The sequence below is a fragment of the Schistocerca nitens genome, chromosome 1, assembly GCF_023898315.1.
Source record: "Schistocerca nitens isolate TAMUIC-IGC-003100 chromosome 1, iqSchNite1.1, whole genome shotgun sequence".
Classification (NCBI taxonomy): Eukaryota; Metazoa; Arthropoda; class Insecta; order Orthoptera; family Acrididae; genus Schistocerca; species Schistocerca nitens.
Window position 1 is genome coordinate 676,650,778 of NC_064614.1, and position 121,896 is coordinate 676,772,673.

Genomic DNA, 121,896 nt, shown 5'->3' on the forward strand with positions numbered 1-121,896 from the left:
GTTAGAAAAGGCACTCGCGTCGGTCGTCTGTTGTCACAGCCCACTAACGCCAAATTTCGCCGCACTGTCATAACAGAAACTCTCGTCGTCCGTCTGACAACGATTTATGCGGTGATTTCACGCAGTGTTGCTTGTCTGTTAGCACTGACAACTCTACGCAAACGCCGCTACTGTCACTCGTTAAGTGAAGGCCACAGGGCACTAGCTACGTTGTTCGCGGTAGGCACGAATGCCTCAGATTTGGTATTCTCGGCACACTCTTGACGCTGTGACCCTCGGAGTACTGATATCCTTAACGATTTCCGAAATGGAATGTCCCATGTGTCTATCTCCAACAACCACTCCGTGCCCAAAGTCTGTTAATCACAGTCGTGCAGCCATAAACACGTCGAAAACCTTTCCACATCAATCACCTGAGTACAAATGACGGATCCGCCAATGCACCGTCATTTTATAATTTGTGTATGCGGTACAACAGCCATCTGTACATGTGCGTAACGCTATATCGTGACTTTTGCACCTCACTGAAAAGTCTTATGACTACCCTTCGCGCAATACACGAAATGTAAAATTAAACATAGTACTATCAGTTAGCAAATCACAACTGAATGATGCTTTAGTCAAGTCGAACAAAACCAAAGTGACAATAAGAGCAATACTGGGTTAGCAATAATGCTGCATTTAAAGTGTATCCTATGAAGATGAAGTCTATATACAATTATTACACCAAAGAAAAGATTTTCCAATCAGTGTTGAAATTTTTTATCTCTGGTTTTATAATCCTATGTTAAAAATTAACATTAAACGTTGTTAAGGATAGATGGTAGTGGAATATCACCTTTCATTTAGAAAATTAAAAGTAAGAAAATATAACACTAAGAATTACTTAAAAAACAAGATCTAAGATAAATGAGAAAACATTCATTGACCTAGAAAATGGTTTTAACAGACTGGAATGGAAGTTACTGTTTAGAAAACTGATCAAAATTTGCCTATGCTGGAGAAGTAAAACACTCATTCTCAATTTACACAAAAACCGGAGCACAGAGATAGATGTCCAAGTATTTCATAAAAGCATAATAATAACACAAGAAGTATTACAAGTCTATCTTCTCTCTTTCATCAACACATACAAAGAAAATCAGTAATAATTACTAGTAAATCAATACATTGTACAGGATTTTTCTAAGATAATATAATCTCAGCATACTCAAGACAACGTAAATTACATATTTCCATTTTTAACTGTTGCCCTTTATAATCGTATGTGAAACACGAAATCAAAAAGATGATGATAGTAAAATTGGAAACGCAAGTGATAAGAAACATTAAGGTAGGAAATACAATTCTGAAGTAAATAGATCATACTGATATTTGTGTAGCATAGAATTAATAATAACGAAAGTATATGGATAATAAGTAAACAACCATAATGACCAAACAACCCTTCAGATGCATGAGTAGATTATTAACAAAGACCTTAAGACAGAAGTAACAAAAACCTTTTTCAAACTGTATTTTAAGATATTATTGTGAAGATGAATTCTCTGGAAAGATGTCACGATAGAATTAAAAATAACAGAAATTTGTATATAGAGTACAGTCTTCTTGTAACGGAAGAGTTAAGTTCTACAGGAAATACACGGATAAACGACGTTGCTTAAACCTGACAAAAAAGGAAAAACTAAAATTACTGGAAACCTACTTCGCCGTAACGAAGTATTTAAGAACAATTTTGAAAGAGATAACTGTGGTACAAATACGAGAGGCAAGCCCAGAATTTGTGTATATTGAAGCATGGCCAGTGACGTGAACTGTACACTATATCTGCCCACGTCGTGTTGTGCCGACTCCACTGTAGCTTGAATGGATTTTTAAGTTTGTTTTATATGCCCGACTTCTAATTTCACCACACAAGTCTCCAGGGTTGAGCAATTATTGAACGATGACGACACGAAATACAGTCTGTTAAAGCGGAGTTCACCGTTATTAATTATGTTTTTGGATTTAATTTTATTACTCGTACAGAGACTCAACGCTCCTTTGTTTAACAGCGCGTCGTCAAGATAAGTATGAAATGCTAATGTCTTTGCAATACATAATGTCGACTATTGAGTTAAAGTTCGTACCTATTTTGCCATTTTAGAGAAGAGAAACCTTAAGCGCTTCTGCTTCTATAGTCTCAGTATCAAATGTTCACTAGTTTCAATTAACTTCCTATCTCAGTTCAGTATTTAACACAAATTATATATCAATGTCATTTCAGAGATATTACGTCGGTTCCACACTAACGGAATAACACGTAATTGTCATTTAACATCACTTTCATTAATAATCCTTTCTCTTATGACGTAAATGTTAATGAATGATCACTATCTAGGAGGAAAGAGGGATTGATCCTAACCATGAGATAATAGCTTCTAATGAGCCCGCAATCGTTAATTAAATAAAAAGTCACGTTCAAGGACGATATGCGCACAACTTTCGTTATGTCCGTTTTCACGTATCTGTCAAAACGAATCCTGTCGCCCACAATTCAAATTAACACTGACGTTAACCCCTTTTGTCGGAACATCGAATCGTAACTATTATGTGAAAGTTTATTATAGTCCCCGAATTAATTCCTTTCAGATATGCACACGACCGAACAGCAGAACTGAACACAAACGACTTGTTTTAACAACCGAACAACGCAATGACGTTACATTACGACAATGTCCGCCCAATGAACATCTCTACGACTTTATCTTTTCTACTCTATTATTCCTAATTACAGTTTATTCAGCTATTTAACGAAAACATCTAACAAAAAAAAGAATTAGATTTATCCCAATGTAAAAAATCCGTTATAACACCTACAACCAATTGGTACATATGGCGAGAGACAGAAGAATGATTACATGAACAAGGAAACAGCAATTTTCTGTTCACGTATGCACTACTTAAAAATAGAATCCCACATCATCGGTTCTCACAATGAAAGACAAGTCAGGACGTAGGTTGTAACCTTAGCTTTTACTTTCTCCGAGTCAGCAACTGCTTGTCTATGGCTATTACTGTGAGCAATAACTTTGATGGTGCGTCAGTTTTCTTAGCAGCCACACGAGAACTGGAACATTCGGGGCCGACGCTAAAGGCATGCGCCCGACTGACCTCCCGTCACGCTAAGCGTGTATTAACTACCGCACCTTTCAAGGTCGTGTGTCGCATGCTTGCAAGCGAAACACTGCAGCGAGCTTAAAACTCTCGGGCATTTGCAGCACTCGGCCCTGTCGGAGTCTAAAAGAAGCAGATACTCTGCAACACACAATGGGCATGAAACCCTGTGACCATCATTAAAATGCACTTCGCGTCGAACAGCTATACATTATCAAGTGTTGCCATCGTTATCACCCATATAAAGTGCACAAATGACAGTGAAATCATTTGTAACAGGAGACATATGAGATGAATAGTATCAGCGTCATTGGTTTCCCCACACTATAGAGCGGAATAGGCAGAAAGCCGTGGAACGGTTCACAGCTCAGTACAATTCTGGAAAAGGCCAGGTTTTTCTTAGGACGCCATTCACAGCAACTTTTAGCTCATTGGGCATCACAGAAGACGACTGTTCACCTATCTCGTTGTTCCAACGACATCTTCGATATTTTTGTAGTGGGCTTGACTAATTCTAATTTCACAACAGACACAGAGACATCAGAATGAAATTTTCGCTCTGCAGCGGAGTCTGCGATGGTATGAAACTACTTGGAAGATTAAAACTGTGTACCGGACCGAGATTCAAACTCAGGACTACTGACTTTCGTGGGAAAGTGCTCTGTCGACTGAGTTTCAAAAACAGAAACGATTACACTGGTCATAAAAACCACGCTTCTTATTATATCACTTTCATAGTAGCGTCGGGCTACTCGTCCACCCAGGCGAACACTTGCTAACAGACTGACCCTCTGACGTCTGCAAGACAGTTGTGGAGTTGCGTCATGGAGGGATACGCTCCTATGGGTCTGTGACTATTACTACTTACAAATTGTTGTTGACGACCTGCAGCCTTCCAAGACAGACGTATTCTCTGCATGGTCTGAGATATTCCATCAGAGCACCTATCCTCGCCGAGGCCACAATCATACTACAAAACTACAGTAGTCCTGAGTCCCAAATTCGCGGGAAACTTATTTTATTGAATACTCCTGAAATGTCATCGAACGTCAGCTCACTAATTCACAGACGACGGCGTCGCAATCTACAGAAATTCTTATTTACCCTAGTCTTAGCCCGTGTCTTCACGGAGTCAGCCCGTTATTCCGGTTCCGTCAACGTTAGTGGCGGAGGATGGGCGGATGCTCTTCCTGTCACCAACCTTTCCCGAGGAAGGAATTTGTGCAACATACGCGGCCTGTTCAGAAAGTAAGCTCCGATTGATTGCCAAATTGAAACCACAGTGAACATCAGAAATGTTTTACTTGTAACAATTAGCTACACCTTTCAGCTTCTTCTCTACGTAGTCGCCGTTCTGACTTAGACTTTTGTCATAGCGTTGTACCAACTTTTCAATAGCCTCATCATAGAAGGCAGCCGCCAGTGCTTTCCGCCAATTCTCCACGCTGGCCTACACCTCGTTGTCTGTGTCAAAATGTTGTCTTCAAAGACAGCGGTTCATGTGACCAGAGATGAAACTCAGGGGGAGACAATTGCGGACTGTATTGTGGGTAATCTCACATTTCCATTTGAAAACGATGCAGGAGCATCTTCATTGCCCCTGCAGAATGCGGCTGAGAATTGACTTGAAGAAGAAACAGCACGACAGTTATGTAATGTTAGCTGCATAGCTTCAGGCGAAATTTCTCACCAGGCCCTCGTACTTGGCGGCAAACACTATTTTCTAGACATCTTTACACACTCACTGCGAGCTCAGAAATGAGAAGAGCGACGTGATGCTAACTGGGGTTATACTAGAGACACTACCCAACACATCTGTGCAAAGCTTTATCGGATTTTCATAGTCGTTTCCATTTCGCGACCGATCGGAGCTTACTTTCTGAACGCCCCTCGTATTTTGATGCGTCCAGTGTTTCGTGTGATAGTGTGACAAAGTTTTCGAAATGTTTGCGAATCGTGGCGTGAATGCCAGCCCAATATGCTCCATTCGAATGTGGAAAACCGCCTAAAAACCGCATATAGGTTGGCAAACACACCGTCCCTTGGCGTTAATCCACCGGGCGGATTCGATCCGGCGTCGGCACGCATACCCGAATCCTAGAAACGGCGTGCCAACGCGCGTCTGTCTAGCAGAGTGTAATCTGTAGTAATTACGTAGTATAAAGGCTGATAGTTCGTGTCGTCTGCCTCTGGTCGCATATCATTAACCTTTAGACTGGATGTCCTGGTAATATCAGTTTTACTACGTACCGAATGTGGAAAATAATCGTGTAAATGTTACTTGCTATAGAAGTATCTCTTTTCCATGCAGACAGTGTTTTTATACCTACAGTTCGTAGCAATAAAGGAACGGAAATGAGAAAAGTGAAAATGTGTTTTCTTGCTGTAACGGTCAAGTTACCAAACTTCGTATGGAATTTTTCACAGTTATATACGCGATCATTTGTGAGCCTCGGGAATATTCTTAATACGGTGTATCCACTCTTAAGGCGTCAGCAATGCTAGATAAAATTCATTTAAAACAAAATGTATATATGTAATTGTAGAGAGAAATTTAATGCCGGCCACTGTGGCCGAGCGGCTCTAGGCGCTTCAGTTATGAACCGCGCTGTTGCTACGGTCGCAGGTTCGAATCCTTCCTCGGGCATGGATGTGTGTGATGTCCTTAGGTTGGTTTGGTTTAAGTAGTTCTAAGTCTAGGGGACTGATGACCTCAGATGTTAAGTCCCTTAATGCTTTGAACCATTTTTAGAGAAGTTTCATAAATTCTGTGAGCTTCCAGTAAAAGAAGAAATCAGAAGGCCGTTGCAAACAGTATATGATCTGAGAAGCTTTGAGTTTCATCTGCTGTATAAAATGTTCAGACAACTTAAAGTAATGCAACTGGCTGATATCTTCGACAATTGTCACACGGCCGCATTTCCGTAAGTTGTCTGAATATTGTATATGATCTCTCACGCTGACTACTCAATTTGATGTGAAGCTTCTCACTCTGATAGCTCGGGGTGATGTGAAGCCAGGGAGGAAGCATGTGCGTACTTGGTTGGTTGGTTGTTTTGGGGAAGGAGACCAGACAGCGTGGTCATCGGTCTCATCGGAGTAGGGAAGGAAGTCGGCCGTGCCCTTTCAGAGGAACCATCCCGGCATTTGCCTGGAGCGATTTAGGGAAATCACGGAAAACCTAAATCAGGATGGCCGGACGCGGGATTGAACCGTCGTCCTCCCGAATGCGAGTCCAGTGTCTAACCACTGCACCACCTCGCTCGGTGCATGTGCGTACTCTGGTGTGTAAAACTTAAGTAACTTTCGCATGATGTGTCACTGTCAACAAGTAACAGCTCGACGAAACTTCGACAACATTTAGAAACAACTTCTACAGTATAGCACAGAAGGTAACTAAAGGAAATATGCAATGAGCTATATAAAAGTGGCTCTTTTCTTCAAAGACAATTATTTTGTGAAATTACCGCGATTTATGCTGGTCGCCCAAATGTTGCAGAATGTGAGACATTATCACCAGCAACAGCAATGTATGCTCTGCAACGTGCTCCCAAGCTGGCCACAAGATCGGTTATCAATTCTTGTTGTAGTAGGTTCCATGCCTCAACCAGCGCGGTTGACAACTGTCGGATGCTTGTTGGTGTATGTGGACATGCTGCAAAACGTCTCCTCACAGCACTCCACGCATGCTCGATGGAATTTAAGTCGGGGAAAGGGACAGGCAAGTCCGTTCCTCAATATCCTCTCGTTCCAAGAGCTCCTCCAGCTGTGTTGTTGTATGCGGCCATGCATTCTCATCCGTAAAAATTAAGTTTGGGCCCAGATCACCCCTGAAAACACGCATATTGCGGAGGAATACAGATTCACAACAACTGTGACCGGTGAGCACAGCGTATTCAAAGTTTTCAGGTCAGTAGGCCTCTGCAGCATTAAACGTCCCCACACCACAACATCTGGACCATCAAAGAGGTCACGTTCGACAGTGTTACTGTGCGCATTAAGTGGTCTCACCAATCGCCACATGAGGATACGTCCAGGATCACTACTCGGGCTGAGTCTGCTGTCATCCGAGAAGAGTACGCTACTCTTCGTTGGTCACGTCTCTATGGTCTTGGCACCGTCGCAAACGGTGCCACCGATGCGCGGATGTCAAAGGAACACTGCGCACTGGTCGTGGGGCAAAGAGACCATCCCCATGCAGAGCCCATGATAACATTCTCGTGAGGACTAAAGGAACCTGCTAGCGAAAATGCCAATGTCCTACCCGCACGATCACACATCCCAGCTGTTAGTACCCATAAGGTAACAGTTTTAATGGATGCTTTTATGGGGGCTAAATTTGAATGAGCTGGCCACCTACCCGCACGGTAGACGACATGCTGACACAAAGTCTGTAACTTTCTAGACCAAATGAACTACGAGTGGCATTGTGAATACTGGTAACCGAAATATCATTTGGAGACTCAGGAACTATACTGGTGACTGATCAGTATGCTAAATGATCGTACTCACTCCTAGCTATGAGAATCATTCAGGTACAAACTGAAGCTGTTCTGCAGTGATTTAGCACTGTTCTCATGTCTCGCTATACTTTTCAGACTCTGTCAGCCGAGTGTACGATGGGCAGGACCATACTGAGACGTCACAGCTTATGGGACGCCGGTATTCCAAACCGGTGAAAGACTATCGGGAGCAGTGTACTAGGAAAACTCAGGCAATCACTCAAGGCCATGAGGCATGCCCAGATACTTCTATACCTTGCTACACATTTGGGTGAGTAAACAAAAACATGAACACTTAAATACCAACAGTTCCTACTCTTTATTTAGAGACAGTAAACTGAGGAACTCTAAGGTCTGAAATGATTTTTAGTAGGGTTATCTGGAGGGTGGGTAAGAAACGAGGAACAAAACTGAACTGAAACCAGGCCATGTGTTTACTACGGAGGAACAGACCAAGGAAAGAAATTCAGGTATTTTAATTTCAAGCACGTTTCCTCTTCGGATGAAACTTCTTTAAATGATTACTAGCAGACAGGCTGTCTTGAGATTTTGATTTTTTTCCACTCCGACGCACATTACATTGATGCATGATTTTATTGTTTCGGTGATTATTGGTCGAGAGCTCTCATTTCGTTTCGTACAAAATCGGACGTCGGGTAATACGACTCTTCACTTAACTTGGGTATAGCTTTATAAATATACGTTCTTCGGGCGTGTCGTTGCCTTCTCCTCTGGTTCAGAGTGACCTTAAATATACAGAAGCAAGTTGCTAGAATTAATATCATAATATTTTTCAAAGTAGGCAAGAAGTGTAAGCTCTAGTATCAAGGACAAAATTTGTTGCACAATGCAAAAGATTGCTGTTGCTAGCTGCTGACGTTGATAATCTACAAATTATCATCTTAGGAGATTTTTACAAATAAACCTCGAGGAATAGACTGAAAGATGTTCACGTATCAAACAAAGCGAACATCTAGTAAAAGAAATTAACAAATTATCGAACTCGCGAACGGTTACAAATGTATTGTTGGAAAACTTACATGAAGACCATTCATAAGCCATATACGTCGAATTACAGTTATAGACTGATCGATTTCATATAGTGAAACATTTGTCATTGAATTAGCCTTTAAAAGCGCTACTAGTGATTCGCATTGAGCGCAAGGGAGCAGTTTATGAAATGAGTTATAATTAAATTACAAGAACCTTAAATAAACTTCCAATAGTTTCATCAACTTTAAATGAGTTATATACTGGGTGTTAAAAGTATTCCATATATTGAGAGATGATCATTTGCACCAAAAAAAGAAAAACATGTCCAGTAAGCATGGGCTCCAAAATGCATGCCTTAAAAGCTTGGACACTTGTTCACCTCCGCTACTGTGAAACACTCTCTTCTACTGCAAGCTCTTTGCTACTGAGAATGACCTACAGAATGCAGTAAGCAAAGAGCATACGTTTCTTTATTAAAGGTGATGGACACAATTACAGTAAACATCTGTTTTTCTTGTTATTGTAAACCGTGTAAACAGTTTTTAGTAAGTGCAGCGCATACATTAATTCTAATGGAAAAAGTTCTTGTATGATAAGTTTGGGGAATTCTTTTACATTGCAATTTTATCTTTGCACACTCACCAGTGCAATGAAAGCACGCATGGACACCATTTTGAGCGCCTCCTTTACTGAAGGCTAACAACTGCAGGTCACGTGTAGTGGCAAGCAGATTACATTATAAGCTCTGGTGTTTCACAGTAACAGAATAATGTGTATTTATTTCTTTACTCATCTGAATACTCCATTCTGTAGGTTGTCCGTAATAGCAAAGAGCTCACGGTAGAAGAGATGCGTTTCACAGTATCGAAGATGAACGAGTGCTCGTGGTTCTTAAGGTATGCATTTTAGAGCCCATGCTTAACGCACAGTTTTTTCCTTGGTTTGGTCCGCACTACCTTCTCTACACATGGAACATTTTTTTAGTACCTTGTATATTTACTTTCAATATTAGTTATGTTCTCAGCGACAGCGATAATCTATTTTTACATCTGGACCGAAGAGAAGAACTAATCACTTTCAACTGCACTAAGAGAATAAAAGCTGCAGCGTATATTTCTTTCGCAGAACAATATGAAACTGAAAGTTGTCACCTTCAATGAAGTGCGATACAGGCACAGCATTAAATACTGCAGGGTTCCGACTTCGTGTCCCTGACCACTGCACCGGTGTCTGGATAGCTCAGTACAGAAGAAGATTGCCTAAGTCAATGTTCAGGGTTCGAGGGCCACTCCGGCACACTGTTTTAATCTGCCAGGACGTTAAAAACAGAACACACTCTGCAGTGGAGTGAAAGATTCACTCTGGAAACACATAATTACTTGTATATTATGAACTCAGTCACTAATGACTACAATAGCGTAACACTGTTATAATACTAAAATCCCACTCATTTTCAAAAGTATAACACACTTACATTATCTTACACTAAAGCTTGACCTACTAAATGATCATTTTTAGTAATGTGCTGGTTGAGGAGAAGCATAGGATTGTTGACTAATTCCACGTTTGCTTCTGTTCCTATCAGGGTTTCTTCTTCTTCTTCCTCTTCATCCTCTTCTCTTCTCCTTCTTCTTCCAGCCTGTTTTAAATCTTGTCGGCTTGATCGTAAACGTTGTCTGTTGGTTTTATTGAACTGGCATCACTGAAGCTTGTAACAACACACATGCCTATATTCATTATTTTCGTTCTGATACTATGTATCGTATTTCTTAGTATCGTTTGAAAGTTTCAAAGAAGCACTGGTTGCTGATGTAAATACTTACTTTTCGTTTTAATTCAATAATATATAATCACTACAAATTTTTACTCACCCGCAGAGTGAAATATTTTTTTCTTTCAAACAACGAAAAATTAAAGTGGGTAACCTTGAACGGAAGTTTTTATCAGTGATAAGAGAGATGTAGCTAAAGAGGGCATGGATGGAGGAGAACTAATAGAACAACGGCTACACATTGACGGAGGCTCCGAAACTGTTTGTACCTTTGAGCTTGCTGAGCTCTTTTTGCGCTACCACCTCTTTCGTTAATAGGCGCGTTTCAGATTCCTTGAGATTTTTGCCTGACCTTGGACGCCACCGCTTCCGTGACCGCTGCGCACTTCATGAAATCCACTAGAATTTTCGTGCCGCGGCGACCCCCGATAAGGCACGTCTCGTTAGTGCGGCGGTGGGTGGTAGTGGCTGCTGGCCGTTCTGATAGAGAATGCGCAGAGGAGAGGTGACCGCGACCGCCACTGCAGCGCAGGCGGTTCCGCAGCCCTGCGGCTAGCTCTTTCGCTCCAGAAGCACTTACTTCCTTTCCAGCGACAGCGCATAGCATTCTCGCTTTTACTCAGCCGCTCCCTCACTTTTAAGAGAAAAGGGCGAGCCGTTCGGCAAGGCTGCTCGTTGCGAACACACATAGATGCTTGTTCCGCTGAGAGACCTACTTCTCCCAACATCACTAGTACCGACGAAAAGACTTTTCTCAACAAATAATCTTCTGGTCTGCGTAACACTTGGTCCGATCATTTATGTTTTTATTCTGTGATTGTTATTTAATAGCTCCTACTATCAAATTTCCGCTCTTATATACATTGCTGTATACCTCTATTAGGTACAGCTAAAAGACCATCGTAAAATGCGCATTTCCACGGATTGCAGTTTCTGTTCAAGTGTCTTTTTCGCAGCTCGTACCTCACTGCCATAGATCATTGCTGGTCTATCGGCTTTTCTTTCTATCACACAACGCCACCATGTGAATGCACATTTTATTGGAAGATGTGGTTATATGATGGACACGATCTACATCTGTGGCTCCGTAAAGTCACATTACCTTTTCTGACATTTCATTCTAATAGCCCTTGCTAACTGATGACCGTACACATCTCGCAGGCTGGGTCTATTGGTGTCAAAGCCGCACACCATGAATTCTCTTTCATTTCTACTGATACGCATGCCTGCAATCTCTAATTTCACCTCTCCGCTGCTCCAAGATTTCTTGAATTTCTTTTATGTCTTCTGGTACGAATATCACTTCATCAGCAAACAGCAGATTCCGACAGGTGGGCTTTTGTATTGAGGCTGCTAAACAATTCATAACAATGTTGAACAGGAGTTAACTAATGCCGTTGCCTTAATGTACCCCATCATTTACATCGAAATTCTCCGACTGTCCAGTTCCCACCTGCTACACGTCTGATCGTGGATTTATGTAACTGTGTTAACATTTATGTAATATTGAAGCACATGCAATTTTAATGACCGCGATGTGCGATCAAAGGCTTCCTCTAGTGCAGTAATTACCAGCCACAGATTTTGTTTGTTGTTGCGTGTCTTTTCTGTTACTCGTCTTGTAGTATGTATTGCACCTGTGGTGTTTTTGCCTGCACTAGAACCAAGTTAGTTTCCAGTTATTGTTAATAAATTGAAAAAGCGCTCATTTATTATTTTTCCTCAGTTTTTGACGTGGGGGAGTTCAGTTTAATTTTTCGTCAGTTTCCACAATTGCGCATGTCTCCTTTGTTTGTGAAGAAAATTCATTTCCTCCGTGCACCTGTCTATATTCCACATCTCAAGATGTTGACAAATTCTATGACCCACGTGACGCCGTCTAATAAGAGACCGTACCGTAATTCGACAGGTATTTGTCTGTATCAGTAGCTTTCCATTTTTTCTATTTTTTGTATAACAATATTCACTATTTTTGTGGTAATCTTATTTATAGGGCCGAGCAGTTTAATTGTCTAATTGATACTTCTTCGTTGAACATTTGTTTGTACACTACTGGCCATTAAAATTGCTACACCAAGAAGAAATGCAGATGATAAACGGGTATTCATTGGACAAATATATTATACTAGAACTGACACGTGATTACATTTTCACGCAATTTGGATGCATAGATCCTGAGAAATCAGTACCCAGAACAACCACCTCTGGCCGTAATAAAGGACTTGATACGCCTGGACATTGAGTCAAACAGAGCTTGGATGGCGTGTACAGGTACAGCTTCAACACGATACCATAGTTCATCAAGAGTAGTGACAGGCGTATTGTGACGAGCCAGTTGCTCGGCCACCATTGACCAGACGTTTTCAATTGGTGAGACATCTGGAGAATGTGCTGGCCACCGCAGCAGTCGAACATTTTCTGTATCCAGAAAGGCCCGTACAGGACCTGCGACATTCGGTCGTGCATTATCCTGCTGAAATGTAGGGTTTCGCAAGGATTGAATGAAGGGTAGAGCCACAGGTCGCAGCACATCTGAAAGGTAACGTCCACTGTTCAAAGTGCCGTCAATGTGAACAATAGGTGACCGAGACGTGTAACCAATGGCACCCCCCCCCCCCCCATACCATCACGTCCGGTGATACACCAGTATGGCGATGACGAATACACGCTTCCAATGTGCGTTCACCACGATGTCGCCAAACACGGATGCGACCATCATGATGCTGTAAACAGAACCTGGATTCATTCGACAAAATGACGTTTTGCCATTCGTGCACCCAGGTTCGTCGTAGAGTACACCATCGCAGGCGCTCCTGTCTATGATGCAGCGTCAAGGGTAACCGCAGCCATGGTCTCCGAGCTGATAGTCCATTCTGCTGCAAACGTCGTCAAACTGTTCGTGCAGAAGGTTGTTGTCTTGCAAACGTCCCCATCTGTTGACTCAGGGTACGAGATGTGGTTGCACGATCTGTTACAGCCATGCAGATAAGATGCCTGTCATCTCGACTGCTAGTGATACGAGACCGTTGGGATCCAGCACGCCGTTCCGTATTGCCCTCCTGAACCCACCGATTCCATATTCTGCTAACGCGAGCAGCAATGTCGCGATACGATAAACCGCAATCGCGATAGGCTTCAATCCGACCTTTATCAAAGTCGGAAACGTGATGGTACGCATTTCTCCTCCTTGCACGAGGCATCACAACAACGTTTCACCAAGCAACGCCGTCAACTGCTGTCTGCGTATGAGAAACCGGTTGGAAACTTTCCTCATGTCAGCACGTTGTAGGTGTCGCCACCGGCGCCAACCTTGTGTGAATGCTCTGAAAGGCTAATCATTTGCATATCACAGCATCTTCTTCCTGTCGGTTAAATTTCGCGTCTGTAGCACGTCATATTCGTGGTGTAGCAATTTTAATGGCCAGTAGTGTACTTACAACAGGTTTAGCCCCTCACCAGTGTGCACACGTTGTAATGTAGAGGATACGATACAACATGGCCTAAATTGGTGTGAAAAGCCTGTGATTCAATGGACAAGACAAAAACATGCAATTAACTTCATCATCCTATTCCAGGGGAAGTTCTTTTAACCCAAAAGAAAAACAACGCATTTCTCTGGATCCTAGCCAGTTAAATTTACTACTCGATTAGCAAGAAAACCAAAATCAGACCTGAAATTACTTGTATTGCTTTACAGTGGAACACAACAAACCGGTACAATGCACGAAATACGAAGATAATTTTCCTAAATTTTTGATCGCCATACTACCATATTGGCCGATACTACGGAACAAATTGATATGGATATTCCTCGAAATGCGTGAAAATTGGTAGTGCAGCTGAGTGGTCGTACACAACATAGCACATATATCACCCACCGTCTTTCAAGAAGATTATTTAAGTTAAAATTTAAAGTAAAGGCCATGTTTGTTTTAAAATAGAAACCCTGCTTATTAATTGGCGACTCCATGGAGTGTCCTGTGCACCACGACCAGATAATGGGTATACTTGGAAGGAGAGACAGCATTGGTCGTATTTTTTTGTTTTATTAACCGCAAAATCGATTTTCGGTCACTTAGTGACCATCTTCAGTGCTGTAATATATAATTTAAATTGGTAGGCACTGGTGTCAACAAGCTTACAGCGATCACATGTGATCGCGTAATCGTCTCCCATGGCGACGCAGGAGTTTGAACTCTGGCTCAAAGGTGTCCTATTGGACAGGCTGTGAGCTGTAAATGGGAACAGCTAGATTCCAGTCTACGTGGAGCCGTTACTTATTTACCTAATCGCTACTTCTCTTAAAGTCTCCAAGAAAATACCATTTGATCAAGCTGCCTTCCTTTATCATAACCAATCTAGTTGTGATTCTAGTAACCACCTAGTCGGCTAAATATTTAACTTCTTTCAAAAAAAATTATGGTTTGAGATAGAGCTGTACCGACTGTCGTACATTATTAAGCAGAACAGAAAATGTTGGGTCTCGTATCTCATTTTTTCTCTATTTAGGAGGTATATATTATCGAACGATTACCCTTGTATTGTCTAGCAGCCGATTGAGCTATTCTTTGCATAGAAAACAGTGACATTTGACGGGTATGCCATATAGGCTGTTGGCATTTGTGGTTGTTAATAATTTCGAACGATTCTTTCATCGAACTACAAACTAAAACAAGACAGCGTCAAGTAGAATCAGTAATTTCATTAATCCTGTTTAACAGAACGATCTGACAGCGTATCCAGACCTATCATGACGGCTGAGACGTATTATGTCACGGCTTGGCTTCATGGAGTACTGTCTCCATTTTAGGGTTGGGCTCACTTGGTAGGACAGATAACATAGCACCTTCACTTATCTGAAAACGAAGATTATAAAACCTAACATATCATATTAGTCGCAGAAAAAGATGGAATTGATTTGTCTTAGGTGGTATTTTTATTTCATTTTCCTCCGCAACAAATACTAATAGGGGAAAGAAGGGATTCTTTTGCATTTAGTTCGGGTGATTATGGTTCCGTGTAATGCTCTTACTTTTCTCAATAGTGTATCAAGCCGAACCTCAGCTCAGTCTAATAAACCATTATTACGTGATGTACCGTGAATTATTATTGCACCGGATTTCCTCTTCCTGTAATTATCACAATCCCGTAAGATATAACTAGCACAAGCGGAGAAAAGACAGCCTGTTGCCCCCTCCCGATCTTAATAAGCTCGCAAAGATATTTAGCGAATATTTCTCTGTGCCGCTCTTTGTTTCTGTCCTCTCTCTTCATCTCTGTCTTTCTCTCTCTCTCTCTCTCTCTGTCTCTCGCTCAGTTATTTGCTTACCCTATCTGTCTATCTATCTACCTATCGATTGGAAAAGAGAAGAGTAAGACACACTCTATTTGGCATCAGTAATGAGTCGTATCCCGGTAATAAAATAAGACCTGTTGAAAACTGTAATCCATTATGCGGATCACCTACTGCAACACTTAAAAGAGCCTCCACAACAATTTTACATTATTAGAAGACAAATATTTGTATTCAATTTCCCTTTATACTACTTGTAACCAGGATGGTACAGCGAAAGCCTCAGAAAAAGCATTAGTCGGAGCTTAATAGAAAACATTGTCAGGCAGTGCTAGCAGCTTAGTTGGCTCTTTTTTCTTTCTTTTTTTTTAATGGTAACATTGTGTTATTAATGCTACATTGAGTGCACATAAGGGTTTCGGTCAAACTAGTATTTATGGTAAAACATGATATTAAAAGTAACCGAGTACAGTAGCATTAAATTACCATCACTAATCAGGAATATGAAATGGATAAAGATACTGTAACCAGTCAAGCTACTTAAATGAATTTGGTAAGGCATGGCATTAAATAATGTAAATGGAAACTCCTCTCATATGCTTGACATTGCCAAGTTAGGGGTTGACCTAGATGAATGCAGAAACAGAGATACAACTTCAAACAGCCAAGATCGCTATTGTGCAGTATTTATTGTGATGATCAGTTTCAGGAAACTACATTCCCACCATCAAATCTGTAAAGCATAAGTCAAAATCTTCAAGCACATTGGGATTAGAAAATATAAATATGGACCACACCATGAATTATAACATACCTTCTGTAGTACATTTCACTGTATCTTGACCAAATGCATCTCATATTTCATTAACATGAGAACAACAGTATATCAGCAAGTCGAGCATAAAATAACTATTACATAAAACAATGTACATATTGCACTGATTGTACAAGCCTGCATTCCTATAGTAACTGAATTAAGACTGAGATTCTCAAGTAAACAAAAATATGAAGTATCAGTAGTGGGGCAACAGGGGTGTAAGGACAGTTTGTTAGTGCAGGTTGCCTACATAAGCGGCATGTATACATTTAGCGACAAACCTATTGTTCTCCTTTGATTTACAGGTCCTTGTTCTGCTAAGAGGATTATGACCACATGGGGATAATCCTTCCTTTTGACTGGCAGCTCCTTAACCTATTGTTTCCCCACTCCTCCTCCTTCTCCCCCCAACCCCTCAGAATATTTCAAACTCTCCTCCTTCACCTTGCTGATACAGGTACACTTTCAGGACTGAATTAATTCAATAGCCCTCTCTCACTCTATCAATTTGATTGACTATTTAATTAAATTTATCAATTGATTAACCCCTCCCCCTCTTTTCAACCTCCAACCCTCCCTTCGCCTCACCCCCCCCCCCTGAAATACCTGGAAATTGACCGCTCTGTGCTGGATACGAAGGATCTCATGAGACGAAATTCAAATACATAACAGAGGGTATATTGTTTATATGTAAGAAATTTAGTGTGCAGGGGTTGGATCACTCTTGCTCATCATTCTCTGCTGTTTGGGAAGATGAAAGTGTTGTAAAATACATCAAATAGAAGTAATTAAATCAATCGCTTTTTTATTATCCCGATCACACAAGGAATACTGTCATGAAATACCCATCACAGCTAATTGGAATGTTAAAAAATTTTCGATCACGAAGTATGCACCACCAGCCATCCACTGGTCCGCATAGAAGGCCAGCTCACACCACCCACACAGACTGCCCAGAGCCAAGCTGCACTGTGGGCCCCTGCAAAGCGACACGTCGGTCAGTGACTGTGCCGTGCACCAGTGTTCGTGAGGAGGCTGCTCAGTGCCTGCGACCAACTGACTGGATGTCACGCTAATCCCCAAATAAAAAACCCAAGATATTCCTGTCGAAAACACGTGCTCTCTCTCTCTCTCTCTCTCTCTCTCTCTCTCTCTCTCTCTCTCTTTCTCCTCCTGCAGCGTTCCACTGCCGAGCCTGCTCGAGCAGTGGTCATGGTCAGACTGAACCACAAACAACTGTGGAAGTAAGAACTCCTTCCAAGGCAAATGCCTGTCTGAGAATCGATTCTGTCATGGACTCTAAACTGCCCGCATCCTTCCTGGTGCATTTTCTTGTGTTGCGTTTCACGAATTTCTTCGGGAGCTATTAAATCTGGTGTTATGGAATATTCTCACATACATAAGTTGAATATGTCACAAGAACTAAATGTACCACTGCACAAAGACAGAGCTCTTAAGATGACGCGAGAATATCTACATAATTCCGAGGAATACCACACCGCCACACTTGAGCACATACTAGAACAGAAAAGATCGCGACACACTTGTGAGACCATCCCTGAGACACTTTGCGCACTTTTGTGGGAAATACCCTTGTCTCTGAGAATGAGCTGCTGCAGAAATCACTAAATCCAATTGAGTATGTCTCTAAACGCACTTTCAAAAAGATTGCTACACAGTAGTTTTCCTCAATCTTGAGATGTATGCCACCACTGACTCCAAAAAAATATCGCAGCACGTCTCTGAAACCTCTGTCTTCCTCCACTAATCCGGAATATTTGTGTGTAGAAATAGATCAGATGGAGTATCTAACGCCTCAGTAAATTTGCAAATGTTGCTTTAAACAATTTGTCTCAAATACAATCGCACACAAAGCACTGCAGTGTTTTGCCAGATGCGCATGGAATGGAAATATATTACGCCACACTTTAATTAAAATTATTAATAATTCCGTAATTTATCTACCTGCACAAACAAATGTTTCATTTTGATGAAATTCTGGGTCTCTATTAACAAAATACACTCGAAAAAAGTACATCGCCAAAATAAATGACAGCAAATACACAGTGTCAAAACTCTGAAGACGATACCGCATCACTTAACAAAAGGTTACAAACACTATCACAGTAGTTTTATACATGAGGCACAGTTATAAGTGGGGACCCGCAAAACAGGGCCGCAGCTCGCCACAGAGTGAAGTGCAGAACAGAAGCAGGGTTTTTCTGGCTGAATCCATGAGTGCACGAAAACCATAGCCGGCCAGACCAGCACCAACTTGTCATGCGAGCTCACACCAGCATTCATCTGCAGGTGGGTAGAATGTTACACTCCTATTGGCTCCCTGGGTAAAATGGCGGGTGGAGGGGAGGAGATTATATAAACCCTCATCATTGTGCAGTCGCTCTCATTCTGCTATCGTCCACAGCAGGGTCAGCTGGACTGTGTTGTTGTCGCTTTTGTGTGTGTGTGTGTGTGTGTGTGTGTGTGTGTGCTACCAGTTTGTTTGGAAAAACAATGAAGCAATTAGTGGCAACAAGTGTCAGTGGCATTGCCACTGGCGGCAAATGCCCGAGGCAATGGAAATTACCAGGTAAACATACAGGGTGATTCAAAAAGAATACCACAACTTTAGGAATTTAAAACTCTGCAACGACAAAAGGCAGAGCTAAGCACTATCTGTCGGCGAATTAAGGGAGCTATAAAGTTTTATTTAGTTGTACAATTGTTCGCTTGAGGCGCTGTTGACTGGGCGTCAGCGTCAGTTGATGCTAAGATGGCGACCGCTCAACAGAAAGCTTTTTGTGTTATTGAATACGGCAGAAGTGAATCGACGACAGTTGTTCAGCATGCATTTCGAACGAAGTATGGTGTTAACCCTCCTGATAGGTGGTGTATTAAACGTTGGTATAAACAGTTTACAGAGAATGGGTGTTTGTGCAAAGGGAAAAGTTCTGGACGGCCGAGAACGAGTGATGAAAATGTAGCACGCATCCAGCAAGCATTTGTTCGCAGCCCAGGAAAATCGACTCGCAGAGCTAGCAGAGAGCTGCAAATTCCACAATCAACTGTATGGAGAGTCCTACGAAAAAGGTTAGTTATGAAACCTTATCGTCTGAAATTGGTTCAAGCACTGTCTGCAGCTGATAAGATTAAAAGAATCGATTTCTGTGACTTTATCCTTGCTCAAATGGAAACAGATGAATCTTTCGTTTCAAAGATTGTGTTTAGTGATGAAGCAACTTTCCACACTAACGGGAAAGTCAACCGTCACAATGTCTGTATATGGGGCACTGAGAATCCGCGGGAAACAACTCAGTATGAACGTGACTCGCCTAAGGTGAACGTTTTCTGTGCCATTTCAGCCAATAAAGTTTTTGGTCCCTTTTTCTTCGAAGGTGCTACTGTAACTGGACTACAGTATCTGGAGATGTTAGAGAATTGGCTGTTCTCTCAGCTCGAACAAGAAGCACAACAATTCATATTTCAGCAGGATGGAGCGCCACCACATTGGCACTTATCTGTCCGTGACTACAGTACCTGAACGTCAACTACCCGAGGCTATGGATCGGCCGCCAGGCAGCCCGTGACAGAGCACTTCATCACTGGTCTCCAAGAAGCCCTGATCTTACCCCCCTGCGATTTTTTCTTATGGGGGTATGTTAAGGATATGGTGTTTCGGCCACCTCTCCCAGCCACCATTGATGATTTGAAACGAGAAATAACAGCAGCTATCCAAACTGTTACGGCTGATATGCTACAGAGAGTGTGGAACGAGTTGGAGTATCGGGTTGATATTGCTCGTGTGTCTGGAGAGGGCCATATTGAACATCTCTGAACTTGTTTTTGAGTGAAAAAAACCTTTTTAAATACTCTTTGTAATGATGTATAACAGAAGGTTATATTATGTTTCTTTCATTAAATATACATTTTTAAAGTTGCGGTATTCTTTTTGAATCACCCTGTATATTTAATTTCATAGTATGAGGTTGGATTCAGCAGTGTATATTTTCGTAAAAAGGTTCACAGTATCAAGTCCACATTTAGATGTTCATTTGTTTCTTGTCTCAGCATACACACACAAAATCGTGGAAGAGCTACAGGCAGAGGTCCAGTGGCAGCAATCTCTTCTTGAGTAGTGTATGTATTTTTCATTATTTACGTAATGTGTTGTTGTTACTGTAGATGATTTCGAGGATCAGAATTGATAAATGTTACTTCTTTCCATTTCACTAAGAATTTCGTATTGTTTGACTACATATATTAATTTTTTTTCATCACTATAATACTGTGTATACATAATTAAATTTCATCGTATATGTAATATGGTGCATATCTTTGTTGTTGTAGATGAAGAAGGGGTACAGTAAGGGGTATGAGCTGTATATATGCAGGAACCATCGCAGGTCTCATGTGAGTGTATATTCTAAAAATATACTTTTGTTTCCCTTAGTTTTTGCGTGTGTTTATACTTCATTTTAATTATTAGATCATTATGTTGTAGGTGATATTGAGGAGCTGGACAGAAGTGTCTTCGCAAATTCAGGGAGGACGAAACGTCACAGTGGGAGGAGGAGATGAAGGAAGGCCTTCATTGTCGTGAGAAGATGAGGGAGACGCCACGGCGCCACAGCAAAATAGATAATACTCCTCTGCTTACAAACAATCAGTATTCTTTCTTTCCTTGCAGCAGCAGTGGCAGCAAGCGATGTTTAGAACGTTATATTTAATTTTTTTTTTCTTTTCGTTATTCTACAGCTGCTGCGTCAGGGGGGGGGCAATTCAGGCAATACGCCATGGCTCGGGTACCGTGGTCAGCGAAGCCTATAACATCAAAGCAAGGTCCTGTGTGGCGCGCTTCGCCAGCAAGGGCGCCGCTAGTCGCACTGCGGGAAGCCTCAGCCGCTGCCGCCACCGCTGCCACTCCCGCGGCCCCGCCTCTGCCGCGGCCGCTACAGATAGCTCAGCACCACTCTGGCGTCCACGGACCTCCCTCCCTCAGGCTAGTGGGTCAGGGCTGCTGCTTGCACTGGCCCAATTCCGCAGTGTCTCCCCTTCCTCCTCCTCCTTCTCCTCTGGAAACACGTCCTCGCCGATCTCATGAGATACAGTACATAGCCCTCAACACATCACCACAAGCAGCAGCTGCGTCACCTAGTTGTAGTTATAGTATAAGTAATTGATATGATTCTCTGGCTAGTGGCAGTTCGCTCTCCCGTCCTTTTAGTGAAGGACATCTGGTCAGTGACACCATGTTGTTGTTGTTGTGGTCTTCAGTCCTGAGACTGGTTTGATGCAGCTCTCCATGCTACCCTATCCTGTGCAAGATTCTTCATCTCCCAGTACTTACTGCAACTACATCCTTCTGAATCTGCTTAGTGTATTCATCTCTTGGTCTCCCTCTATGCTTTTTATCCTCCACGCTGCCCTCCAATGCTAAATTTGTGATCCCTTGATGCCTCAGGACATGTTCTACCAATCGGTCCCTTCTTCTTGTCAAGTTGTGCCACAAACTCCTCTTCTCCCAAATTCTATTCAATACCTCCTCATTAGTTATGTGATCTACCCATCTAATCTTCAGCATTCTTCTGTAGCACCACATTTCGAAAGCTTCTATTCTCTTCTTGTCCAAACTATTTATCGTCCATGTTTCACTTCCATACATGGCTACACTCCATACAAATACTTTCAGAAACGACTTCCTGACACTTGAATCTATACCCGATGTTAACAAATTTCTCTTCTTCAGAAACGCTTTAGTTGCCATTGCCAGTCTACATTTTATATCTCTACTTCGACCATCATCAGTTATTTTGCTCCCCAAATAGCAAAACTCCTTTACTACTCTAAATGTCTCATTTCCTACTCTAATTCCCTTAGCATCACCCGACTTAATTCGACTACATTCCATTATCCTCGTTTTGCTTTTGTTGATGTTCATCTTATATTCTCCTTTAAAAACCCTGTCCATTCCATTCAACTGCTCTTCCAAGTCCTTTGCTGTCTCTGACAGAATTACAATGTCATCGGCGAACCTCATAGTTTTTATTTCTTCTCCATGGATTTTATTACCTACTCCGAATTTTTCTTTCGTTTGCTTTACTGCTTGCTCAATATACAGATTGAATAATATCGGGGAGATGCTACAACCCCGTCTCACTCTCTTCCCAACCACTGCTTCCTTTTCGTGCCCATCGACTCTTATAACTGCCATCTGGTTTCTGTACAAATTGTAAATAGCCTTTCGCTCCCTGTATTTTATTACTACCACCTTCAGAATTTGAAAGAGAGTATTCCAGTCAACATTGTCAAAAGCTTTCTCTAAGTCTACAAACGCTAGGAACGTAGGTTTGCCTTTCCTTAATCTTTCATCTAAGATACCACAGAATACTCAGTGATTGCAGACACCTTTGAGGAGCAAAACTCATTCACGAAGATTGAGAACCCACAGGAGAGTACTGCGACCCTGTTCTTTTCTAAGGACGTGCCTTCCTGTCGTGGAGAAGGAGCATCTCAAGTTAGTCAATGAGCTGTGGTATCCCACCATTAAATGCAATGCAGTGCTCCGTGTCGAACTGTCGCAACCCTCCCCCCTCTCCCCTCCCCTCCCCCGTCCAAGTTGATTCCGGCATTGAAGAGACAAGTCTTCATTATCTTTGGGGGAAAATGGCGTGATAATGTGGAGGACGTCAATCGCTGAGTGGTTTCGTAAAGCCACTTTGAGTGCTGTACTGGCTCGGTTTTCGAAGATGGAAGTGAGATGGTCAGCTAAAGAACTCAGCCGAATACTATACCTAGACATCCATACGCATGTCTATGATCTGTAAATGGAAGGTCTAGTTACATCAGACATGCTTTGTATACTCAGTCGTGGCTTATGAGTGAAATTACAAAGTACGTCCAGAGCATACATCTCAAAACAGTAGATAGCTTGACAATCATAAGTGTTATAACTGTGATAGTAGCGAGTTCCCCGTCAAGATCCAGGTCATACCTAAATTTCAGGCGTAGAATACAGGAATTTCACTTCATGTTTATGGCCTGGAAAAGAAAAGCAAGTCAGATGAGCAGGACAGGCATATTGTTGTCGGCCTCAACATTTCTCAAAATTTGCCGGTGAGCGTAAGATGCATGTAAACATGCTGCTTTTCTCTGAAGGTGATAATTGTCATTATGTTTGTATCAAAGACATGTTGCAACTTCTATTCTCTCAACTGAATAACTAAGTGTAAAAAGGATATTTGTTTAACATACTTGAATTATTTTTCCTCAGACAAGTTATTAGCTGCGCATCTAGTAGACTGTGCTTGCAAGGACCCAGTACATGTTATTACGCCTACTGAGGAAAATAAATTTAAGAAGTTTACAAATGCTCACCATCAGGAGCGATTCCCGTTTTTAGTGTATGCCGAGTTAGAAAGCCTCCTAGCTCCTGTGCCCTGCTATGATGGTGACCTCACATACCACCTTTAAAGAAAAGTACGTACCACCTGCGGCTGCAACCAAATACTATTGTCCTATGACTCGAGTTTTAAGTGCTCCAAATCTTATGTCGGGATAATCCTGGTGTTTGCTGCTTACTGAGCTCGAAAATCTTCATGAGAGGTTGATAAGCTTTACAGCGACAACATTCCCATGATCAAATCGAAGGAGAATGAAGATTTGTACAATAACGCGGTTTACTGTCATACCTGTGGGCTGCCGTTAGATAGAAAAGCGAAAACTTCTCGTAGGGACCAATGTCATCCTATGGGGAAGTTACGTGGCGCAGCTCACAATATGTGCGGTTTGTATTGCCAACTACCAAGGCATATACCCGTTTTCTTCTATAATTTAAGCAGATATGACTCTCGGTTTATAGTTGAGCACTTGGCTGATTTCAGAATGGAGAAAGATCATGTCAGTGCCCTACCTGAGAGCGTCGACAAATACATTTCATTCTCCAAATGAATGACGCCAAGAAATACGCTCTGCTTCATTGATACCTTACGTTTTATGCAGGCACCACTACAGAAATCCATTGAAACTCTATCTTGGGAGGATATGCATATCACTCGAGCTGCGTTTCCTGACAAGGAAAAGTTTCAACTTGTGAATAGGAAGGGGGTTTCTCATATGAGCATGTGGATATAATGGCAAAACTCAACGAAACCAGGTTACCCAACAAAGCTCGCATTTTCCAGCAACCTCAAAAGCGACTCCATAGCGTTTGGGGAGTATGAGCATGCCATGAATGTCTGGCAGGAATTCAGCATCTCCACTTATAGGAGAGCATGCATGGCTTTGCGTAAACACACATGCGCTTGCTTGCGGACATTTTCGAGAAATTCCAGAGCCAATGTATTACCATATATTCTCTGGATCCCGCCGTTTACCACACATCACCTGGGCTGTCTTTGGATGCAATGCTCAAGAACATGAAATACATTATTGTGTGTTGACATGCTTCTTTTCCTTGAGCGAGGTGTCTGTAGTGGACTTCACCAAAGTGGCAATAGGCACGCGAAGGCAAGTAACCCATGGATGGGTGACAGGTTCAACGCATCCCTTGATTCGAGTTACAAAATGTACCTGGATATAAATAACTTATATGGGAATGTCATACAGTAATAACTGCCGATTAGTGAGTTTCGATGGGTTCCCAAAGACCAATGAAAGGGATTAGGTGGAAAAATCATGGGGGTATGACGGCTGCTCTGATGTAGGATATGTGGTGAAGACAGAACTCACATACCCTATTAGTTTGCATGATACTCAAGTCGATTTGCCTATGTCCGTGAGGCGGCTCCACCCCAGAACTGATGACAACAATGGGTGATAAGCAGAGACAAATTAATCATTATTGTAATATCCAGCAGTGTCTCAGCTTGGGAATGGAGATGGTTAGAATCTCCCAGGTTATCTCCTGCAAGCAGTCCCCTGGTTGAAGGATTATATTGATTTGAATACGAGAGCTTCCACGACGTGTGACTTTGAGAAAGACTTTTATAAATTAATGAATCATTCCATTTTCGATAAAGCAGTGGAGAATTTGATGGGACGACGTAAAATTTTTATTAGAACTGAATGAGATGGGCGTTATAGCGTACTAAAATCCATTGCCAGGCCAAATTTTAAGCAGGTCACCATATTCAATAAGAAATTTGTTGCTGTGGAGATGACGAAGACTGCAGCAGGGTTTACAAAACCTATTTATGTGGGGATGTGCATACTAGAGCCATCCAAACTCCATATGTATCGCTTTCATTATAAGTTTATGAAACCTCATTTCTCAGATCCTAAATTACTTTATGTGGATACAGATAACTTCGTCTATTGGGTGAAGAACTGCGATCCATATGAAGTAATGTGGCACCACAGTAATGAATTCGACAGGTTCTCATTCATGGCTGGTTCAAATGGCTCTGAGCACTATGGGACTCAACTGCTGTGGTCATTAGTCCCCTAGAACTTAGAACTACTTAAACCCAACTAACCTAAGGACATCACACACATCCATGCCCGAGGCAGGATTCGAACCTGCGACCGTAGCAGTCGCACGGTTCCGGACTGCGCGCCTAGAACCGCGAGACCACCGCGGCCGGCTTCTCATTCATGGCCGATAATCCTTATGATGTTGTTCCATAGAACATGAAGGTTATCGGCCTTATGAAAGACGAGGCAAATGTATTGCCGATTGTCGAGTTTGTAGGTCTGCGATCAAAAATGTATGGGTATCGCACATTGTAAGGTGCCACCCAGAAGCGGGCTAAGGGTGTTGCAATAATAGAGACATTCTCAGCAAACATTCCATCACCGAGATCTTTCAAGGATGTGAAGACTATTTGCAGTACCTGTAAGTGGTGTTAGCAGTGCTGCACCGCAGCCGCCACATATGGTACAGCAAACTAGTATTCGTTCGAGAGGACATGGGGTGTACACTGTGCTGCAGTCTAGAGTCGGCCTTTCGCCTCGTGGCAATGAAAGGGTCATTTGTGATGATGGGACTGAAACTCTCCTGTACTCACACTACTCACTTGTAGTGAGGGAAGGGGTGGGAGACTTTGAGTGAGAGAATGAGAGAGAGGGTGTGTCTGCAGAGTAGTAGTATGGCCCTTTTATCATAGTGCAAGTATTTGTGTGTGTGTGTGTGTGTGTGTGTGTGTGTGTGTGTGTGTGTGTGTGTGTGGTGTAAATATTATTTATTTATGTGTACAATGTACATGTGTATATATACACACACAGGCCATGTGTGGGAACAGAAGTGTATACACATGCACACCATGTGTGTGAAAGAAGTTGAAAAATAAGCATAAACAAAAAATATTAAAAAACTATAAAAGGAAAAATATTTGTATATATATTTATTCATACATAATGTATGTGCAGTCTGTAAGTATATATCTATGCACCATGTGCGTCTTGTAAATAGAATAGATTTAAGTTTTTTCATGTACTGCTAGCAATCCATGTCACATTAATTTTTAAGTGCATATACATCTCTGTAGCTACAGTCCATCAGAATTATTATAATTGTAAAAACCTTTGCTTTTGGGACTGTGGAAATGAAATTCTAAGTGTACACAATAAATCAGAATTGTTGCAAAACCTATGCTACTTGGACTGTGGAATTTACTTGTAGTAAAAGTATCTCCACATTAGTTTCTACTGAAGATTTATAACAAAAAAGTAAACATTCTCATCCATTGATACTGGAAACAAATTGTAAAATATACCCTCACCACTGTTACTGTTGTATCATGTAAGTTAAAAGTATCTCTGCGTTGGAATATCAGAGTCAAAGTGTACCTCAAGAACCATTTTTTAAGCTCAAGAACTGAATAGTAATCTCAAGAACTGAATTTTATTTGTATGAACTGAATAAACGAAAGAGTTCTTTACCAAACGTCTCTGTTGTTGTTACTTACAAAAAAAACCTATCCTATATATGTAACCTAACATTACCGCTGGATATATTTCGTAAACCACATCAAATATTGACGAATCGATTCCACAGACCGAACATGAGGAGAGGGGCTAGTGTAATTGGTAAATATAAACCATAAAAAAATGCACGGAAGTATGTTTTTTAACACAAACCTACGTTTTTTTTAAATGGAACCACGTTAGTTTTGTTAGCACATCTGAACATATAAACAAATACGTAATCAGTGCCGTTTGTTGCATTGTAAAATGTTAATTACATCCGGAGATATTGTAACCTTAAGTTGACGCTTGAGTACCACTCCTCCGCTGTTCGATCGTGTGTATCGGAGAGTACCGAATTACGTAGGGATCCAAAGGGAACGGTGATGGACCTTAGGTACAGAAGAGACTGGAACAGCACATTACGTTCACATGCTAACGCCTTTTTATTGGTCTTTTTCACTGACGCACATGTACATTACCATGAGGGGTGAGGTACACGTACACACGTGGTTTCCGTTTTCAATTACGGGGTGGAATAGAGTGTGTCCCGACATGTCAGGCCAATAGATGTTCAATGTGGTGGCCATCATTTGCTGCACACAATTGCAATCTCTGGCGTAATGAATGCGTACACGCCGCAGTACATCTGGTGTAATGTCGCCGCAGGCTGCCACAATACGTTGTTTCATATCCTCTGGGGTTGTAGGCACATCACGGTAAACATTCTCCTTTAACGTACCCCACAGAAAGAAGTCCAGAGGTTTAAGATCAGGAGAACGGGCTGGCCAATTTATGCGTCCTCCACGTCCTATGAAACGCCCGTCGAACATCCTGTCAAGGGTCAGCCTAGTGTTAATTGCAGAATGTGCAGGTGCACCATCATGCTGATACCACATACGTCGACGCGTTTCCAGTGGGACATTTTCGAGCAACGTTGGCAGATCATTCTGTAGAAACGCGATGTATGTTGCAGCTGTTTGGGCCCCTGTAATGAAGTGAGGACCAATGAGATGGTCGCCAATGATTCCGCACCATACTTTTACAGTCCACGGTCGCTGTCGCTCTACCTGTCAGAGCCAGCGAGGATTGTCCACGGACCAGTAATGCATATTCCGTAGATTCACTGCCCCGTGGTTTGTGAAACCCGCTTCATCGGTAAACAGGTAGAACTGCAACGCATTCTCTGTTAATGCCCATTGACAGAATTGCACTCGATGATTAAAGTCATCACCATGTAATTGCTGATGTAGCGACACATGGAACGGGTGAAAGCGGTGACGATGCAGTATGCGCATGACACTACTTTGACTCAGTCCACCGGCTCTCGCAATGTCCCGTGTACTCATGTGTGGGTTCATGGCAACAGCAGCTAACACACCAACTGCACCCGCTTCTCCTGTGACGGGCCTGTTACGGACCCGTTTGCGTGTTACGACCATACCTGTTGTATACAAATGGCGGTAGATGTTTTGCAATGTGCGGCACGTTGGATGCTCTCTGTCCGGGTACCGTTTTGCATACACCCTGCAGGCTTCAGCTGCATTTCGTCGACACTCGCCATAGACGAGTATCATCTCCGCCTTTTCAGAGTTCGAATACACAATGGTCACAGTTCCTACAACACTACACTATCACAGACGTCTGGTAACACGGTGTACTACAGTTGGTCTGCGTGCGGAGACGAATGCAGAATAACAATAGCAGCAAGCGCTACATGCGGACACTGCGACAGCTAGACCAAACCACAACAGTGCACTACAGCCACACTCGTGAACACGGTCGTCATCGTAAACATGTTCCTGCAGATGCTGCTCGCCGACCGTGGCCCATGTTTGTTACATCACGCAACTGAACGTCGGAGGGTTCAAGCGTCAACTTCAAGTTACAATATCTCCGGATGTAATTAACATTTTACAATGCAACGAACGGCACTGATTACGTATTTCTTTATATGTTCAGATGTGCTAACAAAACTAACGTGGTTCCGTTTAAAAAAACGTAGGTTTTTGTTAAAAAACATACTTCCGTGCATTTTAGTATGGTTTGTATTAAACAATTACACTAGCCCCTCTCCTCACGTTCGGTCTGTGGAATCGGGTCGTCAGTATTTGATGTGGTTTGCGAAATATATCCAGCGGTAACTTTAGGTGACTCGCCATATATATATATATATATATATATATATATATATATATATATATATATATATATATATATATATATATATATACTCCTGGAAATTGAAATAAGAACACCGTGAATTCATTGTCCCAGGAAGGGGAAACTTTATTGACACATTCCTGGGGTCAGATACATCACATGATCACACTGACAGAACCACAGGCACATAGACACAGGCAACAGAGCATGCACAATGTCGGCACTAGTACAGTGTATATCCACCTTTCGCAGCAATGCAGGCTGCTATTCTCCCATGGAGACGATCGTAGAGATGCTGGATGTAGTCCTGTGGAACGGCTTGCCATGCCATTTCCACCTGGCGCCTCAGTTGGACCAGCGTTCGTGCTGGACGTGCAGACCGCGTGAGACGACGCTTCATCCAGTCCCAAACATGCTCAATGGGGGACAGATCCGGAGATCTTGCTGGCCAGGGTAGTTGACTTACACCTTCTAGAGCACGTTGGGTGGCACGGGATACATGCGGACGTGCATTGTCCTGTTGGAACAGCAAGTTCCCTTGCCGGTCTAGGAATGGTAGAACGATGGGTTCGATGACGGTTTGTATGTACCGTGCACTATTCAGTGTCCCCTCGACGATCACCAGTGGTGTACGGCCAGTGTAGGAGATCGCTCCCCACACCATGATGCCGGGTGTTGGCCCTGTGTGCCTCGGTCGTATGCAGTCCTGATTGTGGCGCTCACCTGCACGGCGCCAAACACGCATACGACCATCATTGGCACCAAGGCAGAAGCGACTCTCATCGCTGAAGACGACACGTCTCCATTCGTCCCTCCATTCACGCCTGTCGCGACACCACTGGAGGCAGGCTGCAAGATGTTGGGGCGTGAGCGGAAGACGGCCTAACGGTGTGCGGGACCGTAGCCCAGCTTCATGGAGACGGTTGCGAATGGTCCTCGCCGATACCCCAGGAGCAACAGTGTCCCTAATTTGCTGGGAAGTGGCGGTGCGGTCCCCTACGGCACTGCGTAGGATCCTACGGTCTTGGCGTGCATCCGTGCGTCGCTGCGGTCCGGTCCCAGGTCGACGGGCACGTGCACCTTCCGCCGACCACTGGCGACAACATCGATGTACTGTGGAGACCTCACGCCCCACGTGTTGAGCAATTCGGCGGTACGTCCACCCGGCCTCCCGCATGCCCACTATACGCCCTCGCTCAAAGTCCGTCAACTGCACATACGGTTCACGTCCACGCTGTCGCGGCATGCTACCAGTGTTAAAGACTGCGATGGAACTCCGTATGCCACGGCAAACTGGCTGACACTGACGGCGGCGGTGCACAAATGCTGCGCAGCTAGCGCCATTCGACGGCCAACACCGCGGTTCCTGGTGTGTCCGCTGTGCCGTGCGTGTGATCATTGCTTGTACAGCCCTCTCGCAGTGTCCGGAGCAAGTATGGTGGGTCTGACACACCGGTGTCAATGTGTTCTTTTTCCAAGTGTTGCATCACCTCGGTTTTGAGAGTTCCGGAACGTGTACAGATAATTGGAATAGAGATCCACATAAGCATCATTTCCACTCTTTTTATTGCTCATGAAAACTACACGTTGCAATGTTTGGAACTGATCGGCTCTCAGACACCATCCATCTAATAGGCGCTGCTCATGCATCTTTGGGCGTGTTTAGTGACATCTCTGAACAGTCAAATGGACTGTCTCTGTGATACTGTATCCACAGTCAAAGTCTGGAGTTCTTGGAACCGGGGTGATGCAAAACTTTTTTAATATATATATATATATATATATATATATATATATATATATATATATATATATATATATATATATATAGATTTTCTGAAGATGAGTACTGTTAAGGAGGCAAAGTTTAAGATGGAAGATAACAAAATATATAGAATACTTGCATGGAATTACACCTATCATACAGCACAAATTGGGTTATGGGAGCAGGAGTCACACGTGACCGCGTCCGCTTCCAAAGAGACATAGCAAACACATCTAAAATAATATCTCCTGTGCTTGAAGAAAACCACAGACATAGTATCTGGCTAAAATTGTGCACTTCAAAGAGGGAACAGGGTAAAAAAAACGTACACATATTGTGAGTTAAAAAAATTCATAAGCAGATAGCATCAGTGGCTATGGTATTAATATTGAGTATAAAGCAGTGAATAATCGAATCCCGCAATCCAACAGAGTATGATGAGTGATTTATACGTCCGGAATACTTTTCGCATAAACCTTACACTTCAACCACATTTTAACGAGAATGATGCTTCCGTGCAAGAGTTTCATATATTTGGAGGAATCATCCAAGAAAACCGACGGTAGCGCTACGATGGGATCCAAGCTAACACGTTAACGCTTTAGCATTCTTATTTCAGGATATGCGCTATGAACTCAATGGCTCTGAGATCGACCGTACACGCAATGTCAACCCACAAAACATACGTCTCTGCTTCACCCATGGATTTGAACGGTTTAGGAAATATGGGATGATTTATAGACGATCCGGTGGATGGAACAGTTGCAGAGTTCAAACGATTTACTGCTTGCATACCTCTACAAATGGTTATGGGCTACTTTGAGGACGTGAGGCAGATTGTTATGAAATCCAAACAGGAACTCATTCTGGTATGGAGTGCAACGGATAAAATCTCATACAATTCAAGGAACTCAAGAGGAGAATATGTCCACAATCAGCAAGAAAATATGGATAATGCCTCACATCAATGTGTCAGACGAAGAGCGTCTGAAGATTTTAGAAGTTTTGGATTCCGGGACATATCCAACATTCCGCTCGTGGGAGGTTTTCGAGTGCCCAGTGCGACCGATTTCAGGCAGACAAACATGGTTACCTTCCATTATGAACGTGGGTGCACTCGACGGCTGTTTTATGACTTTCAAGTGATAGAGCACAGCAATCAGTCGTCCTGTACCTGCCAGATAAGTAAAAACATGTGTTATTAAAACCTCTTCGCATCTAGAGAAGCCTAGATTGATCATACTTGCGTTTCAGACTGATAGAAAGGGAATATAGACTATGATTCCACTGTGTTCGACAGCTACAAGTTAATTAATGGCAGAGTCTACCTGAATTTAGAATTCTACCCATATGACAATTTACGCTTGCAGTGGGATGAAAATGTATACAGTTCAGCATATGACATGTACGCGAGATTTCGTGCTTCTTACTAAGAAAGTGATGAAGAAGAAGGAGGAGGATCTCCACTCATCCATGAAATTCAATGAGCTATCACCGATCATCGTTGCAGACTGCTCTAAACAGAATAAAATAATTAAGTCTTGACCCAAAGATGCACGAACTGAATTTGAATCTTCAGCAGTATTGGTTTTGTAATTGTATTACACTTCTTGTTGCTCTGACTATTTTACGATCATATGTACAGCAGTCAAATGCAGTATTTCACGGTACATTTCCCAATCATTAACTAAATAACTTATGGATTTTTTTCGTGGGTCTTAGGAAAATAAGGTTCTCTCAAACCGCCTATCACCAATATGTAACGTGTCAACAGTTAGACTTACAGGCTGCGTACCCAGCTTGTACGGTCTTCCCCTGATGACACCGAATGTCCTATCTATCTGCCCAGGGGCGTGATGGATAACGGATTCCTCAAAGGTGACGCCATCGTTATCGTGTGGTTTAGATTTTGCTGAGAGTACCCGAGAGATTCAGTACCCAGCTTAAAGGACTCAGCGTTTGCTGTCGATTCATATGCCCTAACCTTAGCAACCGTAGTTTCTCTCGAACGGCTTTCCGCGCCTGAATGACTTTCTGCTTCATTGACATCTCGGTGAACACTAATCAGACGTCTCTGAGGCTTTATATATCTGCTCTTCTTCCTCTTATTATGTGCCTGGTCCCCCTTCCCAAGAATAAGAGCCTCTGCGCCTATATTACTCTCAATAGCGTCGATCTTTTCAGTTAAGTCAGTTACTTTCTCATCGACTTCATTAACTAACTCATTTAATGCGTTGATCTTTCTCAGATGAATCTCGTTATACGTCTCTAGCTCCCTGCACATACCTTGAATTTTCGCATCCTTGTACAAGCTAATGTTCTGTCTATGTACGCCCATTCTCTCGGGTTAAGAGCTAGTCACGCACGCGTATTTGCTCATGGTGCAGTCTATACTGATGTACTCACCTCTCTTACCGGGCTGTATACACAGAAACTGTTGGAAGTTTCTCCTGTACCCACCATCATTCAATTTTCTTGCTTTATCAGTAACGAGCAACTCATACTGTGAATGATTGCAGCAGTCGGCATATCTTTACAAAATCATTGTACGACATGTCAGCTCCAACATGTGTTTGGTAAATGTATTTTAAATTCAGATTGTCTCGTTTGAAGGCTATAATGAGGTTTCCGTTATTCCTAACCAACTGTTTCGGGATTCTGCAGTATGTTTGGCATAGATAAAATACATCAGCACCCATATGACGACCGAAACAGAAGTACACTCCTGGAAATTGAAATAAGAGCACCGTGAATTCATTGTCCCAGGAAGGGGAAACTTTATTGACACATTCCTGGGGTCAGATACATCACATGATCACACTGACAGAACCACGGGCACATAGACACAGGCAACAGAGCATGCACAATGTCGGCACTAGTACAGTGTATATCCACCTTTCGCAGCAATGCAGGCTGCTATTCTCCCATGGAGACGATCGTAGAGATGCTGGATGTAGTCCTGTGGAACGGCTTGCCATGCCATTTCCACCTGGCGCCTCAGTTGGACCAGCGTTCGTGCTGGACGTGCAGACCGCGTGAGACGACGCTTCATCCAGTCCCAAACATGCTCAATGGGGGACAGATCCGGAGATCTTGCTGGCCAGGGTAGTTGACTTACACCTTCTAGAGCACGTTGGGTGGCACGGGATACATGCGGACGTGCATTGTCCTGTTGGAACAGTAAGTTCCCTTGCCGGTCTAGGAATGGTAGAACGATGGGTTCGATGACGGTTTGGATGTACCGTGCACTATTCAGTGTCCCCTCGACGATCACCAGTGGTGTACGGCCAGTGTAGGAGATCGCTCCCCACACCATGATGCCGGGTGTTGGCCCTGTGTGCCTCGGTCGTATGCAGTCCTGATTGTGGCGCTCACCTGCACGGCGCCAAAAACGCATACGACCATCATTGGCACCAAGGCAGAAGCGACTCTCATCGCTGAAGACGACACGTCTCCATTCGTCCCTCCATTCACGCCTGTCGCGACACCACTGGAGGCGGGCTGCACGATGTTGGGGCGTGAGCGGAAGACGGCCTAACGGTGTGCGGGACCGTAGCCCAGCTTCATGGAGACGGTTGCGAATGGTCCTCGCCGATACCCCAGGAGCAACAGTGTCCCTAATTTGCTGGGAAGTGGCGGTGCGGTGCCCTACGGCACTGCGTAGGATCCTACGGTCTTGGCGTGCATCCGTGCGTCGCTGCGGTCCGGTCCCAGGTCGACGGGCACGTGCACCTTCCGCCGACCACTGGCGACAACATCGATGTACTGTGGGGACCTCACGCCCCACGTGTTGAGCAATTCGGCGGTACGTCCACCCGGCCTCCCGCATGCCCACTATACGCCCTCGCTCAAAGTCCGTCAACTGCACATACAGTTCACGTCCACGCTGTCGCGGCATGCTACCAGTGTTAAAGACTGCGATGGAGCTCCGTATGCCACGGCAAACTGGCTGACACTGACGGCGGCGGTGCACAAATGCTGCGCAGCTAGCGCCATTCGACGGCCAACACCGCGGTTCCTGGTGTGTCCGCTGTGCCGTGCGTGTGATCATTGCTTGTACAGCCCTCTCGCAGTGTCCGGAGCAAGTATGGTGGGTCTGACACACCGGTGTCAATGTGTTCCATTTTCCATTTCCAGGAGTGTATTTTCTAATGTGGCCTTGGTTTTCCACGGTGTTTGGCTTTACTCTTTCATATTGGGGGATTTCACCACTTTCACTGAATGTCGTGTATGTAACGGATTTTACACCATGCAGTATCTCCTGTCATAGCTCATACTTGGATAGAAACAGACGCCAGTTACTGTCCACTGATGCTTCTATGCCAGTACTTAAGCGCTTTGAACCACTAGCTGTTAAATTGTAAGTCAAAGTGAAAAGCAGTAGAGCAGTGGGAGAAATCGACAGAGTCTCATCCGCCACATGAAGACTCTGTCCTTGCAGTAACATTGGAATGCTCTGGGAGAGTGCTTACATCAGAGACCAGTACTGACCCACGCCGTGTGGTGTAGGGTCCCCAGCACTGTTGTTCTGAGAGTTGGGGATTTGATGGGCTCTAAATCAACCAGTGGAATGGCTAATAGCAGCGTGTTGTCCTGCTGCATCATGCTGATTAGGTGCACTACAGGATCCCACGGTGCTGCTACAGCTGACGATCCTGACAGGCCAGAGTCCGCTTCAGGTCCTGACGAGGCGATGATGGCTGCTGCTGGTCCACACACTCCAGAGGTCGATGAACAAAGAAGAAGAAGAAGAAGACACACAGCTGAACAAAGAAAGGGAACTGCTACATGCAGTAATAGTAGCAACGACATTCAATGAGTACTTCCTTTCACGCTTTTTCTGCGAAGGAGAGGCAGATGAGAATCACAACTGCTGACGATGCTTCACGGTTCTTCTTCTTCCAGAGCCTGACTGTGACTGCGAGCGATGAGCTATTGCACTCGCCTTATATCCCCTACATCACGATCACGTGCTCTAAATTAATTGTTTATTGACTTTAACAGTATTTCTGGAACTAATCCCAATCAGCCATTTGTCTTGGAAGGAGTTCTCAGATGCGTCGGTATTCCACAGAGCTTTAGCGGATTAGCTCTCCTTTGTTTGCAGTTCGGTCCAACCACAACCGACGGCGCGTGCAGGCCCAGCAGTGGGATGCTGCTGGAGGAGAAAGAGAGAGAACACTTGATTTGACAGGTATTTCTCAGATGTTTTTGTTCTGCGATTAGCATGACATCCGATCTATCAATCGCAGGACCTGAGCAGCCTCCTCTTGGACACTGGCTTGTGGCGCAGCCACTGATAGATGTGTTGCTTTGTGGGGGGCCCTGGTGCAGCCTGACTGGGCAATGTGCATAGGTGGCACGAGCTGGCATTCTGTGTGGGACAGTGGACAGCTTCGAAATCTAAAGACTTTTAACAGTTTAATTACGTGTGATGGGTCTTTCATGGTGTAATCCTTCTGCGATAGGCATAAAAAAGCGGTAGATTTAATTACTTCTTTTCGATGTACTGTACATGATCTGCATCTTCCCAAACAGCAGATAATAATGGCCAAGAGAGATCCAACCCCTGAAAACTGAATTTCTTATAAATATACTAATGGCCATTAAAATTGCTACACCAAGAAGAAATGCAGATGGTAAACAGGTATTCATTGGACAAATATATTGTACTAGAAATAACATGTGATTACATTTTCACGCAATTTGGGTGCATATATCCTGAGAAATCAGTACCCAGAACAACCACCTCTGGCCGTAATAACGGCCTTGATACGCCTGGGCATTGAGTCAAACAGAGCTTGGATGGCGTGTACAGGTACAGCTTCCCATGCAGCTTCAACACGATACCACAGTTCATCAAGAGTAGTGACTGGCATATTGTGACGAGCCAGTTGCTCGGCCACCATTAACCATACGTTTTCAATTTGTGAGAGATCTGGAGAATGTGTTAGCCACGGCAGCAGTCGAACATTTTCTGTATCCAGAAGGGCCCATACAGGACCTGCAACATGCGGTCGTGCATTATCCTGCTGAAATGTAGGGCTTCGCAGGAATCGAATGAAGGGTAGAGCCACGGGTCGTAACACATCAGAAATGTAACGTCCACTGTTCAAAGTGCCGTCAATGCGACCAAGAGGTGACTGAGACGTGTAACCAATGGCACCCCATACCATCACGCTGGGTGATACGTCTGTATGGCGATGACGAATACATGCTTCCAATTTGCGTTCACAGCGATGTCGCCAAACACGGATGCGACCATCATGATGCTGTAAACAGAACCTGGACTCATCCGAAAAAATGACGTTTTGCCATTCGTGCACCCAGGTTCGTCGTTGAGTACACCATCGCAGCGTCAAGGGCACGTGCAGCCATGGCCCTCGAGCTGATAGTCCATGCTGCTGCAAACGTCGAACTGTTCGTGCAGAAGGTTGTTGTCTTCCAAACGTCGCCATCTGTTGACTCAGGGATCGAGACGTGGCTGCACGATCCTTTACAGCCTTGCGGATAAGATGCCTGTCATCTCGACTGCTAATGATACGAGGCCACTGGGATCCAGCACAGCGTTCCTTATTACCCTCCTGAACCCACCGATTCCATATTCTGCTATCAGTCATTGGATCTCGACCAACGCGAGCAGCAATGTCGCGATACGAATAACCGCAATCGCGATAGGCTACAATCCGACCTCCATCAAAGTTGGAAACGTGATGGCAGGCATTTCTCCTCCTTACACGAGGCATCACAACAACGTTTCACCAGGCAACGCCGGTCAACTGCTGTTTGTGTATGAGAAATCGGTTGGAAACTTTCCTCATGTCAGCACATTGTAGGTGTCGCCACCGGCGCCAACCTTGTGTGAATGTTGTGAAAAGCTAATCATTTGCGTATTACAGCATCTTCTTCCTGTCGATTAAATTTCGTGTCTGTAGCACGTCATCTTCGTGGTGTAGCAATTTTAATGGCCAGTAGTGTGAACATTATAGCTTCTGCTATGTAATTGAATTCTATGTCATGAGATCCTTTCTCTCCCAATTTCCAGGTAGGGCAGTGGGAGAGGGGAGAGGAGGGTAGAGGGATTTACCAGAGTGGGAGGGGTTAATTAATTGATCAATTTAATTATGTAGTCAACCAAACTGACAGACTGAGAGTGGGCTAGTTGAGTAACTCAGGACTGACAGTGTAGCGAGGGGAGTGGCTTTGGAGTTTTCTGAGGTGTTGGGGGTGAGGAGAGGGAGGGGTGGGGCAACAATAGGTTAACGACCTGCCAATAAGAAGAAAGGATTATCCCCAGGGGGTCATAATCCTCTTATCAGAACAATAAGTTAAGGACCTGTCAATCAAAGGAGAATAAGATTTTCCCCTGAACATATACCCACCACTTAAGTAGGCAACCCACACTAACAAATCGTCCTCGCACAGCTGTTGACCCATTATTTCTGTTCACTGACGATCCAAGAATGTTATACTGCAGACATACAATAAATAAATAATCCAAATAAGAGTACATTATATTTATTTTGTTATAACAATTATTAATTAATATTATATAGAAATTAAAGCACCTTAAAAACATAACTGAAAGCACTGTACCTTCAACGTATCGTTTAATATATAAGCAGTGAGTCAGTCATATGGCAAGTTTATATTACAAAAGAAATATAAAAGAAAATATACATGTCATAAAATGCAGACAGCAAAAGGCCTCAACAAACATACAGTGTGCCATTTGGTACCTCAGTGTAGTTAAGCAGACATGGAGGAACTACAAATGGAACATCTAGTGTTCCTCGCACAACTACCACTAATGTGTCACTGCAAGTACAGAAACCATGCAATGAACTCACTTATCTACCTTTATATAATCACAATATTTACGTTATCGACATGCAGCTCGACGTTTGGGTACTAACATAGTGCTCGAAGTCTTTGTATGAAAGACACAGATGACAAGACCACAGGAATAAATACCGCAATCCTACAATTGTTACGTAATATAATAAAAATAAAATTTACTGCACCATACAGTTATAATGGTTGTACAATTAGGACCATTTAGCTTGCTATACATTATTCCCGCTTTATTAAGCTATCAACTTGTCGCTTGAGGTTCAGGTATTAGCATAGTGCTCGAGGCCTAGTTGTGAAAAGGGAACTGACAGGGACAAACGGAACGCATAGCATAGTCCAAAAAACTAGTCATGTCTTCATGTTTAATATTTCTAAACACTTTGTAATTTAATAAACACCAAAAACAAACTGCGATCAGAAATGTCACAACCTAATAGTATGTCGCCCTGTGTCTACGTGATATGTGACGTTAGCGCACAAAATAATGTTCGAGGAGGTCAAAGAGCTATGGTACCTGTCGACAAACCAAGAGGAAACACTGCGTGTCTCCAGCGTGGGATTTCTCCAGTTCCAATGTATGAGCGAAAACAAATCAATATCGAAGAAAGAAGGACAACTCAACTTTCACGAGATTGTATAATCACATTACGACAGGAGAAATTTCGTAGAAACAAATCACAAAAGATTATCAAAAATAGTAAAAACGTTTTCTCATAAGATTCTAATTGGTCATTCAATAAACTATTCGGAGATCTTTTCTTATAACTATAAATTCGTAGATTTTCTAACGTATCTAATCTTTTGCTATGCTTTCTGTCCCTGAGATGATTTCCGAAAGTGATTTTGTTATGAGTACTAGTATGTTTCTTAAATCGCGTAAAAAATGACTTTCCCATCCGTCCCACATAAAAACCACTGCATTCACCACAGTTCAATTTGTAAACTCTCGTTCTATTTTATTTGTCATCATTCATCTCAATTTTGTGTCTTAACTTAGACTTTAGCGTATTGGAAGTTTTAAATGCACAAATTTCATTTTACTCCGGAAGTGCCGTTCAATTTTGTCCGATAACTTCTTTCTGTACATCGTAGTAATGTATTTTAATTTATGTTTTAACTTTTTGTCTTGACCTAAAGTAACACTATCGTTATTATCTTCTCTTTTAGTTCTACATAAAGATATTCGACTAAGCCCTGAGAGTAGCATCAACTACGACAATCAAATGTATTTCCTGCACTTAAAACTTGTGGTGTACTGGTAGGTTGTTGGTATGTCTTCTATTATTCGAGGGAACGGAGCATGTGACGTCTTGATCATCGGACTCTGCGTCCTACGTTAAAGACCAAACTTCTCTGTCAGCCTTCAAGTAATGAGGGCATGCAGCACTATGATAAGACATTAAGCTCACGGACACCATCACTGCCATTTGGAAAGAGTTGGTAATTTTGCTACACCAGTTCCATCCTCTACCTCAGTCCCCCTTTTTATCAACAACACTGACAGAACACACCAATACACTGCACGTAACCTCGTCTACAGTAAATTGTTCCACTTAAGCCAAGACCCTCGTATAACGCAAAACAAAAGGGGACATTGCGAGCAAAGGATTAAAACTATCAAATTAGGTGGCAGAATATCATTTTACTTTAACTTGCTTTTTTGTAATTTGATAACAAATGCCTTTAACAAATCATCTTTTTGTTACAGGTGAAACAACGGAGGTGTCTGTTTCGCTGTTCATCAATCGAATTTCTGCGGTTGATGAGAACAAAGAGGTAAGTGTGCAGTATTTCATCTGTTATATTCAAACAGTGTAAAGATTTCATTATGGTATTGATCTGCTTATAGAACCTCATAATTTTAAAATACTGTATATTCTGTTTCCTAACGTTCAAAAAAAAGATTGCAACATACACGTAATGTGTTCCGCTTCTTAATGTTAATATAATCCAACCGCAAAAGTTTTGAGGGCAAATTTCGTACAATGGATATATGGTGCCATTATACAGGACGTCCCAGGAAGAATTGTCAGTATTCAGGCATATGAGAGAACGTTCAAAGCAAAACATATAGTAAACATGGTTCTTAAGATGCACACCTTAGGAACTATGAGCAAAAAATGTTCAAATGTGTGTGAATTCCTATGGGACCAAACAGCTGAGGTCATCGGTCTCTAGACTTATACAGTACTTGAACTAACTTATGCTAAGAACACCACACACTCCCATGCCCGAGGGAGAACTCGAACCTCCTGCGGGAGGGGCCGCCCCTAACCGCCTGGCCACTCCGCGCGGCAGCTATGAGCACTTCATCTTCGACACTGTGAAACAAATCTCTTCTCCTGTAAGCTCTTTCCTTTTCATGTTTTGGGAGGAGGTAGTATGGACCAAAAAAAGAATACATTTTCTGGTAAGCATGGGCACTGAAATGCATAGAACTATGATCACTTACTCAGTAGAACAGACATGTTTCACAGTAGCGAAGATGAACGAGGGCTCATAGCTCTTCAATATGCACTTTAAAACTTATGTTTATCTGACTTTTTTGCTTTAAATGATCCTTCCTCTCATGTGCCTGAATACTGACCATTCCTCCCAGGACTTCCTGCATCTCGTCTGAGTGTACCTCCGCAACATGGTAGTAGCGTGATAAACCGCTAGTTCTCGACAGATATTGGGTACGCCTTTAGAACAACTCGTCGCCTTCTTCGTTATTTACAGGTAGATGTTTTGAACGGCAGAGCAGCCTACACATGCTCAATCTAGTTCTGATGTCCACAGAACTGTAATAAATACGAAGGGAAGCACTTCAGGCTAAGTTACTACACACGTCAAAAAAAGTTTTGCATCACCCCGGATCCCAGAACTCCTGAAGATAGACGTCGACTGTAGATATTGTATCACAGACACAGTCCCTTTGACTGTTCAGAGATGCCACTAAACCCACCCAAAGATATAAACAGCTATGCATGAGCAGCACCTATTAGACGGAGGGGTCTGACAGCCGATCAGTTCCAGTCATTCCACGAGGAAGGAGGTACACGGCTCATTTTGTCTGTAGTTCAACCATGCCTAGACGCAGTTCAATAGCGTCCGCATAGTTACTTTGTGCCAGGAAGGGATCTTAACAAGGGAAGTGTCCAGCCATCTCGAAGTGAACCAAAGTGATGTTGTCCGGACATGGCAACAGGCCGCCAAGGGCTACTACTGTAGCGGATGACCGCTATCTACGGATTATGGCTCGGAGGAACCCTGACAGCAACACCACCATGTTGAATAACGCTTTTCGTGCAGCCACAGAACGTCGTGTTACGACTCAAAACGTGCACAATGGGCTGCATGATGCGCAACTTCTCTCCCGACGTCCATGACGAAGTCCATCTTTCCAGCCATAACACCATGCAGCGCGGTATAGATGGGCCCAACAATAAGCCGAATGGGCCGCTCAGGATTGGCATCACGCATTAGAGGCACCGATGTGTACAGCAATCTGGACCACCACCGCTGAAGGTCTTGCTGTATGGTGGTGCAACACGCAATTTGTGGGTTTCATGAGCAAATAAAAAGGGCGGAAATGATATTTATGTTGATCTCTATTCCAATTTTCTGTACAGGTTCCGTAACTCTCGGAACCGAGCTGATGTAAAACTTTTTTTGATGTTTGTATATTATTTCCTTTCTGAAGGGTGCATAGTGTACGTATAATATCCAGTCCTTTTGATATTTCTTAAACTGAGATCTTTTCCAGCTGCCTTTTATATTTTAGATATTTCTGTAACTTATTATTCTTATTGCATCAAGACGTGTTCTGTTCAAATTCCACAGCAAGACGTTTGTAACCACTTTGGTAACGCTTACAGAATTCCAGAACTTTAAGTTAACAGATTTAAAATATTTAACTATAGAAAGACTTTTAACACATCGCAGTAAACATAATCAAATAAAATTACATGCCATTTTGAGGATACCACCATGATAGAGTCAACTGCCATAGATGATAACGTTTCGATGGAAAGGGTGAGCACTGACTATCGCGCATCGTAACAGCCAATAGGCGGGTCACACAATTCGGCAGATATTTAATCTGCCGAGTGCTGAGCAACATCACACAGCCCGGAACAATCTCGTCGCTATTGGGTACAGAAGCCCCACGCGTGTAAGAGAATCTCACCATACGTCACAGGGCACAAGGATTATCATGGGCGAAGACACTTGTGTGTACGCTCGAAGAATTGGAAAATCACCTGACCTTACAAGTGAAACGATTATCGCACTGTACAAGTACGTCTAAAACTAGACAGATATGAGCACTGTTCAGAAAGGTGACAGAAATATTCCCATGTGTGAGATGTTTACATGGGAAAACTAAAACCCCGATGTATCTGTCATCGTATCTCACCGGAGAATGATGTAGGAATCTACTTTTAATGTACTATCGTTTGTTCGGCTCTAGTTCACGCAGACAACCTGTGACTTCTGTATCACAATAAACTACATCTTCGCTATCGAATTGCGTCAGCGAAGTTTGAGTACAAACTCGCAGACATTCGGGTACTTGTGTGACCTCGAGCGAACCTGAGATACATCCTAATGAGAACATCTGGGACGCCACTCAGAGCGGATAACGTACCTCTTTCATATCTGAGAGCGGTCTCCGTAGTTTGAGAGCTAATAGATATAGATCATACTCCAGGGTTTTCGAGTTCCTGTGGAGTTCATGTTACAACATGTTGCCGCAGTTGTCACGATGGAAATGCATGCTACACTCTACTAGGTTGATGTCTCTGATTCAGTTGCTCACGGGTGTAAAAGTAATAAATTATAACTGCCTGAGATTACCAAAGTAGCCATGCCATACATGAGTGTCATACTTCAAAAGATAAATCACTGTTCAAAATGCAAATAACTTAACGTTCGTTAAATACGTGTGATATAGACACCAGCTTGTAACTCACAAGTATTTTCAGAATGATTGTCTCACTGACCTGAAAGGAAGCAGGAAAATCTGTGCTGATGTCAAATATCCAGTTCCTTGGTGTAGGCTACGGTACCTCCTCTCTGGAAGCGTCAGGGGATGAGAGTCACATTACACAATAGAACGAATATTAGAATCAATCGAGTTTCGAAATCCAAACGTCACTATCTACCAAGAGTTTGCGGAGGTATGGGCCTTACTAAAATGCATTATCTACTACAGTATTCTCCTGTACTATTAATTCTTTTCTAGAACATGCTGATCAACTGGTCATCTACTTTTCTGCAATGTACGTTTAATTACTTAGCACCCCTGCCTTAGTAAAAATCTCACATTTTTCCTGAATTAAGTACAGTAACTTTTTAATTCAAATTAAACCATGTCGAGAACACAGAAACGACAAATTTGGAATAATAATGTCAGGTAGTTCGATTTTCGCTAATTTCGAACAGGTATACTTTCTCTAAGTGTGTTGGCATTTGATAATTAGGTTAAAAATGATTCTATTCGAAGATTGTAATGTTAAAGGATATGGGCTAGTTGTACACAGGAATAACAAAAAATATTTTCTTTCTGATGTTTCTCTTTACGGGGAATTACCTATTATTTACTCACACGAGTATCAAACATCACTCTATGATTCCTAATCAGACAGTAGAACACTAATAATACTTCTATAAACATATTCAGTTTTAAATAAGGAAAATTTAAAACAACATAAAAATCTGACCATTTGATCAAGCGCGTTGTAACCAAAATTGCTAAGGCTTTCAAGGCCACTTGTTGACAAACTGCCTCTTAGCTTCTGTCTCGGATTCATCGGCCGACGTTTGTTTGACGATTTTTCTGATGTTTCGCCAGCACGAGTTGCTGGCATCGTCAAAGCTTCATCCTCCATTGCTGGTGGTGGACTGGATTCGAGCTCGCAGCCGCAAATTATACGTACTTGGCGCGCAAGCGATCAAGGGCTTTTCCGTGGTCATTTCGGGTCAGTTCTCCTCTTGCTACCTGCAACAATCGTTCGCTTAGCGCGGGAATGCAGGACCTGTTCACCTTGAGGCTTTCTTCTCTCTTGTTGAATCTATTCTCATGCTTGTGTATTTCTACATCTTTCCTGAACAATAGGGTGTCATAGCTCTTCTCTACAGCCAGAACTTCCGGATAGGTGAATTTTACCATCTGGTCGGCTCCACACTGCACTTAATCTGCCAGGGCCCATTCCTCCACCTGCCCCAACCTGCAATACCGCTTATATTCAGTGATCCTACTTTGACTGATCGTCCAGTCATTCCAACATAAACTTTTCCGCATGTGCATGGTATGTGGTATATTACTGACATTCCAAGTGGGACCCTTTTCTCTTTTGCCGATCTGAGACATTCTTTGATCTTCTTTCTCGGTTTATAAATAATCTTTACGCCCTGTTTGCGCAATATACGACCGATCCTGTGCGTCACTCTGGGAATGTAAGGCGTAAAGGCCGTACCCGAGGCTGACCATATAATAAAATTCTCCGACAGGGAAGTTCTGGCTGTAGAGAAGAGCTACCACACCCGCTTGATCAGAGAAGCTATATAAATACACAATGACGAGAATAGCTTAAATAAGAAAGAAGTAAGCCTCAAGGTGATCGGATCCTGGATTCCCGTGTTGCAACAAACGACCGTTGCAGATAGCAAGAGGAGAACCGCACCGGAAATGACAACGGAAAAGCCACACGGCATTGGTGCGCCAGGTACATATAATCTGCGGCCGCGAAATCGACTCTAGTCCATCACCAGCAATGGAGGGTGAAGCTTTGACAATGCCAGCCACTCGTGCTGGTGAAACGTCAGAAAAATCAAACAAACATCGGCCGAAGAACCCGAGACGAAAGTCTACAGGAAGTGCGTGCATTGTAACCGTTTCAAAATTATTATAATTGAAAAAAATCTATTTTATTATGTGTAATGGACGAAGAAAATGACGACTTTTAATCAAAGCACGTGTTACAAACATGTTTTAAACTGTACATCTACAGTTTTGTTGACGCGTTCGTGTCTGCCTGATTTGTGAAACTGTCGGCATTTGGCAGGAGATCTCACTTGACGTGTTCCTGTACGTACACTGGAGGGATCCACGTGTACACATCCGCAATGACACGGACGTGAACCATGTGGAGCTGACCTGGAAACACCGAGAGCGGTTCTGGGTGCCCGATCTGTACATCCGCCAACTACGGGAGATGAAAGTGTTATCGCTCTTCCAGGAGATGACATCTCTGCGTCTCTTCCGCAACCACACCATGCGCATCAGCATCGGGTGAGTTGCGTATCGGTGCCTGACTCACACAGAATCCTGCGACAAGTAAGAACTTGAAGAACTGGCTGGAAGCATGTGTGACGACTATACGTAGGAATTGGTACTAATATTATCACTTCTCTGAAAAAAAAGCTTTTGTAAAGAAACTGGCTTAGACGTCCGGCTAGTTCACAGTTCTTTTCCACCCACACATTGTCAGAAAACGTGTCACCTTTTTGCGTCGACAGATATTTACCCACGCATTTTCTTGTTACTGTGGGCTAGAAAGTAACATCAAAAAGTACAGTATCCTGAAACGCTAACAGCATAGTCATTTGACAAACCTGATTCACTTTTAAGTATGAATGTGAGACATCTCAAACAAGCAACTGGCAGTCATCTGAGGCTTTTTTAAAGTGCATTCGAGATTAAAATTTACTATCTAAAAGTTTTTTTCAATCTTCCTACTGTCAGTTATTATTTATAAAAAGTATACTATGGTCACCGTCTTTCGACGTAAAATGAAATTTCATATCTTGCAATCTTCAACACGTGTCAGGCAAAGTAAATATAAATAATTCCGAAAGGAATTTCATATCTACATATAAAACAGTAACCGATCACGACAGTTTATTATGCTCCCATGCACAGAAAGTGAATGCACTATGCACTACAGCGTTAAGCTGCAAACAACAGTTCTTACATGCGTGTGTATGCAATACTTGTTGAGTATGAAATATTAACCAAAATATTTGCGTTTCACTCTGAATAAAGATTCAAGTTCATTAGATAAATACGTTTTTTTAAGTATTTATGCAAGAGTCAGGTTCATTTAGTACATGTGAATATTTTCTTAAGTATTACGCAAGTAACTGTGATGTCTAATGCTTTCAGAGCTACGGTGATCATCAAGTGTGACATGGATTTCGTGCTCTACCCGCTGGATGTACAAAGATGCGACGTCGACTTTAGTAGTTGTGAGTAACGCCCGTAGCTACATTACACGCTACTCTCGCAGTTTCGTTTCCGCAGCGTGTTTCCTGCTTTGAATAACTCACGTAGCCTTTCGGTTTTTGTGGTTGTATTAATAAGTACCATACATTCATACAGAACTTGTTCGTTTTTCCAGACAAATACACGATCGCGGACATGAATTTTAAGTGGGTAGGTGAGAAGGCCCTAAGTTTCCCAAGCGACTTCGGTGACGGTTACAGGCTTCCAAAGTATGTTGTGTCCTTTTCTACGGAGGACTATTCTCAAGGTGTCTATTACGGCGAAGGCAAGTATTCATGTACTATAATTATCTTCCACAAATTGTTTTCCTATGTGAAGTGGCTTCTGTAACTGATTAAAACTGAAAAAACCATATATACAGGGCATTCGTAGTTACTCATATCAAATAACAAATTTGAAATTGTGAGAATTACCTAAAAACTAAAAAATTCTAATAGTGTAAATTTGAATTCAAAATCGGAAAATATAAAATGCACCATGAACCACGCGTGTTTTTTGTCGTGATTTGAATACACGTTACCACAGATAGAAACTAAACGATCAAGACAGATAGAATTTATCATTAGTACTAGCGTCCACTTAATTCTTAACCGAAAGTAACTAAACATTTTCCCAAAGTGTGAGTCAGTAACGTAACAAAAAAGACAAGATGGAGACATAAATCTACTGTAAATACTCGTAGTATATGATTGTGGATTTCAGGGGTCTTTGGTGACTTGTGCTATGGACTCACTTCGTAAATTCACAACTGCAGCTGATGTGACTTCGGATCTCAGATTCAAAAATTAGAGCCGCATCTTAACGAACTAAATTTCATTCACATACGTAATTACGTAGTTCAGACATAGGCTTACATTACGAAGCAATCAATATAACGCCTGTGAAATATGAGATCAGTCATACTGCTAACTAACAGAGATGTGTGGTTAAATTTCATGGAAGTATATTGATGTTAATTGCATTATCTGGCACTTGAAAGTAAAGCTCGTCTTTGTGTAACGCGTGTCTCAGGGCGAAAGCTTCATCTATAGACTTGTTTATCATCGCAAACTACTGCTGTAGGAACCGCAACCGGTATAAAATTTTGACATCAACAAAAAGATAATGTTTGAAGTTACATAGAAATTCATATTAAAAACACTGCATAATTGTGTCTTCTTTCTATGGTTATAAACACTTTTTCCTAAACCAATTTTCTTCTTATTTTGTGAACATACGTTGCTTAAAACATTACATTTCAACTTCGAGAGCAGCGAATACAAAGACTGTCGCAATGCACAGTCACGCAATAGGAATATCTATGGAGCGAACTTTCAGATGCACAGAGCGGAAACTCCAACAGTTACCTGAGCTCGGTATTAATGGAGAAAAAAAAAACACAACCAAAAAGCTAATGTTTTATTTTCAATATGTTATTATTGAAGGCGTAGCCGTAAGGCTTGAACTTCTATTATCAGACTGGGCAATCCAAGATGCCCCAATAACTTCTGCACCGGTACCTGAGCGCGGTGTGGCTAAGGTTTGTCCATAAGCGCACTGCAGACTTTTAGTGTCAGATCCCGCTCAGACATAACGTGGATTTTGTTGAAAGGCACCTCAGTGACTTGCATTCGATATCTGGAATGAACCTGTCTTAAAACTGTGAAGAGATAAAAATAAGGATATTTCATTTGTTTGCGACAAGGAGTCACAGCTCAGACGTCGCTAATTATTTTGCTATAGGGAAAGAAGCGATAATACAACTACTTTTTAGGCTTTTTATTGCACTTGATCATGTCACTTAGTCTTTGTTTTAATAACTTTTTCTACAGCGGGTTATGAAGTGACTTGCTAGTACGATAAAATGGACATGTCCTGAAAAATATAAAATTTGGAACTGTGGCATGTAGAAAGTTAGCTATTTATTACACAATAAATGATTTTAGGAATGAAATTTTTTTGTATTTCCTTTCTCATGCCATATGTTTAACCATCGATCATTTTTCGAGAACTAAATTATTAATCACAGATACGCATTCTGCATGATATTATTATAGTACTATTAGTTTCGTATTGTAATTACTTTGAAATAAGCAAAATGGTATGTACCTTTTTGTAACCCAGTGAAAATGAGTCAGGCTGTCATATAAATCTAATCGCAGGTGAAAATTACTCGAAATGTATATACATTCAACGTATTGACTGACTACACATTCCCGCTCTGTCGAACTTATTTATCACTTATTTAGTAAATATATGTCCATACAGACACTAAATTACCCCTGCTTTATGAACTCCATATTAAGTTATGGCTCGATATAAATCGACACACAAATCGCCTCTTCCTGCAATGATAACTTGAAATAGATCTCTGTTGTGCTTACTTGTAAGAGGAAAAGTTTTCTCTTTTTCCGTACATTGATTTGTACCAATTATTCACCATTGCCATTACTAAGAGATAAGTATGTAAAAACAGGACAAATAAAAGTGTAATATCAAAAGTTTCGGTCTTAGCTCAGTATGAAAATAAATAGAGTTATATAGTTACATATAGAGTCAAGTGTCTATTTTGGTGTGCTCTTGGCCTCATGTATAGTACACTACTCTCACTCCATAGATATTCCTCCTCTTTGTACACAGTCGTCTTGAAGGTACACCTTCATGGGAGACGTTTACAGCTATTTCTATTGTCGTTTTACCTGACTACGTTCTTTGATATATTACGGAAAGACCAATGTGTGGTGAAGATTCATTTCAAGGGAAACATTGCGCTGAACGACAAAAGCGAAACGGAATCCTGTTAATAGTGACTGAAGTGTAAGCTTGCAATCACCTGTTACCGAACTTCAAAAAACTAGAGGTATACAATTTTTCTGTAACTTTGACCGCTCATATAAGAAATATACACAGCTGATTATTACATTACCACATTGTTGACGAACTACAGAACGTTCCATAATATACCATTCTGTTAGAGAAACGGGTGTTACACCGATACTATTAATAAAGCATATTCCGAGGTGCATAAAAAATCCTTGATTATAACACCCATATGTTTCGCAAACTCGACTTTCACTGCACTTGTATGTACAGCTATGTTCAGCACAGTAGATCCTAGTACAATTATTTCCTCAGAAGTTGGCCAATATGTTATGCCATCAGAAAAGAAAACTCAGATTCAGAAACGACATTTGGTTCTAACAACAGTAGGACTTTTAAGATCTAAGTTAATCGCAAATATGAAAACAGACAGTAAACATTATTGATAGAGTTTCATAAATCAGATGGTGCGAAATTTTAGATACAATAACCATATCAACTCTTGAAATAAGGTGTGTAGCAATATTTCCACCTGAGTTCTTGTTCCATATACGTTCTGCTATTGAATCAGAGAAGTAGACAAACTCAAGAAAAATCAGTATTTCACTATATCTCCGTAAAACTGGAAATCTCTGTGATCTCGACAAAGCCAGTGCCACACCCTTTTACGAGTGAAACGGTGGCTGTTTCGCAACACCGACAGATATATTACGCTCCAAGTTCGCCGGTCTGACACAAGTAAATGAGTGTCCGTCTTTGTCTAGTAAATAACTAGACACTCTTAACTGCATCGCTTCCTTCATCACAGTGACAAATAACTCTACTCCTGAAGCATTTACTATTAGTTTCGCATTTTATTTCAGTCTCACGTATGAGACATGGCTTGGCCACAGCTGAAATATTTGGTTGCCTAGTTCGAATAAAATGTATACCTTTCTTCTATAATTTGCAGTACACACTTGTACCCGGTATTTAGTGCCCTAGATAGTGTTTAACACTGAATACCCATTTTTAGGTATCCATATACAATGAAAACCAAGAGAGTATTCTGCTGACATTCCCGAAGATTGTTACAGGAGGTATGCCACCCCGGCACCTTCTTCTTTGTTAGTTGCGAGTTTCCTCCGCAGGTGTTGCTGACTTTTATCGCTGGTCACGTTCGTCTTGAATACGTCGTCGATAAAAGACAGCATAATGAGGACTGAAACTATTAATACATGTAAATAAAATAGTTTACTCCACCAGTCGCTCATTTATCTCTCCAGTATGCGTTTCGATGTTTCACAACATCATCTTATAGTGGAGAAGTATAGAGTTACATTGCTCATGTTAGTGAAAAGCACAGACGCCTTTTCACGGCAGTACACCAAGTGCAAGGCACATTGTATTGTGTCTTTTGCTGGTGATAAAATTGACTTTTCAGAAAAGGCCCATTTAAAATTTAAAAAAAAAAAAAAAAACAAGTATTTGTTAGGGTAAAAAGTACTTACAAAGTACAGGCGAAAATATACTGTATACTGACCGTTGTTGCCTGCGCTCTTCTCTGTACCTTTATTTACACTCTCACTCCAAGATATGCTTGCTTACATTGAATACAAAGATTATTGAATGGTGCAACTGCTGGAGCTCGGCTGTTCGTTTACTGTATACAACAGTTCATTTGTTATATAAATGGTTAAACAGGGTGAATCCGTGATTATGTTACAAACTTTCAGGGATGACTGAGAAGGGCAAATGTGTCAATCTGAGATAGTGGACCCTGGTCCGGAAACGACTAAGTCGATAGTTATAAGCAAAAATCGCTCTGATAACTCTGTTAGTGGAATACATGTATCGGTACTGTTGCTGCATAGATTTTAGGGTAGGCAAAACAAGAAAAGTCTAGTAAACATAGGCTATAGAACATACATATTAAGAACTAAGAGCCCATGTTCATCTTTGCTACCATGAAAAACATCTCTTCTACTAAACAAGCACACATGGCTTTCAAGGTATGCATTTTAGGGTCAATATTTACCGCAGGTTTCTTTTCATACTGCCTCCTCCAAACTTATGGAAACGAAAGACCTTGCAATAGATGTGTTTCACAGTATTTTGGGGCAGCGGGTGGAATAATTGTTATAAATGTTTTGTATTTATGCTGTTTGCCGTTCTCAACACTGGCTCTCTAACCACAATATTGGCAACCAGAAAGTGATTAGCAAAACGTGAAGCCTGTAATTAGAATTCCTAGTGCCCACTTCATCTGAGAAATACATTTATAGCTACAGCTTATAGCTCTGAGGAATTAGGAGATTGTCTGGGATTCATAATCAAAAAAAAAAAAAAAAAAAAAAACATTCTCTCTAAAATGTTCACTATATTCTGAAAGTCACAGACCAAAAATGATCCACACAATCCAACTACCAGAGCAGTTCAGAGTCTAATGCGCTGATGCAACTATAACTGTTCAAATTAAATGTTTAAGTGAATGCTCGCCATAATTTGATGATAATGTTCATCAAACGCCACGTTAAATTAAAGTCATCCCAGAAGTAACACTTCACTCGAAAACGATTTCATGATTACACGTATCCCGAGTAACTTATTACAGCATCCGAGGCTGTTTATAGCAATGATACCAACGCGACGCGACTCCCGGCACAGGTGGTGCGCTAATCAGCATCTGGAGAGAACTGGGGCCTTCTTCTTTCGCGCAGCGTTCCTATACATAAAGCCGCGGTGCGGACGGCTAAGGGAACGCCTGATCAAATCCACTCTCCCGACTAGCCACTGGGCTAGTAATGCACCACGTCAAGTTATCGAATAAATCATTGCTTCGTTTGCTGAAGGCCGATGAAGCTCTCAATTTAAATGTGCAACCAGCACACAGGTAAGTAATCATAATAAAAGTCTGACGTGGCTAAGTCAAATATTTTGGGCTAGAGAATTAATTTAATTACACTACACGCAGTAGACGAACTCTGAACTTGCCCTTTGGAGATACGCTATCGCTATAGTTTTATAGTTATTCAGTTGAAACTTCTCACATCTTTATGATTATAGCGGATCTCCCTTCTACTTAAATTTAAACATCCTAGCCTTATTTATCTTGCTTCCTTAATTTCTAAAACAAAAACCAGAAAATCATGAACTTCAACTAAAATTTTAATTTGTGAGATCCAGAATACTGTTTCTACTAAATTATTATGCAAAAGGAATCTAAATATAAATTTTAAGTTTCTAGCTCTTTTCTGTTGCGCCAATGATTTTTACAGAAAAACGTCCAAATTTCGAAAATGGTTAAAGTTATTGAACTGATATTCAACACATTTTGATTTAGTATTACTCCTGACATGCTAGAAACGTTTCAGGTTGTTTACTTTTTTTTTAAGTATTGCGCAACATTTATGACGTCAGAGCAAGTTACAGCAGACTAGGCTGGTACACAATGGAAAGACTGACGTGAATTTTATACGGCGTGAGTAGGCTGCTTCCCTAGAGTATCAAAGATCAACAAGTGCTTATAGCTCTTAAGGTAGGCCCATGTTTACGAGACAATTTTTTCCTTCTTTTTATTTTCTTTGTTTTTTGGTCCATACTATCACATCTGAAAGTTGCCTGCTCCTCAACTGTAGCAACGAAATTACCTCTACATGTATTTCACTGTCAGAGGAATCAGAACGATTTTCGACTCGGTCGTTTCTAGACCAGGGCCCTTTCCTTCAAATTGATACATTCAACCTTCTCCATCCCTGAACGTTTGTAACATCATTACGGAATCACCCTGTATATAGATACTATTTTTCTTTTATTTAAAAAAATGGATTTGCTATAACAGAATATGGGTGAGAGAAAGTCATCAGCGAAAGAGCGAAATAAATGTAATGTAGTGAGTTACTACTGAATCTAGAGTTCTTGTCAATCACAAATATACCATGGATTTAAAGCACGACAAGCTAAACAACTAAGAATCTAATGTTGCAGGTGCCTAAATTTGGTTGTTTACATTGATGTAGTAACTATTTTTCTTCTGAATTGCATGTTTATATTTCTTAAGCTCTCTCTTGTGTTGGAAGATTAATTAAAAGAGATCATATATATACACTGTAGGTGTATTAAAACAGACTGAAAAAATATCATACATATATAATGTAGGTGGAATTTATTGGAGTATGAATGGAAGACGTTAAATAAATTGGTGTGCATTAAAATTTATCATAAGTTATGAAAATGGTGTAAGCACTTTGTCGAAGTTTATCCTTGTTTCATTATTGTCATTCAACAGATTTTCCCCAAGTTTCTTTATAAGGAAATGTTTATCTAGTTTTTCATACTGAGACACCTTGTGATCTTTGTTCATTATATTTAGCATCTTCAGGTTGTATTTTATACTGTCAGGTGGATGTCCTGTATGTTTTATTTGGAAGGCTACTGCAGATTTGTGTGGTGTGTTGTATCAGAAGATACTGGTGTGTTCTTTGAATCTGGTGTGGAAGTTATGGCCAGTTTCACCTTTGTACTGAACTGGGCGTTTATTATGCTTGATTTTAAGTAATTATTCCAAGGGATGAAAATTTATCTTCTCTGCTTTTTAGTTATGAGGTAGTCTGCAGCAAGTTTTATAATTTGTTGAAAGTGCAATTCCATTGTTTAAAGATATTGAAAATATTTTGGGAGATGTTACTGAGGAAAGGGGTGCATGTTGTTATTGTATTTTCTTTTTTAATTTTTAACTACATTATTTATTAGTGTGGATTTACGCCCATTAGCTGCAGCTTTTTGTTTTACGAGTCTCAATTCATTCTGACGGTTCTCATAACTGAGTGAGATGTTTAGAGCTCTATGAATCATTGAGTGGTATGCCGCTAGTTTGTGCATGTTTGGGGTGGTAGGAAGACGCATGTATGTTTGTGTCAGTGGTGTTTGGTTTCCTGCAACTCTGGAAGACATATTTGTCCTCCTGCGTGCAGATATTTAGCTCAAGGAAGTTCATGGTATTATTTATTTCCTGCTCGCAGCTGAATTTAATGTTCCTGTATATTTTATTGAATGTTTGGAAGGTGTCTTGGATATCATCTTTGCTTTCAGCTTCAGTGATTAAAAATGTATCACCCACAAATCATCCACAGAATAAAGATTTTAGACCGAATGTTGGCTTTTTTGTGAAAAGTTTGTGCTCTATGTGGTTGAAGAATGTTTTGGCTATAGTTCATGATAAGCTGTGACCCACAGCTAGCCCATTTTTTGTGTGTAGATTTTTCCACTGAAAGAGAAGTAATTACATTTCAATGCCAGTTCCAAGAACTTAAAAAATTCCATGGTTTCTGCAGAGGAAATCATCTTGTATTTTATTAAGTTAAATTTAATAACAGCTGTTGAATCATGAATGGGAATGTTAATATATGAACTAGTTACATCTAAAGAGATGATTTGGCATTTGCTAGTATTGTGTATGTCTTTCATATCACTGACAAATGAAAAGTTATTTTTCAATGAGCAATTACTATCAGACAAACTTATTCTGTTGTACCTTTCTGAGTTTGGGCAGAAATTTAGAGCCAGGTTAATTCATTGAGTTTGAAACTGGTCGTATGGGGACATTGTTTTATGAGCTTTTAATTGAGATTTATAGGTGTGGTTCTATTGAATTCATGCACATAGAGTGCCGATTTTCTTTTCTACTAAGCAGGAAGTTAGTTTTCTTGAGCTAATTTGGAATTTGTTGGTAAGGTCATTGTCTGGACGTCTGATATTATGTTCTTCAAAAAACTTTAAGGTTTTCAACATACAACCATTTTCATGTATAATTACTGTTGAGTTGCCTTTGTCTGCTGTAATGACCATTGCTTTATGGTCTTTGAATTTAGTGTTTGATGTAGGGGGTTTTATTGTCATGTTTCTCTAGTAGTTTCTTTGTCAAGCCGATTTGTAACTCTTCCTTCTGTAGGATTTTTAATGATGGTATGTAATTTGGTGACATCCACCGCATTTTAGTAACTATTATTATCTCTTTAATATTTCTAGTGTTGAGTGGTTGCTCTGAAATATAACACTGGTACCCTATGCAATGTACTCGGGTATTTAGCGACCTAGACATTCTTAAACACTGCACAACAAACTTTTTTTTTGTGCGTCGATATTAAATGGAAACCATATACTCCAGTTACTCTGTCAATATTACCGAAAATTGTTATGGCAACTATGCGACTCTGACAACTGCTTCTTTGTCAATTGTGAGCTTCTTCCTTTGGTGCTGTTGACTTGTGTTACAAGTTACGCTAGTTTTGTAGTAATGAGACCTCGTGCTTTCGTTACTGCTCTTGCAACACCTACCGGACACTGCTGAAGTATAAATATTCACAGAAGTTTCATTTGTGATGTGCTGTACTGGATGAAAGCACTGCAATTTTATCGTAGATTCATAATTATGTGATTTGTATGTACGAAAATCTTTTCATTGTATACACGATTTGTATTATGTCGCACAGGTTAATGGCACGCTCTCACGTTCTTTAAAGTTCATTCTCATGAAGGCATTTGAAGAAATTTATTTCACATGAAAACAGGTAATTATCATGTTCTTTGTTGCGGGTGATGACAGATAACAAAGCATTAATCCCAGTTATCGCTGTGCTCTCGGTGTTAACTAGTGTAATAGATATCGCTTCTCTGTTGACCGTGGTACTTCATAACGGAAATAATAATTTTTCGATACTATTTCTTTACTTTCGTCAGGGCGAAATATTATTCATGTGTTGCTTCAGAGTGAAATATTGAATATTGCCCTGAAGTAATGGAAAAACGATTTATTTGAATCACATTTTTATTTGCTTCTTCACAGTAATCTCGTAAATGTTACACAGAAAATCTTAACAACAAACAAAGGTGTCGAACTTCTTTATATTCCGACCTCTAACGCGAGACGGAGTGGTTCAAATTCTTACATCGCCCTCATATGTCGTCTTCTTCCACTTTTGATGAAAAAATATATTGAGGAGCCAGCAGAGATGTAAGTGTTCAAGTTGAACTAGGAGCTAATCGGTACCAAAACAAGTCAAGATGGAAAATCAGGATATTAATCGGATCAATTTAAGTCGCAGTTTAAGATGACACAATGTCATCATTTGCCAGTCTGTCTGTCGTTTCCATTAGAATCAACACTTTTGCATTGTTGTCTCAGTACACCTTCACTGTCGACCGAAGATCGTAAAACGGACCAGGCGCTACGAAGTGAAAATACGTGACGGTGTCCGCACAGGCAACCACTCGACGGCCCGCATGCACATCACGATGAGCCGCGAGCTGCGCAGCTACCTGCTCGAGACGTACTTGCCCAGCTCGCTGTTCGTCATCATGTCGTGGGGCAGCTTCGTCGTCATCCCGGACATGGTGCCCGGCCGCATGGTGCTGCTCGTCACGACGCTCCTCTCCCTCGTCACCATGTTCGACACCGTCAGGTACCGCCGCCAGCCCAGCTCTACTCTGTCTCGCTAAACTAACGTGCCAAAACGGCCTGAAGTCGATAAAAGCACGAGACTCACAGAAATTGTAAACGACACCACTGTTCTCCTAAAACTTACTTAGTTCAGTGCAGATATATTCTCCCAGTCATGTATATCGTGTACACCGCTTGCTATAACGATATTTGTGTACAGAGTTTCCAGTAATGAACTGAAAACAAGGAATCGCATTTCCAAAGCCACTGTCTTTACTGCGCTGGTGATTATACGAATGATAAGACAAACTTGGTGTTTTATTAGACTTGTCCGTGAGTGCTTTAGCTAACCGTTCACAAATCGTTAACAATCGACCGGTAGTTTAGTCTGTACCAGTGATCTAGTGACTAAACCTTTTAAGACAATATTACAGCCTAGAAGTTCATTAAATAATTTAATGGGCTGAGTCCAGTAAAATGGAAAGTAACCAGTCGACTATCTAAATCTATACCTACATCTACGTGCACTGACATGACAAAAGTCTTGATATACCTCCTAATATCGTCTCGGACCTCCTTATTCCCGGCATAGTGCAGCAACTCGACGTGGCATGGACTCAAAGAGTCGTTGGAAATTCCCTCCAGAAATATTGAGCCCTGCTGCCTATAGCCGTCCATTCCTGCAAAACTGTTGCCGGTAAAGGCCTTTGTGTACGAGCTGACCCCTCGATTATATCCCAAATATTCGATAGGATTCATGTCCGCCGATATGGGTGGCCAAATCATTCGCTAGAACTATCCAGGATGTTCTTCGAATCAATCGTGAGCAATTGTGGCCAGTCAATATTGCCACCCATAAAAATTTCATTGTTGCTTGAGAAAGTGAAGTACTTGAATGGCTGCAAATGATCTCCAAGTAGTCGACCATAACCATTTCCAGTGAACGATAGGTTCAGTTGGACTACAGGACCCAGTCCATCCCATGTAAACACAGCACATACCATTATGCAGCCATCACCAGCTTGCACAGTGCCGTGTTGACAACTTGGAACCATATCTCCGTGGTGTCTGCTCAACATTCGAACCCTACAATCAGTCCTTACCAACTGAAATCGGGACTCATCTGACCAGGCCACGGTTTTCCAATCGTGTAGGGTCCAACCGTGATGGTCACGACCACATGAGAGTCGCTTCAGGCGATGTCGGGCTCTTGGCAACGGTACTGCCGTCGGTCGTCTGCTGCCATAACCCATTAACGCCAAATTCCGCCGCGCTGTCCTGACGGATACGTTACTCCGACGTCCCACACTGATATCTGCGATTATTTTATGAAGTGCTGCCTATTGATTAGAAGTGACTGCTCTAAGCAAACACCACTGCTCTCGGTCATTATTAAAATGGTTCAAATGGCTCTGAGCACTATGGGACTTTACACCTGAGGTCATCAGTCTGCTAGAACTTGGAACTAATTAAACCTAAGTAACCTAAGGACATTACACACATGCGTGCCCGAGGCAGGATTCGAACCTGTGACCGTAGCAGTCGCGCGGTTCCGGACTGAAGTGCCTAGAACCGCTCGGCCACAGCGGCCGGCAGGTCGTTTTTAAGTTAAGGTCGTCGCCCACTGAGTTTTCCGTGGTGAGAGCCAATGCTTGAAGTTTGATGTTCTCTGGGCACTTGCGATACTGTCGTTCACAGAATATTGCATCCCCTTACGATTTCCGAAGTGGAGTATCCCATGCGTCTAGCTCCTATTACCATTTCCCGTTCAAAGTCTGTTAATTGCCGTCGTGCGGCCATAATCACGTCGGAAACCTTTTCACATATTTCGCATAAATCACATGATTCCAAATAACAACTCCGCCAGGTTACTGCCTGTTTAAACTTTGCATACGCGTTATTACCGCCATATGTGTATCTGCATACCGCTATCCTATAACTTTTCTCACACTATCGTACGTACACCTACTATGCAAGCTACCTTGTACCACTACCAGTCATACACTTTCCTGTTCCACTCGAAAACAAAGACAGTCCTAATTTCTCTTAACTCGTCTTCGTGGTCCTTAAACGAAATGTACGTTGGTGACAGAAAAACCGTTTACAGTCAGCCGTAATAACCGATTTACCAAACTGCTACATTAATGAGTATGAGGATGATATCTGTTCCCAAAAGAACAGATACCATTGATGACTATGCAGCTTCTCTAGAAATAAATGATAATTAAATCTAAACCCTTAACTGCCGACAGGTGTTGCTGATTACATCAATGGGGACAGCTGAAAATGTGTGACCCGACCAGGACTCGAACCCGGGATCTTCTACTTACATAGCAGACGCTCTATCCCCCAGAGCCAGCGAGGGCACAGAGGATAGTGCGACTGCAACGACTTATCCCTTGCACGCTTCCCGTGAGACCCACATTCCCAACTGTCCACAACCTACATTTCAGCTGTCCCCATTGATGTATATCAACAACACCTGTCGGCAGCTAAGAGTTTCGATGTAATTATCATTTCATTCTAGAGAAAATGGTTCAAATGGCTCTGAACACTATGGGACTCAACTTCTGAAGTCATCAGTCCCCTAGAACTTAGAATTACTTAAACCTAACTAACCTAAGGCCATCACACACACCCATGCCCGAGGCAGGATTCGAACCTGCGACCGTAGCGCATTCTAGAGAAGTTGCACGGTCATCAATGCTATCTGTTCTTTCGGGAACAGATACCATCATCATATAGTTAAAGGCTACCCGGCCATTGACCTTCTTCTGTGCGAATGCGCACGCTTTGCCCGAAATCTTACGGGACTCGCCAGGGTAGTCTGGCGCGAGTAATGAGTGAATGGGCAAATATCTATTAGGAACACTACGAATGTAGGTTGTGGACAGTTGGGAATGTGGGTCTCACTGGAAGCGTGCAAGGGATAAGTCCCTGTAGTCACACTATCCTCTGTGCCCTCGGTGGCTCAGATGGATAGTGTGTCTGCCATGGAAGCAGGAGATCCCTGGTTCGAGTCCTGGTTGGGAGCACACATTTTCAGCTGTCCCCATTGATGCATATAAACAACACCTGTCAGCAGCTAAGAGATTCGATTTAATTGTCGTTTCACATTAATCTTTCGCTAAAAAGAAAGCAATCGTTCCTTCAGAGATTCCTATTTGAGTCCACGTAGCATCTCCGTAATACTTGCGTGTCGGTCGAATCTGTCGGTCACAAATCTTGGAGCACGCCTCTGAATTGCTTCGTTGGCTTCCTTTAATGTTATTTGGTGGGGGTCCCAAACACTCGAGTAGTACTCAGGACTGGACCGTTCCTGTGTTCTGTATGCAGGTTCCTGTATAGATGAGCTACCTCACGTGTTCGTTCCATTCCTTACCGTTTTGGAACGTTATGCCTACGTAATTAGCCAACGTGACTGTGTCAAGCAGCACACAATTAGTACTTTAGTTGATCATTACACGATTCATTTTCCTATTCATCCGCATTAACTTACATTTTTATACATTTAGAGCTCTCTGCCGTTCATCACAGCAAATATACGTTCTAAGTTGCGTTCTCCTTCAGTCATCCAACGACAACACTTTCCGACACACAGTCACAGATTGCTGCCTACCCTGTACATCAGATCGTTTGTATACCAGGGGATACAAAAATAAGTAAATAGATAGAAACGGAATAACATTGCCGAGGGCAGAGCTTCTGTAGAAGCATTCCTGCCGCTAGGCGGGTATAGCGTAATTCATTGCCAGTTCAGAGACGCCTGTGTTGTGGACCTGGCTTTTTTTGTTCATCTGCAGTGACTGTTTTTACTAGCGCTGTTTTGTTCTTGTTTCGTTTTTTATGATGGCAAGCGTAAGTGAACAACATGCAGCTGTGAAATTTTGTTTTCTGCTCGGTATAAATGCTGATGAAACTGTTTTAATGTTAAAAACAGCTTACCAAGACGACGCTTACAGCGATCATACTGCACTAACAGTTAAACCTTGCAAAAGTGGCCTACATATGGGAAGATGCTTCCTCGATTACATTACTCTGCTACTGCCGAGGAAAACTTGAATTTTTCAGCGTGAAACCGATCTCCAAACGGGCTATATTACTACATACTATATCGATGTGGTAAACACACAATTCGTATCTTGCATACGCACTGTATACAGTCCTCATAGACTAGATGATTTGGAGCCTGTTATATGACTAATATCGGTAGTCGTGAATGGAACTACCAGTTTCCTCTAGTTTTTCGAGTTTTTACGTAAAGATCTTTGCAGATGAGATAACTACCTAGTTACTCAATGGTTTACAGCTCGTTCCGCCTTGCTGCACCTCGCTAAAGTTTCGGTTTCTAGATAAATAATTTCCACTCTTTATCTTCGGAATTATACTGTGCAAGCGATACTGCTATGCAAGTGATATTGCTATGAGCTTGATGTCGAGAACTATCGCATAAATGGTATCTTGTTCTGGCAAATCACGTGAAAATACATGTGTTCTTGTAATCCCAGAGTATGGAGATGGGTGTGGAAAGCATGGCAGTAAGCAAGCAAGCAGGTCAGGACCAGAAAGAGTAACGCATTCGTGCCGAGGGGAACCAACCCAGCCTTTGTACAGCGGTTCGGAGATCGATCGTGGTCCACTGAGGGCGCTCCGACCGCTTGTAGGGCCAGCGTTTGTGCGGGGACAGTTGAATCGTGACCGTTGGCCGCGCTGGAAGACCGACCGACCTCATGGGAAATGTCTAGTGCTGCAACGACTATATACGGTGCATATGCTCATGTTTCTTTTTTCAGATCTGTCTGTCTTCGCGGTCTGGCGGTCGATAGCTACATACAGGGTGCAGAAGTGATGATTTTGTACGGTGCATGATACAAATTGTATATTTACCACATCGATGTGGTATATGGGTGATATAGCTCAGTTGGAGATAGGTTTCACGCTGAAAAATTCAAGTTTTACTCTACAGTAGCAGAACAGTGTAACTGAGGAAGTGTCTTTCCATTTTTCATCATCTGTAGGCCATTTTTGCAGGATTTAACTGTTAGTGCAATATGACCGCTGTATCTTGTTTTTCTATCTATACAAAATAGTTTTGCCACTGAAAGTCTCATAATTGGTCCGTCTGCAGAAAAAAATTGTGGACAATGCTCCCACACCACCACCACCACCACCAGCAGCAGTTTGGCGGGTTTCACACCGAAAAATTCAAGATTTTCTCGACAATAGCAGAGCAGTGTAGTTGAGGACGTGCCTTTGGCGATAATTTCCATATTTTATGATCTATAGAGCTCCTTTGCAATGATTGCTGTATGTTTTTTTTTTCTTTTCAATCTGTACAAAATAGTTTCTCCACTGAATGTCTCGTCAGCAGAAAATGGCAGACAGTGCTCCCACACAGGCAGCAGCAGCAGTTCGGCAGGTAAATTGAGTAAGAACCAATCCGAATGCTCCAGTCACAAGCCATATTTTGTATGGGGTATAGGAGCCTCTACAAACTGGCTCAAGCAAGACGGGACAGGGTATCTATGGAAAGTTCTGAGACATCTGAGAGTAATGTGATGTTTGTTTGAGAGCTCAGAGACACGTCCAAGCCGACCATCCACCTCTGGCGGGATGCTGTCACTCAGCTGTCATTGTGGCTTTAGAGCATTTCCACACCAGCAGCTGTAGGACATTAAACATTCACCGGAAATTCCAGCCATTTTTCTCGTCTGTCGGACAGTGCTTCGAATTCACTTCGCGTAATTCTTCCGATTTTATTGTCTCTGTTTGAACAGTGCTTCGAGAAGTGAGAAAAATAACGTCCCAGATTCCAGCAGCAGCAGGTATAAAGCTAAGCCCACTCACCGTTTCAGGAAAGCGATGAATACCACAGCAGCTGTAGGACTCAGAAACTTTTCTCTCTCTCTGGCAGTGCCTTCAAACAAACAGCTAAAACTTGAAATGTGGTGAGCGTCCTGTCTAGAGTTACAGAGATATTTATTTAGACTTCCAAATATCATCGTTTTAGTATGTAAAATCAGGTATCGCAGCTGATACCGGTTTGGGGGTCTGTTTCCCACAAAAATGTTTGAAGTGTCTCAGGGAGGTTTCACAAGTGTGCAGCGACCATTTTAGAGTTCATGTTCGAGTGTGGTGGTTTACATCGCAAACCTGAAGCAAACTATTGTGCAGTGATATTTTTGAAAGTGCATTTAGAGACATATTCAATTGGATTGAGTAACTCCTGAAGCAGCTCCTGCTCAAGGACAAGGGTACTTCCCACAAAAGCGAGCGAAGTGTCTCAGGGATAGTTTCACAAGTGTGTCGCGATCTTTTTGCAGTCCGTGCTCAAGTGTGGCGGTGGTGGCACTCGTCATTGTCAGAATAAAACGTCTATCTGTTTAAATATTCTCACATCATCTGCAAAGCTCTCTCTCTCTCCCTCTCTGCTGCGGTACATTTAGTTCCTGTGATATATTCAGGTTAAGTTTGTGACAATATTTCGCAACACCAAATGTAATAACTCCAGAAGTAGTTCGTGTTCGATGACAAAGGATATCTGCGCGCCACGGATTGGAAGGAGGAAGGCTGCCGGTATTTCCAACGTGACAGGAAGTGTTTAGCGGCTACTGTGTGACCATGCCGTAAGACAGCGCGCTCCCTGATAATGCCGAAAGCCGGCGCGTTTCCCCTCTTCCAGCGGGGTGTGGAGACTCTGGGGTGAATGTCTTGCCTCTAGTGCTTTGGAAGACTGACTGACTGGACTTTTATCGAATGATCTATGGGTACAGCACACGCATTTAGCAGCATGATCTACAAAGCGTAACTTAGTCCATCTTCATTATTTCATGAAGCGTATTCATCTTCACCAAATATCGTTGCTATCGACACAGTCCTCAGGAGCTAATATGCTCCTCCTTCTCCAGCACAGATATCTCGTCCATTGAACACAGTACACAATTACATCCGTCCTCCCAGACCAACGCCTAGATACAGAGTCCTTTTCCCGCCATCTTCCGGCCAGACCGCCATTTTGGATCATGTCACAGGAGGGAGGAGGGGAAGGGACGATAGCACTCCCTGGTGGTGGTGATGTGTACTAGGTCAGTTGGACTCTGGATTTCACAGTGAACACATCAGATGGAGCTACTGCCTGTGACAACTCAAATTGTTTAAATAAACTATGCATTCTTATGTCCATCCTAGACGGCAGCCCAGCTTGGACTGAGTCCTTTTTCCTCCAATTTCCAGATTGGTAGGGGACGGGAGGAGAAGAGGAAGGGAAAGGGAGTTAGTTTAGGGGAGGTAGCCCAATTGACTAATTTTCCCGCCAAAATTTGAACTTCACTGCGACATTGCCACATGTATTGCCGCCATCTTGGATCCACCACGCTGAATAAATCTAGCAACAATGCAACGTGGAGAGGTGCCGCCCTTGCTCTATCACTAAGGTAATAGACGTTAGAATAGTCGTTTTGTTGCCATTTCATCCAATAGTTTTAGAAATTTCAATGGAATGTCATCTATCCCATCTGCCTTACTTGATCTTAAGTATTCCAAAGTTATTTTAAATTATGATTCTAGTACTGAATCCCCTACCGCTTCCCTGTCGACACTGGTTTCTTCTTCTTCTATTACGTCATCAGACAAGTCATCCCCCTCACAGAGGCCTTCAATGTACTCTTGCCATCTATCCGCTCTCTCTTCGCTTTTAACAGTGGCATTTACGTTTTTTTTTTTTTTTTTTTTTTTTTTTTTTTTGTTTTTTTTTTCATCAGTCTACTGACTAGTTTGATGCGGCCCGCCACGAATTCCTTTCCTGTGCTAACCTCTTCATCTCAGAGTAGCACTTGCAATCTACGTCCTCAATTATTTGCTTGATGTATTCCAATCTCTGTCTTCCTCTACAGTTTTTGCCCTCTACAGCTCCCTCTAGTACCATGGAAGTCATTCCCTCATGTCTTAGCAGATGTCCTATCGTCCTGTCCCTTCTCCTTATCAGTGTTTTCCACATATTCCTTTCCTCTCCGATTCTGCGTAGAACCTCCTCATTCCTTACCCTATCAGTCCACCTAATTTTCAACATTCGTCTATAGCACCACATCTCAAATGCTTCGATTCTCTTCTGTTCCGGTTTTACCACAGTCCATGTTTCACTACCATACAATGCTGTACTCCAGACGTACATACTCAGAAATTTCTTCCTCAAATTAAGGCCGGTATTTGATATTAGTAGACTTCTCTTGGCCAGAAATGCCTTTTTTGCCATAGCGAGTCTGCTTTTGATGTCCTCCTTGCTCCGTCCGTCATTGCTTATTTTACTGCCTAGGTAGCAGAATTCCTTAACTTCATTGACTTCGTGACCATCAACCCTGATGTTAAGTTTCTCGCTGTTCTCATTTCTACTACTTCTCATTACCTTCGTCTTTCTCCGATTTACTCTCAAACCATACTGTGTACTCATTAGACTGTTCATTCCGTTCAGCAGATCATTTAATTCTTCTTCACTTTCACTCAGGATAGCAATGTCATCATCGAATCGTATCATTGATATCCTTTCTCCCTGTATTTTAATTCCACTCCTGAACCTTTCTTTTATTTCCATCATTGCTTCCTCGATGTACAGATTGAAGAGTAGGGGCGAAAGGGTACAGCCTTGTCTTACACCCTTCTTAATACGAGCACTTCGTTGTTGATCGTCCACTCTTATTGTTCCCTCTTGGTTGTTGTGCATATTGTATATGACCCGTCTCTCCCTATAGCTTACCCCTACTTTTTTCAGAATCTCGAACAGCTTGCACCATTTTATATTTTCGAACGCTTTTTCCAGGTCGACAAATCCTATGAAAGTGTCTTGATTTTTCTTTAGCCTTGCTTCCATTATTAGCCGTAACGTCAGAATTGCCTCTCTCGTCCCTTTACTTTTCCTAAAGCCAAACTGATCGTCACCAAGCGCATTCTCAATTTTCTTTTCCATTCTTCTGTATATTATTCTTGTAAGCAGCTTCGATGCATGAGCTGTTAAGCTGATTGTGCGATAATTCTCGCACTTGTCAGCTCTTGCCGTCTTCGGAATTGTGTGGATGATGCTTTTCCGAAAGTCAGATGGTATGTCGCCAGACTCATATATTCTACACACCAACGTGAATAGTCGTTATGTTGCCACTTCCCCCAATGATTTTAGAAATTCTGATGGAATGTTATCTATCCCTTCTGCCTTATTTGGCCGTAAGGCCTCCAAAGCTCTTTTAAATTCCGATTCTAATACTGGATCCCCTATCTCTTCTAATTCGACTCCTGTTTCTTCTTCTATCACATCAGACAAATCTTCACCCTGATGGAGGCTTTCAGTGTATTCTTTCCTCCTATCTGCTCTCTCCTCTGCATTTAACAGTGGAATTCCCGTTGCACTCTTAATGTTACCACCGTTGCTTTTTTTAATGTCACCAAAGGTTGTTTTGACTTCCCTGTATGCTGAGTCTGTCCTTCCGACAATCATATCTTTTTCGATGTCTTCACATTTTTCCTGCAGCCATTTCGTCTTAGCTTCCCTGCACTTCCTAATTATTTCATTCCTCAGCGACTTGTATTTCTGTATTCCTGATTTTCCCGGAACATGTTTTTACTTCCTCCTTTCACCAATCAACTGAAGTATTTCTTCTGTTACCCATGGTTTCTTCGCAGCTACCTTCTTTGTACCTATGTTTTCTTTCCCAACTTCTGTGATGGCCCTTTTTAGAGATGTCCATTTCTCTTCAACTGTACTGCCTACTGCGCTATTCCTTATTGCTGTATCTATAGCGTTAGAGAACTTCAAACGTATCTCGTCATTCCTTAGTACTTCCGTATCCCACTTCTTTGCGTATTGATTCTTCCTGACAAATGTCTTGAACTTCAGCCTACTCTTCATCACTACTATATTGTGGTCTGAGTCTATATCTGCTCCTGGGTACGCCTTACAATTCAGTATCTGATTTCGGAATCTCTGTCTGACCATGATGTAATCTAATTGAAATCTTCCCGTATCTCCCGGCCTTTTCCAAGTATACCACCTCCTCTTGTGATTCTTGAACAGGGTATTCGCTAATACTAGCTGAAACTTGTTACAGAACTCAATTAGTCTTTCTCCTCTTTCATTCCTTGTCCCAAGCCCATATTCTCCTGTAACCTTTTCTTCTACTCCTTCGCCTACAACTGCATTCCAGTCGCCAATGACTATTAGATTTTCGTCCCCTTTACATATTGCACTACCCTTTCAATATCTTCATACACTTTCTCTATCGGTTCATCTTCAGCTTGCGACGTCGGCATGTATACCTGAACTATCGTTGTCGGTGTTGGTCTGCTGTCGATTCTGATTAGAACAACCCGGTCACTGAACTGTTCACAGTAACACACCCTCTGCCCTACCTTCCTATTCATAACGAATCCTACACCTGTTATACCATTTTCTGCTGCTGTTGATATTACCCGATACTCATCTGACCAGAAATCCTTGTCTTCCTTCCACTTCACTTCACTGACCCCTACTATATCTAGATTGAGCCTTTGCATTTCCCTTTTCAGATTTTCTAGTTTCCCATACCACGTTCAAGCTTCTGACATTCCACGCCCCGACTCGTAGAACGTTATCCTTTCGTTGATTATTCAATATTTTTCTCATAGTAACCTCCCCCTTGGCAGTCCCCTCCCGGAGATCCGAATGGGGGACTATTCCGGAATCTTTTTCCAATGGAGAGATCATCATGACACTCCTTCAATTACAGGTCACATGTCCTGTGGATACACGTTACGTGTCTTTAATGCAGTGGTTTCCATTGCCTTCTGCATCCTCATGTCGTTGATGATTGCTGATTCTTCCGCCTTTAGGGGCAATTTCCCACCCTTAGGACAAGAGAGTGCCCTGAACCTCTATCCGCTCCTACGCCCTCTTTGACAAGGCCGTTGGCAGAATGAGGCTGACTTCTTATGCCGGAAGTCTTATTTATCGAAAATTTAGGCAGTGGCGAGGATCGAACCCGGATCCGAAGACGTTTTGATTATGAATCAAAGACGCTACCCCTAGACCACGGGTCACAATCGTAGCACTCTTAATGTTACGGTCCTTTTGTTTCATCAAAGGCTGTTTTGATGTTTCTACATTCTGAGTCAGTCCTCCCTACAATCATTTCATTCCTGACTTGTATTTCTTTGTTCCTGAACTTCTCTGATCATTTTTGTACTACCTTCTATTGTCGATTAACCGAAGTATCACTTCCGTTGCTCATGGTTTCATCACAGTTACCTTCCTTTTATCTAGGTTTCCTTTCCAAATTCTGTGATTGCCCATTTTAGAGACGTTCATTCCTCTTCTACTGAATCGCCCCCCGAGATATTCATTTTCACAGTATCTTTAGATTCAGAGAACTCCAAGCGTTTCTCTTCATTCCTTAGTAATTCCGTATCCCTCTTCCTTGCGCATTTGTCCTTCCTGAATAGTCTCTTAAACTTCAGCCTATTCTTCATCGTTACTAAATTGTCATCTAGGTCTATTTCTCCTCCAAGATACGCCTTATAATCCATTATCTAATTTCGGAATCTTTGGATGACCGTGATGTAATCTAACTGAAATATTCCTGTATCTCCCGGACTTTTCAATTATTCTATCTGAAATTTATTGCGAAGCTCAATTAGCCAGTCTCCTCCCTCATTCCTACTATCATCCCATATTCTCCCGTAACCCTTTCTTCTAATCCTCCTCGTACAACCCTATTCAAATGCCCAATGACTATAATATTTTCATCTCTAGCGAGCAGGAGATCTTCTGTAAAGTTTGGAAGGTAGGAGACGAGATACTGGCAGAAGTGAAGCTGTGAGGACGGGGCGTGAGTCGTGCTTGGGTAGCTCAGTTGATAGAGCACTTGCCCACGGAAGGCAAAGGTCCCGAGTTCGAGTCTCGGTCCGGCACACAGTTCTAATCTGCCAGGAAGTTTCAAGTTCCCCCGTGTAGTTGGTTTTCCCAGTCAAAAAGAGAGTGTCCTGCTCCTTATACTTTATTATTTTGGAAGAAGGTGTTACATGACTAATCTTTTGTTTGAGCACGTATAACGTATTGGTAAGCTGGATTAGAGCCTGCACTTTTTGTGATAGCACCCTGTAGCAGCTTTCTGATTTTCCTAGTGGAAAAATATTCTTTGACAGCTTCAACTGTGAGTTGTTTAAGACGCACACTGGAGACTCGATTATGTATCCGACCACAGCCTTCTCATTCACATCCAGCAGCACAGCACCAAGTAGGTGCAGTTCGGGAAGCCATAGATACAAACTTTCGTGGTTATCATTAGCCGTGGATTTGGGTATATTCAGCTACCTTGTTACCACACCAAAAGCCTTCTTAAAGATCCTTACAAAATATGCCTGTGTACAGGCCACATCATTTTGTAGGAATCGGGTTTCGGTGTTTTCCTAGAATGTCACTCGACACTTCGTGTTTCCCTAAATTTACGGTTCCAGTGCAGTTACAAATCTAGTTATGACCATTCCGCGAAAAACGTTAAACAACTGTGAAAAATCAATTTTGATTTGCTTCTTCTCTCGAACAGCCTGTCTCTGTTCATCTCGAATGGATAGACGCATGTATCCTTCTTCTTCTATGATCAGTGGGCCTCACATCAGTAGTTCAACAGACAAAATTTCTCAAACTCGTCTTTTTAACTGTGTAAATCCTATTGTGACACACTGGTTTCAGAGGAAATGATCGTTGTTTCTTTTTCATCTTTTAATTCCAAAAGCCATCTATTTAAACTGATCAGCTATAACGTAGTGACTACATGAGCTGGTATGTAGACCTTTGGCACGAATAACAGTGGCGGCGCGCCGTGGCGTGGAAGCAGTGAGGCCTTGGTAGGTCGTTGGATGTAGTTGGTACCATATCTGCAAACACAAGTCACCTAATTCTCGAAAATTCCGGGGAGAGGGGCGATGAGTCCTGATGTCACGTTAAATCACATCCTAGATGTGTTTGATCGGGTTCAGATATGGCGATTTTGGGGGACCGCACATTAACTGAAACTCGCCATTGTGTTCCTCGAACCACTCAACCACACTGGTCTTGTGACAAGGCGCAATATCTTCTAGAAAAATGCTACTGCCGTCTGGAGCCATGGTCGTCATTAAGGGGTGTATGTGGCCTGCAACCAGTGTGCGAAACTCATTGGACGTCAAGGTGCTCCACTGGAATCATGGATCCCCACGTGAATATCGCCCAGAGCATAATGGAGTCACCGCCAGCTTGTCTCCATCCTGCTATACAGGTATCAAGGACCTGTTCCCTGGAAGAAGACAGATTCATAACCTCCCATCGGCAAGAAGGTATCGAGAGTCATCAGACAATGCAGTGATCTGCCACTGAGCCAGCGTCCAGTGCCGATGGCCACGTGCCCATTCCACTCGTAGTTCCTGATGTCACGGTGTTAACATTGGCACATGCAAGGGTCATCGGTTGCGGAAGCCCATCGTTAGAAGCGTTCGGTGCATGGTGTGTTCAGATACACTTGTACTCTGTCCAGCATTAAAATCTGATATTTGAAGGGGTCGGAGAGATATAGTCATAAGCCACATCGAACTAGTTTTGAGATACAGCGAGTTTAAAGTTCCACGGAGGTCTGAAAATATTTAATACAAACTAGAAACCTTTTTTTTACAGCAAATACTTGCTTAATACTTGCGAAGCATGTTGTTAAATAGTCAACTCTCTGCATGCTATAAAATATTAATTTTAGAATGATTATAATTAACATGTAGTCAACGGTGTCTTATGACTATATCTCCCAAAAAATTGTTTAAAACATAAAGTATGAATTTGTAAGGATTTATTTTAACTACTCTTACACAGCAAGCAGAATATATAATTTTTACACATTAATATACACATATCAGGTATCTGAGATGTATAAATTACTTTTTCATTGATACAGTTACATCAAGGAAGTTCCTCTACCTCATCATTGTACACGTTATTTCCAGTTCATGACCGAAAGAAATCTTGATTTGCTGTATGGCATAAGAGACAGTACTCCAATTTTTTCTGGTTAATTGGTAGTGGCTTTCTGTACTTTATTGGCAGCTGATATGGATTTGGTTCAACTAGCCCTCCTTTCTCTTTGACACGAATATCCACTGACATGAAAGCTCCTATGTCTGAATAAGAATGCTTTACACTTAGCTTGAAGGGATCTTCAGACCCAAACTTCACTGAAATGGTGGGGATCTCCAGAAGTGGATTCTGTACGTTTTGAGATCAATGTCTTCAGGCTTTCCATTCTTCTTAAGTCTTCTCTTAGTTACAGATTTTATTACTTCTGGCCATTCATCTGGAGTGTACACTATTGGACGTCTCGTTCTTGCATACCGTTCAATGCGATCAAAATCACGATCGCATGGTAGCATGGTGTGACCTACCACAGGGAAGATGCTGGACAGAATCAAATCTTTTGGTAGCAACAAGGGACCTTTCCAAACCAATAATAGTCCAATTTTTTGCCTGACCCTTGCAGTTGTCTGTGATTATGTGGAGATGTTTTGTCTGAGGATTAGTTATCTCCAAGTACTTCAATAAGCAGCTCCCAATCTCATCTGAACCCCTTCCTCCATCTTTCTCGCTCCACAGAAACATATAATCCTTATTTGATCCACAGTCGTGGATACCATGGTTGTATGTCCATATTTTCCTCATGTAAAATGCTGGACCAACTGTTACTTTAGGTGTGGGGAACGTTTGCTGCATGTCCATTGCTATCACATGATGCACTTTCGAATTTTCTTTAGCCAGAGCAGTTAAAGACGCAATCATATTTTGTCCCCTGTCAGCCTTTTTGAGATGCAGTTCATATTGTTGTTTCTTTTTTGTGATTTCTTCTGCACATAATTCTGGGTTATTTATTTCAATTAGAAATCCATCACATTTTGAACATGTGTCACTTTTTGGTAGTTTGAAGCCTATGTTAAATTCAGATACGAAAATTTCTCTGAATTTACTTTCAGATACTGCAGGAATCTGCTTTTCCTTGCAGTATTCTGAGTATTTGTCTCGAAATAAGGAAGCAATTGTGAGATCACAATCCAAATACACTTTATTTGGGTTCTGTTGCCTACTGTAATGACTGTTATACTTCGGTATGACGTTGAGAAATTCTCTAACACTTTGTACAGCTTCGTCTTGCAATTTATGTGGGTAGTTTCCATGTTTTCCTGAAAGAAAAAAAAGATGAGCTTATATCCTCTTCCTAATAGAAATATTTGTATAGTATTCAGTTTGCGTACATCCCTAACTTACAGCACAGAGTAACATACAAACCTCTTCCATCTTCTTTTGGCTCTGCAAATCCATGCCTTATTTGATGTTGCAAATTCCTCACTCTTAGTGCATGTATCTGTAAGCCATGAACCCGTAGGAAAGCTTCCTTGTAGATCATGACTTCTGTTCCGCATACCCTCACATTGTAAGAAAATGTAACATTCCTGGATGGTATTTTCTTGGAAGTCTTTTTTGGATAGCTTTGAAAGAAATTATGACAAATATAACAAAATGAAATAAACATACAAAATATTAAACCATTTGTATTTAAATAGTGAACAAAGCTGCGCTTTTTCGGTTCCATTTTCATACAGCTCATCAGGTAAGTATTCTGGGCATTAATGTTTCCTATGTCCCAAATTGAATGAAAAATGTTTTCTTCCTCTCCAAGCAGTTTTGTGAAGCATTTATTTAAACTAGTACAGGGACTTTCTATAGTAGCAGCCTGAACAGCCTTGTGGGTTTTTAAAGAATTATACTGCTGACCAATATTTCGTCGACTTTTTGCTTAATTTTTCTTCCACTGGTCAATATTTCGCTTTCTTTTCCGTGAAGGCTTTGGTTTTTCGGGTGATTCTTCATTTATTCTACTTATTTCAAGCTGTAATATGAAGAGCAAAGTAGTCTAAGAGTTTGCGTGAGATATAGTCATAAGCCACACAAAACATTAAATTTCGCTAAGGTCACATTAATGAGAAAATATTTTTTACACATCTTTTGCCTTTGAAACTACATTATTGCACCATTAAGTAGTAATATAAACGTGCCCATCAAGTTTCATCATTAACACACAGGATGGCTGTCAAATGGGTAGGCAATGTTGAGAGAAACAAAGTCACAAGCCACAGAAAATTAATCACCAGAAATAAACCGTTTTATATACTTACCGAAACATCATCTGAGCTGGAACTGCTGGTCGATGGATGCCAAGATTCATCACTGTTAGGATCCAAAGGGTAAAGCTCTTCACTTCCACTACTGTATGTGTCAAATATGCGTTGAAGACCCGAAGACGCTTCAGACGTTCCTGACCCACCTGTCATTTTGCCGTGGCTTGTGACTATGTATCTTCTGAAACTACCATCAGATGGCACAGCATAGAACTGCACACCGTCGTAGCTTGCCATCTGTTGCAGTAACACGGAACTTTTTCTACACATTGTGAAGAAGACATTGTTAAGAATGCCGCAACATGAAAAACTCAATTTCGTGAAAGTTGTGGCTTATGACTATATCTCTCCGAGCCCTTCATTTGTTCTGCCACAGTTCGTTGCCTGTCCTGTTTTACCAGTCTGACTAGCCTACAACGTCCGACATCTCTAATGAGGGATGGCCATCCAACCCCAAAATATCTGGACGTGGTTTGACCTGGGATCATCCACGTGTTGAAGACACTTACCACAGCACTTTTCGAACGCCAGATAAGTCGTGCAATTCCCGAAATGTTCGTGCCGAGCCTCCGGGCCATCACAATCTGCCCTCGGTCAAACTCAGATAGATGAGGTACCTTTCCCATCCTACATACGGACAGCATGCTCACTGATACTACATGCACGTGTTTGTGTCTGATTAGCGTCATTCCTCACCAGGTGACGCTGCTATCGGTTGGACGGATTTATAACAATAGTAGCTCGGTGCTCTGACTGATCAGAGTTTACGAAGAATATTACGAACACTGAGGTGTTAGACTAATGACCACCATGAATAGGAAGTGCATTGATTCAGCTTCTAAGTTTCTTACTTACTACACGAAACACTCAGCTTCCATGTTGAAAGGTTATTGGCTTAAACTCAGGATACTACATACATAATCTGCATAATCTTTCCTAACATTTAGAACATATCGAAATTAGTACATCACTGTAAAGTGATTTTGATCTTTATAGACTTTTCAGTGGAAACCCACAAATTTTTACTCTTCTGGAAAATATAGCAGGTATCGTTCGTTTTGCTCACACGGATTTTGGCATGAGAAAGAACAGACTACTGATTGTACACTATTTTGAGATGACACATTTGACTCTTCCGCCGCACTAACACGTGTGAAAAGAAGTTAAAACTTTCAACAAAGTGCACCACAATTATGAGAAGATGTTGACTCTGCTGCAGTCATCAGTCGAAAGTAAAGTTATACACCATTAACTACCATCACCGAAGAACGTCAGCGCAGTGCTGAAGAACGTAGTAAGTTGTGATACTAATAAATCCATTAGAAGGCTTAATTAGTTAATGTGCAGATGGCTGTAGGAATTATCCACAAGTGCGTTTACTTAGTTCAAGTGTCTGAAAATATTTTTGCGTTTTCAATTAAAAGCCTCATGTCAGAAAGAAAGAGTAAATAATCCTGATATACCCCGCAACTCCAAAAAGTTTCTAGAATGGATTAATAAAAAATAGAGAGAAGTTAACATGGTGGTTTTACTGCTTCAAGTGTTCTACATAGCCTCTTCTCCTCCTCCTCCCCCCCCCCCCCCCCCCACACACACAGAACGTGCATACAACCTTGAGAGACCGTCAGAAAACTTCAATGGAATGTTGGTCAGCTCGTGCGTCAATTGTCTTCGATGTCGATTACATCGCCAAAGCGTTGAACCTTCATGTGAGTTTCTGCACTTTGTCCGTTTGTGGTAGGTTCGTACTGATAAGACCAAACTTGGTCAACCGTGATGGCTTTTTTTTTTCAGAAAAAACCTGTTCGCCTTTTTCATTTCAATCAAGTCGCAGCAGGTGCGCACGCGTCGTTGTTTTTGTTCTGGATTCAAGATGTGCAGGACAAACTTTGCATACTCTTTTCTCGTCTTCAAACCATTATGGCCAATGATTTGAACACTGAGAGATGTTTGGTTCGTTGCTGCATTGCGATGTCAACGTCAACATACTACGGCCACACGTCCACTACTTAACGCTGCCAGCTCACGACTGACTGGTTGATTGTACATACTGTATGTTGTTTACAGTTGCGGATTCGAGCTGCCACCGTAGTTACTGCGCTAACGTCGCTTGCACTCCAGGATTATAATGAGTGTTTGAACTTGTCAGTGTATCTTGAAGTAACGCTAGAAATGCCACTACCTAAATACAATACTAAAATGGCTGAATTCGCAACACAATACAACTAAAGACCCTTTTACTGAAGTCCCCCAGTACATTCTTTTGTTAGTCCAGTCGAAATTATGTAGTGGACACTAAACTTAAACTATTATTACTATCTGTTACAGTAGTGATGTTCCTAGATATGGACTTGTCGTACTCTGAGTAATGGAAGCACAACTACCGACTTTGTCCAGTTTGACTGACAGCGACTGGTTTCAGTACAGAGTGTGAGATTCACACATATCAGTACACTTTGCCTGAACATAAACATCAGGTTCATCTCAGATGATTTATTTTTGTCCAAGTTATTGCTACTTTGATATTATTCCCTGGTCTAAACGCTATGTGCAATCAGAACAAGAATGTTACAAATTCGACTCATGGTGAAAGTCGCAGAGGACACGGGGGGAGTGCTGGACGTGACGGCGCGACAGACGCACAGTCGCGACAGACTTGGGGAGCGGTTTGCGCGTGGTCGCGGCAGATAAAAATACTTTATAGTGCCGACTTGTGCACTTGGGAGATTTCCGTGGCTTCTACATTGAAGACGTAGTGTGCATTTAGAAGTGAATATCTCGCGAGCTATGTTGTCGTTCATAACTAATTACGTGCAATAGGAATCTATTGTTTCCCTGTTATTTAGCTTATGTTTTATTTATTTGCTGGAACATCGACACCAATAAGTGTTTTGCAGAAATATACCGCATTTTCAAAAGTACTTCTACTATCGTACTCATCATTTAGAGTCGTTAAAATAGTACCTGCAGATTTTATTTAATTGCAATCATTTATTTATAAATTTCGCTATTAATTCGCAATTCTCGAGTGATGGGAACCTTCGACCATTCGATTCATGTGTGTATTCTTATTGTATACTGTAGACTCAGCAGTATTTGGCTTGTAATGCGGCAACTACGTATCCCAGCCCCTAGACAACGAAACCAGCCAAAACTTTTAATATTTCAACTCTGAGTTGGAGGGTACGTAGTTGAGGGCCACACCCAAACCACCTCATTTATTGTTTGAAAGCCCGCACCCATGTCAACTCTCCCAGTCCCTTTTCCATGGTGGTGGTCACGCGTGGATCTCGCGTCCCATGCTGGCGAGAAGTGGCGTCATGAGGATTACAGTAGCTGGTCAGATGTGCCGGAGGTATATTGTTATTACATTGCTGGCGGGTCAGTTGCATCCCTCCCAGCTGAGACGCATGTTGCGCGCTGGCCTTCGTCAAGTGTCCCAGTCACTAGGAGGTCATCGGTTCGAGTCTTGTCCCCACAGCAGCCGACTTCAGGAGGAAAAACGTTGACGGCCTCTCTGCCACACACCATTCACTCTTCGGTCCACTTTTCGGAGTCCACTCACTGCTTCCTGCAAAATTTTCTATGCTGTCCCACTGAGCCCCTAGATAGAGCTAGTCCATATAGGCTAACACTCAAGAGTTCATGACATTCACTTGTCCATACAGGAACAGTGGTAAACCATCACGTAAAGATAAGTGTGTGGGATCTAGGTCGCATCCTACAACATTACAGAAGTATTTACTCACTCTTTCTCACCTACTCCCCTGCTTCACCTTAAAAACATATCAGTTATCCTGGGCTAGTAACCAAACTTAAAAAATTGATCAACATGTTGCAATACATAACATCAACGCTTCCCTAGCAGACTAAAATAAATACGCTAAGATCCCGCTACACACATGAACACTACACATTACCCGTAATTAGACATCTCACCAAGAAATGCGTTTGACCTATAGCCTAATCACTTACTATAACTACCAACAAAATGTCTCCTTAATACTCCCATGCAAAACATCTTGCATGAATGCAACATTTTCTACGATTTGAATCTCTGTATTCCTATATGTATTCAGTCATATCTGTTTAGATTAGATTAGATTAGATTTACTTTCATTCCAATTGATCCGTAGTGAGGAGGTCCTCCAGGATGTGGAACATGTCAGAAAAACAACAATACATGACAAATATTTACAATTAAAACAAATAAGCTAATGTACCATTCCACAGGTCCCAAGTGGAATGATCGTCATTTTTTAATGAATACTAAGAGTAATTTTACAAATACTAATGCACTGAATTTAAAATAAAAAAGTTTTTTATTTATTTATAAGGTAATACAACTACTGTAATACTTATTTACAATGAACACATTACTGCACTGAAATGGTGCAGAAGTTAGATTATACTAACACACACACACACACACACACACACACACACAAATTTTCAATGAACACATTACTGCACTGAAATTGTGCAGAAGTTATGTTGTACTTATATACAAATCAGTTGTACCCATAACGTATATGCACACATGCTCAGAAAAAACGTGTAACCTAAACTATTCGAAAAAAGTAAGTAATCTGTGGTAGAGGGACTACAGTTGTTACAAGAAAGTGCCCAGACGGTCTGCAATTACAAACTCGTCAAGCTCGCGAAAATTTTAAATTTCAATGCTCGAGAATATTTTGTTTAGAAAAAATTCTGAAATTTGTGGTAACTGCTGAGGTCATCGGTCCCTAGACTTACACACCACTTAATCTAACTTAAGCTAACTTAATATTAAGGGCAATACACACACCCATGCCCGAGGGAGGACTCGAACCTCCGACGGGGGCAGGCGCGCGAACCGTGGCTAGGCGTCCTAGACCTCACGACTATCTCGCGAAGGCTTTTTTTGAAGTTTTGACTTCAGTTTGTAGAATGTTTTATTTTTTCTGTATGAAATGATGTGAGTATGAACATATTTGTCATATTTGTGCTTGCAATATGGAATACATAACAACGAAAAATACGAGAGTAGTGGGGCACCATGTTGCTGGCTGGTACCAGTAGGTGTTATCAGCAGGGGAGTGGTGAAGTCAGCAGTGGTGACAGTTTATCAGTATCTTTGAACAGCTGTTTATTGTAAAAAAGACAGCATCGAATCAATCCAGGTAGAACAATGCTCCGTGTAATATATTATGAGTTTTTATGTTTACATATGTGAACCACTGGAGCAGCAACTTTAGTGTAAAGCATAGACGAATATGGAACATAGTTATTGCTCGGCGTTACTACAACAGCAGTTACATATTAAAATGACAGATGTACGCTTTTATGCATGCACAAAGGATGTTGGTGTAAATTTTCGAGTATAGGACTACAGACTTGAAAATTAACATCCGTAGAAAATAGCTAATCACGGTGAAAATGACAAAAAAATGGCTCAAATGGCTCTGAGCACTATGGGACTTAACATCTGAGGTCATTAGTCCCCTAGAACTTAGAACTACTTAAACCTAACTAACCTAAGGACATCACACACATCCATGCCCGAGGCAGGATTCGAACCTGCGACCGTTGCGGCCGCGCGGTTCCAGACTGAAGCGCCTAGAAGCGCTCGGCCACACCGTCCGGCTGAAAATGACAGTGATTGTATAACAGCTAAGTTGGAAAATACAACAGTCTTTCAATAAATGTGTGAAAGTGGTACTCAGAATGAAAAATATGTACCTTGAACTCTTTACAACACAACTGTGTAGGCTTCTGTAGCCAGAGTCATTTACCGTGAAAGTTTTCTGGGTATAGTAGCCGTATCGTATCATAAAATACCATTACTGGTGAAACTAACATTTCGGCCATGGTTACAGTTACAATAGACCCCTAAAAGTGCATATGTGGTGGCCTCTTTGGAAGAGGTCATATTCTTCCAATGACTGGAGAGGCACAGTGTTGTTACTCCTGGTGCTATTGTGCGAGGAGCCATCGTGTATGGCATCAGTCTACTGCTGGTAATGTTGCGGGAACTGTCCTGGCACAAGTGGACGTCATGAGTATCCTGCATGCCCATGTGTTACATCTCCTGTAACACTATCGTGGCGCCGTTTTTAAACAGGGAAATCCCCGTGCGCAATTGGTTCTTGATTCTATGAACTGCCAGTGATATGTTGACGTACTCCCATTGCCAGCAAGAGCCCCCGACATGCCACTTATAGGACAAGTGTGGGACCAACTCGGATTTCGACTTGTCTCAGTACCAGTGCCCAAGATGTCAAGGGCCAGCTACAACATTTGTGAGCCAACTTGCCTCAGGAAAGGAGACAACAGCTCTATGACACCCTTCCCAGATGAATCACTGATTGAATCCAGGTTTTGATGATCAGTGGGCTCACGATGCCAAGTTCTCGATTCTGTAGTTACTGAAGAATGTCACATACTCTCTCAAGCCGTGAAGCTTCATTTCACTTCCTCTTCCCCTTCTGTGTGCTCGCCTTTTTATTGTAAGACAGTGTATTATCAGTGATCACATTACCGAATATTTGGTGTACGTAATACTGTAATGCTACTAATCAGAACTGCTATCAACCACTGATCTTACGATTTGTAAAAAATATTATATTCCTCTGTCGTATACTATACTGATAGAGTGAATGTCATTATTTGTTTCCTGTGGCTCTATCTGCATGTCATTCCTTACTTGCCTCGACTGTCATACCTCTGCAGTCCCACAGAGTAGCACCAACGTTTTGTCGTTTCCCCACCTTGACGATAATGTGCATGTTGATATAGCAACCCTCTTTCATTCCACTAGTAGACGTCTTTCCAGACATAACTAGCAGAAATATCATCCCGACGAATCATCCTTTACTGAATTCCAACACATGCCACTGTTCGCCCATCACTCTCCAACGGTGCCTCTTGGCATCCCAGTGCTATTTGGATACAGTGTTGCCGGCCGGTGTAGCCGAGCGCTTCTAGGCGCTTCAGTCTGGAACCGCGCGGCCGCAACGGTCGCAGGTTCGAATCCTGCCTCGGTCATGGATGTGTGTGTTGTCCTTAGGTTAGTTAGGTTTAAGTAGTTCTAAGTTCTAGGGGACTGATGACCTCAGATCTTAAGTCCCGTAGTGCTCAGAGCCATTTGATACAGTGTTACATGATGATTCGTAGCCGCCATTAGTAATTCGTCTTAAATCTTCTTTCTATACCTTGAAATTTTTGCAAATTATAGGACTTTTCAAAAATAATTGCCTTATTTCAAAAATTTATATTTTTTGATGGACACTTACTTCAGAATAGTGACATGCTAAAAAACGCCACAACACCCTAAATATCTTTTCTTTTCTTTGCTATTAGCAGAATGCATAAGTGAGTATATTATTTTTAACAGGAAGATCTATTTCAGTCAAGTGCTAACATAATTTTTTTTCACCTGTACTGTTTTCGTCTAACTAGACATTGTCAGTAGCCCATAAATACGTCTTGGCCGAAGGTGGTGTCAGAATATGCTATGAGTCCACATTTCCGTGAGATCTCTAGCACAGGACTGTGGTTTTTGCTATGGTTTTGTAAATGTCGCATGGGCTGAATTCGTCTTGCGCTTACAGTAAGATTTTTTAATCGATAAAAATTTCATCCAGTATTTGAGCTCATTTACGCCACGAGCCAAAGGGGAGAGAAAACAAATTTTTTCCCACATCAGCACAATAAAAAGGTTGTAAGAGGTCATGTCTGGAGATCCTGAATACCAGAAACGTAGTTAAGTCATCTAGCCCCATGCGCCCAATCCAGCGCTGAGGTACTGTGCCACTGGGAAACTGTTGTACGCTGTTGTGCCGTGTGCTGGAGATCCGTTCTCATGGAATACGATATCGTTATATACTATGATGGCGTGGAAAAATCTACGTTTACAGCATTTCAAGACGCCTAATCCTAGTCACTGTGTTATCCTCAAAAGAACTGAGCCACACTCCTTTTCGCAAGACATTGCACAAAACGAATTCACTTAGGCAAGTCACTTTCACACTCAACGATTTATTGAGAATTCTCGAGTCCCCATCTGTGCATGCTATGACGGTTAAGTTTAATCTAAAGGTGAAAATTATTCTCACCATTGAAACTTAGCTGCCATACAAATGCGTCGTCTTCCAGTCCTGTAAAAGAGCATTGCTGATGTCAAGATTTTTCTTTTATCACCAACAAGAAGAGCTTACACTAATTGTGGTTGGTATAATTTGTAGATCAAACATCGCCATAACACTCGCCAGATAGTCGTATGGGGAACTAAGTTCTCTGCTTGTGTGCCGCGAAGGCTTTAGTAGGTTCGACTAGATAGCTTCCCAGACCTGCCAATTCTTTCATTAGAATTTGGAAGTCCATCTGGTCTTTTGTCTTTGCGTACACATCATTTCACTTGAAACCGGCGACACTAACGACGAGTGCTTTTCTCCACAGGCGGAAGAATTCCAAAACGCTGACGAAAACCACGCTGGCCGCAATCACTGTCCCATATTTCTTTAACTGAAGCACGTTGCAAGGATGCCATCATTCTTCAGACTGAGATTATCAACACATCGATAAAAATGTAAAGCGTTACAGCATTAAGTACCAGTCCGACATTTATCCTACTTCACGGAGATGGTGATCACATAATGGGTATTACATGATAAAATTCCATTCCACTCGGAAACAATGTCTTTCATTAACATTTGCCCAAAGGCACAAATACAATCTTCTGTTCGTTGTAGCATGAGAGAAAACAGTCCGCGAATGTTATCTTGAGAAATTTCTTGCCATGCCTGAACCACATGGCCATTTTGGTTATGAAGATTGCTGAGTGGTCGCATTCCAGATATACTCTATAAGTAACAAGTCATGAGAATGTGCAGGACAATCAAGAATACAAACTATGCTCAAGGCGTTTTTAGTGTGAACTGTAATGTACAGTCTTGCGTTATCCTGCTGGAATATGTCATTTGGTACACTTGTCACGAAGGTCATGACAAAAGGGAGCTTACTGTGATCTTTCGGTCGTCTACGGTTACGTTAGCGTCGATCTGACCGTCACAAACAGAAGCAAGACATCACTGAACATTATAGATTTCCACCCAATTTCCCAACAGATTCTAGCTGTACACTGTGTAAGTCTCTGTTGCGTGTGGTATTATGTTACAGTTAAACAACGAGTGAAACTCGAAATCTCAACTCAGTTTCTAGAAATCTGTTCCAGATGGTTCGTTCTGACACGCTGTAGACTGTTTTCGGATTTTAACTGTTGCCATGTTTCTACTCTGTAGACCCAGTCGAACAATCCTACGATCTTCTTGCAAGGTAGTACTTCCAGAAACATTCGTGTCTTTTTATCTTCCCAAACTGTTATCCAGAGCCCACCTCGTCACCACTCGTTTTACAGACAGTGCACTACAGCTACCTATATGCGCGATCTGTTGGTGTGATGCTAACGCGACTCTCCCGGCAATGATTCGACCTTTCTCAAGTCCGAAAGATGGCGATAAGCGGTGGACACACTTCGTTTGGTGATGCTGTGTTGCGAGCTACAGCTACAAAGATCCAGTAACGTTAGTCGCATCCAACAGCTATTATATATTCACACCGTTTTTCTTTTGATACAAATGTCTTTTTTCTGTACTGAAAATGTATAAGATCTAAATTTTGTGGTGTACTGAGATACCACGCAAGAAGAGGTTGCGACAGTTGGGCAGTGGCCAATAGATAGACAGTAGTTAGTCTCCAGTAGAAACAAAACTGTGAATAGAATAATCGTGTATGGACAAAGACCGTCTGCCTAGAGATTTAACTGAGTACTGTTAGTTTGCAACTATTCTTCGAGTTGTATGGCTCAAATGGCTCTGAGCACTATGCGACTTAACTTCTGAGGTCATCAGTCGCCTAGAACTTAGAACTAATTAAACCTAACTAACCTATGGACATCACACACACCCATGCCCGAGGCAGGATTCGAACCTGCGACCGTAGCGGTCACGCGGTTCCAGGCTGAAGCGCCTTTAACCGCACGGCCACACCGGCCGGCCTCTTCGAGTTGTACATCAGGGCAGAAGATTAGCTTTCTTCCGACTTTAGTCCAGAGAACATTATTTAATTAATTATCAAGGAACCGTAGTCACGCAGGACAGATAGGCTAAACATGCATTCTACAATTGCTGTCAATAGCCCTATCAAAGTTACCAAAGTTGTGGCTTACCAACACAAGTACAAGGATAGTGTACAAATAGGGACAAGAAAGGAGGCATGAAGGGCGCCAAAAACAGAAGTAACAATCATCCATTTATTGCACCATTACACACGCACATCATGATATATCTGACATTATAATTGCCATATTCAAATCTATTATGACAAACAATATGTATCACGAAGGGCACACACAATGGAGTTTAAGAAATTACAATGGCACATCAACTCCGCTATGACAAACAGTGTGCATAATGAAGGCCGCACAATTTTACCAATGTAAGAAATTAAAATAATACTAGCATAAAATTAACTAAAATGCATTGAAGGAAATGTTTATCAGAAGAATACGACGGGGCCGCAAGGGAGGAGGCAACAGAATTACTTAACTCAGGTGCACCAAAACAAACAACGGACATCAGGCCGCGCCAACAACGGACACATAGGTCACGCAACTACTCTCTCCGTTGCGGTTCCGCGCGTTCCACCCAAGCAATAGCTACCTGAAACATATTAATACTTGGAACAGTACACCAGTGATCAGCAAATTGAAAAAAAAAAACAATAACATCAGATAAAAATACAATAATTTAAGAAAATCACATCATTTGACTATGAGCTTAAGGTCTTTCGGTAATTAACAGATTACGAAACAGGTAAAGCGGCATGTGCCACTATTAAATCTTCCGTAATTACACTACTAAATTTCTCAGTACCCAAGTTGCAATTAACGCAACAAGAATTAAATCATTTAAGTGATAATATTACTTTAAAATAATAATAAAATCATTTCATACAGCAGAGGACCAAGAATGGCCCGCGATCAGTACTCCCCAGTGAAGCAGTTCACAAAGCAGTTCACACAGCCCCATACAAAATGCAACACAAACACAGCGACCCGGCGTACTACCAGAACCACCAGGCAGTAAACCAAAATCGTACTAAGCCAAAACAAGGACCGACTTTTAAGATAACGAGACCTAGCCCGGGCCGAACAACAGACCAAATGCCGGGAAATCCATAAGAAACCTCAGCCAACTTAATACCAAAACAACCATTTATGAACAATATGCAAAACACAAGACCTCTCAGTCCAAAGACTTCCGTTTAGTCGCGAAGGTGGCTGCGATCCGCCTGCTGAGGTGCCAAGCGTCGTACGGAGTGCCGAATCAAGCTTAACCTTCGTTAACGGAAGGCGGAAGCACCACAAGACAAAATAAACTCCAGTCTAACTGCGCAAGGCAAACTCTAAGGAGTGCCACTCGAAGACTATGCACTTGAAGATCAAACATAAAGCAGCCAGACTAACGTGCTGCTGAACGACGCACTTCCATCACCAGCGTCTAGTAGAGTACGGAGAGCAGCGTACCCCGTCGATATACATGGGTGGTACGGTAAACGAGGATAGCAATCCCAGCGACGGAGAGACAGGAGGACGAAATAGCATCCCGCCGCACATAGAAGGTACTTCAAACTCAGGCTCGACAAACTACAACAGGCGAGATTTTGCTCCCCTTGCGAATCAAGTTAAACGGCACACCACGCCGCTGTCCACACTATTCACCGTAAAATCACGGTCCGGTCCTCCCATCGGGCCCCACTCGGCGTCCAGACGCAAACAACTCCAGCCGAGCCGAACTGTCTCCACGCCAAGGCAGCCCTCTTTCCTCCTCACACGCCTCCAGCTAAGCTCCGGCCAGCGATCACACAAGGAAACAACCGCCTAACGCCAAAGCGCCGTCTGACTTGGAAATAAGAGAGCACCGTAACAACATACCTGTATTTCACTATTTTGTGTTACGTCCATTGTGTACGCTGCCCTAGAACGACGCAACCGTCCTACCAGGCACATGTACTAGTCTTTTACAGCGGCAGCGATATTTTCATCAAAGTGGACGCCCCCAATACACAACAAATTTTAATCAACATTTCGCTCAGGAATGGAAATACTGTAGTATCAGTATGGCAGCGTTTGGTCAGGGTGTTCACATTTCCACCAGTGTCAATGCGTTCACTAGCATCCAACATCTAGGCCACGTCCATTCTATCGACACACATTTATTTCCGAAATTCCCATTTTGCCTTAATGGGAAACGTTTTATAATCAAGTCATAAAGCAATGAAAGCAATTGTAATAGCTCAACAACACGCAACAAAACTCTATTGCAAAAAAAGGTGTTGTGAGCATTTTTCGGTTTGTTTCTGTTTTGTATCGTGTGTTCACTAATAAATACAAATTGTTGAAAAAATGAAATTAGTCTTTTTTAAATACCCTGCATTTATTCATTATGAAATTACAATTAAATTAATACCATTAGCTGCTGACGGGCGTTGATATATATCAACGGGGACAGTTAAAAATGAGTGCCCCGACCGGGACTCGAACCCGGGATCTCCTGCTTACATGGCAGACGCACTATCTTTTTTTTTTAATCTTTATTGAACAAACTGAGCGTACATATATATACACAAAGCAACAGTTCTTCAAGGTACCATTTAAACATATACAAAGGAGTGTTAATTAAACAAAATATTAGAATAACATGAAATACAACAAAATATAAAACATTCTGTCTTCCTCTTTTTTTTTTTTTTTTTTTTTTGTCGATGCATGAGAACGTGGATAAGGGTGTTGCATCATGTGACAGGTAGGCATGGCACACCCTAACTTTGAGGGGGCTCAAGGAAGACGCTGCGGAGATAACCGGCAAAAGTTTGTCGATAAGATGGTTTTCGGGTGAGGGTGCTATGCGCGGTCACAACTTTGAACCAGAAGTCAAGGACTGTATGCGGACCACTCTGAAAGAGGTATACTAAAGCCTGTCCTCGAAACCAGATTAGGGTATGGTGCTTAGCAAGAGGGTAGTGAAATGTCTGGGGCAACAACAGGAAATGCGGGGTTACCGTCGTTGGCGGGACACGGAGGTAACAGCCCACGATTCGTTGGATGAGGAGCCATGCGTTTCGTTTCAGGGGTCGCGTAAGACGGTGCTCTTCGGTGTCTTCGAGCTGACAGCTGAGCCACCGAGGGCACAGAGGATAGCGCGACTGCAGGGATTTATCTTCGGCACACTCCCCGTGATACCCACATTCTCAACTTAATAGTCCACACACTACATTCGTAATATCCCTGCCATTATACCCATTACTCGCGGTAGACACTCCACCGAGTCCCGTAAGAGTTCAGACAAATCGTGTGCATCCGCACTGAAGAAGGTCATCGGCCGGTTAGCCTTAACGATATGAAGGTGCCCTAACATTATCAAGGTCTCCCTGTGATATTAATCGCAGTTGCTATCAATAAGTAAACAATAATCCAGTTTGCATGTTTTGAATGTTTGTATAAAATGCCTTCCATTAGCGGTAAGCCAATAACATGTTGCGACTTGGTCGTGCCGGACGCAAGCGCGAACCTCCTAGCAAGAGGGCACGTGCAGCTGGTGTGGTGTGTTGTGCTGTGCGACAGGAACAACTCGCCGCCAGCGCTGGAGCTGAAGTGCATCGAGGTGTGGCTGATATCGTGCACACTGTTCGTCTTCTTCGCCCTCATCGAGTACTTCGTGGTGCTGTTCGGCATCCGCTACGACAAGCACTGGCGCCAAAAGAAGCGAGACACCGAGCGAGCGGCGCCACCGCCCCTCGGCACGCAGGTAGGCGAGCGCACACTGCCGCGGAGCAGCAGGAGAACGCTGCCTTTTGTGTAATGTCCATTACTTGTCTTCGGGTTCTGCTTCTGCTTGTTTATCAATGTGAGCGTTGAACCGTGAATTTAACTTTCAAAATCTGTTCTCTTAAAGATTTCACTTTATTTACTACCGATTCACCAAGAACATTAACACATTTAATCACACTAGGTACTGAAATGCAGGAGGATCTGCAGCGAATTGGCGCATGGTGCAGGGAATGGCAATTGAATCTCAATGTAGACAAGTGTAATGTGCTGCGAATACAGAGAAAGATAGATCCCTTATCATTTAGCTACAAAATAGCAGGTCAACAACTGGAAGCAGTAAATTCCATAAATTATCTGGGAGTAGGTATTAGGAGTGATTTAAAATGGAATGATCTTATAAAGTTGATCGTCAGTAAAGCAGATGCCAGACTGAGATTCATTGGAAGAATCCTAAGGAAATGCAATCCGAAAACAAAGGAAGTAGGTTACAGTACGCTTGTTTACCCACTGCTTGAATACTGCTCAGCAGTGTGGGATCCGTACCAGATAGGGATGCTAGAAGAGGTAGACAAGATCCAACGGAGAGCAGCGAGCTTCGTTACAGGATCATTTAGTAATCGGGAGAGCGTTACGGAGATGATAGATAAACTCCAGTGGAGGACTCTGCAGGAGAGACGCTCAGTAGCTCGGTACCGGCTTTTGTTAAAGTTTCGATAACATACCTTCACCGAAGAGTCAAGCAGTATATTGCTCCCTCCTACGTATATCTCGCGAAGAGACCATGAGGATATAATCAGAGAGATTAGAGCCCACACAGAAGCATACTGACAATCCTTCTTTCCACGAACAATACGAGACTGGAATAGAAGGGAGAACCGATAGAGGTACTTAAGGTACCCTCCGCCACACACCGTCAGGTGGCTTGCGTAGTATGGATGTAGATGTAGATGTAGGTGAGCGTGGAAGTAGTTGCCAGGAAGTAACTGATGGAAAATAAAATTACCTTTAACAAATGTGAATTTTATTGCTAAAAGCCTTTTCAAAAACCGATTTAAAATTACAATCAGAAAGCACCCTCTAAATATCAAGTTAAAATTATTCAGAGGCAGAATAACAAATTTTTTTCAGTAGTATCCTTCGGGCTGAGAAGCTTCCGCCCCATTTCAACACGGCCGTAGTCACCACCACTCACAAGGACCTCTGAAAAACTACACTGGTGCAAATCTGCAACACACCAGATTACTTTAAACTAAAAATTTTAACAACTCACACAAACACATTAACTATGCAGCCCGTAAGAGGGATGGAAATGGTACAAACACTCACACTAAGAAGTTATTTGCCACCAAAAGTACAATTTGTTTTTAAAAGGGCTCTTACGGTGGAAGGGTGGCAACTTTATAAAATGGCTATTTAAATAAAACCCATGAAATTCAGACTTACATAAAGAGTACAACATGCTCTACATTACACGTATACCGCCTCGCAAGATGATAGGCAAGATAAAAACATATTTCAGGAATTCGGCCTTTACCTTAATTCTATAAATTCGTTAACACCGGATCCGACACACATGACAGAGGCAGCTATTAACGTATGGCAGACCGACAGACAGACAGACAGACAGACAGACTAACTGCCTAACAAATGCGGACGGGAGACACACGAGCAAGCTGGGGGCGAGGCTGACCAAGAAAACAAGTAGAATTTAACAAGAAAATGAAACAACATATCACATATTACTTAACTTCTAAAAACTGCGATGCCTGGCGAAGACCTGGCGCATGACCCCCAAAACGCTCTCCCGAACAGTCCGCTGCCAGCCGCTTCAACGGATGCAGGAAGGCGCGCCGATCTCCCGTCTCACGGCGTCGCAGCTCGCACGGGGCAGACCGATGTGGTACGTTGGCTCCTGCTGCTCTCGTGTCGGCCGCGAAGCCACTACCCCTCGCTATACGGCGCGGCCCACTGGACTGACGTGGCGACCTCACATGCGCCGACGCTCAAGGCGGACAAGTCATCTTGTGTCCCAGTGCGCGACCGACCAATCGATCGATCCAACCGCCAGTGCCATTGCCTGAACAAACTCGAGCAGACTGACGGCCTAACACATACTAGCACTCCGGACGACAGACAGACACTGACTGCCGCACAAATGCGAACGAGAGACAGACAAGCACCTAGCGACGCGAGACTGACTTAGCCTCACTCCGACTGACCAACTTAACGTACGGCAGACCGACAAACAGACACTGACTGCCCGACACACAGCCGGCTGACCGACTGACTAGGCTCAGGCTGACAGACTCACCCCTTCTCAGACTGACTCCGACTGCCGACTGACTGACTGACTGACTCCATGGTGAGCTCATAGCGCCCTTTTAATGCACGTGAACAAGCAACCTTTCCCCTTTCACACCAGAGGGAGACACGAAAGCTGCGATTGCCACAGCGGCGCCACCGCCAGAAACGGAAGGCGACTGCTTTACACTACGCGCTGCAGCGCGCTCTTCAAAACAGCACATTTTAGTACGGCTCAAGCGCACTGTATCTACCGGATGGCATGTTCTTTGAGAGGCGGGCATCGTTTGGGAATTTTCGTGATGACAATGTAACTTTTACGATTTGAAGGCGCGTGCGTTTCGGACATACAGTAGGAATACGCGTTGAGTGACCATGCAGGTGCTCATAATAGAATATTTTTCGCCAACATGCACTGCCTGTCAAAGAAAGTGAAGCACCGAGAAGGACAAGAGGAAGCGAAACGAAACTTTACGGGTTGAGAGAATGAATGATGTTATTGTAGTAAGTACAGAAACGAGTCAAACTTGTAACCTCCCACTATATTTTGTTTCCGTACGGAATTTAGACTAACTTCACCACACACTCTATAAAAGTCAAAATATTATCAAAACTATGTTCCAAAAACTGTTATCCAACTTAAACTCATATGCTAACTTTTGACTAAACAGCATCTAATTTGAACGAACTGAACTGTAACTGATCTGATGCCACTTTGTCTTTATATTAAATACGTAACTGAAGTACACTACTGGCCATTAAAATTGCTACACCAAGAGAAATGTAGATGATAAACCAGTATTCATTGGACAAATATATTATACTAGAACTGACATGTGATTACATTTTCAGGCAATTTGGGTGCATAGATCCTGAGAAAACAGTACCCAGAACAACCACTTCTGGCCGTAATAACAGCCTTGATACGCCTGGACACTGAGTCAAACAGAGCTTGGATGGCGTGTACAGGTACAGCTCCACATGCAGCTTCAACACGATACTACAGTTCATCAAGAGTAGTGACTGGTGTATTGTGAATAGCCAGTTGCTCGGCAGCCATTGACCAGACGTTTTCAATTGGTGAGAGATCTGGAGAATGTGCTGGCCAGGGCAGCAGTCGAACATTTTCTGTATCCAGAAAGGCCCGTACAGGACCTGCAACATGCGGTCGTGCATTATCTTGCTGAAATGTAGGGTTTCGCAGGGATCGAATGAAGGGTAGAGCCAGGGGTCGTAACACATCTGAAACGTAACGTTCACTGTTCAAGTGCCGTCAATGCGAGAAAGAGGTGACCGAGACGTGTAACCAATGGCACCCCATACCATCACGCCGGGTGATACGCCAGTATAGCGATGACGAATACATGCTTCCAATGTGCGTTCAGCGCGATGTCACCAAATGCGGATGCGACCATCATGATCCTGTAAACAGAACCTGGATTCATCCGAAAAAATGACGTTTTGCCATTCGTGCACCCAGGTTCGTCGTTGAGTACACCATCGCAGGCGATCCTGTCTGTGATGCAGCGTCAAGGGTAACCGTAGACATGGTCTCCGAGCTGATAGTCCATGCTGCTGCAAACGTCGTCGAACTGTTCGTGCAGATGGTTGTTGTCTCCGTATGTTGACTCAGGGATCGAGACGTGGCTGCACGATCCGTTACAAGCTACAATCCGACCTTTATCAAAGTCGGAAACGTGATGGTACGCATTTCTCCTCCTTACACGAGGCATCACAACAACGTTTCACCAGGCAACGCCGGTCAACTGCTGTTTGTGTATGGGAAATCGGTTGGATACTTTCCTCATGTCAGCACGTTGCAGGTGTCGCCACCGGAGCCAACCTTGTGTGAATGCTCTGAAAAGCTAATCATTTGCATATCACAGCATCTTCTTCCTGTCGGTTAAATTTCGCGTCTGTAGCACGTCATCTTCGTGGTGTAGCAATTTTAATGGCCAGTAGTGTAAAATAATTATCTGACCCTAATCAATATTTTCACTTACAACGCGTCTTGACAACATTGTTGAGAATTTCTCGAAAGCACAACAGTAAAACAGGAAGCAGACAGCGGCTAGGCTAGATTTCTATTTCTAAATAAAATTTCCAGCTGTTGCATTCTACTTGTGGTAATGTGTAATGACAAACGGTGAGCTGGGGAGAGTAATTATTCCTATAAAATCATGTTCGAAGAGAACGATTTTAGAATAAAGGATGTATTCAAAAATACAAAGTAAAACTTCGCGTGAACTTCAGGCATAACAATGGTCTAAGCAATACTATGTTTAACAAATGAACAATGGTTTAAAATGGACACAATGTTAACAGAGAATTCCTATAAAAATCAAACAGCTCAATCAATTAATATGTTACTGCATGACTCACGGAACTGAGGTGGTATTTCTCTCAGCTCTGAACAAATGAACAAAGTTAACTACCTCCCAATAATCAATTTTACAAACTAGATGCTCAGTGCTGCAGTCTTACCTCAAACGTCTTCGCTTCAAAAATAATAATAGTATTCAAAATATATATTATCTTCGCTTTCTAATATATATATACAAACACAGTGAAGCACCAAAGAAACTGGTATAGGCATGCGTATTCAAATACAGAGGTAAGTAAACAGGCATAATACGACGCTACAGTAGGCAACGCCTATACAAGACAACAAGAGTCTGGCGCAGTTGTATCGGTTGCTGCTACTACAGTGGTAGGTTATCAAGATTTAAGTGAGTTTGAACGTGGTTTTATCGTCGGCGCACGGGCGATGGAACACAGCATTTCCGAGGTAGCGATGAAGTGGGGATTTTCCCGTACGACCATTTCACGAGTGTACCGTGAATTTCAGGAATCCGGTAAAACACTAAATCTCCGACATCGCTGCGACCGAGAAAAGAACCTGCAAGAACAGGACCAACGACAACTAAAGAGAATCGTTCAACGTGACGGGAGTGCAACTCTTCCACAGATTGTTGCAGATTTCAATGCTGGACCATCAACAAGTGTCAACGTGAGAACTATTCAACGAAACATTTTCGATATGGGCTTTTGGAGCCGAAGGCGCACCCTTGATGACTGCACGACACAAAGCTTTACGCATCGCCTGGGCTCATCAACACCGACATTGGACTGTTGATGACTGGAAACATGTTACCTGGTCGGACATGTCTCGTTTCAAATTGTATGGAGTGGATGGACGTGTACGTGTATGGAAACAACCTCACGAATCCATGGACCCTGCATGTCAGTACGGGACTGATCAAACTGGTGGAGGCTCTGTAATGGTGTGGGGCGTGCGCAGTTGGAGTGATTTGGGATCCCTGATACCTCTAGATACGACTCTAACAGGTGACACGTACTTAAGCATCCTGTCTGATCACCTGCATCCATTCATGTCCATTTTGCATTCTGACAGACTTGGGCAATTCCAGCAGGACAATGCGACACCCCACACGTCCACAATTGATACAGATTAGCTCCAAGAACACTCTTCTGAATTTAAACACTTCCGCTGGCCAACAGACTCCCCAGACATGAACATTATTGAGCATATTTGGAATGCCTAGCATCGAGATGTTCAGAAGCGATCTCTATCCTCCCTCGTACTCTTACTGATTTATGGACAGCGCAGCAGAACTGATGGTATCAGTTTCCTTCAGAACTACTTCAGACATTAGTCGAGTTCATATCACGCCGTGTTGCGGCACTTCTTCGTGCTCGCTGGGGCCCTACACGATATTAGGCAGTTGTACCAGTTTCTTTGGCTCTTCAGTGTATATCTTATTTATTCTTGCCGTCCTTTACAGTCAATCAATCTTCATCTAACAGATACAATCACATGTCAACACAGCACTACAGAACACGTCCATCACCTGCCGCACTTCAACTAAGAATGTATGAGTCTGCACAGAGGCAAAGACTGTGCCACGACAAGACCAAAGATTGTTTAACAGTAACGTAACTTGCTCTCTCTCTGACGTGCACATTGATAACATAAACCAAAATGACTTGACCTCCTTACAAACTCACGAAGAACTTGGCCGTATTAGCCCACCTGTCAGTATGACGTTGCATCCTCTGACCTGGTTGCACGCACTGACTCTATTGGGAAGCATGTCCTGATGCAAGATAGTCTACGACTGCTATATGTGCTCCTTTATATCCTGGACACTGACACTCAGACATGATTGACATCCGAGATCATCCGACACATGTTCTACCGGCGACAGATTTGGGCATCTTGTTGGCTACAGGAGTACCTCAACATCACGCGGACAGTTCACAGAAATAGTTGCCTTCTCTGGACTATCATCGTCCTACTGGAAAATGGCAACACAAGTAATATCACACGATATGTGACACATAATATCTGCGACATACCGTTGAGCTGTCAGAGATCCTTCAGACACTACCAGTCGTGACCTACAGTCATACCCACACCACGACGCTAGGAGTAACACCGCTGTATCACCACAAAACACTGGAAGAGTGGGACCTCTCTCCAAGTCGCCACCATATTCGCCTAGGATGGTTATTCTACGTACTACCATACAGAACCGCGATACGTCTCGGATCCCAATAAGGTGTCATTCATAGGTAGTGCGTGCTTCTAGGTCGCGGCACAACACCAAAAGCAGCTGTTTGTGTTGTTGACAACAGCCGATGCATGCGACGATAATTCGCCAGTCCGCCTACTGCTAGTCTACGATCAGTGGAGCGGGGTGACTCAGAATGTTACAGGAAATCCATTACAGATTCTCGGGCGGCAAGCACAGTTGTAAAGTGGTTACGATATGCTTGGTGCAAACTACGACAGTTCTCTCTTGTGGTGGTCAGACTTTGCTGATTGGAACCTTCATCATGAGTATGCTTTCCTTCATGTTCCGGTGCAATCCAACTTCGGGCCACTATTACATCTGAATATCCCTCAAATCTGGTACTACACAATTTGACCATCCAGCCAAACGGACCCTTTCAAAACCCGTCAGGTACTGATACTGTTGTTTCATACGAGGTAGTGGCTTTTCCTCGTCCTCCACAGCGAACACTCAAAATCGCAGCCGTTCAAATCTCTTAAGTACCCTACCAGCAGTGGTAACAACACTAAACATGAACAGCGTTAATGGGCTCTAGAGGTTGTTCGTAGAGAATTGCCACTCTTTTTTGTTGCAAAGGTCAAGTGAGTATACTGTGGCGGAAGTTTTGTCCGTAAGCACTCTGCAGATTCTGAATCGCTAGTGCAGACAGCTCTCATTCAGAAATGTCGTAGAAACTTCGCTGCTGCAGACAGATCTCGTTAAGAAGTATCGTACGTGTTCTGCAGGTGTTTCATAGACATCTTAACTGTTTGCAATTGACATATGGAATACAATTGGCTTGCAGCTTGGTAGGATAAACTCAAAGCATTTCACTTGTTTCTCATAAATGTCACAGCGCAAACATAGCTATTTTTTAATTGGGAAAGAAGAGGATAGTTACCACTCCTTTCCATTTTATGTACTAGAGCTCATCGTGTTACCAGTTATCTGTTCTAATAACTTATACTTCGGTGGTATTGCGAAATGAGTTCCTAGAACGCCAAAATGAAAGTCTCCTGAAAAACTTTCAATTTGGAGGTAGGACAGCAAGGGCATCTGACCACCCTCTATATCTAACATTGACAATTCCAGATAAACATGCCAAACGCGTGAAAACACGGAATAAGGCCAGGAAAAAGAAGAATTAGATAACAAGGGATGATCAAAAAGTTCCCGTCTCTGGGTGTAGCTGCAAAGTGTATATGCAAAGTAGCGCGACTCCGATGCGACAATATAAGCACCGACATTTAGGCAATAGATTAGTGTGGTATTCAGGTATTTCCGACGTGCCAAACGTGTCCATACCGGACCAAGGCGCTGTTATTCTTTTCTTGGCTCCAAAAAGGCGAACGCCGGCAGACATCCTTTGGAGATCGAAGAGCGTTTAAGGGACAACATGTCTGTCGAAAACAATCGTTGTGGACAGGTGCGCCAAGTTTCGTGCTGGTCGAGGTTCGATGCAAGTTGCCGGTCGATCTGGGAGGCCAACCTCATCCATTACGGAGATGTGGGAGACACTCGAGCATTCGCCATTTACTCCTCATCTCTCCCCACGCTATTATCACGCATTCGGTTCCTTAGAAATGGCCTTGGAGGGTCGACAATTCCTTTCGGACGAGAATGAGTACCTGGCAGTTATGGACATTTTGTCACACAGCAGGACACAGTGTTTTATCAAACGGGTATCTTTAACCTGTGTGTTGGTGGGATGATTGCCTCAATGCTCACGGACATTTTTAGCACACCTCTCTCCGCAGCATTAATATCAGGTTTAGAAACCACATCCACTAGCGCCAGTAGCTTCAATTTGTTTCTCTAAAGAGAAATAACCTAATTACTGCTATGAGCACACAAACGTAGACCACTAGATGCACATTGCGCCATTCATGGTTGCAGCAAAGTTTAGTTTGCTTTGTGACCCTAAGCTATATGCACACTTAACAAACCAGCCGTCACTTTATCCATGATAACGCCATTTATTGAGGGATTAGATTTAATTCCTTTCAGACGCTAAATCGGCTACAGCACAAGATCTCGTATGGTAACATTGAAAATGTTTTCTATATGTTGGTAAGTTCCACCAATCTGATACAGTGTTCATCTATACAGATATGTTGATAGGCAATTAACTCATATTGATGACAGCGACGTTCAGTACAGTCTCTTAAGGTCAAGAAATCTAGAGCACCAGTCTTTCAGGTTCTTCAGGTCATTCTGACCACCAGTATGAGCAGCTGTCTTGCAGACTCATCCTCATGTACGTTGTGCTCTACTGAATACCATGTGATGTGAATCAGCAAAAGGAGAACTTTGTGCAGAGGCAAGTGCTGTGTTGGCAGGGCCAGCAGAACAGCTCGGCGATGCCCAGACGCAACCAGCTGCAGGCTCCAGCACCGTCGGCGGCCGCCAGCAACCACAATCACGTGTCTCCGGTCGCCCCCATCCGGCACATGTCGCAGCTTCCTCCACTGCTGCGCCGAGGGATCGGCAAGCTGGCTGGTGCCAAGGAGGCTGGCACTGCAACTGGCCCAGGCGGGGGCAGCGGAGGCGGCGCTGCAGGAGCAGCAGGCGCAGCTGCCGGAGGGGGCGGAGGAACCGTCGATCCGGGAGGAGGGGAAGGCGGCGGTGGTGGCGGCGGTGGTGGTGGTGGCGGCGGTCGTCCCGGAGGAGTCGGCAGTTCGCGCATCGATAACCTCCGGCTCTTTGGCGGTACCAGCAAGGTGGCGCCACAGCATCTCGACGTCGATGCCTCTAAGGACATCGTCCTCCCATCTAGAACAGTTCTCAGGGTAAGTTGCTGATGCTAAATGAGAACATATCATGCATGGTCGCAACCAAAGAATAACACAGTGAAGACTTGCCCGGCCAGTTTTTATATTCCTGGTGATTTTTGTTGTGTGGGCATTACACTGTGGTCCAAGGCATGTTTCTGTGCCTAACTTTTCGACTTATAATGCAGGGACATTCCTTCGATCACTGCCTAATGCATGTAAAGCAGATTTTATGTAAGTATGTATGTCCAGGATCTACCCGCAAAACCCCTGAATCGATTTCAACTAAATTTGGCAAACAAACAGCACACTTGCCAAGTATCATCACTGAGGGATTTATAACCTCTCAGTTCCAATAGAAGTGGCGATATGAGCAAAAACGTGTTTATCATCCCCTCTGTATAGACTGCTGTGTACAACAGGATTATTGTGCTGAAGCAGTATCAGTTGCCCTATTGACCTGATCTGCTGCACAGCCTACTCGTCAGAAGCAAAATAATTACTCGTATGTAGGCTGCCCTGCACAACAGGTGTATTGTGGGAGTTGTGTCAGCCTGTGTTATCTATTTCTTTTTCAGGAGCTACGTGTGTGAGTGGCTATGCCTGGAGCTAGACTGATATTAGTAGAGGAAGGAACGGACAAAGAGGCGGTGAGGTAGGAGGAGACAAATGTGGAGAGGAGGAGGCAGGAAGGGATGGACAGAGAAAGGGCAGGAGGGGATGGACTCAGAGAAGAGGGAATGAGGGACACAGAGAATGGGAAAGAGGGGAGGGACAGGGAGAGAGAGGTGAGGAGATGGACATAGAGATAGGGGGAGGAGGAGATAGAGACGGGAGGGAAGAGGAGGTGGGAGAAGAGTAGGGAGAGAGAAGTCCAGAGAAAACATGGAGAAAATGGGCAGAGAGGGTGAGAAGAGGAGATGGGCGTAGGAAAGAAGGAAAATTATGGTTTAACGTCCCACGACATCGAGGTCATTAGAGATGGAACACAGACTTGAAATGTTTCAAGGATGCGGAAGGAAATCGCCCATGCCCTTTCAAGGAACCGTCCCAGCATTTGCATGGTGCGATTACGGGAAATCATGCAAAACCTAAATCTTGACTTCAGGAGGTGGATTTTAACAGTTGTGCTCCAAAATGCGAGTTTTCGAACCATTGCACCACATCGCTCCGTGAGATGGGGAGAAAGGGCAGAGTATGATCTGGGCAGATAGTTGGCGAGAAGATGGACGGAGAGGAGGGAGGACAAAATGGACAGAGAGAGAGAAGGAGATGCGTGCAACATACCTTTAATACACGTACATGAAGGGAAACTGTTGGAAAGAGGCTAATAAATAACAAATACCAAAAACATACCGTCATATAAAACAGGTGCCCCGAGTATCAGAGCGTCACATTCCACAATTTAGTTTGACAAATGCGCAGTAAGCTAGCGAAAAAGACAATCTGACACCTTTCGGTGGGGTATTTAGTCAGAGGTTTAAAATGTTTGATTTAAATGATAATTTGTAGATATTACACATTCTGTAGCACAAATAGGACTCTTCTGTCATCAAATTTTTGAAAGCATTATCAGCGATCTTTTAGTAATATTATAATTAAAAGCACAGTCTTGAATTGCGATCAAGAATGTGCTTTTAATTATAATCTTCTGTCATTGTCAAACGGTCATGGCACGTTTTGCTCTTTAGCGGAATATACGCTGTGATGAGTGTTTGTAGAAAACTGAAACTGTGCGCCAGATCGGGACTCGAACCCAGATTCTGTCTTTCGCAAACAATGCATTACCTATTTGAACGCACTTCTCTGGTGACTGGAAGCTTTAAGTCAGCACTATATATTTTAACACCTACCCACATTTTTCACAAGCGCTCTCTACAATTTTATGGGACCAGCACCCATAAGTGGAAGGATATGACGGGGAGCTGTTTAAGTTCATGTCCCTCTATATCTCTGTTAACAAGCAATAAAAGCTCTTAAATGCTGACTTCACACTACTTTGTCAGGCAGTTCTGGGACGGCATTAAATTTTCCAGTTCCTCACACTTAAGATAATCACTTCCTCTCTCATGTTGTCAAAGAATCATAGTCCAAGTCTTCCGAGAGTACTTTATCCTCCCTCAACGTTAAGCAGTTTTAACTGGTCACAGACGTCCAATGCTGTAATAGAATATTGATACTAATGACAATAATCAACAATAATAATGTGATTGTGTTTAATTTACATCCATCGGCATGAACACATAGGTTTCCAAAATAAATGTCCGCAGTAGCTGTCAACGAGCAGTACTGTAATGTATATACATCACTCACACATAGCAAACAACTGTCTTTATGCTAAGTACTGGAATGGAGAGCAAATATCATCTGACTTTCTTCAACAAAAGAACATTGTATTATCAAATACTGACATGGAAATGAGGCAGAAGCTCCTAAATGTGACCAAAATACAGCGTTGTATAGAAGTGAAACGTAGACCATCGGAAGTCCGAAGAAGAAGAAACTAGAAGTGTTTCTAATATCATACAATCGAGGAACGCTAAAGACTGGGTAGACCGATGAGGAACGAAAGAACAAGCACTAGAAAAATTAAGTTAAGATCAAAGAAGATGGACAACCCTTTCCAGCAAAAAGGAGCGGGTCTGTGGGAGATGTGTTACAGAATCCAAAAATAATTAACTTGGTCCTGGACGGTACAGTCAAAGGGAACATTATATGGACAAAGAGTAGAAATTGTAGACATATTATAAAGGCTGTTGGGCGTAGTGGGGACGCAAAGCTAAGAAGATTAGCACAAGATAGGCACGACTGCTTCCAGCTCATCAACAGACTTATAATTTCAAAAAAGTCTGATGATGTGCATCTTTGATTACGACCCTCGTTATATCCCGGACACTACTAAGTTTTCGGATGAAAATAACATGCACCCGGTCACATACAGGATTCACCATTGTTGTGCCACAACATTATCAAACGAAGACCAAGAGCAGGTCAAGAATCGAGGTAATCCCATCCATGCTGTGGAAAACTATTGCTAAAGACAGAGGAATCGACAATGATCATAGGCATTAGAATACCGAACAAAGAAAACTATCTTACATGTCTCATGACATGTAGTCCTACAAAATAATCTCATAATGATTTTATTTATTGCAAAGGTACATGGAATGAAGATTCACAGTCTGTCCCCCATCCCCATTCTTCCCTCTCCCCCTGCTGGCCGGCCACCGGTTGCAGCCGCCAGGCGAGAACCGATCTGAAGGTGAAACACTCAGGAATACGTCCGCCCCGGTAGTTGAGTGGTCAGCGCGACAGAATGTCAATCTTACAGGCCCGGTTCGATTCCCGGCTGGGTCGGAGATTTTCTCCGCATAGAGACTGCGTGTTGTGTTGTCCTAATCCTCATCATTTCATCCCCATCAACGTGCATGTCGCCGAAGTGGTGTCAGATCGAAAGACTTGCACTTGGCGAACGGTCTACCCGACGGGAGGCCATAGTCACACGACATTTTATGTATTTACTCAAGAAGACAATTCATTGGGCTAAAGTTCTACAGTGTGTCCCAGAAAGAATGGTCAGTATTCAGGGATATGACAGGGACGATCATTCGAAGCCAAAAAGTCTAACGAACATGAACTCTAAAATGCATACCATAAGAGTCTTGAGCACTTCTTCGTCTCTGATACTGTGAAAAAAAATCTCTTCTAGTGCAGACTCTTTTCTTTCCATATTTTCAGAGGAAGCAGTATGGACTAAAACGAGAAAAAATTCTCTAGTAAACACGAGCTTTAAACTGCATACCTTAAGAGTCATGAACACTTGCTCAGTAGAAGAGATGTGTTTCGCAATAGCAAAGACGAACAAACGCACTTTAGAACTCACGTTTACTGGCCTTTTTTCTTGTTTTGATCCACGCCACCACCTCTCAAAGTATGGAAAGCAGAAGAGCCTGCAGTAGAAGAAATTTATTTCACAGTACCGAAAACGAAGAAGTGCTCATAGTTGCTAAGGTACGGATTTTAGAACCCATATTTACAAGACTTTTTTGCATCGAATGATCGTTCCTGTCAAGCCCCTGTAAATTGACAATTCCTATTGGGACGCCCTGCCTTAATCGAGACATGGGATGTTAGATGTTTGAGTGAACGGTACAAAACGAAGAGGTCTTTCGCGGAATAAGCGAGAATCGGAAACTGTAAAATTCTAGTCGTAATTGTAGGTGCGGCAGTGAGTGCATTTAAAAATATTTTTACATACTTGCTGGAACAAATGACGATCTGTTCTTAAGACACCATTTAAATACAAACAAAACCGTTTTTTTCTTGTATAAGCACTAATAATTTCGGATAAATTTATTCATTTTCTGTTGTAGTAGTGTAGCTATACTAACCAGAGCAACACCCAGCGTCTAGTTGTGTGACAGATCAAGTATTTGTCCATTTGAATACTGCAGGCGAATACAGACGAAGCTGCATCTGAGTGACATAACGGTACTCAATAGACTAGAAGGGAGTTATTTAAATAGAGACAGATAACTTTCAAATAAGACAGGAGCCACTTCGAGTACAGGTAAATAATATACATAGATTCTAGTTGTTTTGAGTGTGTAAGGGGCAGCAGTGGTGAAGTATTTAAATCTAGACGAACATTAGAACAAGTATAGGATCTCATGGAACATAGATGTGGAAGACATGTAGATCGTAAAAGATTAGCTTTCGGCAGAAACTGGCAATGGAACTTAATGGAACCAGTCGAAAAGCATATGCATGACTTCACAAAAAGGAAATTGTGGAATATAACGCACTCTACCAGAAATATATTCTTTTGAGAATAGCTTACTTGTTCTTACAAAGCCTCAGTTACTTTAAGAAGCTCTCAAAGCACTAACCATACAACTATTAACCAAATATTGCAAGCTGCATGTAGAGAATGCAACTGGGGACACCGGAGACGACAGAAAATTCTGATAAAATGTGATCTGCGTTAAATTAATTTTATGCTCCCTTAACCTTCGTTGCCCTTTTCAGCACTCTATTAGTCTAAGATAGGAACGAGGGAAATGCTGTGCATGTGCCTCATATAAACGAGAAAATCAGAAACGAATGGTATGTCTTAATTCATCTTAAATATCGTGCATATTAGACTGAGAGTATTAGCTCAGAAGGACGAGATGAGGCACTAATTTTACCGCGGCCATATTGAAAGAAGTCTCCTTGCCACCTCACTCAGAGAGAAAATCACAGCCATATTGGTTCACTGATTAGTGTTAACGTTTTCATTCAAACAAATTTTAGAACAGAGAAGTCACAAGATTAACTGTGACCAAGAATAGGTTTTTAGTTTACAAAACATCAGAGTTTTCAATGAACTGAACTCTTCAGAGCCGCTTAAGTTTTTCATATTGCCAAACATTTTCAGAATGTGTGTTGCCTGGGCCTGCGGGCTGTGCAAGATTTGTTGAATACTGAGCTCGAAGTAAGGGTGTTAAAACCCCGTAGTTGAGCGTCCTGAAACTACAACACACCCAACTGTTTCAAACTCAGATGAATGCATTCTTAGGGGCACAGATAACGCACAAGAACCCATGTGTTTCATTAAAAAGCATTATCTGTTTTGCTTTTCTTTTCTGTCAGTATAATAACTCCTGACTGAATTTTGCACTCTGTTGTCAAGTTGAAACTCCCTGATACAGTAAAAAAGTATGTTGGATAGTTCAAATGTTCAAATATATGTGAAATCCTAAGGGACCAAACTGCTGAGGTCATCGGTCTCTAGACTTACGCACTACTTAAACTAACTTATCCTAAGAACAACACACACACCTATGTCCGAGGGTGGACTCGAACCTCCGGCGGGAGGGGCCGCGCATTCCATGACATGGCGCCTCAAACCGCGCGACCACACCGTGTGGCTATGTTGGATAGTGATTCCTTCTCGAAACAGCTGCTAGTTGACGGGTAAGCTTATTTTCCCGATATCGTTTCACCCAAGAGTACTCTTCAAGTAACGTACGCTGGAGCATTTGTGTGGAATTTGGAAAGTATGACAGTAGTACTGGCAGAACTGAAGTTCGCCTATATAGTTGACGCGATAAGTGAACTACCACTGAGAGTCGATTCTCTGGGTTAGGGTGCCGCTCTAGCACACCGTTACAACCTATCAGGCTGTCTAATAATCTGACAGAATCTTTGTATAAGTGTTACTAGTTAGTATCCCAAACCCCCTCCCGCTGACATAAAACAGACAGTGTTGAAAGCGTCAAGTGCGGTGAAGTGTATCTAAGTAAGTGTTTTCCTAGCAACTCTTTTTAGAAGCCTGGTATACATTGCCTGGTTCCTGCTGGCTACTCGGACTCCAGCCAACTTTCACGTAATCTATTTTCGTCCACTCAGCTGCGAAACTCATTCACACGGGTTCAGAATTAGTTTAGTACAACCACGCTGACGGCTCTCTGTAATTAAGCGTCCATTACTCAACCCATATGATTTATGGATCATAAATGATGGCTGGGGTAATTTCCTCAGCCATTACACCACAGAGCTGGGTGTGGCCCGGACCTCGTTTAATTACACGTTTAGTCGCTGAAAGGAGAAGTTACTGCTTTCACACACCCTAGCGGCAGTCACTTAAGCACCACTCTCTTGGCTATATCGAACACCGTCAAACTGATACTTCCTTCGCCTATCTACGTAGATGGGAGTGAGATTAATATTATTATTTCTACTCCATAAGCCACTGTGCAGTCTGTTTCACACCAGTATCAGGTATTCTCAAAAAAATCAAATGGCTATGAGCACTATGGGACTTAACATCTGAGATCGTCAGTCCCCTAGAACTTAGAACTACTTAAACCTAACTAACCCAAGGACATCACACACATCCACGCCCGAGGCAGGATTTGAACCTGCGACCGTAGCGGTCTCGCGGTTCCATACTGTAGCGCCGAGAACCGCACGGCCACTCCGGCCGGCAGAATGTATGCCTCTGTACGCGTACGCTCCCTTGTATTTTGTATTATCATGATCGTTACGCTACGTATACGATGACGGTAGCAAAATAATCGCACTTATTTCCTCGAATAAAAGCTCTCTACATTTTTCCAACAAGGTGTCGTAAGAAATACGTCACCCTTCTTCAAGAGAATCCTATTTAAGTTCCCCAAACATATCCATTACACTTTCATAAGGGCTTCATAGATTCGTTGCGATCCTAGCTGCATGTCTCTGCATTCTTTCCATGTCTGCAATCATGCCTACTTGATAAGGACTTCCATTGCTGGAAATATACTCTATAACTGGGCGCAGTAGTGTCTTGTGTGTGATTTGCTTTACAGTTGCGTTACTTTCTCCCAAAACCCTTTCAACAAATCTGAGGCTTCTATCCACCTTCCCTTATAATGAATTTAGGTGTAGCTAGCATTTCATATCGTTTCTTAAATACCCTTAAATATTCACAATATGTGCACCGTTAATCCTTTAATCAGCTATTACTGAGTTTTATCTTTTTGTTGTAGGCATTATCATACACTTACATTTAAAGAGAGGAGCTGTTTATTACATTGCATTGTCTCGTTACGACCGTCCAACGATACTTTCATGCATACAACAGCTGCGTCAGTGGACAATCTGAGGATGCTCTTGACATTTTACGATAAATCGTTTGTCTATACAGAGATCCTATAACGCTTTCTTGGAGCACACATGATCTTACCTTCGTTTCTGCTCAACATTCGTTGAAGTATCCATACATGGCAGACTGACATGTAATTGAAAACTTTAATACATCCACTAAGATCAGAATCATGGAATTTAGTCTGTGTTTCTAGAATTCCCATATGCAAAAAAACTTAAATTCGTCACTTTTTTAGTTTTATCACTTATCTACAAAGTGCAGTGGGCCAAGAACAAACTCCATGTGATTACAAATGGTTCAAATGGGTCTGAGCACTATAGGACTTAACATCTGAGGTCATCAGTCCCCTAGACTTAGAACTACTTACTTGTTAGACCTAACTTACCTAAGGAAATCAAACACATCCATGCCCAAGGCAGGATTCGAACCTGCGACCGTAGCGGTCGCGCGGTTCCAGACTGAAGCACTTAAAGAAAAAGCGACACATGTCGTCAAGGAACTCACAGAAGAAAACTTCCAGTACTGTTTCCATCAATGGATAATTCGTATGGAGCGTTGTGCGGGTAGAGGAGGGGAATATATTTAGGTGGGCAGCAACTAAATATCTATGTTCTAGAAACAATTTATGTTTTTACAACAACAGTCTCATTATTTTAGAGCCACATTTCCTGTAGCAACATCATAAGCTTATGAAGCACTGTTACAGTGCAAAATGTAATCTGACTGATAGTGAATCGTCTTGTAACGTTTAGCATTTTAGTACTTTCAATAATTATTATACTTGCAATGCATTTGTATTTTGATTTTACCTCATTTTCTAAATTCATCACGTAAACTGGGCCTTAAGCAAATCATTGTTTTGGAATCGATGATTACTGATCATCATGGTGAAATTTAAATCAGCTTCGAAGAGTTACCAACATCCAACATCCCTTGATCACGCAGTATGGCTCCGTATGCTCCTCAGAAGCCAACATTTGGAAATTTCAAACAATAATAATGCTCACTTGACCGCCAAAGCAGTTACATACTATAATAGGCCTACATACTTTAAATGATAATAGAAATTTTATCATAGTAACCACGCATGCATAATTTTAGCTTTCTAATTAAAAAATGTTTCTTTTAATTTGAGACATTAAATAGTGAAAAGCATTACAGAGACAGACAACAAAATATCACTATACGGTAAAAGCTGAACTCAGACTGACTGCACATAGAAACTACTGATTTTAGAGAACGCAAAAATTCCGGAAAATTATCTGCTTGGAAAGCCATAGTGTAATAGCCTAATGAGATGAATGTACTTTGACATTTGATTCCTTAATTCATTCAACATGTCCCATAGATCCCATCAAGAGCGAAAATATCCAGAGATGTAGAAAGAGTCATTAACATTAGACAAACACATCATAGAAATAACTACGTAAGCTTCTGCAGCTGGTGTCATGATGATTAAAATTGGTCTGGCTGTTGTGCCACGTCATTTTACAGAATACTTTAATTGTAAACTTAAAACCAAAATTTTGACCGTATTATAATGTCCATCATCAGAGCAAGACTGGTTTTGGTGAAATAAATATGGCTCTTTTTAATGCAGACGATCGGTGTCAATACATCGTGCTTTAGAAATTTATAGGCTCTAGAATATAATAGGCTAGTCATGATGGAAGGGGGAGTGTAGGAAAGAAGCTTTTCGTATGCTAACCAGCTTGTCGGTGACTGACGATAGTGTGCAAATTAGCTCTTGCCTTCTAGCAGTCATATTTTCTTCCTGGTGTTTGGCGTTCGGCAGCCAGTTGATGTGGCTCCTGAGAAACCACAGAGGGAACGTGCTTTGTTGCCGTCCCTCCTCATGACAGCCAATCGAAGACAACTGCTGACCACAGCTTTGGGCAGGCTCGCCCGATGACTGCGCATCCGGCAAGCGCACTATGGTGCACACAGCATCCCACAGCCGAAGCAGCCAGCCAAGCTGTTCTCATTATTGCTTTCGACTGCAGATGCATTGAGAGTCCTCACAATATGTCAGTGCCCCTTGAGACCTGGCTGACTCAAGGTAGCTGAACTGTCAGCCCCTACCCCCTTCTCATCAGACCCACGACCCAACGTGTTAAGAGCTGTCAAAACCTAGAAGAAGAAAAAAATAACCATTGAGTTTGATGACTGATAATAATTATTCACTTGATTTAGACACTTCACAACTTGCTAAACGAATGAACCTTCTGATTTAGTCACCTGCAAAGAGATGGCTGTAGCTCTTTGATGGTCTCTCATGTATGCCCATGCCCGCACTTCCTCAACCAAATTATGGGCCACCTCCCTGCTAACCCTGTACCTCACCACAGAATTGCTTTTGGGCATTTAAAAGTGGTTTGTCTCATCCCACAGATTATGTTGCCAAATGGCGTCGCATTTCTTCAATTACCTTTCCAGCCCCCATCGCTATTGCCTCCTTCGTAACAGCAACATGCGCACCATGTCCACTTCCATGATTCTCTGCTGAAATGCATGCATAATAACATTTACGACCTCACTTTCCACTCAGATGCGCCCGAGTCATCCTTCAATAAAACCTAATCATTAAACTCAAAATTAAAAACGACAAAACTAAAAACCATTCCATATTTCCAAAATAGCATATTATCTCCATAATCAAAGCACATCCAACGGAATAGACAGTCTTACCGACATTTCACCACCTCCTGGTGCAGTAGACGAAAAATAGGCAGGCGGATCTACAGTTAACAGGCCTCAGTGGCATACAGAATAGCAACATTGGCTACTGAACTGAAAATGAGTCACTACTGAAGCTAACCTATGGAACCAAATGGTGCAGACGATGCAGTATAGAGCTGCAGGCACGGACATGACAGTGTAAACTACACTGCTTCCACTCGAGATCTGAATTGCAAGCAGCCGGGCGCCCACAGACACTGGCAGGCAGGAGTGAGTAAACAGCCTGCACATGTGCGTGCAGTGTCACAGGTGGATAGGGCTGGGCAGTCAGCTTACAAGTAGCACTGTGCACAAAACACTGACTAAAGACGAGACCTTATACCAGACAATACAGAGTGACTGACTTTAATTAACAAAAAATATTAATACAAGCCAACTTACAAACATTTTATTTAGTTCTTCCATCTTGATTTTTTCCTTCAAATGAGTCATAAAATCTTGCTTGCTCCCAACCATTTGCAGTGCACCTTCTGTTGCCACGGAACAGAGCTTGTCCCATGGCAAGCACATGTTTTCTACAGACTCACAGACAGTGTCAAATATGTCATGACCTGTAGTTCCTGCCGGCCGAAGTGGCCGTGCGGTTAAAGGCGCTGCAGTCTGGAACCGCAAGATCGCTACGGTCGCAGGTTCGAATCCTGCCTCGGGCATGGATGTTTGTGATGTCCTTAGGTTAGTTAGGTTTAACTAGTTCTAAGTTCTAGGGGACTAATGACCTCAGAAGTTGAGTCCCATAGTGCTCAGAGCCATTTGAACCATTTTTGAACCTGTAGTTCCGAATTAACGCCACTCACAAAAATTGCGAGTTGAGCAATATCTGTGGTTTCGACAAAGGCTAACGAAAAAGCAATAAAAGTCTGGCACTTCTACTTCAGTTGATTTTCCAAAACCGTGCCCATATCGCAAACAGATACCATTTGCTTGGAGGGACAAACTCCTACAAATTTCATAATGTCTGCTGGCGCTAAGTATTCGACGACGGCGAGCAGGCGCGATTTCACCAAAAGGGACCCATTGAAAACGGTGTTTCGGTTGTTGCAATGATGTGTGCAACTTTGTAGTTAGCTCAAAGCGCTGCATCAGTTGAATCTTCGTCGACGTCAGCAATCTACAGTAGTTGCATAATACGTATGTAATAAACGAACTCAATACTTGTACAGATTGAGTAAAAGTAGTATGTACTCATTTGTTACATTTATTTATTCTGCGTCAGATTTACCTGTCGCTGAACTTCGCCCTTCAGTGTGACAATTAGTTGCTTTCTTGTATTACTGTCCAGCCTATCTTACTACGTCGCGTGAAGAGACCTATAGTGACGCTGAATATTATACTTCTTCGTCGCATTCAGAACTTTGTGACACACAAGACACTGAAGCAACTCGTCTTTCTCAACAAACAAAAACCGTTCTTCAAAACTTGGCGAAAATTGCAATTAGCTGCATCCAGAACCCATTTTCGTCACACGACCACTACGAATCAAAAGACGTAATTAAGTGGAACTTAGCGGAGTAGGGCGCATGCGATGTGAAATGGACCCTTACGGGCACCCTAGCCCTATCTTCTTTTCGCCGGGCGAGACCGTGAGCGCCCGTGAACGTCCGTGTCCCAGGGGCTGACTTGGAACAGCAGGGTCTAAACAAACCGCTATAAGGAAACTGTCAAAGCACTTGCGCGCACACCAAGAAGAAAACGTGTCCACTAGAAGCTAAGCGCTGATTTGCACACTGTCGCCAATCGTTAACGAACCGGCTAGCCCTCGAATAGCTTATTTCCTACACTCCTCCTTTAGTCATGACTAGCATATTATATTTTAGGGCCAATAAAATTTTAAAAAATGACTTACTGACACCGATCGCCTGCATTAAATACAGTCACCTTGACTCCACCAAATACAGTCTTGCCCTCAGAAAAAGCGTTGTAATATTGTCGAAATGTTGGTTTTAAGTTCATATTTAAAAGTATTTTATACAGTGACACAGTACAACACCCATAAGAATTTTATTGGTCAACATTATAATAGCTTAGTCTACATAGTACACTACTGGCCATTAAAACTGCTACACCAAGAATAAATGCAGATGATAAACGGGTATTCATTGGACAAGTATATTATACTAGAATTGACATGTGATTATATTTTCACGCAATTTGGGTGCAAAGATCCTGAGAAATCAGTACCCAGAACAACCACTTCTGGCCGTAATAACGGCCTTGATGCGCCTGGGCATTGAGTCAAACAGAGCTTGGATGGCGTGTACAGGTACAGCTGCCCATGCAGCTTCAACACGATACCACAGTTCATCAAGAGTAGTGACTGGCGTATTGCGACGAGCCAGTTGCTCGGCCACCATTGACCAGACGTTTTCAGTTGGTGACAGATCTGGAGAATGTGCTGCCAGGACAGCAGTCGAACATTTTCTGTATCCAGAAAGGCCCGTACAGGACCTGCAACATGCGGTCGTGCATTGTCTTGCTGAAATGTAGGGTTTCGCAGGGATCGAATGAAGTGTAGAGCCACGGATCGTAACACATCTGAAATGTAACGTCCACTGTTCAAAGTGCCGTCAATGCGAACAAGAGGTGACCGAGACGTGTAACCAATGGCACCCATACCATCACGCCAGGTGATACGCCGGAATGGCGATGACGAACACACGCTTCCAATGTGCGTTCACCGCGATGTCGCGAAACACGGATGTGACCATCATGATTCTATAAACAGAACCTGGATTCATCCGAAAAAATGACGTTTTGCCATTCGTGCACTGAGGTTCGTCTTTAAGTACACCATCGCAGGCGCTCCTGTCTGTGGTGCATCGTCAAGGGTAACCGCAGCCATGGTCTCCGAGCTGATAGTCCAGGCTGCTGCAAACGTCGTCGAACTGTCCGTGCAGATGGTTGTTGTCTTGCAAACGTCACCGTCTGTTGACTGAGGGATCGAGACGTGGCTGCACGATCCGTTACAGCCATGCGGATAAGATGCCTGTCATCTCGACAGCTAGAGATACGAGGCCGTTGGGATCCAGCACGGCGGTCCGTATTACCCTCCTGAACCCACCGATTCCATATTCTGCTAACAGTCATTTGATCTCGACCAACGCGAGCAGCAATGTCGCGATACGATAAACCGCAATCGCGATAGGCTACAATCCGACCTTAATCAAAGTTGGAAACGTGATGGTACCCATTTCTCCTCCTTACACGAGGCTTCACAACAACGTTTCACCAGGCAACGCCGGTCAACTGCTGTTTGTGTATGAGAAATCGGTTGGAAACTTTCCTCATGTCAGCACGCTGTAGGTGTCGCCACAGGCGCCAACCTTCTGTGAATGCTCTGAAAAGCTAATCATTTGCATATCACAGGATCTCCTTCCTGTCGGTTAAATTTCGCGTCTGTAGCACGTCATCTTCTTGATGTAGCAATTTTAATGGCCAGTAGTGTATATTAACAATAAACTGTCGTTAATTCATTTCACGCTTATGGTATATGAATTTAATCGGCTTTATTACTACACAAGTTACTGCTTTGGAAAAAGCTGCCGACACGACATTTTTACTATATAACTACTGTTTATTTGCCAGAACCGTATATTTACTTGATTACCATGTATTTTCCAAAGAAAATATTTTTCTTACCTACATACATACTGAGACCTATATAATACTTACTTGTGACACAGCTTTATAAGAAGCACCTTTACCCATTTAGCTAACAGAACTGCAACTAGATATTCAGACAATTTGTGGAAAAAGTTTCTTATGAAGCATCTTTTTAATTTTCTTCCGTATTCGTAGGGATTCTCAGTTTCTAGCTTTATTTTAGAACTGTTGACTATCTTATCACCACAGTACATAACTCCATTGTGGGTAGGAGGCAAAGTCCAAATGAAAAATGTGTTTGTGACTTGTGTTGTGATGCTGTACATCACAGTTCAGTTGAAACTGATCTTTATTATCAATAACAAAAACCATTAGGAAATAAATGTATTCAGAAATCAGTTTAAGAATTCCAAGCTCCTTAGGCTTCTACAAGATGTACACAACATTCTGACCGCTCGCTTCTTATGCAAAGGAAGCCAACATTCTCGCCTGGGGTCAATGCAAGATAGATGATACACTGAACGCAAGACACGCTGAACGGAGTTTCTTGACTGGTTTATCAGTGTGTTGACTCCATTATAACTTGGCAACCAGCTGGACACCACGCAGTTTTACACACTGTGCTTCATTCTTTAGGGTGACCACCAATGTCTATTTCAGGTACTAACAGTCATTATTGCTTGTTTGAAATTGTATAACATGAATCTTTGAGAGATTAAGACTTAAACTGTTTGCTGTAAAGCACTTGTGGCACTATTCAGCTGTCATCTGGGCTGTGTCTGTCATAGTTGAGTCTGAGCAAGAAAGGTAGTTGAACAAGTTGAGGAAGGTAGGGTCAGGTGGCCACCATATGGGAAATTGAATGTTCAGCTTCCACATTTTGAATCTAAATATTATAATGCATCACATCAAATATTTTTAAGAGATGCATTTTTCAAAAGTCTTACATAGTGACCGCTTTTCCCAACCTCAGGCGATAACGACGCCAGTGCCATTGCAAGAAAATCCCATGTTTGTTGCTCTGATTTCTGGACATATTTTCTAGGAGCCTTGGTGCTCCAGTATCTGAAACAATACCAAGTGGCTGCAGCAGATCGTTTTCAATCGGAATTTTGCATTAGGCCAAATAGAACAGAGAGGGTTTTAAACAGTATATATTAAATAATTCAAAATTGTCACAAATGGATAGAATGATGGATGATAGCTTCGTGCAGGAAAGGATATGGAAGTCAATCTGATCTGTGGTATTATGTGTGATACATGAAAATAACTAATGAATTTATGAATTTTTCGAGTTGGAGGGGGGGGGGGGGGGGTTAAACAGCTTGGCTTCTTTTCCTGACTACTACTGTGGCCACCAGTCTACAACAACTGAAAGATAGAAAACTATAGACCTATATCCCTCCTTCCATTTTTATCAAAAATTTTTGAAAAACTGATGAAAATTAGACTCATAAGCTACCATGACACTTTCAATCTTCTAAATTGTAATCAACATGGTTTTCGTACAGGTTACAGCACAGAAACAGCTAAACAGGCCTATATGGAAGAAATTATTAGACATTTAGACACTAACAAATGTGTGGTAGGAATCAACCTAGATCTTTCCAAGGCCTTCGATAAAGTATATCAACAAATTCTCCTTGACAAACTGGAGGCAATAGGCATCAGAGGAATTGGAAGGAAATGGTTTGAATCCTATCTCCAACATAGAACTCAGGTTGTGGAACTCTCCTCATCTCAGAATAAAGAATAAGCAAAGAATAAGGTGGGTATCTGATGCTAACAAAGTGGCAGTAGGTGTCCCTCAGGGTAGTGTTTTTGGCCCCTCATTATTCTTAATCTATATGAATGACATTGAAAGGCCCAACAGATCATCAAAAATTCTACATCTACATCTCCATTTATACTCCGCAAGCCACCCAACGGTGTGTGGCGGAGGGCACTTTACGTGCCACTGTCATTACCTCCCTTTCCTGTTCCAGTCGCGTATGGTTCGCGGGAAGAACGACTGTCTGAAAGCCTCCGTGCGCGCTCTAATCTCTCTAATTTTACATTCGTGATCTCCTCGGGAGGTATAAGTAGGGGGACGCAATATATTCGATACCTCATCCAGAAACGCACCCTCTCGAAACCTGACGAGCAAGCTACACCGCGATGCAGAGCGCCTCTCTTGCAGAGTCTGCCACTTGAGTTTGTTAAACATCTCCGTAACGCTATCACGTTACCAAATAACCCTGCGACGAAACGTGCCGCTCTTCTTTGGATCTTCTCTATCTCCTCCGTCAACCCGATCTGGTACGGATCCCACACTGATGAGCAATACTCAAGTATAGGCCGAACGAGTGTTTTGTAAGCCACCTCCTATGTTGATGGACTACATTTTCTAAGGACTCTCCCAATGAATCTCAACCTGGTACCCGCCTTACCAACAATTAATTTTATATGATCATTCCACTGCAAATCGTTCCGCACGCATACTCCCAGATATTTTACAGTAGTAACTGCTACCAGTGTTTGTTCCGCTATCATATAATCATACAATAAAGGATCCTTCTTTCTATGTATTCGCAATACATTACATTTGTCTATGTTAAGGGACAGTTGCCACTCCCTGCACCAAGTGCCTATCCGCTGCAGATCTTCCTGTATTTCGCTACAATTTTCTAATGCTGCAACTTCTCTGTATACTACAGTATCATCCGCGAAAAGCCGCATGGAACTTCCGACACTATCTACTAGGTCATTTATATATATTGTGAAAAGCAATGGTCCCATAACACTCCCCTGTGGCACGCCAGAGGTTACTTTAACGTCTGTAGACGTCTCTCCATTGATAACAACATGCTGTGTTCTGTTTGCTAAAAACTCTTCAATCCAGCCACACAGCTGGTCTGATATTCCGTAGGCTCTTATTTTGTTTATCAGGCGACAGTGCGGAACTGTATCGAACGCCTTCCGGAAGTCAAGAAAAATAGCATCTACCTGGGAGCCTGTATCTAATATTTTCTGGGTCTCATGAACAAATAAAGCGAGTTGGGTCTCACACGATCGCTGTTTCCGGAATCCATGTTGATTCCTACATAGTAGATTCTGGGTTTCCAAAAACGACATGATACTCGAGCAAACAACATGTCCTAAAATTCTACAACAGATCGACGTCAGAGTTATAGGTCTATAGTTTCGCGCATCTGCTCGACGACCCTTCTTGAAGACTGGGACTACCTGTGCTCTTTTCCAATCATTTGCGGTACACGGCTGTTAGAAGGGGGGCAAGTTCTTTCGCGTACTCTGTGTAGAGTCTGCCACTTGAGTTTGTTAAACATCTCCGTAACGCTATCACGGTTACCAAATAACCCTGTGACGAAACGCGCCGCTCTTCTTTGCATCTTCTCTATCTCCTCCGTCAACCCGATCTGGTACGGATCCCACACTGATGATACGTTTGCCGTATCCCGTCAGGTCCAGTGGACTTTCCTCTGTTGAGTGATTCCAGTTGCTTTTCTATTCCTTGGACACTTATTTCGATATCAGCCATTTTTTCGTTTGTGCGAGGATTTAGAGAAGGAACTGCAGTGCGGTCTTCCTCTGTGAAACAGCTTTGGGAAAAGGTGTTTAGTATTTCAGCTTTACGCGTGTCATCCTCTGTTTCAATGCCATCATCATCCCGGAGTGTCTGGATATGCTGTTTCGAGCCACTTACTGATTTAACGTAAGACCAGAACTTCCTAGGATTTTCTGTCAAGTCGGTACATAGAATTTTACTGTCGAATTCACTGAACGCTTCACGCATAGCCCTCCTTACGCTAACTTTGACATCGTTTAGCTTCTGTTTGACTGAGAGGTTTTGGCTGCGTTTAAACTTGGAGTGAAGCTCTCTTTGCTTTCGCAGTAGTTTCCTAACTTTGTTGCTGTACCACGGTGGGTTTTTCCCGTCCCTCACAGTTTTACTCGGCACGTACCTGTCTAAAACGCATTTTACGATTGCCTTGAACTTTTTCCATAAACACTCAACATTGTCAGTGTCGGAACAGAAATTTTCGTTTTGATCTGTTAGGTAGTCTGAAATCTGCCTTCTATTACTCTTGCTAAACAGATAAACCTTCCTCCCTTTTTTTATATTCCTATTAACTTCCATATTCATGGATGCTGCAATGGCCTTATGATCACTGATTCCCTGTTCTGCACATACAGAGTCGAAAAGTTCGGGTCTGTTTGTTATCAGTAGGTCCAAGATGTTATCTCCACGAGTCGGTTCTCTGTTTAATTGCTCGAGGTAATTTTCGGATAGTGCACTCAGTATAATGTCACTCGATGCTCTGTCCCTACCACCCGTCCTAAACATCTGAGTGTCCCAGTCTATATCTGGTAAATTGAAATCTCCACCTAAGACTATAACATGCTGAGAAAATTTATGTGAAATGTATTCCAAATTTTCTCTCAGTTGTTCTGCCACTAATGCTGCTGAGTCGGAAGGTCGGTAAAAGGAGCCAATTATTAACCTAGCTCGGTTGTTGTGTGTAACCTCCACCCACAATAATTCACAGGAACTATCCACTTCTACTTCACTACAGGATAAACTACTACTAACAGCGACGAACACTCCACCACCGGTTGCATGCAATCTATCCTTTCTAAACATCGTCTGTACCTTTGTAAAAATTTCGGCAGAATTTATCTCTGGCTTCAGCCAGCTTTCTGTACCTATAACGATTTCAGCTTCGATGCTTTCTATCAGCGCTTGAAGTTCCGGTACTTTACCAACGCAGCTTCGACAGTTTACAATTACAATACCGATTGCTGCTTGGTCCCCGCATGTCCTGACTTCGCCCCACACCCGTTGAGGCTGTTGCTCTTTCTGTACTTGCCCAAGGCCATCTAACCTAAAAAACCGCCCAGCCCACGCCACACAACCCCTGCTACCCGTGTAGCCGCTTGTTGCGTGTAGTGGACTCCTGACCTATCCAGCGGAACCCGAAACTCCACCACCCTATGGCGCAAGTCGAGGAATCTGCAGCCCACACGGTCGCAGAACCGTCTCAGCGTCTGATTCAGACTCTCCACTCGGCTCTGTACCAAAGGTCCGCAGTCAGTCCTGTCAACGATGCTGCAGATGGTGAGCTCTGCTTTCATCCCGCTAGTGAGACTGGCAGTCTTCACCAAATCAGATAGCCGCCGGAAGCCAGAGAGGATTTCCTCCGATCCACAGCGACACACATCATTGGTGCCGACATGAGCGACCACCTGCAGATGGGTGCACCCTGTACCCTTCATGGCATCCGGAAGGACCCTTTCCACATCTGGAATGACTCCCCCCAGTATGCACACGGAGTGCACATTGGTTTTCTTCCCTTCTCTTGCTGCCATATCCCTAAGGGGCCCCATTACGCACCTGACGTTGGAGCTCCCAACTACCAGTAAGCCCACCCTCTGCGACCGCCCGGATCTTGCAGACTGAGGGGCAACCTCTGGAACAGGACAAGCAGCCGTGTCAGGCCGAAGATCAGTATCAGCCTGAGACAGAGCCTGAAACCGGTTCGTCAGACAAACTGGAGAGGCCTTCCGTTCAGTCCTCCGGAATGTCTTTCGCCCCCTGCCACACCTTGAGACGACCTCCCACTCTACCACAGGTGAGGGATCAGCCTCGATGCAGGCAGTATCCCGGGCAACCACAGTCGTAGTCCGATCGGGGGATGCGTGGGACGAGCTGACCGTCCCCGACAAACCCCCATCCGGACCCCCACAGTGATGCCCATTGACAACAGCCTCAAGCTGTGTGACCGAAGCCAACACTGCCTGAAGCTGGGAGCGAAGGGATGCCAACTCAGCCTGCATCCGAACACAGCAGTTGCAGTCCCTATCCATGCTAAAAACTGTTGTGCAAAGAACGTCTGAACTAATCCACAGAGAGCGCAAACAAATCGACACAGAATTTAAACAGTTATTAAAATACAAGATTGCCTAGTAAATGCAGTAATGCTGCTACTTGCGCACTGCTGACACACTGCTCGGCGGCGGAAGGAGACTACGCGATTTTACACTATTCAGGTACTAAAACGCGATGCTACAACTCTCAAATACTATAATACGCCCGAAATTTATGAATTAAACACTGCAAGTACCAAAAACACGCAAAGAAATTAAGAATTAAACTATGTAACAAATGAGTGAGCTAGGAGTATACGACTTGCTGCTGCAGCTACTTATCCAACGGCGGCAGGGAGCACACTGACTGTGACCAACCGACACTGGCCGTTCAAAACAAAAACAGAAGACAGACGACTACGCGAATTTACACTATTCAGGTACTAAAACGCGATGCTACAACTCTCAAATACTATAATACGCCCGAAATTTATGAATTAAACAATGCAAGTACCAAAAACACGCAAATAAATTAAGAATTAAACTATGTGACAAATGAGTGAGCTAGGAGTATACGACTTGCTGCTGCAGCTGCTTATTTGCAGATGATACAAGCATAATTATAAGTGATGATAGTAAATTCTTATTCACTACAGCTGAAAAAGTTCTGAAGAGTGTGCAACAGTGGTTTTACGCTAATAAGTTAACACTCAATTTAAATAAAACAAATTACATACTGTACAGTAAAGTAAATGAGAAGGATGATCACCATATATCATTGAGTGACCATGAAATAGAGAAAGTCTGGTCTACAAACTTTTTGAGCATTTACATTGATCAGCACTTGAGCTGGAAAGATCATGTCACATACATATCCAAAAAACTCAATTCAGCATGTTTTGCACTGAGAATAATTTCTAAAGTTTGCAGTCCAGAGTGTACAAGATTAGTGTATATGGCTTATTTCGATTCTATTATGTCCTATGGAATAACAGTCTGGGGTGCAACTAAATGTCACTTGAGAGAGGTTTTTAGATTATAGAAAAGGGCCATTAGAATTATTACACACAGCCCTCCACAAACACACTGCAAGCTCTTGCTCATGCAGCTAAACATACTTACAGTACCATCTTTTTACATATTGAAAAACATACTGCATACAAGAACACGCTTGAGTAGTTTACGTGTTAATTCAGAACTTCGTGACTACAATACACGTATCTGTAAGAATCTGCATGCAGTAAGAACAAAAAAAAACAAAAACTCAAAAACATGTGAGCCACTATGGAATAAAGCTTTATAATACTCTGCCACTCTGCATCAGGGAAACAGAAGATTAAGTAAAATTTAAGTCAGAATTAAAAAAGTATGTGATAAATAAATGTTTTGTAGCATAGAGGAATATTTTGAATCCTTAAATCACTAACTTATCGTTGTATCGTCACTATCATGTTGTTCTCATTGTCAGTTCTATGTCTCGTTCATACCATTTTAACCCTAAATTATTAGTAATGTGTTTTCCAAAATGCACTAAATATACATAAATTTATCACATACGGTACATATTAAAAGGGCATGTAAAAGAACAACCCATTAATTCAATGTTTTAATTTTCAACATATTATATAATGTTAATTTTATGTGTTTGACAGAAATTTGTAATATTCTGCTGTGCATGTTCTGGGCAGTATTGTGACAATTTCTATATCATGTAAATGATACAAAGGATGATAATAAATAAATTAAAATGTCTATAGCACTCGGGACAGCGTTTTGTCCACATACATATGTGATGACCTGTGGAATGATTTCGCAGCATTCCTGAGAACCATTCATCCTTGGTAAGCAATACTGACAAATTAGGTTGCGAATACGTCCACAGAGTTCACGATCACTTGTGAATGATCGTTGTTTCCGCTTGGGGCTATGAAGCCTTCCAGTAAGACCTTGTATCTTGTCACAAGTTCAGATGTCCACAAACGGTTGGAACAACAAAGTTGAAGACTTCGAAGTACTTCCCTGCACGATAAATTCGCCGAATACTATCACGAATGAACGTCAATCGTTGTGAGAGCTGTCTGAATCCCTGGCGCCACCTCTCAGCAAGAAATGTTGTGAAAAACCTGTCAGTTTCTTACTAAGTAACTTCCACCTTTTATAGTAGTATCACACTGCTTCGAACGCGAGCTGCTTTGGATACTACAAATGGCCACAGTAATGTAGCTGCACATACTATTCTAAAATATCTTTGAATTGACATCTACACCAAATACCTGGCCGGCCGGTGTGGCCGTGCGGTTCTAGGCGCTTCAGTCTGGAACCGCGTGACCGCTACGGTCGCAGGTTCGAATCCTGCCTCGGGCATGGAGGTGTGTGATGTCCTTAGGTTAGTTAGGTTTAAGTAGTTCTAAGTTCTAGGGGACTGATGACCACAGATGTTAAGTCCCACAGTGCTCAGAGCCATTTGAACCAAATACGTGGGGTACATAGTGCGCCAAAGTCTTGTGTCAAAGTTTCGTTTATCGTTCTGCATCTCATTGTAAATTACAAGCCGGTCCAGCATTTGCCCAAGAACCGAGTGCATGTCAGGCCACCTCGCTATAGAATCATTGTGAAATTCGGTCATCTGTGATATCCACCGATTATTAGACCTATTCCTAATGGGTTTCTCTTTCCTAGCAGATGTTTCAAAACTGCCGACAGATTTTACATTACAAGCGATCTGGCGAGGATTAAAACCCGATAAATCTCTCAAACAGCTCGGAATTTAACGAGAATCCAGTTTTCTAGAGTCTGTTAATTTTTATTTCGTGACACGATTTCAGAATTGAGGTGAAACATAGTATTACACAACATTCTATCATTTCAGGAGAATCACGTGCTGTCCAGCGAGCACTCTGAACTACGAGGACGGCTCAAATTCCGTGCAGTGGCGGAATATGTAGTGCTGTACTGCGGCTCACAGCGTGGGATGGTCGACCAGGTGTCTCTGGTGCTGTTCCCAGTGTGCTTCTTCCTCTTTACGACGGTGTACTGGATCTCCTACGTAAGCGAATCACGAATGCGCATGAATGGCTGACTCTGGGCCCAGGTTTGGAGCAGTCGTGTAGTGCGAAGGGCACAGGGCACAGTGGAGTTACTACTCTTTGCTTACGATTCAGCTCCTCTACACTTCGCCCGTTTTTGTGCTTGGACGAGTGTGTCTCTTTTCAATCACATATCTTTCATTTTATTGCTTCCGCAGCTGATACCACTGTTGTCAGAGAACTTCTAACCTACGTCGACTACTGTGTAGTTAACAAAACATGCTGTGATTTCTAAGGAATTTTCCAACGTTTGAGACTCCCGATGAGCTTTTCAGGTAATAGAAACAACAGATTTTTAAAGGTTTCGTATTTCTTTTCAATACGGAAGCAAGGCGTTAAACTATGGTTCATAAAGTGTCGTAACTTCAGGTTTTTTCGCTTTAATGTAAGTGAAAATCAACTGTAAATACTGGTATTAAGGCTTAAATCTGTTTACAAGTCATAATTATCTTTTTTCGTAAAAGAATACGTTATACAAAGCGTTCTATTACTATCTGTACAATACGTCTGCTAACTTATAACTTAACCTCTAATGGTAATATTTAAATAACGTCGACTACTAGTTATTAGATCAAAGAGACATGGCTATCTCCGGTTGTCATTCTTAAAAAATCAAAAAAAAATTAGTAGTGGGGCTGCATTCTTAACCGCTTAATCAGTTCTCCCTCACAAATCATATACAATTTTTGTTCTGTATTCTATTTTTATAACTAATAATTGATTGGTCCCTGACTGAAGAAAGGCGTTCTTTGTGTAATGTTGAACTATTCCATTCATGCTCTGAGCTTACACTTAACTCATTAATCTTGCCCATCTAAAATGTCATCTTCGTCATCAGCTTTAGTCGATTCCATCGCTTTCGTAGACTGCCTATACTTCTGTCCCCTATTTATACTTTTCAGTGGTAATCTGTTGCTACTCATTCTTGTAATAATTACCATTTTTCTGCTTTACTGAATTTTATTCCTTAGTCTTTTGATTCTTGTCCCTTTTTCTTAATGTTACTGCTTCAGCCTGAACCCTTACTATTGCAGGAAATTTGATTCCTGGAGCTTCAACATGGCTCTCTTGCTGTTTCTTTACAAACCCAAAAATCGCTTCCAGATTCGTTGGAACAATCATTTTTAATATAATCTTAGCCTTTTTAATTTTCGTGTTTTGCTTCTTAAGTAATCATTTAATTCAGAAAGTGTATCATGTTCGAAGTCATCACATTCACTGACTTCAGACGGGACTTCACCAAAACAACGAAGTGAATGATTTTGCATGAAACATTGTTTACTGCACCAGTAGAGATGCGAAAGTCTCTGCTCTTCTCAATGATATAAAATCCTGACAGTGCACATCGTAAACGTCGCCTGTATATTTTGCCTTCGACCTTTCCTTCCCGAATAATGATAATGGACGCATCGTTAAAAATATGTGTGAAAAGGAAAATTTTTCGACGTGGATGTACCGGCAAGCAAGAACAAAAAAGAAATAGCCAAGATGTAGAATAATCAGGTACAGAATTGTTTGACGCACCTACATTTCCCAATAAGAATGAC

The 121,896-nt window shown here is 42.4% G+C and overlaps 1 protein-coding gene across 1 annotated transcript; it reads left to right on the forward strand.

Annotated features, from left to right (window-relative positions):
- The first annotated feature begins 12,267 nt into the window (after nucleotides 1-12,267).
- On the forward strand, nucleotides 12,268-120,342 carry LOC126194889 (glycine receptor subunit alpha-4-like). Its single transcript, XM_049933281.1, has 11 exons — nucleotides 12,268-12,331; nucleotides 36,470-36,556; nucleotides 40,925-40,992; nucleotides 46,266-46,492; nucleotides 47,366-47,448; nucleotides 47,601-47,750; nucleotides 57,525-57,723; nucleotides 87,571-87,754; nucleotides 96,953-97,202; nucleotides 97,323-97,444; nucleotides 120,133-120,342. Exons 1-11 carry the CDS (start codon nucleotides 12,268-12,270, stop codon nucleotides 120,340-120,342), a joined length of 1,644 nt encoding a protein of 547 aa, XP_049789238.1.
- Nucleotides 120,343-121,896: the final 1,554 nt, after the last annotated feature.

Coding starts and splice junctions, on each gene's coding strand:
- LOC126194889 (XM_049933281.1), top strand. CDS start 12,268: ATGTTGACAAATTCTATGACCCACGTGACGCCGTCTAATAAGAGACCG. Junction 36,557..40,924: donor GAGAACACTTGATTTGACAG/GTATTTCTCAGA, acceptor TTTTTGTTACAG/GTGAAACAACGGAGGTGTCT. Junction 57,724..87,570: donor ACCATGTTCGACACCGTCAG/GTACCGCCGCCA, acceptor GCTGTGCGACAG/GAACAACTCGCCGCCAGCGC.